Source organism: Delphinus delphis, chromosome 5 (genome assembly GCF_949987515.2).
Source record: "Delphinus delphis chromosome 5, mDelDel1.2, whole genome shotgun sequence".
Lineage (NCBI taxonomy): Eukaryota > Metazoa > Chordata > Mammalia > Artiodactyla > Delphinidae > Delphinus > Delphinus delphis.
This window is the reverse complement of record NC_082687.1, coordinates 64,351,447-64,471,188: the sequence shown is the minus strand read 5'-3', so window position 1 is coordinate 64,471,188 and position 119,742 is coordinate 64,351,447. Positions and strand designations below refer to the sequence as shown.

Below are 119,742 nucleotides of genomic sequence, written 5' to 3'. Positions count from 1 at the left end.
TAGATAATGCTTTGATAGATCGTTCTTATAGAATTATTTAAAACCTTAAAAAAGACATTTATTATCATTTTAACATGATTTTCCCCTGTCAACCAAATTGATACTTTAAGAATATTCAAACCAGCTGGCAAATCATTTCCAAACACACTTAGTTGATAGCAAACATTTCATCTTGGAACTGAAAGCTCACTATGTCGGTTCCTGAGCCTCTAATTTCAATGTTACTTGAGACCACACTGGAATACACAGCCACTCTCTTTTTATTTTTTATTAGTTATCTATTTTATGTATATTAGTGTATATATGTCAATCCCAATCTCCCAATTCATTACACCACCACCACCCACCCCGCTTTCCCTGCTTGGCGTCCGTATGTTTGTTCTCTAGATCTGTGTCTCTATTTCTGCCTTGCAAACCGGTTCATCTGTACCATTTTTCTAGATTCCACATATATACGTTAATATACGATATTTGTTTTTCTCTTTCTGACTTACTTCACTCTGTATGACAGTCTCTAGGTCCATCCACGTCTCTACAAATGACCCATTTTTGTTCCTTTCTATGGCTAATTTCCCACTGTATATATGTACCACATCTTCTTTATCCATTCGTCTGTCGATGGGCATTTAGGTTGCTTCCATGACCTGACTATTGTAAATAGTGCTGCAATGAACATTGGGGTGCACATGTGTTTTTGAATTATGGTTTTCTCTGGGTATATGCCCAGGAGTGGGGTTGCTGGGTCATATGATAATTCTATTTTTAGTTTTTTAAGGAACCTCCATACTGTTCTCCATAGTGGCTGTATCAATTTACCTTCTCACCAGCAGTGCAAGAGGGTTCCCTTTTCTCCACACCCTCTCCAGCATTTGTTGTTTATAGATTTTCTGATGAAGCCCATTCTGACCGGTGTGAGGTGATACCTCATTGTAGTTTTGATTTGCATTTCTCTAATAATTAGTGATCTTGAGCAGCTTTTCATGTGCTTCTTGGCAATCTGTATGTCTTCTTTGGAAAAACGTCTATTTAGGTCTTCTGCCCATTTTTGGATTGGGTTGTTTGTTTTTTTAATATTGAGCTGCATGAGCTGTTTATATATTTTGGAGATTAATCCTTTGTCTGTTGATTCGTTTGCAAATATTTTCTCCCATTCTGAGGGTTGTCTTTTCGTCTTGTTTGTAGTTTCCTTTGCTGTGCAAAAGCTTTGAAGTTTCATTAGGTCCCATTTGTTTAATTTTGTTTTTATTTCCATTACTCTAGGAGGTGGGTCAAAAAAGATCTTGCTGTGATTTATGTCAAAGAGTGTTCTTCCTATGTTTCCTCTAAGAGTTCTGTAGTGTCCGGTCTTACGTTTAGGTCTTTAATCCATTTTGAGTTTATTTTTGTGTATGGTGTTAGGGAGTGTTCTAATTTCATTCTTTTACATGTAGCTGTCCAGTTTTCCCAGCACCACTTATTGAAGAGACTGTCTTTTCTCCATTGTATATCCTTGCCTCCTTTGTCATAGATTAGTTGACCATAGGTGCATGGGTTTATCTCGGCACAGCCACTCTTTTCTTAAGAACGTCCAGAGAAAGTTTTAGCATTTATTTCCTTCATAAGTGTATTTGAGTCTCACAGCTAAAGTCCATGTGTTCATGGCAACAGGAGCAAATGCATATTGATACAGGATAAGTGATCGGTAACACTAATGTTGGAGGCCAAGACAGGCTGCCCCAAAATGTGCCTCAATGACATATTGATTATTTTGAATTAAAGTTACTTGAGAAACAGCCAGTGGAAAAAAATGATGTTAAAAAACCAACTCTGACCCCTTTCTTTCCCGCTGAAAGCAGGAAATAAATTTCCCATGTGAAGTTATTTTCCCTATACCAGGAGGATAGAAAGCATCCTTATCACTGTTAGGGAATTCAAGGTTAAGAAAGCTGTATAGAAAAACCCTATTACTTCTCCATTAGTCTGCTACCCCAAGCACAATCCTCTTTGTTTTGTTAAATCTTCACAAATAATTGTTTCTTTATCTAAAAATGATATGTATACAGCCTGCTTTGGCCACTTCAGGAGTCCCATTTCTATGAGACCTCCGTGTGTACGAATTAAATAGTTTTTTTTTCTCCTGTTAATCTGTCTTGCGTCAATTTAATTATTAGACCAGCCAAAAGAATTCAAGAGGGGTAAAGGGAAATTTCCCCCCTCCCAGCACTAACAGCTGTCTGCTCCAGCTGTGAAGATATTTCACTGCAAAATCAACTTTGCAAAAAAAAATTTAAGTCATTAGAAGACTATTTGATTCTTATTTGTTCTTTTAGTAAATTGTTACAAATAAATTGAATGAATAAATGAATGCAAGAATGCCTATGATGTGCTAGGTACTGTGTATCACATACCCTCGTTGTATAGCAAGTGGGAAAAACATGGGTTCCTGCCCTCATGAAACTTACAGTCTAGGAGGGGAGAAAAACATAAAACAAAGAATCACATAAATAAATATCTAATCAAATATTTATGACAGTATTGCTGATGAGTTGTTCCAGTCTTTTTTTCCTCCATAGGAAAATAATTTTTTAAGTGAAAGCTGAAAATAATTCTCTGAAAACCTACCTCCTGTGATGTGAACCCATTTACTCATTCTCTGGATGAAAGTGGAAAGTAGTTGTGTCATAGTGACTCCACCTTCCTCCTTTCACATCCAATTAGGTGCCACAGCTTATTGATTTTATCATCCAAATATATCTTATATTCATTCCTTCTTCTCCATTTTCCATACCCAAAAGCAGAGTACCAGTTCTCTGGTCCTCTTACCCAAATTATTTTAATAGATTCCCAGAATCACAAACAGAATAGGAGATATTAAAGTAGGAAAAGAGCCTAGAGATCATTCTTCAGATAAGGAAACAGGCTCAGAAAGGCAAATGTCTCACCCAGGACCCCACGATTCAGCCTAGTCACACATGCCATTAACGTTTCTTAGGGGAGCCACGGACGACATTTTCGGCTGCCTGCTTGCAGTCATTCCCAGCCCTTCTTCCTCGTTAGAAAATCTGTCTTCCCGAGATAGAAACCAAAAATGACAAATTCTGGCTTTCCTAGGAATGGGCATGTGACCCAGTCATGGCCACCAAGATGTAAAAGAAAGCCTGTTGGCTGGTTTCTGAGAAAGAGTTTGCTTCTGACAAAAAGAGAAATCAAGGACAGCAACAACCACTCCTCTTTCTTCCTGTCTTTGGAGCTGAACAACAGTGGCCTGAGGATAAAAAGCCAGCCTCTGAGGACGGAAGATCAGAAAATGGCAAGCACTTGGGACCCTCACCTATGAGTCCTGAGCTAAATTTTGGACTGCCTACTTGCAGACCTCTTATTATGAGAGATCGTTTAACGTCTTTCCTATTTACAACTTGATGTCATGTATTCTGTTACTTGCAGCTGAGTATACCTTGGATGGACTCCTGCTTTATTTATTTTCCATCTACCCCACTAAGCTCCAGAAGAGCAAGGAATGGACCTATTTTCTTCATTGCCACATTCCCAGTCCTAGAGCAGAGCCTGGCACAAAAATCAGCCCTTGAAAAATATTTGTCAAATGAATGAATGCCCCCAAATCTTCATTGGTTCTCTACTTCCATAGAATAAAGTCCAAAGGATTATTCTGGCATTCAAGGCCCTTCATGAGCCAGTCCCACTCAATTTACCTTTCCACCCTTATATTTTACTTCCACAAATTATATAATTTAAGCAAACCGGACTGCTTCCTGTCCTCCCAAGCACCCCCTGTGGCTCACTGATCAGAGCTTTCGTTCCAACATTCCTTCCACAGAATATGCATCTCCCCCTCCTCCACTTGGATACTTCCCTCTCACCCTTCAAGTTCCAGATCTTCCCCCCCATAGCACTGTCTCTGACACTCTCCAGGTACAAATAACTTTTCTATATTTCCTTTCTCTTGTGCCATTTATCACTTTTAAACATTTATGATAATTATTTGGTGTACTCATCTCTATTAGATTATAAGCTTCTTGAGGATAGGAAATCCACCCTCCCAAGAAACAGATACCATGCTTTGCTCCAGTAGGTACCTAGTAAATTTCTCTTTGTGAGTAAAGAAATGAAGAACATTAAAGTAAGCCCATTTAAAAAATAATTTGGACGCAGGAATGGATGCTGACTCTCTTGAAAACAAAGGTCTGAATGAATTGCAGGAGGGGAAAGAAAGGAGGGAAAGAGACTTGTTGGAAGTGTCAGGAGAAAGCACGGGTGCTTTTTCTCTTGCCGATGACAGCAAAGTTCTTAATGGAAGATGATCCCAATCGATAGAGCCAGACAGCTGATTTATGTAACGGAATCAAGCTGAAGTAGTGGTCTTCTTCTGCAGAGTGATGTGAAAGCGGAAAAGGTTACTAGACTAGGGAGGCCAGGGGACTCCACAAGTGTATCTGCTGGTGTTCATAAATATGTTGCCCATCCCCAAACCACAGGAGAGCTCCAGAGAGCAGCCTCCTTGAGCCTGGATGCTGGAGAGTGACAGCGGGGCTGATGCCGCTGCTGTATTTTGGCTGCCGTCGCTGCTGCCACTGGGCAGATACCGCAGTGAGGGGTCTGACTGCGCTGAGTGCTCTCAGGAGCCTGGGTCTGGCTAGGAATGAGAAGTTGAAAGTGAGAGTTGGGAGGTGGGCAGGACTCACATAGGAGCTGCAAACCAAAACAAGAAATCTAGGGAGCAGAAGGAGAGAAAGAGCGAGCTGGAGCCAGGACCTCAGGCCAAGTGGAACTGGAGGAAATGTCATCATTGGTAAAGGAGGACTTGGAGAAGAAACTGTTTAAGCCACTCTCGCAGAATCTGTACGAGTTTATTGAAATAGAGTTCTCGGTCCAGGACAGGTATTACCTCTGTGTGTCAGGTAATCTGTTCTTTCTGTTATCATTTCAAAACGTAAATAACCCCAAGATGCTTGGGTGATAGAAGGACATTTTTGGGTGTTTATTTTCCTATGCAATAACAGCAGATGTATCTTCTTGTGATAGAACTTAACTATGCGAGGATTAAGAATGTGGATTCTACAGAATTTTTTTAAGTGCTAAAATGGAAGACAAAAAAATATTGTATTAAAAATATTTTGGTTAATTGTTCAGAAATGAAACTGGGTATGTGCTTTTGCTGATTTGATTATTTAGTCTCCAGTCTTTTATTTAATTCACTTGCATGGCATGCAGTTTTCTTGTGTAAGAGCTTGTTTTAAAAAATTCAACGGAGAGCTCTCTCTATATTTTTAAACATATTGGAGAATTGAGTTATACAGCTCTATTTCCAACCAATCTGGACAACTAGGGTTCTCTCTTTTCATGCTAGGAAAGAAAAAAAAAAAAAGACCTTAGATTTTCTTCTGAGGCTTATTTAGACTTCCTGGTGGCTTATTTTGAAAAGAGAAATGATCTTTTAAAAATTCTTTCTCACAGTATGCTCACAGAAACACTATTTTAATGATAGAAATTAGTTCATGAAGATGGAACTTTAAGGAAATGTTCTCTAAACTAATTAAAATATTTTCCCTCATATTTTAAAAATTCATGAAAATTGTCCAAAGGTAGGAATAAGCTTTTGCACTTAATTATGATTTACCTAACCGTAATTTTTGTGCTGAATTTAGACAGAAATTCTTGTGCCATTATTGAATTTAATATAAGCATTTCCTTTTCCCAATCCATGCTTTTTAATAGTTCTCAGGGGCTTCGGAGGAAAGAGCTTAGAAACTCTAAGTTTTCATTGTAGACTTTGCTTTTTAAGGCACACAGTTCAGCATTTTCAGAAAATTTGTTATAACTCCTTTCCGGATAATTTGCATAGAAGAACTTTCAAAAGTTGTCAAGAGGGGCTACTATAAGGGAAGTAGAACATCTTTAGAGAAAGTGCTAAGAACTCTTTAAAATTCTGTAATTCCTAATAAGTATACGAATATTTACTTAATCATAAGAATACTAACATTTATCTAATACGTTACCTAGCATATTTTGCCAAATAAATAAAAAGTGTAAGGCTTAGCATATCAGCAAGGTACAAAACTTAAAATCAGTCCGGGAAAAAGAAAGAAATCAAATGGAAAAATGTCAAATGAAACAATTTTAGAAACTGTGTTATATACAAACGATCAGATCACTATGTCTCAAAGCATCTTGACTTAATATATTAGAGAATATGCTCATTCCAACATGAAAATTTAATAATTTTATACGTATTATAATCCTACTTTATAAAGCTAATTACTCATCACATAACATTAGTGTATATGTGTTTTTTAAGAAACTTATAAAAAATAGAACAATCAATAATGCATATTTATTTACCAGGCATTATTTACATCTAATTTACCACATGTATCTTAATGCCCGCCTCCAACTATATAATTAACTTGTTCTATCTGGCATGGGAAAAGAAAAACACTCCTAGAATTAAATTTTTGGAAATGGATGTAATTTTTCCCCAATATCCTCAAGTTCTGAGAAAGACACTATGGGCTGGGGTCACCTGCTGTCTGTTTTCATAAATGACATGAATCCTTTTAACCAGGATTGGAACAACAAGGGGTTGGCATTGTTAACATGTGTGAAGGCAACTGCTTTAGGGTTCAATGTTTTCACCTGGACAATGGCCACATAAAGTAGGTGATCACTTTCATTAGTAAAATTCAATGATTCTGTCATGTTAGAAGCAAAGGAAAAACAAGGTTCTCTTAGATGTGAGAAAGAGAAGACAATATTGTGATATTCCAGGTAAAAGTTAACATTATAAGTCATGTTCATTCACCAACTTTATGACTCTTCTACATATCACATCCATCAACTTGAGAGCACTTTCCCCAAATTTGGCATCTCTTTATGACAATTTCGAATGCAATTAGACAGAACAGTAATTTAAAATAAAGTCAGGGTGATGCTTGCTAGTCCTAAATCTTTGACTATGCTTTACTTAGAAAATCTCCATTGATAGGAATCAAGCAGGCCATATCTCAACTGTTGAGGCAGGTAACTCCAGGTTTTGAATGTTGGCCACCTTCTGGGAGTAGGGAGACATATAGTTATGATTTCCTCTTTATATCCTACAATCCAGCAGTTCTAAATTTGTGAGAATCAAGTCTAGAGTAGTTAAATCCCATCATGCATTTCTCAAATTAAAGAAGATATGTTTAAATAAGTTAAACTTTCTATTTATCCAATCAGAGTCTGGCTTTTGCAGGGGTCTCACAACCAGATGATTGTGATTTACTGATAACAATCAGTTATCAGTTGATAACTTACTTGGTCAATGTCAAAAAGCAGATGTCTTAAATCCTGTCTCCCTCTCTGAAGTTTGCTAGGATTTACATTGGGGATTTCCTGGCACCTCTGTCTCCTCCCACATCAGGGTTTACATGGTCATTTCTCCTTGAAATTAGCTTCCCCTAGCCTAGACCATCATTATCCCTGGCTGTTAAAAGCGGCAACTTCTTAGGAAGGAGGGAGGAGCTCTATAAAGTACGGAAAAAGAAACAGACAAGTCAGTTGTGCAGTGATGAGAATGCAAATGAGTTAAAGAAATTCTGAAGGACTTGAAATCGTATGTAAAGTGATTATGGCTGATTGGATGGGAAGTAGCAGGGCATGGTGGAATGGACTTTGGAAGGCTAGGAGTCCGACACAGCTGGTGTGAAACATGACTCTGCTTTGCCCACCTGCCAGCTGTGATATATGGGGCAACGCTGCGGCCTCGGTGTTGACCTCTCTGAACCAGAAATAATAACATTTACATCTACACATAGTGCTCTCCTCTTAAATCCTAACTAGGGGGAAAAAATGATGAATTCTACTTCAAATAGGGCTAGAATTTTATTCCAAATTGGAAGGTGGGGTTATATTGTTAAAATTACAGAAAAGAATGTATCTATTGTGAAAACATACGCTGAAGTATTTATGTATAAATAGTATATGCTGTAAATAAATATTTATAATAAAAATAAAATATACAGTAAACATATGGAAGTATTTATATTTTATAAATAAAAATTGTATACATATTCAGATACAGATTTAAGTATTCACATATATTTAGAAAAACATTCTCCATTCACAGGTAATTCATTTGAAAATAAATGGCATTTGCTAGAATTATGAAGATGGTATGCATAAATTCTCCATACCTATTACATGTTGATGCCAAAAAAGAACTTCTCTGTGAACCAGAGAATTGAATAATTTTGTGAAATCATTTATACTGTTCACAAAAAGAGTGTTAAATAAGTTAACAAGAAAAGGAAACAAAATACTAGAGACTGGGTGGCTTATAAACAACAAACATTTAGTTCTCACAGTTCTGGAGTCTGGGAAGTCCAAGAACATGGTGCCTGCAGATTCGGTGTCTGGTGGGGATCTGCGTCCTCATAGACCACCTTTTTCTCCCTCTAACCTTGCAGGGTGGAAAGGGCAAGGGAGCTCTCTGGGGTCTTTTTAGAGGGACACTAATCCCATTCATGAGGGCTCTGCCTTCATGACCTAATCACCTCTGAAAGACCCCACTTCCTACTACCATAACCTTGGGGGTTAGGATTTCAACATAGGAATTGAGGGGAAGGAGGGACAAACATTAAACCTAGAGTACCCAGTATTGCCCCAAAATCGATTTGATTAAAATATTTCTAGAAAAATTATTTGAAAGTTACTTTTTTGATGAAATCAGTAATAGCATTCTCAACAACCTCAAGACATCACCAATACATTGAAACATTTTCACTGAGGCTTCTTGTCTTTGATATCTCATGGTAGTTTTTCCCTATTACTTAATTTCAATGATGAAAACAATTATGTAACACTGGGATTGTAAAATGACAGTGGTTTATGTATTTAAAGTTTTTCTGTGCAGTTTACTCGTGAGCTACTGTTTTTCCTGTTCTGCCAAATTATATTGGTTCACTTGGCCAATCTTCTTTCCACTTAGCCTCATGAATAATAGTGACTATTTCACCATGATAATAGAGGCAGTTATTAACAACAATGTTTATTTTGAAATTAAAAGTGAAGATAAGTTGTTAGCATGAAGTTAAGATGGTTGTTCTGAAAATGCTAACTAAAATAGTGAAACTGGAGCAGGTTCATTCTGAAAGTCCCTGGGTCTATAGATATCACTAAATCATAATTAGCGGCACATCTGATGTTACGGAAACCAACTCTGTTAACATTTTGACTATACAAACAAAATTCTGTTTTAAGACAATGTGATGTTTCCACTTTGCCACTGCCTTAATGTGAATACGGCCATTTAATTTTAGCTAGCAGCAGAACACAAGTATGGAACTTAGGGATTGGGTCCACTCCAGCCTGATCAGACTTTGACTCTTGGCTAAAGACAGTTCTTGGAAACTCCTTGGCTACAGAGGAGACTATTTTGCCAAATTGAGGAGGTTGTACCATCTCTGTGCTGCATCACTATATCAAAAGGTTAACTTTTAAAGCGTGCATTTTATTTTCTTAGTTTGTTATTAGTGGGACAGTGACCATTAATGTAAGAAAACTTGATGACTGGTAGATCCTACCTTCTTAACATCTCTTTCTTCATTCCCTCCCTCCCACCCATCCTTTACAGAAGTGCCTGAGAAAACTTTCTAAAATGTAAAGCTCAGCCTGACCATTCACTTAAAGTCCTTCAGCAACAACACTCCTCACCCTCATCAATCTCCCCAAAAACAGAGCTTTCAGGATAATATTTGAACTCCTTAGCGTAGCATTCTAGACCATTCAGGAACCAGCTCCTGACTACCCTGCTTCCTACCACCTATTCACCCCTACCCTTCATGCCAGCAATACTAAATGCCTGTAAGGACTCAAAAGATTCAAGTATTTTACGCTTTTGTCCACATGCTGTTCCAGAACTCCCTTTACCCCTTTCTTCATTCGGCTAACTCCCATGGTCCTTTACAACACAGATAACCTCCTTCAAGAAGCTCTCTCTGACCCCTAGTGGGATGAAGATGTCCCTTCTCCATGTTCCTATAAGACCCTGTCCATGCCTCATCCACAGCACTTGATCGTGTGTTTTCTCTCTGAAACCCCACTCTCTGTAATCTCAGCAGGAGCAGGAACAGTGCCATAGGGGAATGCACTTTTTCAATGCCTAGCCCAGGGCTTTGTACAAAAGGGGCACTCAAATACTTATCAAATTAATGAAACAAATCAGTGGGTCTACAGTCAATTAGCTGGTTATCATAACATGTAGATGAGGCAGTGAAATTTGCTTCAAATGATATTTTTATACAGTATCCAGTTATTTCTCCCCATCCTCTCCCACTTCCTAAGTCACCAGTGAGACAGCTAGCCAGAACAAGAACATTATTATTTGGTTCTGAGGTAGAGCCTTTGTCTGGACAGACAATTACCTCCTAGGGGAAGGAACTGCCTCCAAAATCTTGTCCTAAGTAAGTATGACAGAATCAACCATGCTTCCACTTCAACACACCAGCCTAATGGCTTCTTTTCTCTTTTCCTTTCCTCTTCCCAAAGCTAACATCTAGACCAGTGGAAGTGGACCTTTTTTAGGGTTGGAGAAGTATACACGGGCAGAAACCCACCAAATTTTGCACAGTTTCAGGAGACTCACAGGCTCTGAGCCAGTTTTCTTACCCAGGGTTAAGATCTTCCACACTAGGTCCCCTCCAGGACGTGCCCCTCAATCACTCCTTTTGTCCTCAAAATATGCCATCACTCCTCTTCCAGACTCTTGGAATATGTGATCTAAATCATAGCCTTTATTCTCTTATCTCTCTTTCTAAACCCTACCTAACATGAGAACTGGCACATAGTACGCCCTCAGTATAGTTAGTCCATGAAGGAGCCCTCTACAAGCTGTTTTCTGCCCTCCCCATTCTAGAGAAACTGCCCTCAGGGAAGAAATCAATGATCTTCCCCAAGTCAGATTCCGTGCCAGGACTGAACAAAGTTACCCAACAATGTAACTTCATGGGATTGTCTCCAGCTCTTGAAATTCTCTGTCCTCTTGATTTCCACAGATTGCACTGTTGGGCTTGTCTCTTTTCTGCCGGTCCCTTCTTAGACCTCTCTGCTGGCACCTTTTTTATTCTCTACTCTGTTTCACCTCTTTCCTCTGCTCTTTTCCCTATAAACCTAGTTTCGGAAGCCTGTCCCCACAGAAAAATCCCAAGTCTGTACCTTCATTCCTAAACTATAAATTTCCATCATCTCCTTCTCTTCTGAGATAGTTTATGGAGCTCATCTGTACATCAAAGACTAAATCCACTATTCCGCCCAACCATGCTTACGTATTTGGTTTCCATCCAGTGGTGTGAATGCCTCATTTAAAATCTAACTTAGATTTACCACCTCTATTTCCATTGCCTACATCCTACGCCTAGTTCCAACAAAAGCCTCATAAACAAAACAAAACAAAAACGGAAACAATTACTATAAACCAGGCACTACCCTAAGTCATTTATATACTTTAATCTTTATACCCTATGGGTTTGTATCACTCTGATGTCCACTTTACAACATGAGAAAACTGAGGTTTAATCTCTCTAGAGATTAAATAATGAGATTACAGACCACACTGTAAGAAGTGGTGTCATGATTTGAATCTGGAATGTTTAATGCCAGAGCCCACTAAGACACACTGCCTCTTCTAGGGACCTCCAGTTCTTCTTTCTTTTCTTCTTCAGTGTATCCTGGGCATCACTGATTCCAGAAAAATACTCCTTCAACAGGGCACCACTGTATTAGTCTCCTGTTCAAGGAGGAAAGAGACTTACTGAATATGTATTACAGTATGAGCTTTCACTGAACTGACATAGTGCCCTCTTCTTAGATTTGTCAACCTGCTCAGACTCCCTTCTCTGGGAGACTGAGCTCAGCTCCATCATGAAGTCTAAGCTCAACTGTTTGCCTTAATTTCAGTATCACCTGCACTTACAGAGGATAACTACTCCCTTCACCAGTCCCAACTCTGGAGCCCTTACTGTCCAGGCCAGATTCCAATCCCTCCCATCAGAGGGGGGTTGAGACACCATGAGTCCACAGTGGTTTCTGTCACTTTTCAAAACATATTCACAACCTGGTTAACCTTGTTGTCCACCATATCCTAACACCAATCAATCTATACAATCCACTGTCTCTAATCCTACCCGGTGAAGTTCAGGGTCTATTGTCTACTCATTTTGTCATACTGTCCTTCACCTAGAAATGCCGTCAGTATCATCCTTGCCTTTATTAATTTTAAAGCTCTATCTCCAATTCTATTTCTTCCATAATTGTTTCCTTTATTCGAATCCTCTCCCTTCTTAGAACTTCTGTTAAACATATAGTCTGTTCCATATTGCTTATCTATCCCTATGATTATATTGTAATATATTGTTTTAATCTTCTTAACTCGGAGGTCATGCCAAAGTGATGCTTTCCAGAACCAGAAGAGAGTCTTCTCCAAAGACAAATTCCAGTCTCATTCTTAGAAGACAGAACCAGCTTGTAACTCTCCAAGTGACATCATCCACCTTGAAAGTTTAAGATATTCAGTTACCACTGCCACCTCTTTATAATATACCTGTATACATTCATATTATATATTTTATGTGACACATGTGTGTTAGCCTTGTCTCTTCAACAAAACCATAAGTTTCCAGAGGGCAGGGACCATGTCTCATACTTGTACCCCCTGTGGCATTTGTAATAGTTCTATCAGGCAAATAGTGGATACCCAGTAAATACTCCCTTGGGAATTCATTGATAACTTTCAGTCCAGGAACTCTAACGTCAAATGTTGATTCTTCTAATGTGTTCATATGAGACCAAACACAATGATTTTAAGACGAGGAAATTATTTCCCTCATGTTGTTCACATAAAATAAGCAATGATTTTCCCATACCTTTCAAAGTATAGAACTAAAGTTTTTTGTCTCGATGGCACATTTTGAATACTAGGATTTTGGATACACACTACGGAGGATTAAAAATCTCAAACGATACCAAATAGGTCAGTAGTTGCTGTTTTGCAAGCACTCTTACATCAAAAATCTCACAGCAACTTAAAAAAATAAAAGTGTGCACAAGTATTTGCATGGTCAGTCTTCAACAGTGGGTTGCTGTGTGAGCAGAACTGTTTACTTTCCTGTGCTCATTTTCTTATATTGTCATAAATTAAAATTCCAACTTGTTCTGGTAAACACTTTGGCACTGACTGTATGCTCACACTAAGCCTCCTATTTCCTGCCCTGAGTTGAACTCTATCCTCCACCACAAAGCTCAGAGCTGAAAGCACAGAGCTCGGTGTTCTATCTGACAGACATTACCGCGGCTGTATGTGACCACAATTGCAGCAAAAATAAAGTTAACACACTGAGGAAATTTGAGGGCATACTCATGAAGCTTCAGATACCTCAGGGTTCATAACTGGGGTGCAGATACAATGTATGTTCAAGCTTATTATAGGAAAAGGAGATTCATAAATACTGAAAAATATGATGATGAATAATTTATTATATTCTAAGAGTCTAGGTAAACGAAGTGTTTTTCTGTCCTACAGTGACCAAAAATGAAGAAGTAAAAATAATTATGGTGAAACACTACAGAATAGGTTTAGATGAAAAATATGAAGTAACCAAAAAGTGGTCTTTGAACGATCTGCGGATGATCGATGGAAAAGAAGCAGATACAGTAAGTGTTGTTTTGTAAGGGAGATATGGGATCAATATGCTGGAGACCTTTATGGTTAATATCTTACTTCATATATTTTTGGCATGTACTGACAGTTAAAATGACATATTATGCTTAAGTGGTACAGTTTACTGGGATGATCTACTGGTTTGTTTGTTCTGTTTTTATGAGTTTAAATTTGAATTTTTTCGATTAGAGTTAAAACATCTTTCCCAAGGTCTTCTTAACAGGTTAAACACAATCTTCCAGCCAGTTATGAAACTTTAAATATCTGATGCTTCCACCACCACTCTCTTCCCAGCCCAGTTTCCTCCATAATTTGTGGGGATTCCTTTCATCATCTTCTTCAGATTTTACTGTCAGTTAGCAGCTTGATCCTCTGGAAGGATCAATAACCCTTGGAAATCCTACAACCTCAGTGTTGAAAGTGGGGAAAGGGTGTGTACTTTAATCTCTTGTGTGACCACTTGAAAGTGGTTTTCCCAGTCTCTCCTTGAACTCTTCTACTGATGGAGAACTTATTACCACATGAGTAAATCCATTCTACTTCCATATTAACATCCTTTATTTTTACATGTCCCACTTATGTTTAACTAAAATCTCCTTCACTATAACATCCACCCATCAGTCCTAGCATCGTCATTTGAACCAACCAGAACAAACCCAATCCTTCTTTCACATAGCAGCCTTTCCAATGTTTGAAGACACTAATAAGGTTCCCTCAAGTTTTCTCTTTTCTGGGTTAAATGTAACCATTTCATTCTTTAAATAATGTTCATATGAAGATCAAATAAGTTAATATGACAGGTTATACAAACACAAAGAGGTCATAGCGCTGTTATTTTCTCCCATGACATTGCTGCAACACCCTTCACTATGCAATCTCTTCTCCTCTGGAATGTTTCAGCTTTTCCAGAATTAAATACAATACTTTAGAATTAGCGTGACCAATTTGTATTTCCTTTGATCTGGATTCTTATTTCTAGTAAACACTCAACTGAGACCTCAGGTCTTTGGGGCATGAATTGCCATTTACCCTGATCTGCCGCACCTGCCACGCACATGGAATAAAATCTAGATAAAAGCCCTTCATGATCTGGCTTCTTTATATCTGGTCATTTCTCCTAAAACTTTATACAGCAAAGGTGCTTTAATACTCTCGGGACTTAGAAAGCTCAGTCACCTCCATCCCTCACCCCATTCTCAGATTCCCCATGGAGTAAAGTCCTACTCTTGTCCCCCTGCCCTATAACCCCATTGCACAGTGGATGTAAATAATCCAACAAACTGCAACTGTTGGTTTACTCTGTCTCCCCTCTGGATAAAAAACTGTAACCATTCCTTTTCATCTTTTATTGTAGCCTTCTGCCTGGCAGTTATCAGGGACTCAATAAATATTTCTGTTATTGTTGGATGAGTTAGAATTTAAGCTCATTTTTTCTTAATCTGATTAAATGCCATATTCTTAGGTTGGCCTATTGTTCCTACCTATCAAATCTTCTAATATTTTGATTTTTTAATATTCACTATAGTATGCTGCAGATTTAATGCGCACAGCATTTAGGACTTCATTCAAGTCAATAATAAAAATGATGAAGCAGGCAGGGCTAAGTGCATACCTCTAGGTAATTGATAGGTTACCACTACTACTACTATTATTACCACTACTAGTAGTACTGCTACCTGCTACCATCTCACACTCAGTAAACTCTTACCAGATGACAGGAACCACAAAAAGCTCTTTCCATATGTAACTTCAAATAATTGTTACAAAAATCCCATGAATTAGATTCTATCATTACTCCTGATTTACAGATGAGGAAAATGAGACATAAAGAGATTAACTGACTTGCCTAAGGTCAAATAACTACTCTAGAGATGGAACTAGACTTTACCTCCAAATCTATCAATTTGTCTTCTTTGGACTGGTTGTTTATCATCTCTACAAATTTGTGTATTCAGTCACTCACTGAGAATTTATGGTATACCAGGCTCTGCTAGGCTCTGAGGATACAGTGGTAAGTTAGATGGACACAAGCTCTTAATTCTGCCACTTAATTCTGCCTTATTAATTATCTAGTCTGAATATCTAAATTTTTCCCTTAAGATCTTTACTGAAATCAATATATGTTATCTGCTATTATCTTATCACCTAGGAATCCTACTTTTAAAATTTGGTGTGTTTGGCATGACTTCTTGGTGAAGACATGCTGGATTTCATTGCTTTCTGTCCTAAGTAATCACATAGCATTTTTCTGACATTATATTCTACCTAAATGTTCAACACTTAGGAAATAGTTAAATATATTTTTTCATGTCATTATGCTGGAACATTACATGGTCATTAAAAGTCATGTTTCCAAAAGAATACCTCAGAACACAATTGTTCACCATTTAATACGTTTTTTAAAAGTCAGCTGAATACAAAACTTTTCTATAATATTATCTCATTTTACATATTTAATTTATCATAGTATTGAAAATTGAAAGCTGAACCTTAAATTTTAATACAAAAAAATGTATGTGGTATGTAAATGTATATATGAAACTAACCAGTACTTCAACAATAATTATCTCTGTGTCATAGGAGTACAAATTTTTAAAGTATTTTCTTCTATATACTTTTAGGTATTTGCCAAAATTTCTATACTGCATTGAATTTTATCACAAGTCAGTGTCAAGTTCACTAATCTGTAGTTTCAAGAATTAATCATGCCCACCTCTTTTTTTGACCATTTTCTTAATTTTTTCTCAAGTCCTCAAGTGAATATACAATTTATTTAACATTCAAACTTCATTAAGACATGTGCAATATGGCAATTTTACTGGGGGTTTAACCCTATCTAGGATGATTGCTTGCTGGGGCTTAGCAACAGGGTCCAACTTAGCACTAATTAAATACTTTATTGAATAAATATAATGCCAAACAAAATGCATTCAAATGCTTTCTAAAAAAAATCAATTTTAAAGGTCTTTCTATTCAGGCTAATGACAAACACAATAAAGGTAGATATGCTAGTTTAACATAATTGGCTGATTTTATACAGCCAATTATACAGCACTTATATCTTTTAGTCTGCAAGTATATTATTAAATGATAGAGAACATCTAATACAACCATTTCTACAGAACTAGGAAATAAATTTCTAAGAAAGAAAGATTTTACAGACCCCATCTTTTATACCCACCCCAAGAGTAATACCCCAAATGTTACTAATGTCATAATTATTTTCTATAAGCTTGGTCAGTGCCTGGGGATGTATTAATCAAGCCTGTCAGCTTAGATTCATTGGAAGCAGCTAGCTCTGCTCTATTTTCTCCTCACCTTTCTGGCCTTTAATTCCATCTCTATGTTGTTAATTATTCCCTTTCCCATTTGAAGATTGTTATCTTTCATAGTGAACTAGATACAAAAGGGAAATTGAGTATTTCTATTTTTCTGATCACTTTAGGGCCTAAAATATTAAACTGCCAGAAGAAAACCTATAATATCCAAAGAGTAGTTCTTTTAAATATTTCTTTTCTGTGGATGAAGTAAAAATATCTCAGTTGTTCTGGGAATTTCCACTTGTCCTGCCTCTTGTAATTGAATCCTCAGGAGTCAGCATATATTATATTTTTCTCGATAGCAATGATACAGTTTTAAATAGAGCTATTTCAAGCCAAAAGTTGTCAACTTTAAAATGGAATGGAATTGAAATTGAAGTCAATTTATAAAGCAGAAATCAGAATGACTGGGGATTTGGAGACTGACGTGGTGCAACAGAAGAGAGAATGATGTAGCAGGAAATGGGGTTGGGCTGAGTGAGAGCTTAGTCCTTGTCTTGGCTCTGCCAATAACTACATGTGTGACCTGGGCTTCACCCCTCTGGAAACTATTATTCACTATTACATTACATTATATTATATTTAATCTACTATAAACAAGGGATTACTGAATGAACAATGAGATTCCCTTTTAGCTCTATCAAAAGAAAGAAAGAGAGAGGAAGGAGGAGACAGAGGGAGAGAGGAAGGAAGGAAGGAAGGGAGCGAGGGCGGGAGGGAGGAAGGAAGGAAGGGACAGATGGACGAACTTGTATTCTATGTTCATACCTGCTTAGGTTTCAATTATCAGGCTAATGGAAAAACTTAATCCTCTCCAAGTATCTCAAAAGAACAAAGGATATTTTCTACATGATAAGGAGTAAATGTTTCTGTGAGGAAACTACATAAGGAGTATGCTTAGTATCTGGTGATGGAATGGGTGTGATTTCCTTTCATTGAGATTCTCTAAAGAACTGTCCTTCAATCTGCAATCATGACAGCTAGGAAACATTTTGCAAGGTGTGACTAGAGAACATTGTACTTAAAATCACAACATCCTTGTACATTCTTTTTCTTAAAGTATTGTTTTGTTTTTTAAAAATTTTAATAGTGTAAAGCAAGGTGATATTAACACCAGTATCACAATCTTTGGGGACAGATTTGGGAAAAGGAATTATCATTCATTAAGCTCCACACTAGTATCACAGTTTAAATGATTAATCTCATACAAACTTCATAGCCACCCTATCCAAAAAGTGAAGGCCAAATATAATACGTGCCCTGCCCATGGTTACATCAGAGTCAAAATGGTTGGCTAACTCCAAAACCCTTGTTCTTTTTCCTGTCTCCTCTAAGAATTTTCCTATTTGAAAAAGAAATTGCAAATACATAAGTTCTTATATACAAACTTTACACACCTCATGGTAAAAAGTCATTAATACTTTTGCTTGGTCTGGTCTCTCTGCCTCTTTAACATTTAGGGCAATGTTTACCTCCACTTCTCTTTTTATAGGATGACTTCAGATCAGTTCAACACACATTTGTTGAGTGGATACACAAAAGATAAATAACTGAAAACCTCTGCCTTCAAAGAGAGTTAGGAGTCAGGCAGATAATGAATGCGAAAGCATTTTGTAAACTGAAAAGCACTTTATAAATGCAAGGCACAGTTGTTACTGCTATTAGTAACAGTAGCAATGATTATTATTTTAACATGTAGGACCTAGGTCAGGTTTGATGCCTACTTTTCCCTGAAACATCTCCACTAGAAGTATACAGCCTAGAGCAATCCAGTGAGTCAGTCTTTAGTAAATTGTCAGTTTCAGTCAAATGATTTAATGATCCTTGCTATTAACTTTAAAAGTAATTCCTTGCTATTAACTTCAAAGCCAGCAAGTTGGTGATCTGTTGTATGCCAAAGGCTGCTTAGCCATTCTGTATTTCCCCCTTCTACTATTGAAATAGCACAAGGGACCGACCTCCTAGTAGAGAAAAGGAGAAACCTTTTCTCTCCTGTGGAAGTCTATAATTGGGTTTATTCTTTTCTTCCATCCCCATCCATCCTCTCAAATTCACTGCCCTGGGAAGACTTGGTAACTGCACATTTTGACACATATTTATTTGCATAATTGAAAAATCACAGATGCTTCAAAAATAATCTTTCTTATTGTTCTTTATAGAAGCAACATGTTTGAAACAGGTAGTTTTGGAAAGCTCATTTGTAGATTTTGGGAAAATGTTTGATACTGATACTTTACAATCAATACAACAATCAATATGAGAGAATCCAGGAAATCTAGCTACTTTCCTGGCTACAAACTAAATCATGTCTCTCTTTTTCTTCTAGGACAATCCATTTTTTGATCTGCACTTCAAGAAAGTGTACACTTTGGAAGCATATAGTTGTGCTTCCAAATATGCCTTTGTTCGAACTGTAAACAAGCTGAATCATGCATACCTTAAGAAGGACTTACGGATCGTGAACTTTGATTCTACTTACATTAATGATGATTCCATTTGGTCCTCCAACAACAAGGATTGCTTGGTCCTTATGAGAATATGCTTTTATGCTTTCAGTCTAGTGTGCTTTTCCCTGTGTCCCCTGTCACTCTGAATATGTATACCATGTTCCTTCATCAGTGTTCTATGAAAATGGTTCCCTAAGTAAATAGTGATAGTCATGATTTTGTTTTTTCCCTTTATCAGTGACTACTATTCATATGAAAATAAAGTGATGCTTTGTGAATTGCAGTGAAATGTGTTTCGATGCATTCATTCAATATTCTGGACTTTTGCCTATGGTATCTTTGGAAGGAGTTGGATGGTTTTGCCTAAACTAGTATTCTACTAAGGGGTATCAAAAATTATCTTGAAAGGTCTAAATAAGTGGAAATACATCCTGTTTTCACGGACAGGAAGATTTAATATTGTCAAGATGTCAGTACTACCCAAAGTGATCTGCAGATCAATATAATCCCTATCAAAATTCCAATGGCTTTTTTTGTAGGAATGGAAAAGTCAATAGTCAAATGCGTATGGAGCTGCAAGGGACCCCACATAGACAAACGATCTTGAAAAAGAAGTACAAAGTTGGAGGACTCACACCTCCCAATTTCAAAACTTACTACAAAGGTATAATGATCAAAGCAGTATAGTACTGGCATAAAGACAGACATACAGATGAATGGAATAGAACTGAGAGTTCAGAAATAAACTCATACATCTATGGTCAACTGATTTTTGGAAAGGATGCCAAGTTCATTCAAAGGAGAAAAAATAATCTCTTATTATTAGTGCTGGGACAACTGGATATCTACATGCAAAAGAAAGAAACTGAACCCCTTTCTTACAGCATACACAAATATCCTTAAAATGGATTAAAGGTGTGAATGTAAAACCTGAAAGCATTAAACTCCTAGAAGAACACATAGGGGTAAATCTTCGGGACCTTAGATTTGGCAATGGATTTTTATGACATCAAAAGGAAGAGCAACAAAAGAAAAATTAGATAAATTGGACTTCAACAGAGTTACTTTTGCATCAAAGAACATTATCAAGAAAGTGAAAAACAGACCTACAGAATGAAAGAAAACATTTGCAAATTGTATATCTGATAAAGGTTTAATGTAAAGAACTCCTACAACTCAGTAACAAAAAGACAAACACCTAATTCAAAGATAGACAAGAAATTTGAATAGACATCTCTGCAAAGTATACAGTAAGCACAAGAAAAGAAACTCAGCATCATTAGTCATTAGGGAAATGCAAATCAAAACCAAAATGTAACCCCCTTCACACCTACTAGGATGGCTATTTTTAAAAAATACAGAAAACAAGAAGTGTTGGCAAAGATGTGGAGAAACTGAAACCCTTATACATTGCTTATGGGAATGTAAAATGGTATAGCATGGTGGAAAACAGTTTGACTTGTCCTCAAAAAGCTAAACATGGAATTACCAAACAACCCAGCAATTTCACTCCTAGGTATATACCCAGAGGAATTGAAAGCAAGGAGTTGAATAGATGTTTGTACACCAATAATCATTGCAGCATTATTCCCAGTAGCCGAAATATGGAAACAATGCAAGTGTCCATCAACAGATGAATGGATATACAAAATGTGATATATCCGTACAGTGGAATACTATTCTGCCATAAAAAGCAATGAAGTTCTGATACATGCTACAACATTGATGAACATCAAAAATACGTGAAGTAAAATAAACCAGATACAAAAGGACAAATATTGTATGCTTTCACTTATATGAAATATATAGACTAGGCAAAATCAGAGACAGAAAGTAGATTAGCAGTTACCAGGGGCTGGGAGGAAGAAAAACTGGGGAGTTATTACTGAATGGTTATAGAGTTTCTGTTTGGGGTGATGAAAAAGTTTTGGAAATAGTTGGTGGTGATGGTTGCACAACACTGTGAATGTAATTAATGCTGCTGAATTATACATCTTTAAATGGTTAAAATGGCAAATTTAATGTTATATATATTATACCATAATTTTTAAAAACAATGTAATATGTTAGAAATAATTGAATTGTACACTTTAAATTGGTGAATTGCATGGTGTGTGAATTATACATCAATAAAAATGTTAACAAGAAAAAAAGGACTACTTTAAATCTACTAGAAGAAAACATGGGTGAATTTTTTTATAAACTGAGAGTGGGGAAAACTCCTAGCTATCACTCAAATCTAGAAACAATGAAGAAAAATGATTAATTTAACTACATCAATATAAGAAGCCTTTGCATGAAAAGAAAAACTATATTCAATCAAATGACAAACTGGAAAAAGTGCAAGTTATGTAGCAATACATTTATACCTTTCATATACAGATTGCTCCTAAAATTGAAGAGTTAAAAAAACTAACTGCAATTTGCTGAAAAATTAGTAAAAGATACATACATAGAAAAAGAATTGCAAATGACACTTAAACATATAAGATGCTTAACCTTGCCCATAATAGGAGAAATACCAATTAAATATACAGTGTGATCCTGTTTCTTACCTCTCTATTGGAAAAAATTCAAAACTTTGACAATATTCCATTGGGAATGGGAAAACAGTTCCCCTCATTCGCGGCTGTTGGAAATGCAAGAGAGTACAAATCTGATAGGAGAGGAATTTGAGAATATCTTGCAGAACTATGTATACATTTACTCTTTTATATGGAAATTTTATTTTATTTCTAGGACTCAAAGGCATCCCAAAGGTACTTTGGCAAAGATACAGAATGACAAATGCATAAGGCACGTGACATTGTTTGCAAGAGTGAAATATTTCAAATAGTCCGAATATCCATCTTTAGAGGAAGAGGCCTGATTGGAGGTCATTGGCATGGGGGAGGTGTTGGCGGGCTAACAAGAAGCCAAGCATACTAGGTGATTGGTTAAAGGTATGTATATGGCTTTCTCTATAGTTGGTCCTAAGTCAGAAGTGGGGGCCAAAATCAGGGAAGCTGGGTTATTAATCAAGTCCTGGTCATTTGGGGCCCATTACTACAGGGGCTATTATTAGGCTTTCTAGATTGGTTGCTACAGATAGTAGTTTGACTTCCTGGACTGGTTACTGAACATACTAGTATGGCTTCCTCAGCTGGTTGCTGCAGGTGGTGGGGCAGAGTTCTATTTTTATATATAATCTGGCCATTGTCCATTTGTATATTCAGAAATATCTTGTTTATGGTGATGGTTACATGACTGTATACACTTGTCAAAATCCATCGAACCTAAAAGCATATCCAAAAGCTTAATTGTTAGTAATATTGGTAGTGTTATTTTGACAGTATCATAGGAGTGTGAGTACTGTAAGATTAAACACATGTTATCACGTTAATGTCATTAGAAACCGAGATTTTTAAGCCTAACAGAGGGAATATACAAGTAAAAAAATCAAAGAAATTAAAGCCCAGTAACAGTAAATTTAACTGGAAATGGTAATATAAACTTACTAATATAAACCCCTCTTTCTTTAAAAAAAAAAAGCATGCATTTTCTAGATTTGTCTACTGAAACCGTGAAGCAAAGACATCGTGAGGCATGAGCATCTTAGCATGCAAGAGTGTTCTGCCAATACCATCTCCCACTGAAAAGACTGGAGTCTATTTAAAGAAATTACTGATTCCAGGTCTGGGACAGAAAATGTACAAGATGAACATGGGACATCTTGATGTACCAGGAAGAAAGGAAGCTATCAAAGTCAACTGGGGTCAGTCCAAGGACACAGGAGCCAACTTGAAGTAGCTCTCACTGGCCTAAGATGAGACAATTTGAGCATAACAGGAAAATGACTATAATAGAATGAAGGATTTGATCCTCTCCCTCTTTTTCTTGATGAGTCTGGCTAGTGCTTTATCAATTTTGTTTATCTTCTCAAAGAACCAGCTTTTAGTTTTATTGATCTTTGCCACTGTTTTCTTCGTTTCTATTTCATTTATTTCTGCTCTGATCTTTATGATTTCTTTCCTTCTGCTAACTTTGGGTTTTGTTTGTTCTTCTTTCTCTAGTTCCTTTAGGTGTAAGGTTAGATTGTTTATTTGAGATTTTTCTTGTTTCTTGAGGTATGCCTGTATAGCTATAAACTTCCCGCTTAGAACTGCTTTTGCTGCATCCCATAGGTTTTGGATCGTCGTATTTCATTGTCATTTGTCTCTAGGTATTTTTTGTTTTCCTCTTTGCTTTCTTCAGTGATCTCTTGGTTATTTAGTAACGTACTGTTTAGCCTCCATGTGTTTGTGTATTTTACGTTTTTTTCCCTGTAATTCATTTCTAATCTCATAGCATTGTAATCAGAAAAGATGCTTGATACGATTTCAATTTTCTTAAATTTACCAAGGCTTGATTTGTGACCCAAGATGTGATCTATCCTGGAGAATGTTCCATGTGCACTTGAGAAGAAAGTGTAATCTGCTGTTTTTAGATGAAATGTCCTATAAATATCAATTAAATCTGTCTGGTCTATTGTGTCATTATTTAAAGCTTGTGTTTCCTTATTAATTTTCTGTCTGGATGATCTGTCCATTGGTGTAAGTTAGGTGTTAACGTCTTCCACTATTATTGTGTTACTGTCAATATCCTCTTTTATAGCTGTTAGCATTTGCCTTATGTATTGAGGTGCTCCTATGTTGGGTGCATATATATTTATAATTGTTATATCTTCTTCTTGGATTGATCCCTTGATCATTGTGTAGTGTCCTTCCTTGTCTCTTATAACATTCTTTATTTTAAAGTCTATTTTATCTGATGTGAGTATTGCTATTCCAGCTTTCTTTTGATTTCCATTTGCATGGAATATCTTTTTCTATCCTCTCACTTTCAGTCTGTATGTGTCCCTAGGTTTGAAGTGGGTCTCTTGTAGACAGCATATATATGGGTCTTGTTTTTGTATCCATTCAGTGAGCCTGTGTCTTTTGGTTGGAGCATTTAATCCATTCACATTTAAGGTAATTATCAATACGTATGTTCCTATTACCATTTTCTGAACTGTTTTGGGTTTGTTTTTGTAGGTCCTTTTCTTCTGTTGTGTTTCCCACTTAGAGAAGTTCCTTTAGCATTTGTTGTAGAGCTGGTTGGGTGGTGCTGAATTCTCTTAGCTTTTGCTTATCTGTAAAGCTTTTGATTTCTCCACGAAATCAGAATGAGATCCTTGCCAGGTAATCTTGGTTGTAGTTTCTTCCCTTTTGTCACTTTATATATATCATGCCACTCCTTTCTGGCTTGTAGAGTTTCTGCTGAGAAATCAGCTGTTGACCTTATGGGAGTTCCTTTGTATGTTATTTGTCATTTTCCCTTGTTGTTTTTAATAATTTTTCTTTGTCTTTAATTTTTGTCAATTTGATTACTATGTGTCTCGGTGTGTTTCTCCTTGGGTTTATCCTGCCTGCGTCTCTCTGTGCTTCCTGGACTTGGGTGGCTATTTCCCTTCCCATGTTAAGGAAGTTTTTGACTATAATGTCCTCAAATATTTTCTCAGGTCCTTTCTCTCTCTCTTCTCCTTCTGGGACCCCTATAATGCACCTGTTGGAGTATTTAATGTTGTCCCAGAGGTCTCTTAGTCTGTCTTCATTTCTTTTCATTTTTCTTTCTTTATTCTGTTCTGCAGTAGTGAATTCCACCATTCTGTCTTCCAGGTCACTTATCCGTTCTTCTGCCTCAGTTATTTGCTATTGATTCCTTCTAGTGTATATTTCATTTCATCTGTTGTATTGCTTATCTCTGTTTGTTCTTTAATTCCTATCTAGTTGTATGTTCTTGAATTCTTCTAGGTCTTTGTTAAGCATTTCTTGCACCTTCTCAATCTTTTCTTCCATTCTTTTTCTGAGGTCCTGGATCATCTTCACTATCATTATAATGAATTCTTTTTCTGGAAGGTTGCCTATCTCCACTTCATTTAGTTTTTTTTCTGGGGTTTTGTCTTGTTCCTTCATCTGGTACATAGTCCTCTGCCTTTTCATTTTGTCTACCTTTATGTGACGGTGGTTTTCGTTCCACAGGCTGCAGGATTTAGTTCTTCTTGTTTCTGCTGTCTTCTCTCTAGTGGATGAAGCTATCTAAGAGGCTTGTGCCAGCTTCCTGATGGGAGGGACTGGTGGTGGGTAGAGCTGGGTGTTGCTTTGGTGGGCAGAGCTCAGTAAAACTTTAATCCCCTTGTCTGCTGATGGGTGGGGCTGAGTTCCCTCCCTGTTGGTTGTTTGGCCTGAGGCAACCCAGCACTGGAGGCTACAGGCTCTTTGGTGGGACTAATGGTGGACTACAGGAGGGCTCATGCCAAGGAGTACTTCCCAGAGCTTCTGCTGTCAGTGTCCTTGTCCCTGTGGTGAGCCACAGACACACCCCGCCTCTGCAGGAGACCCTCCAACACTCTAGCTGGTAGGTCTGGTTCAGTCTCCTATGGGATCACTGCTCCTTCCCCTTGGGTCCTGATGTGCACCCTACTTTGAGTGTGCCCTCCAAGAGTGGAGTCTCTGTTTCCCCCTGTCCTGTTGAAGTCCTGCAATCAAATCCTGCTAGCCTACAAAGTCTGAATCTCTGGGAATTCCTTCTCCCATTGCCGGACCCAAGGAGCTCAGAACCTTCAATCCAGTGTGTGGACTTCTGTGGTATAATTGTTCTCCAGTTTGTGAGTCACCCACCAGCAATTATGGGATTTGATTTTATTGTGATTGCACCCCTCCTACCATTTCATTGAGGACTCTCCTGTGTCTTTGGAGGTGGGGTATCTTTTTTGGTGAGTTCCAGGGTCTTCCTGTTGATGATTGTTCAGCGGTTAGTTGTGATTCTGGTGCTCTTGCAAGAGGGAGTGAGAGCGCATCCTTCTACTCCGCCATCTTGAACCAATTTCAATTTTACCAATATTGTTCAAACATCAATACTCACTACTCCTGGCCATTTAGAAGAAACTTTTCCCTTGGAGCTCATTAACAATGAAAAATTTATTCCATGCTATCCAAATATGAGATTGCCTCATATATGATATATGTTAATATATGTGGCCTTCTGCCTATGAAAGGGAAGCAGGACTGCAGGGCTTGAGTGACTATTTCATGTCTTTTGAGAACATAAATCTACCCAATTTAATCTTCCAACCAACCTGCATATAAATAATAGCTACCATTTATTGAGTGCTTACTATGTGCCAAGTAATGTGCAAGTGCTTTACAAGAAATATATCTCAGTGAATTGCAGGACAGTCCCAAAAGATGGCATTTATAATTTTGAATTTACAGATGAGGAAACTCAAGCTCAGAAGAGTTAAGTAATCTGCCCTGTGATCACTGAACCAGTAAAGACCAGATTTGAACCCAGGTCTGCACGACCCCAGCAACCATGTTCTTTCCACTGTCTTATGTTGCTTCCCAAGTGTACTTTATGCAGATAACTATAGTAATATAAAGAGATATTCACTGAAATACTACTATGTGCCTACTATGTGTCTTTGGGCTAAATAATCTGTGCTGTTTTCTAATCCTTAGAATAAGGAGAATAAAGATTCCCACCTCATAGGACCAAAGTAGTTAATACATGTAAAATGCTTAGGATAGTACAGAGAACATAATAAGTGAATTGATATGAGTTCTAGGAACTGGGAATACATCAGTGAGCAAAACAGAAGTCTTTGTCTTCATAAGGCTTCATTCTGGTGAAAGGGAAAGAATAAGTAAATAAATAAACAAATAACATATATTAACTATATATATATATATACACATATGGCATTATATCTGATATATATATATCAGATATAATGCCATAGTATTGCAGGATGTAATAAGAACCATGAAGAAAAACAAAGCAAAAATGAAAGATAAAGAATGCTAGGTTGGGGCACTATTTTAAATAGGGCTATCATGGAAGGCCTCATTGAGGTAACCTTTGAGCAAAGACATGAAAGGGATGCAGTAGTGAGCCATGCAGATATTTAATGGAAAAGCGGAGGGAAAAGCAAGAGCAAAAGTCCAGCTTGCCCAGACTTTTCAAGGAACAACAAGGAGGTCTAAGGAACTGGAGTAGAGTGACCAAGGTGGGCAGTAGAAGATGAAGTCCTGGTGGGTGGGGAAATGGGGAGATTGTGCGGGATCTTGTAGGTCATTGTAAGAACTTTGACTTTCACTCCGAAGCTACTGGAGGGTTCTGAGCAAAGAGTAACATGATATGGCTCATGTTTTAAAAAAGGATCCCTCTGGCAGCTGTGTTAATAATACACTGCAGGGAGATAAGCAGTCATTCAGGAGAGACAAGATAACGGCAATAATCAAGGAAAGGGTAGCAATGGAGATGGGGAGAAGTGGTCAGATTCTGGAAATACTTTAGAGGTAGAACCCATAAGACTTCTTGAGAGATTGGATGTAGAATATGAGAGAAAGAGAGAGGTCAAGGACCGGCCTGAGCAGCTGAGAAGGTAGAGATACCGTTAACTCAAATGGAGAAAACTCAGGGAGAAGCCATGTTTAGAAATCTTTCATGCATTATTTTAAATCCTTTCAGCCTCACCTCTTATTCCAGGTGTTGCTGCAGTGACCAATTCTGTGCAGGCCTCAACCTCAAGATCATGTCCCAAGAACAATATTCCAGCACCTTGCCTCTCTCACTCCCTGCTTCTCGCGTGGGATACTGCAGAAACCAGCCCACAGTGCACATGCGCAATTAGAAGCATGTGGTGCAAGCTTAACCAATGGCAGACAGGAGCCGATAGATAAGTGCGTCCTCTTTGTTCTTCTTCACTTCAGTACAGAATTCTGAGACCCATGTCGCTAAGTCTTCTCAGAAGGTTCCACAGTATCAATCAACAAATCGCCCACTGCATTTGTCAACTCAATAATGCATCCTTGTATTGGCTTTTCCGCTTTCTCTATTTTGTTTCCCCTGGGCCCCTTAGTCTATTCCCTGAACTCATTTTCTCAAATAAACTACTAGCACCTAAGCCTTTGTTTGGGGCTCTGCTTTAAGGGGAACACTGGGCATCAAAATTGACTCCAGAGACCCTACTGTATAGCACAGGGAACTCTACTCAGTGTTCTGTGGTGACCTAAATGGGAAGGAAATCCAAAAACGAGGGGATATATGTATACATATAGCTGATTCACTTTGCTGTACAGCAGAAACTAACACAACGTTGTAAAGCGACTATAATCCGATTAAAAAAAAAGGTGACTCCAGATTGTAAAGCCTCAGTATGGGATTTTGGAGGCTGATCCTACAGCACTGATCACAAGACAATAAGGACCCCTGCTGGTGGTTAAGTAGTTGGTGGTAAATTGCAAGTGGTGACAACCCCTGGCATACAGTAGGATTGCTAATTACCAAGACTCTCTACTGTTATAGATTAGAATGAGGTGCAGACAGAAGATGAAACATTGAATTACATGTGGCTATGGTACTTGAGCGTTATGGAGCAATGATAGTCATAAAGTGGGCTGACATCTGTTAACTGCTTTGGAGATCTTAACAAAAGAAAATGACAGGCTCTATTCAGCCAACAATCAAATCATGGCACACTGTGAAAGCCAGAAGCCTCTAGGGCAGAGTAGCCACTGAGCCGACTGTGCTAAAAATCAGCTCCGACATATAATCAAAAGGGTGGCAGAGCGGCAAAAGTGTCTAAATGCACAGCCTTAAAATATTACCTGTGTCAAACCTAGGGCTCTGATAGGAAAATAATGAAACCTTGAGATCTAGAATGGGGACATTTGTGTGCACATGTCTTATACCCCCAGATTTTTTGTCATCCTCTGTGCCAAGAGACTCCTTTCTCTTGATAAAGGAAAGCAGCCTCTTCTTGTCTGGAACTACTTCAAAGAATAGGCAAGAGCCTAATTTATTACCTTAATTTTCCCAATATCTTCCCCCAACGACCACTGCCTCAAGCCTGTAACCAGGGTCAGAGCTCAGCAAACCTATGTGGGGATTGCAATCCCTGCTCCAGGGAGAACCAGACCAGAGTTCCTCAACCTCGGCACTAGTGACATTTGGGGCTGGATAATTCTTTGCTGTGGGAGCTGTCCTGTGTATTGCAGGCTGTTCAGCAGCATCCCTGCCCTCTACTCACTAGATGTTAGTAGAACCTCCTTGGTAATGACAACCAAAAATGTCTCCAGACATTACCAAACGTCCCCTGGGAGTCAAAATCATCCCAGGTGAAAACCACTGAACTACAGATGAACTCAAAAAGAATTGCAAAACTGTCTAATAGAAACCAGGGGGTTATTTGTAAGAGTGAATATTTAGAGCACTAAACCAGAGACTGCTGGACACTAAACTGGACTGCTGTTGCACATAGCCCCACTCAGGGGTGGCTTTAAAGAACAAAGGTGAAGTGAAATCTTGCCAGTTGGTAGAGCTGGGAGCAGTATTCTTTATTATTAGCTTTGTTTATAGAGAGAAGTGGCCCGAAGTACAAATATTTACAGACTCCTAGGTTTGTCTTTCCTGCCTGAAGTGACTCTGCCAACATCCATAACACCAGAATTATAGTATCCTGATCAATGCTACTTTAACAAAGGAATCCACTTTGCAGCCTCCTCCTAAAAAAAAAGGTGACAATATACACATGACCAGAGACTCCACTGATATTGCCATATCCCTCATCACTCAGAAGTAGCCAGCTTCTGATGCGGTAAATGCTTAAAACCAAACAATAAAGAGTGTCCCCAACAGCTAAAGACATAGCTCTGGAAACCCCAGAACGGGAGCAGGATTGGCCCATTTTATCATCACTTCCAGTGACGCACTCACAGAATTTGTGTTTCCTGCCTCCCAAATTTAGGCTTTGCTAGATTACAATAATTAGCTCTCCACGAGTTGGGTGGAGGATGCTTCACTGAACTTGAAACTCCCTCACTATCATTTGGTTACTTGGTTTCTCATGGCAGTAGTCACGTAGCAACGGAAAGAGTTACTACAGTAGCGGAAGTACTCAACTGTGACTGGCAAAAAATCTGGGATTGTTGCTATACAATAGCAGTAGGGAGGAATAAATCTGGAAGGAATTCAGCTGAGGCTTACCTTGGTGTTTCTGTACCCCGGGATAAGTTGAACAGGCAATTACACAATCATGGCCCAACCAGAGCAAGGTAAACAAAGGCTGAAGGTTCCAGTTACCTCGCTGAGGAAACAACCTAGATCAGCTGATGTGCTGGTGAAGGGAGGTTAGGATGGATAGTAGAGGAGGGAGTTAATGAAAACAAGCACGGTCTTGACATCAGTGTAGCAGCAGGGACTGAAGCTTATTCCACCAACTCTCTTATATTAAGTCTTCGCAGAGATAGTAGGTGGCCATCACCTTGAAGGGGACTCTGTAAAAGACCAGACGTAACAAAAGGCCAAGCAGATGTGAGTGGTACAAAGAGTGGACTGAAATGGACAGCATCTGTGTATCTTCTGTCACCACCTCAAATCCTTTCAGCCACTTATTCCAACCACTGCTGCAGCAAACTTTTCTGAAGAGAGTTTGATGAACTTTGGGCAAGTACGACATGACTGCACCTCTCTTCTTCCTCAGGACTTCTCTGATGTGGAAGTCAGCTTGGCATTCACAATTGTGCATTTGGGAAGTGTGGAGTAGTTAATGGCCAGGGGCATTAACCTTTGATCAAAGGGAGACAGGAGCTGACAGATAAATGTCTCTTCCATTCTGGCTTTCAGTGGACAGTTTTGTGAATCATCTCACGAAGCTTCCCAGAAAGTCCTAAGGGATCAAGAAAACATTCAGATATGGTGACCACGAACTCAATAATACATCCTTATACTGCCTCTCCCTCTTCCTTGTTTTACTTCCCCTCCCTCTTCTCTCACTCTTGCTCCCTGCTATCAAAGCCCCAAATAAAATACTGCACGTAAGCCTTTGTTTCAGCCTCTACTTTGAGGGGAATCCAAAGGGAGGGAAGAAAGGAGAATTTAATTTTTAGAATTTTTTTTTTTTTTTGCGGTACGCGGGCCTCTCACTGCTGTGGCCTCTCCCGTTGCGGAGCACAGTCTCCGGACGTGCAGGCTCAGCGGCCATGGCTCACGGGCCCAGCCGCTCCGCGGCACGTGGGATCCTCCCGGACCGGGGCGCGAACCGGCGTCCCCTGCATCGGCAGGCGGACTCCTAACCACTGCACCACCAGGGAAGCCCAGAAATTTTTAAAATTTAGTTTGAGATGCCTAATGGACATCCGAGTGGAAATGTTGGGGAGGCAGTGGATACACAAATCTGGAGTTCACATTGTAAAGCAACTACACTGCAGTAAATATTAATTTAAAAAACCAAAAACCTAGAGAACAACAGCAACAAATCTAGAGTTCAGGGAAGAAGTCCAGGCTTCTGAAAAGCAATTCACTTCCTAACTTTGAAGAGGGCTGTAAACATACAGGTTAAAAAAAAAGGAAGAAAAGAAAAGAGAAAGGAAAAAAAAAAGGACAAAATAGCACATGCAACTGTCATATAAAGAGTGTCCACAGTAACCATTCTGGGACTGAGCAGGAAGGACCCAAGAGGTCTTTCTAAAGATCAGATCAGATCCTGCTCTTAAAAGGGAAGTCATTCAATGAAACTGAAAAGCATTTCAAGTAGCATTGACTAGAGCATATTAATCTCAGTAGCAAACAGGTCCCTACTATGTCTGATTTTTCCACCAAATTATATCTTCAGCCAAACACTGAAAGATACTTTGCACAGCTCATTTGTCCCGTTCTCAGTGAATCCATCTTGACAGAGTGAGTTACACCCTCTTTTGCATTCCTATGGCACTACATCTCTTTTTTTCTACTTTTGTTGTTTACTTTACCACACTAGACTGTAATTTATCCCTCTATTTAATTCTGTCTCTCCAATGACGGTGTGTCCCCTTCTTAGTGGGATCCCTGTCTTTGTATCTCCAGCACCTAATACAGTGTCCAGCATTGAGGTGGCTCTGTTTTCAAATGAACGAATGCTTGCATTGAATGGGTCCCTGCAGAACCCATGCAAAGGATGGTGTTGAGCTAGACCAAAGACGTCGCTCCTCTGAATTACCAGCACATTTATCGGACCTGTATCTCTCTTTGGTCATTTATTTTGTCTTATTTTACATGTATTTTTATGTATACCTTGTTTGGCCCTACCATACCAGGAACGTCTTCAGGTTGAGATTCATGTCTGAATCACCTCTGCACCTCGATCAAAGTGCCTGGCATAAAACAGGTGCCAAACATATGGAATAAATAAATCACTTGCCTTGCAACCAGCAACACTGGCATCACCTGTGCTTCTCAAACTTAAACGTGCACAGCCGTCATCTCGTTAAGGTGTAGATTACCATTCAGTAGATCTGAAGTAAGCCCCAGAGGCTGCATTTTCTAAAGAACCCCCAGATGATGCCCAAGCAGCTGGTCCACAGACCACATTTTAAAATACCAACGTCACTGTATCAATGGTTCTCCACCATAGCTGCATATTAGAATTTTCCCCAAAGATGTGAAAAGTGCTGGTGGGAACTTCCCTGGTGGTCCAGTGGTTAGGACTCCCCCCTTCCATTGAAGGGGGTGCGAGTGCGATTGCTGGTGGGGGAACTAATATCACGCGTGCCGCGGGCCTAAAAAAGTAAAAAAAAAAAATTTTTTAAGTGCTGGTGTCTTGGTTCCCAGCGTCCCCCCCCCCCAATTCTGATTTAACTCATTTAAGCTCTCCATGCCATAAGCAGCAAGTATCTAGAGTTAACAAAGCTTTATGTGTGCAAGAAAGAAAACATGTAATCGCATATCTTCTTAGATGAACTGCTGAAAACAGCTGAATAAATAACTCTTCAAGAGAAACTAACACGCAGTACCAAATGCCCCAGCTCCCGAGTCAGCCTCCGAGCGACGGAATCCCGCCCCAGCCTGTCTTAGACGCTCCCCTACGGCGACACCTGACCCCACCCCTCGCCAAGGCCTCTGCCGCGACTCCTTCCGGCTCCACCCGACCGACTTCCGGCGCGGAGGCTGGTCACGTGCCCGGATATGGGAGGTGGGCCCGAGCGGCCGCTTCCGGTTGGCCGCTCGACCGAGGAGCGCATCCTCGTAGCCGTGGCCGCTTCAGCCCCGTCCCATCTCTGTCGTGGAGGATCCGCCTCGGCACAGGCGGGCTCGGTCCGGCCTTGCGGTAAGCCTTCGGCCGCGGCTGCCGGGCAGTCCTGGCGGCGGCGCACCTACGAGCGGACGGGTGGACGCCAGGGTCCTGAGGCTCCTCAGTTCCGCTGCTCCTCAGTTCCGCTGCTGGCCCAGCACCGGGGGGTCGGGTGCCGCTCCCTCCGCCGTCAGGGCCTTCTTCTCTTCCTGCCTGTCTGGGTAAGACGCAGAGTCCGGTAGGAGCATCCCCCGCCCCGGGGGGCTGGGAGTGCAATCCTGACACCCCTTTCCAGTTTCGCCCATGAAAACCTGATTTCACTGTAAAAAACGGCCCTGATCCGTTTGCTCTCTGGCGTGAACCAGGAGGGGTCCAAATCCACATTTTCTAATAAATCTTTTAAGTGCATTTCCCTGGCTCCAGGCACCTTGTTCTTTTCTGGAGGACAGTGCTCCACGCGCTAAGGTGTCTCGAGAGCATACAAGGCCCAGCCCACACTCACTCACTGACATGGCACTCCTACAGGCAAGTTACCTGCCACACCCTGTAATGATCCAGCTGAATTTAAGAAAACAAGAACCAGCGTGTAGAGTATTGTGGCTGACTGCCACTGGAACATGGTCATACATGGGTTCTTAAACGGGGGAAATAGTTTTGGAGGACCTCTAATGGTTCATTCACTGACTTACAAAAAATGTACTGTAAAGACTGGAGAGTTAATCACTTCACCCTGAGAATGTAGATGCCATTGGAGGCATGGCTCTTCCTGTCTTCATGGACACATCTGTCATATACACCACTGTAACCTAGAATTGTGCCTGGCACTTCGCAGGCATCGATATTTGCCAAATGAATGAGAATCGCATAGTGCTTTTCATTATGACTAACTCCTTTATGAACTCTGCCCAGTCCAGTCTTGTTTTACCACTTACCATACAGTCAGTCCTTTGTTTTTGACCAAAGAGGGTCTGGGTGGTAGATGCTGACCACTATTAGTCATTCATTTAACCAGTTTTTACTATTCAGTTCAAGTTACCGCAAGAGATATTTGTTGAGTACCCACTAATAAAGGACATAAAAATAAAAAAAAATAAAGGACACAGAACTATGCTAAAACACCCCCCATCCCTCCTTTCTTTCAAGAGAGTTGTTGAGATCCAGGAGCTTGTGATTTTACGAACCAGTTGGATAGCAAGTGCTTGATTGTTTAGTAAATGCAATAAGTGCTGTAGCAGTTGAGAGGAGAGATCAGTTTGGATTAAGATCTTTATTGAATCAACTTCATATAAATTATGGAGTGTAATTAGGGTTTGGATACATGATACTCCCTGCATGGAAAAGCTCCTAAGCAAAGATTTAAAGACCAGAATGAACAGAGAGCTTGGAGTGGAAGGTTTGTATTTGGGAACATTAGGAAAATGTTGAGCAAGGTTATATCGTGATGAAAGCTATGTTTTAATATTATTTGTCGAGAGCTTTGGGGTTGTAGAAGCTTGCAAAGAGGTAACCAGATGCTGTGGTGTTTAATAGATGTGGTTGATGTGAACCTGGGTTAGTGTATTGGCAGCAGGAGCAGGAAGGATAAATTATGTGTAGATGAAGGAAAATCAGCAGAATGCTTTAGTTGTCATGTTATTTGGTGCTATCATTTTGGTTAATTTATTAAATGCCTGGTATGTCTTTGCCAAGTTCTTGGAATACAAAGATGAATAAGACGTGGTCTTGCCTGCAAGGAAATGCTTTTAATGGGGGAGAGAATACAACTAGCTAGACAATATGGTTTGTAAGTACTATGTTAGCAGAATAGAGGGGAATATTAGAGAAGTGGGAAAGGAATTTTTTTTTTTCTTTGAGTGTGTGACTACTTCACAGAAGAGGTGACATTTCAGCAGGATCTTAAGGATGGATTGGAATTTCCCAGGGAGAAAAGAATTTCAGGAAAAAGAAATTGCACAAACAAGAGCCTAGAGACAGAAAAGCAAACTGGTCAGTATCCAGCGTAGCTTGGGCGTAGGATAGAGTTGAGCTTTTAACACAGTGTGTAGGCCCTAGAATGTATTAAGGGATAGTAACATGGCCATTTTATAATAGGTGGAATGGAGGCTAGGTTGGGTAAAAATGTAGAGAGATGAAGAAGAAAGCAGTTGAGGAAACTTGATCTTCATAGCTTCTATATTCTCTGCAGGGTAGATGGTGAAGCCATTTGCAGAGAGGGAGGTGGCTGACACTAGAATTGGGGGTTGAAGGAGAGAAATAAGGACTTGCAATACTGATGGGGAGTAGGAAGAGGAATCATCAAAGAAGGTATTAAGGAATTGCTGAGCAACTTTGAAAGTTTAGCTTTAATTGGATTTAAATATTTGTAATGAGTGCAGTGAACATGGATATGAGGCCTTCTTAAATGGCATATGGTAGCCAAGAGAAGTAGAGAAAAAAGACAGTTTATGGAGATTGGTGGACAGTGAACTGGTCTACAAATGGAGCAAGATGTTGAAGGGGATAGTGTGGGCGTAGGGAAATGAACACTGCCTCTAGGCTAGGTTGGAAAAGAAATTAAGCTTGGAGAGGCCAAATGGACTAGGAGAACAGGAAGGAGGGGGCCGTCAGGAGACTAGAGGCAGAGATGAGGTGAAAGAGGGATAGACGTGTGAGTTTTGTGAGAAAAGCAATTTTTTGAGTTGGAGCAGAGATAGAAGTTTTACAGATTGAGTAAAATATAGGAGATACCTATAGTTTACAAAAGTGTCCATGTGTTATAAAAATTCACTCTAAGTCATTTATTTAAAACTCATAATTTCTTCATTTTCCCATAGAAGCAGTGTTAGAACTAGGAGTTAATTTCCTAAGCAAGCTCACACGTATGAAATACTATACATCTGCATTGGAAATAATAATGTATATACATACAAATATATATATACAGTATATTAAAAAAATAAAGTTGCAATGAGTTTTTTTGAAATATGTAACTTAAGTTATATTTGAAAAAAGATGATTAATATACCATAAAATTCACCTTTTTTCAGTATATAATTCAGCGGTTTCCAGTATATTCAAAGGGTTATAAAAACATCACTACTACCTAATTCAAGGACATTTTCATCACCCCAAAAAGAAGCCCCATACGCATTAGCAGTCACTCCCCATTCCTCCTTGCCCTCAGCCCCTGGCAACCACAAATCAATCCATCTGTATGGATTTGTCTACTCTGGACATTTCACATAAATGGAATCATAAAATATGTAGTTCTTTGTAACTGGCTTCTTTCACTTAGCATCATGTTTTCAGGATTCACTGATGTTGTAGTATGTATCAGTACTTTGTTCCTTTTTTATGGCCAAATAATATTCTACTGTATGGATATATTTCATTTTGCTGTTCATCAGGACATTTGAGATGTTTCCACATTTTGACTGTGGTGAACAATACTGCTATGGACATTTAGGTACACGATTTTGTGTGGACATATGTTTAGCAGTTCTCTTGAGTATATACTATATACCTAGGAGTGGAATTGCTGGGTCATATGGTAAACCATATTTAACTTTTTGAGGAACCACCAAGCTGTTTTCTGAAGTGGCTGCAGCATTTTATAATCACCAGCAATATATGAGACTTCCTTTTTCTCCACACCTTTACCAACACTTGTCTTTTTAATTTTTAGCCATCCTAGCGGTGTAAAGTGGTAGGTATCTCAATGTGGTTTGATTTGCATTTCCCTAATGGCTAATGTTGCACATCTTTCCATGTGCTTATTGGCCATTTGTATCTCTTCCTTGGAGAAATGTCTGTTCAGATCCTTTGCTCAGTTTTTAACTGTGATACTTGTCTTTTTATTGTTGAGTTGTAAGAGTTCTTTATATAGGAAATTTATATTTGAGGATTGGGCATGGGTTTTTACATTTTTTCCTAAATTTTTAAAAAATATTATAATATTTGGTGAACACTTCCAAAGATTTTAGAGTTTGATATCACTGGTTCTCTAATTTCTTTTCCAAACATACAGCTTTTTATTTTTATGATGTAGGTGTACTAGTGTATTAAATCATTCATCCTACACTTATTTGCCATAAATAAGATCATTTTTTTAATCCTAAATGGAACAATGTAAGATAGAATGATTTTGAGAGTGAGTATAATATCTATACTGTGAATTTTTTCAGTTGAGTAAAGATGACAGCAATCAAGCACGCATTACAAAGAGACATTTTTACACCAAATGACGAACGCCTGCTGAGTATTGTCAATGTCTGCAAAGCAGGAAAAAAGAAAAAGAACTGTTTTTTGTGTGCCACAGGTGGGTATTTAGTAAGTCAAGGTTCTTGTTTGGCATTCTTTTATTCCCTAGGGGTCATTTCCTCATTGTTTAAAATATTCTTGGACTTCCCTGGTGGTCCAGTGGTTAATCTGCCTTCCAGTGCAGGGGACATGCCTTCTATCTCTGGTCAGGGAACTAAGATCCCACGTGCCACGGGGCAGCTAAGCCTGCGCACCACAACTAGAGAAGCCTGTGTGCTGCAGTGAAAGATCCTGCATCCCACAAAGAAGATCCTGTGAACTGCAATTAAGACCTGATGCAGCCAAATAAATAAATTTAAAAAATAAAAGAATGACCATGTATCACTTTAAAAAAAAAAAGAAATTCAATTTCAAAAATAAATAAATTAAATAAAATATTCTCATTGTTTCTGTGACTGGAAAATCGGGCCAACAAATTCGTTTTTTTTCAATTGTCTTTAATTAAATCTTGAGTAGATACAAAAGTATTTCTTTTTAAAAAATATTTATTTATTTATTTTTGGCTGCGTTGGGTCTTTGTTGCTGCACGTGGGCTTTCTCTAGTTGCCATGCGCTTCTCATTGCGGTGGCTTCTTTTGTTGTGGAGCACGGGCTCTAGGTGCTTGGGCTTCAGTAGTTGTGGCACGCGGGCTCAGTAGTTGTGGCTCAGGACTCTAGAGCACAGGCTCAGTAGTTGTGACGCACAGGCTTCGTTGCTCCGTGGCATGTGGGATCTTCCCAGACCAGGGATCAGACTCGTGTTCCCTGCACTGGCAGGCAGATTCTTAACCACTGCACCACCAGGGAAGTCCCACAAAAGTATTTCTGTAACATACATACAAGGTGTGAACACTTGTGTATACCACTGTCCAGAATAAGAAGAATTTTACCATTACCTTTGAAGTCTCCTGTGTGCCCTGCCCTGCTCCCATTCCCTTCCCTCCCTCATTAAGAGGTAACTAGTATCCTGAGTTTTGATTTACTCTTTCCTTGCTTTTCTTTATCATTTTATCATATGTGTTTGTAATCTCGAATATACATTGTTATATTTGCGTGTCTTTGAACTTTACATAAATTGAATCATAGCACAGGTATTCATTTGTGACTTTTTCCACTCAACAGTATGTTTGTGAGTGTTATCTCTTGTTTTTCTCCCATAGCTGTAATTCTTTCATTTCCACTGCTGTGTAGTATTCTACTCTGAGAGTACTGCTGTTTACTTACCCATCTTACCAGTGATGACCAGGAGGTTTGTTTCCAGATTTTGCTGTTCGGGCAGCACTTCTGTGAGCATGTTTGTCCTTGTCTGCCAGTGTACACAGGCAAGAATCTTCTAGGGTGGACACCTAAATGTGAGCTTGCTGGGTCATAGGCAGTGAATGGTCAACACTACCCTAATACCAGATTATTTTCAAAAGTAGTTGTACTGGTTTTCACTCCCACAAGCAGTGTGTGTTTCGGGTTCTCCACATCCTAGTCTAAACTTGGTTTTGACAGGCTGTTGTTTCCAATCTGGTGGGTGTGAAATAGAATCTCATGGTTTTAAATTGCATTTCCCTGAATAATAATGAGATTGAGCCTCTTTTCATGGATTTATTAGCCATTAATTTTCTTGCCTAAGAAATTTGCCTGTTTAAGCCTTTTACTCGTTTTTCTATTCTGTTGGTTGTCCTTTTACCGATTTCTTTAAGTTCTGTATGTAATTTGGATACTAATTTGCTGATTGTATGCATCCCAGTTTATGGCTTATCTTTTCACTTTTTGTGATGCTTTTTAATGAAATCAGATTAATCAGTCTGATCATTTATGGCTTCCCCTTTTTGTGTCTTATTTAAGATATCCTTCCATACCCTGGAGTAATAAAAGTATTCTCCTATACTACATTCTACAAGTTTTATAATTTTACCTTTCACATTTCAGTCTTTGATTTACCTGTGTCCATGTTTATAGTGATGAGTGTGAGTGTGTTTGTTTCTGGGTCCGTTCTTATATCTGGATATTATGTTGTCTTGTGGGTATTTTGTTTTTTCATCTGAATTTTAGAATCAAGTTCCAAATTTTGTTGGGAGTTTGATTGGAATTGTTTTGAATCTGTAGTTCACTTTGGAGAGAACTTGCATTTTGTGATATTAAGTCTTCTTGTTCATGAATATGGTGTGGTTCTCCATTTATCTTGGTCTTCTTTAATGCCTTGTAATAAGGTTTATAGTTTTAAAGACTTTCAATAAGTTTTATGATTTTATTATTACTATTTTTTAATGTTTATTTATTTATTTGGCTGCGCCGGGTCTTAGTTGCAGCACAAGGGATCTTTGTTGCCACATGTGGGATCTTTAGTTGCAGCATGTGGGCTCTTAGTTGCGGCATGCGGGATTTAGTTACCTGACCAAGGCTCAAACCTGGGCCCCCTGCATTGGGAGCACGGAGTCTTAACCACTGGACCACCAGGGAAGTCCCAAGTTTTATAATTTTAAAGGCTTTGCACATGTGTTCATATTTTATATTTACCCCTAGATATTTATTTATTCCTAGATTTTTAATACTATCGTAAATAATAACTCCTGTTAGCATTAATACATTTTTAAGACTTTATTTTTTTTAGAGCAGCTTTAGGTTTATAAGAAAATTGAGAGGTAGGTACAGAGATTTCCCTTATGCCCCTTTCCCCACACATGCATAGCCTTTCGCTTTGTTAACACTACTCACCACAGTGGTACATTTGTTACCAAGAATGAACCTACGTTAACAAATCATAATCACCCAAAGTCCATGGTTTACTGTAGGTTTCACTCTTGGTGTTGGGTTTGGACAAATGGATAATGTCATATAGAGTATTTTAACTGCCCTAAAAATCCTCCATGCTCTGCCTGTTCATCTCTTCCCCAATCCCTGGCAACCACTGATCTTCTTACTGTCTCCACAATTTTGCCTTTTCCAGAATGTCATATAGTAATTGGAATCAAATAGTATGTAACCTTCTCAGATTGGTTTCTTTCACTTAGTAATATGCATTTAACTTTCCTCCATGTGTTTTCATGGCTTATAGCTCATTTCTTTTTAGTGCTGCATAACATTCCATTGTCTAGATGTACCACAGTTTATTTATCCATTCACCTACTGAAGGACATCTTGGTTGCTTTCAAGTTAGCAGTTATAAATAAAGCAGCTATAAACATCCGTGTGCAGGTTTTTGTGTGGACCTATGTTTTCAGCTCCTTTGGGTAAATACTAAGGAATGCAGTTGCTGGATGATATGGTAAGAGTACGTTTAGTTTTGTTAGGAAACTGCCAAACTCTCCTCCAAAGTGACTGTACCTTTTTTTTTTTTTCCGGTATGCGGGCCTCTCACTGTTGTGGCCTCTCCCGTTGCGGAGCACAGGCTCTGGATGCGCAGGCTCAGCGGCCATGGCTCATGGGCCCAGCCGCTCTGCGGCATGTGGGAACTTCCAGGACCGGGGCACGAACCCGTGTCCTCTGCATCAGCAGGCGGACTCTCAACCACTGCGCCACCAGGGAAGCGCCCTGTACCATTTTTAATTCCCACTGTCAGTGAATGACAGTGCATGTTGCTTCACATCCTCACCAGCATTTGGTGTTGTCAGTGCTCTGGATTTTGGCCGTTCTAATAGGTGTGTAGTGGTATCTCGTTGTCATTTGAATTTACGTTTCCCTGATGACATATGCTATGGAGCATCTTTTCATATGCTTATTTGTGGTCTATATATCTTCTTTGGTCGGGTGTCTGTCAAGGTCTTTGGCCCATGTTTTTAATCTGAATTTTTTTTCTTATTTTTGAGTTTTAAGAGTTTTACTTCTCAAGTAATCTGCCTCTGACCTTCTAGTCTGATTTAGATTCTTCCATTAGTATTCTGTGTATTCCTCAGTCATAGCATTTGTTATGAAATACTATTCCTGTTTTAGTATTGTGTACAGATGCCTGACAGCTGTGTTTGCAATGAATTAATGAAGAATGAGGAAATGAATAATGTCTCTAATGAAAGTGTGTGTTTTATTCAACAGTGACAACTGAACGCCCCGTGCAGGTGAAGGTGGTCAAAGTCAAGAAATCTGATAAAGGAGATTTCTACAAAAGGCAGATTGCTTGGGCCCTTCGAGACCTTGCTGTGGTAGATGCCAAGGATGCTATTAAAGTATGTTTTTGTTAGTTCTTCGACATGAATTCAGAAAGTGTCTTTCATTTTTATAACATAGTGTGTTGTCTTCTAAGATGATCTAGACTTGTTTTGTGACCCTGTAGTTCACCACCTAACCAGCAATTAGTCTAAAGTGTATTATCCAACCTTCCATTCTCTCACTTCTCATTCGCAGGCTACTTAAAATAAATATGTATGTAAGCTTGTTTCATTGTTTGTGCTTTTTTTTTTTTAGCTACAGTTATGTTTGTTCACAGGCTACATAACTAGAGCAAAATAACCTTGACTGTACATTTCTGTATTTAGATTAGGTATACTTAGTATAAAATCCATAAATTAGTATGGATTTTAAAGTGGTGTGTTGTGTGAGTAGTTTTTAAAAAAAATCATTGTTTTGGTAAAACCTAGTTCAGAAATCACAGAAAATATAACCAAAGTGAATCTTCCTTAGGTAGTCCTTAAAAATAATGTAGAAGCACCAGCTGAGGCAGCCAAGCTGGCCCTCTGAAGCTATGGTTTGAATATTGTGGCTCAAGTGATGGCAGTGATAGTGAGTTTCACCCCTTATTTTAAGGACTTTGAAGAATAAGATATAAGACATTAAATAAGATATTAATAAGATATCTTACACCTTAAGTCACACTCAAACTCCAGGAAAGTTGAATAATATGATAATCGTGATAAAGGGCCACCTTAATTCCTGACAGTTCAAGGCTTTTCACAGCAATACCCTTTTTTTAAAAAAAAAAAAGAAATAGGGCTTCCCTGGTGGCGCAGTGGTTGAGAGTCCGCCTGCCGATGCAGGGGACACGGGTTCATGCCCCGGTCTGGGAAGATCCCACATGCCGCGGAGCGGCTGGACCCGTGAGCCATGGCCGCTGAGCCTGTGCGTCCGGAGCCTGTGCTCCGCAATGGGAGAGGCCACAACAGTGAGAGGCCCGCATAACGCAAAAAAAAAAGAAAGTAGACCCCCTCAGGTTAAAGTAGGTGCTTCTTCCTCTTCAGCCTCTCTAACCCTCCCCCTCATCTTCCTCTGCAGCCCAGAGGCACCTCCAGAGCTCTAGGGAATGCCTTGCACCACATCTACTGTACTGTGGATGGTGCTGATAGCAAGGCTTACAGTACTGTAACTACATGTGTCCATTGACTGAACTCTCCAAGTCTCATACAGTGATTAAAAAGGCACAAAGAAGTGAAAACTACCTTTGTAGAGCAGTCTGATAAAATAAAAGTCTGGTTTTTTGCTGACCTGGTACAAACCTTTGAGGAACTAAAAGCTGGACAGCGTGACAGGCAGTTGAGTCAGGTGCAAGAAGATTTTTTTAATGAAGCAGAAACAGCTTTAGGAGAGTCCTGCATATCTGTAGAGTTGAGATTTCTTCCAAAATGTAGAGAATGCCTGTTCTTTAAATATTTTAGGCAAACTGGGCCTTTGCTTTATTCCTAAAAAGCACCCAGTTTTTAGAAAAATGGGGGATGTGGAAAATGGGGTCTGACAGGTGCTTTGAATGTGGGTGCATGTATATGTATTTGGAAAGAACATGAAAATGAGATTTTAAAAAGCACTTCAATTATTTAATAATTTCTGTTATTATGGGAAGGATCAAGAGTAGAGATTTTCTGTTTAAGACAAAGTACTTGAAAGGCTTTTTAGAAATTCACCTTTATTAAAAAGCCTTTTTCTCTTCAGTAGTTCCACACTTCATAACCCCGTTGACTTGTGTAATTCACTAACATTGCTGAATGCTTATTTGAATGCTTTCCTCAGCTGACACCTCATTGCTGACTTGCTTAATGGATTTTTTTTCATTTTATGCAGGCACCTTGGTGTGTGTACGCTACATATGGATATAAAACATAAAATTTTTATACATAGCCTAACAGTAGCCATTTTGCATCACACATTAATAATTTTTTAAAAAATATTATTTATTTATTTATTTTTGGCTGTGTTGCATCTTCATTGCTGCGCGCGGGCTTTCTCTAGTTGCAGTGAGCGGGGGCTACTCTTAATTGCGGTGCACGGGCTTCTCATTGTCGTGGCTTCTCTTGTTGCGAAGCACGGGATCTAGGCACACAGGCTTCAGTAGTTGTGGCACACAGGCTCAGTAGTCGTGGCTCCTGGGCTTAGTTGCTCCGCGGCATGTGGCATCTTCCCAGACCAGGGCTCGAACCCGTGTCCCCTGCATTGGCAAGCGGATTCTTAACCACTGCACCACCAGGGAAGTCCCTGCATCATGCATTGATTTGTGTGAGTGTTGCTGCTGGTGCAGTCAGCCTCTTTTATGGCATTATGTGAAATATTCCCAGGGAAGAGATCATTTCCAGTCAAGCTTCATATGAGTTGCCAAGACTCTTAGATTTCTTTATAAATACTAATGCAATTATTTTTTTTGAATTTTATTTTATTTTTTATACAGCAGGTTCTTATTAGTCATCCATTTTATACACATCAGTGTATACATGTCAATCCCAATCTTCCAGTTCATCACACACCACCACCATCACGCCCCTCCACTGCTTTCCCCCCGTGGTGTCCATACGTTTGTTCTCTACATTTGTGTCTCAATTTCTGCCCTGCAAACTGGTTCATCTGTACTATTTTTCTAGGTTCCACATATATGCGTTAATATATGATATTTGTTTTTCTCTTTTTGACTTACTTCACTCTGTATGACAGTCTCTAGATCCATCCACATCTCTACAAATGACCCAGTTTTGTTCCTTTTTATGGCTGAGTAATATTCCATTGTATATATGTACCACATCTTCTCTATCCATTCGTCTGTCGATGGGCATTTAGGTTGCTTCCATGACCTGGCTATTGTAAATAGTGCTGCAGTGAACATTGGGGTGCATGTGTCTTTTTGAATTATGGTTTTCTCTGGGTATATGCCCAGTAGTGGGATTGTTGGGTATATGGTAATTCTATTTGTAGTTTTTTAAGGAACCTCCATACTGTTCTCCATAGTGGCTGTATCAGTTTACATTCCCACCAACAGTGCAAGAGGGTTCCCTTTTCTCCACACCCTCTCCAGCATTTGTTGTTTGTAGATTTTCTGATAAAGCCCATTCTAACTGGTGTGAGGTGATACCTCATTGCAGTTTTGATTTGCATTTCTCTAATAATTAGTGATGTTGAGCAGCTTTTCATGTGCTTCTTGGCCATCTGTATGTCTTTAGAGAAACATCTATTTAGGTCTTCTGCCCATTTTTGAATTGGGTTGTTTGTTCTTTTAATATTGAGCTGCATGAGCTGTTTATATATTTTGGAGATTAATCCTTTGTCCATTGATTTGTTTGCAAATATTTTCTCCCATTTTGAGGGTTGTTTTTTGTCTTTTTTATGGTTTCCTTTGCTGTGCAAAATCTTTGAAGTTTCATTAGGTCCCACTTGTTTATTTTTGTTTTTATTACCATTACTCTAGGAGGTGGATCAGAAAAGATCTTGCTGTGATTTATGTCAAAGAGTGTTCTTCCTATGTTTTCCTCTAAGAGTCTTACAGTGTCCAGTCTTACATTTAGGTCTCTAATCTATTTTGAGTTTATTTTTGTGTATGGTGTTAGGGAGTGTTCTAATTTCATTCTTTTACATGTAGCTGTCCAGTTTTCCTGGCACCACTTACTGAAGAGACTGTCTTCTCCATTGTATATCCTTGCCTCGTTTGTCATAGATTAGTTGATCATAGGTGTGTGGGTTTATCTCTGGGCTTTCTATCCTGTTCCATTGATCAATATTTCTGTTTTTGTGCCAGTACCATATTGTCTTGATTACTGTAGCTTTGTAGTATAGTCTGAAGTCAGGGAGTCTGATTCCTCCAGTTTGTGTTTTTCCCTCAAGACTGCTTTGCCTATTTGGTGTCTTTTGTGTCTCTATACAAACTTTAAGATTTCTTGTTCTAATTCTGTTAAAAATGCCATTGGTAATTTGATAGGGATTGCATTGAATCTGTAGTTTTCTTTCGGTAGTATAGTCATTTTCACAATATTAATCCTTCCAATCCAAGAACATGGTATCTCTCCATCTGTTGGTATCATCTTTAATTTCTTTCATCAGTGTCTTATAGTTTTCTGCATAGAGGTCTTCTGTCTCCCTCGGTAGGTTTTCTCCTAGGTATTTTATTCTTTTTGTTGCAATGGTGAATGGTATTGTTTCCTTACTTTCTCTTTCTGATCTTTCATTGTTAGTGTATAGGAATGCAAGAGATTCCTGTGCATTAATTTTGTATCCTGCAACTTTACCAAATTCATTGATTAGCTCTAGTAGTTTTCTGGTAGCATCTTTAGGATTTTCTATGTATAGTATCATGTCATCTGCAAACAGTGACAGTTTTACTTCTTCTTTTCCAATTTGTATTCCTCTTATTTCTTTTTGTTCTCTGATTGCTATGGCTAGGACTTCCAAAACTATGTTGAATAGTGGTGAGAGTGGACATCCTTGTCCACAATTACCTTTTTTTAAAAAAAATTTATTAAGTATAGTTGATTTACAATGTTGTGTTAATTTCTGCTGTACAAAAAAGTGATTCAGTTATACATATATATATATATATTCTTTTTCATATTCTTTTCTATTATGGTTTATCACAGAATATTGAATATAGTTCCCTGTGCTATACAGTAGGACCTTGTTTATCTCTTCTATGTATAATAGTTTGGATCTGCTAATCCCAAACTCCCAGTACATCCCTTCCTCACCTCTCCTCCCCCTTGGCCATCACAAGTCTGGTCTCTATGTAAGTGAGTCTGTTTCTGTTTCACAGATAAGTTCATTTGTGTCACATTTTAGATTCCACATATAAGTGATATCATATGTATTTGTCCTCCGTCTGACTAACTTCACTTAGTATGATACTCTCTAGTAGCATCCATGTTGCTGCAAATGGCATTATTTCATTCTTTTTTATGGCTAAGTAGTATTTCATTGTATATATGTACCACATCATCTTTATCCATTCATTTGTCGATGGACATATAGGTTGTTTTTCTGTCGTGGCTGTGGTAAATAGTGCTGCAGTGAACATTGGGGTGCATTTATCTTTTCAAATTATAGTTTTGTCCAGGTATATGCCCAGGAATGGGATTGCTGGATCATATGGCAACTCTATTTTTAGTTCTTTGAGGAACCTCCATACTGTTTTCCATAGTGGCTGCACCAACTTATAATGCAATTACCTTTTCGTTGTAAGTGAAAGTTTTTAATCTTTTGTCACTTTAATTCTGCTTATTGAGCTATAAATTCATTAGTACATCCATGCTACTGTAATATGATTGTACCATAGGTAAGTCTTGATCCCTAAATTATCCCAGATCTTCACAGTGAAAGTCATATCACTTTCCTTGCCTACTTATGGTCTTTATTACATTTTATTCCCCCTAAATAACACTTTAAATTAATTGAATACATGTTTAGCCTTCTATAGAACATTAAAAACATTTGAGCCTATTTTTAATTCCTTGGATGTGAAGGAAAGTATACATCCATATGTTTTCATATTTTATACAGTAGTCAAGTAGTTCTAAATTCAAGGGAGAATATCAAGGCATGAAAATATTTCTGTAATGTGGCTTAAGAGACATGTAGAAAACATAGTGCAGTTCTCTCACACCAGTTGAACTTCTTTTTCATTTGAAATGACCTTAAAAGGCTTGTATTTTTTACTTTTGAGACACCTTTAATTGTTCTGTATTTTCAGAATTGTAAACAGGAGCAGTCCCTGCTTTTCACCTCATTTGTTCTTGGAAATCACACTAGGGTATAGATTGTATTTTTTCTCACATGTTATAATGAGAAGATTCACAGCTGTGAATAATAGCACATTATCAAAGAAAAAGTATAACTGTAAAACCCCATAGGCAATTTAAAAAGAAAAATTAGGTCCACATCAAAACCAGAAACCATTGCCATCTTATAAACTAGGAAGCTGAGACACAGGCCATCAGACATCCTATACTTTCATTCATAGACCTAAGGGGCATAGAAAGGAAATTACCAGAATACTATGTTGTTTTTAATCCAGCTTCTTTTGAGAGTTACACAAAATTTGTGCTATAAATTGAATTCTCCGAACCATTCTCTGCAAGTCACTTAGTTGATTGTGTGTGTGTGTGTGCGCGTGTGCATGTGTGTGCACACATGCGCGCGCAGTTCTTTGCCATTTTATTATGTGCGGGTCCATGTAACCACTGCTACAATCAAGATACAGAAGTATTACAACACCTTAAAGAGCTCCCTCAGCTACCTCTTTATAGCACACCCATCCTCTTTCCTCCCCTCAACAATCCCTGACTCCTGACAACCACTAATCTATTCTCCATCTCATCTATTTCAAGTAGAATTTCATTTTGATTTATTTATAGTTATTGGAGACTATCTCTTTGTGTAGATATTTAGGTATGACATTATATAGACATAACTTAGTTTTGCTTGTGCTGACATTACCAGTTTCAGTGAGGGAAAAAACCTTGTAGTCGATTTTTTTTTTTTTTTTTTTTTTTTTTGCTGCGTTGGGTCTTCGTTGCTATGCGCGCGCTTTCTCTAGTTGCAGCGAGTGGGGGCTACTCTTCATTGCAGTGCATGGGCTTCTCATTGCAGTGGCTTCTCTTGTTGTGGAGCACGGGCTCTAGGCATGAGGCCTTCAGTAGTTGTGGCACATGGGCTCAGTAGTTGTGGCTCGCGGGCTCTAGAGCGCAGGCTTAGTAGCTGTGGTGCATGGGCTTAGTTGTTCTGTGGCATGTGGGATCTTCCCGGACCAGGGCTTGAACCTGTGTCCCCTGCCCTGGCAGGCGGATTCTTGACCAGGGAAGTCCCCCTTTTAGTAGATTTGTAATGGTGATTTTTTTTTCCAACAACAGCTTCAACTTCCTTTTGTTTTATTGACATATATGTTTTACAATAATGAAAAGAGGATATGATCAAAAGCAATATCTTTTGTATATTTTTATTTCAGGAAAATCCTGAATTTGATTTACATTTTGAAAAAATATATAAATGGGTTGCCAGCAGCACTGCTGAAAAGAATGCATTTATTTCATGCATTTGGAAACTGAACCAGCGATATCTCCGGAAGAAAATTGATTTTGTCAATGTTAGCTCACAGCTTTTGGAAGGTAAAGTTAAATAAAAACGTATATGTAAAATCAGGTATATCTGTAAGTGAATATATAATTTGGCATTACTCAAAGTATTTAAAACTCTGAATTATCTTTTTTGTAAAGGAATTTTAAGATAATTTTTCTTATTGCAGAAGTGATGCTTGTTCATTATAGAAAACTGATTCATTAAATTAAATGAAAATCACTTATAAACTTAATCCTCGGAGATAACTATGCATTTCTATGCATACTGAAATGCTTTTTTTTAAATAAAGAAATCTATGTTGCTACCTAACATGCCTTTTCATATAATGTTTCATGAACATTTTCCATGTTATTAAACACTTACCCCGACATTATTTTTAATGGCACCATAGTATTCCATTGTATTGGATATACTATAATTTTTTAACCACTTCAAAAAATTTTTCCAATCTTTGCTTATCTTAAACAGCTCTGAGATGAATATCCTTGTAGCTGTATTTTTGTGTAGAGTGTAGGTGTAGTGTTTAAGAAACAACTCTGGAGTCAGACTGCCTGGGTTCAAATACTGGCTTTGTCACTTACTATAGCTGTGTGACCTTGGGTTACTCTGTTTCAGTTTCTCGTATGTCAGAAACAGAGATAATAATAGTATCGACTCCATAGGATTGTTTTAAGGATTAAATTAATATATGAACATGATGAGAACAATGCCAGATATATAGTAAGAACTCAATTATATATTAACAATTATTATTCTATTATCAGGATAAAGTCTTAAGACGTGAGCTTAATTAGGGTATTTTAGATCAGTATGTCTTCAGGAATATTACTAGGGATTATTTTGTGTTATAAGACAAAAACTCTACTGTTAATTGTTGAAAACATACAATGAGGTCTTTTTCTTTTAAAATATCTTTTATGAAGACATACACATTGTGAGAAGATGGGTTCTGTGTGCCTTGGGGATGCAATTTGTGTTGTATTCTTTATCTCAAAGAAAGCAATTGAAGTAACAGCAGGTGGACAGAGTTGTTGCCCCTTTATTGAGGAAAAAAAAAGTAGATTTGTTCTAAATTATATATTAGAAAGAAAACTTAGATTTGTCCTAAGTTGTATATTAGCATTTCAAAATAGAAGCTTCTGTTCTGTCAAGTGAAACATCTGAAATTGCCAATATTCAACCAGTTTGACCTATAAAAATGGCAGTTTCAGATGCTTCAGACTATTCCTTGACTTAGTCACTTGCCTCTGTCCCTTCTCCATTTTGTTTTACTTAATTCCTTTGCTGTTTGGTCATCTATCTTTCTCTCCCTAACTGTAGTATTCTTGTCCATCACTTATTAATTAGTGAGGCCATTACTGGTTTCAGGCTTGATGCTTGGAACTGGCAGAGGCAAGTCACATCTCTCAGGCCACATGCTTCTCCCTACAGTGGGGCTGGCCTTGTGTTGGAGCCCTCAGGGTTGCCATCTCGCCAACATTAGCCTCCAGTGTCTTGGTTGAGTGTGTTGAGGGAATAACCTTTAAGAAATTTATGGTAATTTTCCATGCTTTGAATAGTGGCTTAATTTGTTCTGAGTAGCTTTCTTTTTTTTTTTTAACCATTTCAGGGTTGAACATTCTGATCATTGAATGATTCATAAGCTTTCTGTTCTGTTTTTGAATATGATGTGTTTCCAGATGTTACTTATTGCCTGAGATGTATTTTAAACCAATATATTTCATTCAGTCAACAATATGGGCAAACATTCTGATCATTGAATGATTCATAAGCTTTCTGTTCTGTTTTTGAATATGATGTGTTTCCAGATGTTACTTATTGCCTGAGATGTATTTTAAACCAATATATTTCATTCAGTCAACAATATGGGCAAGTACATACCTACCTGTATTTACCTCATTAAGCAATATTACCAAAATCAATGAGAAGAGTATTGCTGTTTTTTGAGAATGAGGTGACTAGCTTTAAAAAAAGACAAGACATTTAATTTTTCAGGGCCTTAAATGAAGGTGTAGACATTTTTATTTTTATAAATATTACCTAATTGAGATCAATTTTAAGAATACTGAGATCCTTAAGGAGCTCATTTTGAAAATCACTTTCTATAAATTAGTAACTGTTGCTTTGGTTTAATGGAGTTCATATAGTAGCTTTATTAATGTCCATAAACTTGTTTAATGTTTTACTGGACTTTAAAATCATGACCACTAACTCCCATTTTTTAAAAAAAAGTCTCTAAGCTTTGGGTTATGTTAGAAAACAAATGAGAAATTATCAACATCTCCTTTTAAGAGCTAAGTAATCATTCAAGTAAGTAAGACTGTTCATTGGGAATGTTAGCAGTAGCAGCTTTAGTAGTTTTTATTGGTGACAATTGAATGTTCGTGCTAATAAATGGGGCTTCTTAGTACAATAAGGTTCTTAAAACAGGACCTTGTTAGCAGTTGAAGTAGAGTGAAGTTTTTGTTTGGGCTTTTCTTTTTCATTCTTGCAGCCAGATTTTTTTTTAAAATCTTTGACTTGACTCCTTAAAAGCCAGCTTGAACTGATAATCGTGTGTGTTTTTTTAAACTGCTTCCATCTTGTCCTTTCTAACAATGTTTTATGACTAATCCATTGTGAGGGAGTGTCTGGGTAAAGGTTTGGGCCTTGAGTGAAAATAACTAGACTAAACGCATGAGTCACAACTGACCTATAAGCAATCCCCAGGAAGTGATCTGTTTCCCAGTTTTCTCCTCCAAGGACTCGGCAGTACTGTTTCATAAACGACTAAGAGAAAATAGAAAGATAAATGTATTTTTAGTCACTGTCAGAAAATGAATTAAAAAAATGAACACTGGAAATTTAGCTTCTTGTGGATATTTCCAGTTTGTAGTTGTATTTGACATTGTCTTTTAAGCTTTAATGTAGCATGAAGTTCGAATGAAATATGGGTAGTATTTTTAAAATTTAAACCTGTGTACGTTTCTAGCCAGCTAATATTCTTTGCTTACTTTCCTCTGCTTTTTTCATACCTTTTTACTCTCCAGAACTGCCTAAAGTTACAGAAGGTGCGTAACACCTTTTCTTCTTATTCTATTCCATAGATTTTTATTACTTGACGTTGTTATGTACTGTTGGTTGCATACTTTATGAAATTGTGTGCAGGGAAAAGTATATTACTACAAAATCCATATGGTAATAAAAATCGATGATAGTATTCATTATTGACTTCCAAAGGGCTGTTTTATGGAAGAGAAAATACTTCTGAAGCAGTTATGATCATTTAAAATATTTGTTTATTTTTAAATATTTACTTGGGCAAGGAGCTGTACAGAATGGTTTAGGCATTCCCTGCCCCCTAGTGGCTAAGAAGCTGTCACACATGACAGTTTAACATTTCCACAGTGACTGTTTCAAAGGACTAGGAGCTCGGTGATGCTACTGTAAGGAACTTATATTTATATACTGTAATCTGTAATTGCCTGTACCAAAAGTTTACCCCCTCCTTTTTTTTCTGGGACATTATCTAAATCGGCCTAATTGCCATTCTTAAGAGTAAACCGTTTGTTACTTTGAATTAGGTGTTTTTTATTCTAGGACAAATGAACATATGTCACACTGAATGCAAATATTCATTTTCATATAAAATAATGAATATTTCAAACATCCAGTGTTTGTGATTTTAACATGTCACATGAGTTGATGAAAATCAATGACTTTGTTTCGAGGTTTATTTAGGGGTAAAAATTATTTTTTTCATTTTACCTCTCTTAACCTCAAGATTTATATAAATCCCACTTGCTGAGTGTATTCTCTCAAAAAACTGAACTGAGACATTTACCCAGAAAGCATCTCAGATTTGACCTCATGGTCTTTTGTTTTGAAGCGGGAAAACAGTTTAAATTTTTGTAATTTCACTCAGCCGTGTAGTTGTTGCTCTTCTTACTACAGTATACAGTTACTGAGAAAGTTTCTATTAGCTGATCTTTAGAAATTTTATTAACACGTGAAAAAATTTTAAAGAAAGAAATGGAAAATTCAGTTAATATTTTCAGTGCCCAAAATAAATTGTGAATTGTAGATGCATTTTTAAAATTTCAATTGAAAGTTATTTGGAGGAAAAAAACATAACAAAGATAACAGAAGAAAATGTTACCTGGGAAAAAAAGGGAAGCGAATTATTTTTCATGTGTCCTGAACTCATAATCATTGTTTTGTTAGAGCGACAGTCACTTCAGGTAGGGGGAAAGGTTAGTCTTGCACACATGCTTTGTTTCTGGTTTTGTATTTGTTTTATAGTTTATGTTTTGGGAAACTGTGACTAAAGCCTATTTTAACACAAGTCAATGAATTAGACTGCATGCTTTTGTTATAATAATTATGTTAACACATGCAGTTCTTCATAATAGTAAGGGTTTTTTTCATACATTTTGAATCATTTTTTCCTATTTTTCAGCCACTAAATGTGACCTGTGCTTATAACTGACCTTACATATAAGTACAGTGCTATTGTCCGTCCTACTTTTTTTTTACTACTTTATTTCTAATTTTTACCCTCTTTAAGAATCTGTACCAAGTGGAGAAAATCAGAGTGTGACAGGAGGCGATGAAGAAGCAGTGGATGAATACCAAGAGTTAAATGCAAGAGAAGAGCAGGATATTGAGATAATGATGGAAGGCTGTGAGTATGCAATTTCAAATGCCGAGGCCTTTGCAGAAAGGTTGTCCAGAGAGCTGCAGGTGCTAGATGGGGTAAGCCTTTCTTGTAATCTATGATTAGTGATGTGTGTGTAGTGAATTGAGGAGACTGGTGATGTTCATATTTTACTGCCTGAGCACTTAAGCCTGGGTAGTGTGATTATTGCTGTCTTTCTCTATAAGTGCATTACCAGCTGCCATCAGTCTTTCGCTAACAGTCCAAGCTTACAAATCTATAAAACCCTCTGGAAGTAAAGCCTAAAAGAGACTTCAAGATGTTAAAGTAGAAATTGTCCTGGGTCAGTTCAAGCCCATCTCTGCTGCTTGATGTCAGTGGGTCTGAGCCCTGCTGCCTTTACAGTTGGGCTGCACCTACAATTGAGTTATTATGAATAGTGTATAAAATAACACATGTGAAATTATAGCATCAACTGTACAATGATACTCTTTTAATTCCTTGTCCAAATTTTTTCCTCATATTGTGTTATCTGCCTTCTTAATGTGGCTTAGTGATTTGTATTATCTTTTCTAGTTAATATTGCATCTGTGTTGCAAGTCATCATATTACTTTGCAGTTTAATTTTGGATTTGAAAGCTTCCATATTTCAGGCAATTCAGAATCAATAGTCAGAATCATTTAGAAAACATTAATAAAGGGATGGTGGTTTGTTACTGCTTTGCCTCGAAAAAAAAGTAGTCGCAAATGAAAGAGAAAAGAAAGAATACCATAGAAGGAGCTATCTTATGGCAACAGGCTCTTCCACATCCTGTTAGTAGAAATCATACAACAGTTATAAATTAGTTCCATGAATTCTTCAAAGGCTGGCATACTACTGCTACCCTCTTGACTAAGGTATTAACGTAGATGATTCTGCTTTTGTTTAGGGTTTTATGTAAATATTACAGAGTATAGAAAATTTTTATAGCTAATAGAGTTGGAAGAAGTATCAGAGATGACATAGTGTAATGCCACTTAATTTATAGAAATGAGAATATACCATTACTGATGATACATCGTGGGGCAGAGCCCTACTTGTTCAGTCTGCAGAAATATGCAATACTGAGGTATGGTCCCTAACCTTGATATAAGGGAAAGTGTACTTTCCTGAAATACTGTGTAAAAAAGTGGAATGTAAACACAAAATGATAAATTAGATGTTTAAATGTGTATGTCAACCTTTGTTACTCTGCTGTCAAAGAGATTTATCAATATTTCATTTTTATACCTCTTTTACACATTTGAAGAATACAAAGTATTACTTATCTTTTTAACTTTGTAGGCCAACATCCAGTCAATCATGGCCTCCGAAAAGCAAGTAAACATCCTAATGAACTTGCTGGATGAGGCTCTAAAGGAGGTGGATCAGATTGAATTGAAACTGAGCAGTTATGAGGAAATGCTCCAAAGTGTAAAAGAACAAATGGATCAGATCTCTGAGAGCAACCACCTGATTCATCTTAGTAACACTAATAATGTAAAACTCCTATCAGAGATAGAGTTCCTTGTGGTAAGCATGATTATAAATTACCAACAACAATAAAAACTAATGATAATATGTAAAACCCATTTGTAAACATTTTCTAATTTCCTTGGGAGAGCAAGATTTAAAAATACTGAAATTCCAAAGAGCTAGTAATAGGATTGAGTAGCATCTTACCTGTAAATTTCCTGAAGAGTACATGTACAAACGGTGTATTTATATATATTCCAGAACCACATGGACTTGGCCAAAGGTCATATAAAGGCCCTTCAGGAAGGAGATCTTGCTTCCTCCAGGGGCATCGAGGCCTGTACCAATGCCGCGGATGCCCTTCTGCAGTGCATGAATGTGGCTCTTCGACCAGGTATGACAACAAAATCTGCCCAAGAACCTGAGACTAAGCCTGTGACTTAGTATAAAGCTTTTGACAAGAAGTGCATGGGGCAAGTGGTTTAGGGTTACATTCTTAGCTATTAAAACAAATTTCACTTATTATCAAACATAATTCATATTAGCACTAAGAAATTTTTCATTTCAGTTCCTTCTGATTGACCATCAATGACTGGTTAACACCAGGATTTTTCTTCAGTACTGTCTATAGAACCTGGCACAAAGTAGATGACATAAGGTTTTGCTATGCCAGCAGTTCCAAAACTTGAGTTTGCATTAGAATCACCTAGAGCAGGGGTCCCAAACCTCCGGGGCTGCGACTGGTACTGGTCCGCGGCCTGTTAGGAACTGGGCCGCGCAGCAGGAGGTGAGCGGCGGACGAGTGAGCGAAGCTTCATCTGCCGCTCCCCATCGCTCGCATTCCGCCTGAACCATCCCCACCACCACCATCTGTGGAGAAATTGTCTTCCACGAAACTGGTCCCTGGTGCCAAAAAGGTTGGGGACCACTGACCTAGAAGGCTTACGAAAATACAGATTGCCAGGTGCCACCTCCAGAATCAGTAGGTCTGGGCTGAGACCTTGGAATCCATATTTCTAACAGTTCCCAGATGATGCTGAGGCAGGACCACACTGTGAGAACCACTGTGCTATACTATTTTTTTCCCTTTACCTTTCTTTTACAAAGCATACGAATAAACCAGTAAAACTTTGGATTCTTCAAAACTGAAATATGGATACTGTTATAAAGGTATTCATTAAACATCGAGGAACTCTTTTTACGCATTAAATAAGTCAAAAAATGTTATGATTTCAGGCCATGACATGCTTCTGGCAGTCAAGCAGCAACAGCAGCGTTTCAGTGATTTGCGAGAGCATTTTGCCCGGAGACTAGCCAGTCACCTCAACAATGTTTTTGTTCAACAGGTAATTTTATTTTATTATTAATACCGGCATGTTCCTGTAACCTGTTTATATATATATTAACTTAAAAATAATATATATTAGCTTAAAATTAAATTCCCAGAAAAAATTTTAGTGTGTTTAATTGGGATCACAGTATATTCCTGCACACATTTCTTTGATTTTAATATTTTTAAATTTTAATATTTGTAAATACATCTACGAGCAGACATGCGCATATTTGCTCGTAGATGTATTTGGGGCCTCAGTGGCCTCCTTAGGAAGACAGTCTAGTTCCTTTTAGCTAAAATTCCCTGAGTTTTAAATAACTATGCTTACATGTTGCATATACCATTTAGACATTCTTATTTATAAAAATAAGTCCAAACCTGTTAACATGTTTACTGTTTGGCTTGTTTTATTTTTTAGTATTTTGAATACTGAGAACTAGGACTTGATTCCATGTTTGAAGTGTTTCATTGGCTTCATGTACTTACATATATGAGAAAAATGACTAAGTCAGTTGTAAATTCCAGTTGATTTAATCTTATATAAACCCTTTGCATTTTTATATGGAAAGGGATATTATAATTAAGGTTGTGGCAATGATAATAATGCTAATAATATTATTAAGGGTACCTTAGAGGGATTTGAATAGAAGGCATTTTAATATCTGGGCATTTTAATAAATTAGGTTTCATATATTTTTCATCTCCTTTATTTTAATAGGGTTATTGGGCAAAAAAAAAATTGAGGGAAACTCTGTTCATCAAGAAATGCTGTCTGAAATACTAGATTCTTATTTTGTTTTCACTTTGTAGTATTCTAAAACAATTGTATTTACTATATTTTATTTCTGATTAGTTTACTCAGGCCCTCCTTCAACTCTATAACAGGTCCTACTTTCTTTCGGTGCCTGTGAGTACATCAACTTTGGCTCCAGCTTCTTTGATTCTTTTCTTTTTTCTGTAAAGTTTACTAAGCTTAACAGCAGCAGAATCTTTATAGATTATAATTTACTGATTTAAGCTACCTGTTAACCATATTTATAGCAGTTTTTTAATGTCCCATAACAAAAAGTTTATTTAGGCCAAAAAAGCATTTAATCTCAGTCTGCTTGCCTTTCTTCCTGTCATTCTATCAGTCACTCACTTTCTCCTTCATATATTTAGAAATCATTTGCCAAGTGATTAGAGATGCATACCAGACATTTACGTGGAATAGATGAGAGGCTGATTCTGCCCTCAAGTCACTCACAGTCTAGAGAAGGGAGATATAATAGACTGATGGACTGAGGGGGGGTATATGTTATGATAGTGGTACTGTGGGAGCATAAAGGAAGGCCATCTAACTAAGCATGCAAGGGGGAAATTGGGGAAGACTCTCTTAACATTTTACTTGACGTGAAAAGCATCAAGAAAAAAGTAAACCTAGAAATCATGTAGGAAATACTAATGCACATTTTACTTACACTATTATTTCAATAATATCTATTTCTACACAGTTCCCTAGTTTTTAAAAATAATCCTGTTGACAGTGATACAGGCCACACTTGTAGATGGTACTGAAAATACTAGTCAGTAAACGATAATCCTTTCTGCACCCTTAATTGTTTGTTGTAACATGCTACTGTTTATGATTTTGCTTCCTTGCCTTATAAACTAATGGCTTTGTTTAAAGTGAATGCTTCCGAGTTCTGAAAATCTAATATGTATTGTTACATGTGAGTAATGCATGTTGAAAACCAGAATGTTGCAACAACCTAGAATGTGCTGAAGAAGGTGGAGGACAATGTCCCAAGTATAGAAAAGAGATTTTCTGTGTGTTAAATTTAATGCATTGTGTCACCTAGCAAAAGAGTTGGGAAACATGGGTATTTCTATTCCTGGTTGTGGGACACACTAGCTGGGAAAATTTGATTACCATATTATGGTTTATCTCTTTGTCAGTCACCAGATTTTTATTGCATGCCTGTTTTGTACTCAGTGTCATCCATATATAAGAATAAGAAATGACTCCCACCCTCAAGATGCTTGTGAGGAGGTGTTAAAAGTAATGTACTTAAAGCTCTACAGCAGTGTATACAGAGTACCTTGGAGACATTGAAGGTTCAGTTCCAGACCACCACAATAAAATGAATATCTCAATAAAGCAAGTCACACAAATTTTTTTGTTTCCCAGTGCATGTAAAATTTATGTTTACACTATATTGTAGCCTATTAAGTGTACAATAGCATTATGTCTAACAAAATGTACACACCTTAATTTAAAAAATACTTTATTTCTAAAAATTGCTAACCATCATCTGAGCCTTCAATGAGTCATAATATTTTTGCTGGTGGGGGGTCTTTCCTCGATGTTGATGGCACTGAGGGATCAAGGTGGTGGTTGCTGAAGAGTGGGGTGGCTATGGCAATTTTAAAAAATAAGACAATGAAGTTTGCTATAATGATTGACTTCTCCATTCTCAAACAATTTCTCTGGGGCATGCAATGCTGGTGATAGCATTTTACCCACAGTAGAACTTCTTTCAAAACTGGAGTCAGTCCTGTCAAATCCTGCCACTGTTTTATCAACTAAGTTTATGTAATAGCCTAAATCCTTTGTTGTCATTTCAATAGTCTTCACAGCATCTTCACCAGGAGTAGATTCCATCTCAAGAAACCACTTTCTTTGCTCAGCCATAAGAAGCAACTCCTCATCCGTTAAAATCCATTAAGTGAGATTATAGCAATTCAGTCACATCTTCAGGCTCCACTTCTAATTCTAGTTCTCTTGCTATTTCTACCACATCTGTAGTTACTTCCTCAACTGAAGTCTTGAACCCCTCAAAGTCATTCATGAGGGTTGGAATCAGCTTCTTCCAAAACTCCTGTTAATGTTGATATTTTGATCTCTTCTCATGAATCACGAATGTTCTTAATGGCATCTAGAGTGGTGAATCCTTACCAACAGGTTTTCAGTGGTCTTTACCCAGGTCTATCAGAGGAATCACTATATCTATGGCAGCTGTGGCCTTACAAAATGTTATTTCTTAAATAGTAAGACTTAAGGGGCTTCCTTGGTGGTGCAGTGGTTGAGAGTCCGCCTGCTGATGCAGGGGACACGGGTTCGTGCCCCGGTCCGGGGAGATCCCACATGCCGCAGAGTGGCTAGACCCGTGAGCCGTGGCCGCTGAGCCTGCGCGTCCGGAGCCTGTGTTCCGCAACGGGAGAGGCCACAACAGTGAGAGGCCCGCGTACCGCAAAAAAAAAAAAAATGTGGCACAGAGACATGGAGTGAGTCAATGCTCTTAGAAAAATGGCGCCAGTACACTTGCTTGACACAGCGTTGCCATAAACCTTCAATTTGTAAAACATGCAATTTCTGCAAAGCGCAGTAAAAGCACAATAAAATGAGATACGCTTGTATATTAAATTGCTAATTGTATAGCCACATATACATAATATTCATATGTATAAGTGCTAAAGAGGTTTAATCAAAAGTGAGTTTACTGAGGATTTAAATAGTCAGATATGGCATCACAGATTAAGACAAGTCTTGAACAGAGTTCTTGCAATGCAATTTATAGCAAATGTATAGGTATAATATTATAACTACTGTACAGAAGAATCTGGTGGAAATAATCTAATGACCACAACATAACAGCGATTTAAGAGCACTGATTTCTGGTCTTTTTAAAATTCACACATCAATAAAATTAAATTTGGAGACTGACCAAGTCACCAATTTATTTTACCAAGTAAAAACCTTAAAAAAGAAATATCTCCATCTGCTTTCACTATCGTTTTATTTCTAAAATGACATTTGGTACTAAAAGAAAAGGAAGAACATAATTTCAGACTTTCTAAATTAATACATTTACCTTTATGAGAAACTGGCTCCCATCCTTTTCTTGTTTTCTTATTGCTGCGGGCCAGTGAGAACATCTTCATATTTGGGAATCACTGATTCAGAGCATACTCTCTGTGATGCAACTTTCACAGTAATACGTCCACATAGCTATATTTTAATGAAACTTGAAATGTGTTTTTAATATTCACTTCTTACTGTAATATAAGAGTAATATTTTTAACAATTGGCAGATTTTTTTGGCTCTTTTAGATCTTTTTACATACTCAGCTTCCATTGAAATGATAGACTCTTACCCATAACTTACACGTTTACTAGGGAGTCATGTATCTAGAAATATATTCATCTGGGGGAATCAGACCAGTTACACTAATTAGGATTCTGATATTGGAAGCAGGCAATCAAATTAAGGCTAATAAAATTGAGGAAATATTTGCAGAAGGGATATGTCATTGTAAAAAATTTTTTGGTTTTTTGAAAGATTTGTCTTGAAAGGATAACTGTTCTCTGCCCCTTTTCCCCCTTTGGTTCTACAGAGACCTCATGATTCTGTGCTCCACTTCTAGCAACATGATAAGACCAATTATGCACTGAGCTAAAAGTACAGCCAGGAAAAAACTGAAGTTGTGGGAGGTTTTGCTATATGCTTAAATTTGGAAATTTTTCTTTCAACATATATTTACAGAAACATCATATAGCAAAATAAAACCTGTGTAATAAATCAACAATATTCAGTTCATGCCACAAAAATTATTTCCTTAAGCACATTTCACAATCTTCTAAACATAGGTTGATGTGGTTAAAAACTTAGAAAGGACTGTGATTACTTAAGATCGGTTTTCATGTTTGTTGAAACTTTGCTCATATTTTCTTTTTCCTTTAAGAAAATAAAAATAAACATGCCATAACATAGAGTTCCCAAATCTTGAAAATTTGCTCAGTATTTAACATGAATGTGTCATTTCTGTTAGAAGGTCAGTAAAGCATAGTGGTTAAGAGTATGGATGCTGGAGCCAAGTTTCCTGGATTCCAAATCCTGATTCTGCTGCCTGGGTGACCTTGGGCAAGTGAACCTCTTTGTGCCATCTTAGTTGCCCTATCAAATGAATGGGGGTAATAAAAATACCTACTTCATAGGGTTGGTATGAGGATTAATGTGTTGTTATATGGTCAGCACTTAGAACAGTGCTTGGTTTTAGTAAAGTGTTCAAAATTAGCTAATTTTATTATAAATTCTAGGTATATGTATATATATTATATATACATTACATATTATATTAATATATATTATATATTATAATAATACATGTTATTATAGTATAATAATATATATTATATATACATACACACTAATGAAAATTTATAATTCACTAAGTTCTTAGAAAACGTATTTGTTTTAGCTTAATTTGGAAAAAATCTAGTATATTATTTTAAAATTATGTTAATAATAGGGTTTTGCTGTTTTTTAAATGAGGAGAAAAGTAGTCTGCAGAGTTATTATAAGGATTAGAATTTATATATATAAAGAACCTAGCATGGTATTGTTATTGTTACTAATTTACTTATTTATAATAAGAAACTTTAAACAATGTCTTAATTTTAAAAATATATAAAGAATAAAATTCTTAGCACATTTGAGTTCTAGATGTGATCGTTTTCTATTTTTTTTTTAATTTCTTTATTTTTTTTGGCCGCGTCGGGTCTTAGTTGTGGCATGTGAGGTCTTTGTTGAGGCATGCGGGCTCTTCATTGTGGCACACAGGCTTCTCTGTAGTTGTGGCGTGCGGGTTTTCTCTCTCTAGTTGTGGCTCACGGGCTCCAGCGCACATGGGCTCTGTAGTTGTGGCGTGCAGGCTCTGTAGTTTGTGGCACATGGGCTCTCTTGTTGAGGCGGACAAGCTCAGTAGTTGCGGCACACTGGCTTAGTTGCCCAGCGGCGTGTGGGATCTTAGTTTCCCTACCAGGGATTGAACCCCTGTCCCCTGCATTGGAAGGTGGATTCTTTACCATTGGACCACGGGGGAAGTCCCTCTATATTATTGATTGAACTAAACAATTTAAGTATTTGATTTTCCTGTTTCCTATAGGTATTTTGGAACCATTTTCTCTAAAATCTTTCTGTTAACACTAATAACATTTAATCTATCTTAATAGTAATAGTTTGAAGGTAATGATGTTCTTTATATCAGTGAATTTTCAAATGATGGTGATCTTTAAAATGCTGTTGCAAAAGAAAGCTTTGAATAGTAATATATGTGAAAGATCTTTGTAAACTGTAAAATCCTCTATAAATGTTAACTCTTCCATTTTGCAGGAGAAGTGAAGGTTTTTAATTGAAGAGCTTTTCTGACATTAAATTAAATAATATAACTTAACATGTAATGGTCTGAGTACACAGTTGTAGAAGAACATAAACAATGATTTTGAGTCTTAAGTCATTGAGAAAAATTAATGAGGAAGATTGGGATAATGAAAAGATATCTAATATTGTTATTAATAAAGACAGAATGTTTGAAAAACATTTATAAGCTATAACAGTTTTGTCAAATGTTCTTTGCTTTTAGTCAGTGTAACTAGTTAAGACAATTTGGAGACCTTAGCAGACTTAAAACTATAATATCTATTTATGCTTAGTGTCTAATATCTGTGATTTAATGGAATCCCAGTCATCCTTCTGATGTGGCCATTAGAAAACATTTCTGTAATGTAATGTTTGTATTGACCTTTGGCAATTTTTGAGTCTGGTTAAAATGATTTTGTTTGACATGTTTTTAAAAGAAAACAGAAGTGAGACTCAGATGACTAAGGTTCAGATTCTAGCTTTCCTCCTGTGTGACCTGTGCAAATCACTTAACTCTTTGAGTTTCAATTTGTTCTTCAATTTTTCTATTGGATCAGATGATCTACTAGTTCCATATACTCTAAAACAAAAGTCAGAAAGCATTATCTGTCTCAGGCTGTTTGAAAACTTATTAATTTATATAAGTCATGTCAAGGATGAAAAACAAAATCATATATTTATTTGCTTAACAGATCATTGGGAAAATTAAAATTACATTATTATTAGGGATTATCCTGGAAAGCCCAGGTTATAGTCATCTGTAGTCCTTCCTAGTTCCGAAATTCTATATCCTATATATTTTCATTTGTTGCTTTAAATATTGTAGACTCCAATGGAAATACCATAGATGTAGACAATTTGTTCTGAATGACTTCCTTATTTGCTGTGTTTCTTAATACTGTTTGTATCATGATATTTATTTGCTTAGTAAATTGTAAAATGATATGGGAGAGGCAAGCTTGATTAAAACATTCATTCTCAACTCCTTTAGAAGATAAAACAAGTAGTTGATTTATCAGAGAACCACTCTTGTGTGTTTATGACTGTTCAATGGTGGTGGTGTTCAGTTCACATACACAGGATGATAAAAGAAGCCAAGTAAGTACTCAGTTCTTATTTTTCTATGTGCTGTTGGTTTTGCTTGGCCATATTTGATCACTGTTTAGAATTTTTAGTTACAACAATGTTTCTTTATACTGTCTATGATATTTATTTACTTACTTACTCATTCTAGGGCCATGATCAGAGTTCAACTCTTGCTCAGCACTCTGTTGAACTGACTTTACCTAATCATCATCCATTTCATAGAGACTTGCTCCGATATGCCAAGCTGATGGAGTGGCTAAAGAGTACCGATTATGGAAAATATGAGGGACTAACAAAGGTATGGATTTGATGCCAGTTACTGAGTATAGAGCATAATCTTTTAGAATCAAGAGGCCATGTGTTCAGTTCCCCAGGTGACATTTGAAATACTATTGTATATTCTTGGCAAAGTAGGAAATAATTGAATTTCTAAGTGCTCATTAGCCAGGGAGAACATTTATTTTATTTACTTGGGTGGAGAAGAGCTAGATTTTGAACTTCCAATATAATGTAGTTTTAGGCCATGCTGTAGCCTGAAGCATCATTCAGTTTAGTTAAATGCTATAATTATTTCCTGAGTTTCTTTATATACAATATAGAAACTAGGGAGTATGAAGATGCTGTGAGACATTTGCCCTCTAAGAATCTGTAATCTGTTCTTTTAAGCAAGTGCAGTGTGCCTCTTAAGCAAACATTCCACTCTTCTAGGCACACAGAAACATGGTATTTCTATTCCTGGTTGTGGGACAACTGGGAAGAGCAATTATAATTAAAACAATCAGCGAAAAATTAAGTGCTAAACTGGAAATGAGTTTAAATATGTGGCAGTTTAGAGAAGGGAAATCCATGAACGGAAGCCACGGGGGAAAACTTAATGGAAAACATTGGACTTGAATTGACTTTTAAGTAATGAGTGGAATTAAATTAGCCAGAAATAAGAGGAAGGGCATTCCAGGGATGAGGAGCAAGATGTGCAGACAAAAGTGGGAAAATATGCCCTTTTCCCAGGACTGTAAGAAAGCAAGCCTGATTAAAGCAGAAATTCCGTATTCTGGAAGAGTGAGAAGTTAGGTTAAAGAATCTGAGCCTTGAGACCTAACAGCATTCTTCACACATGGGAAAAGCCTAGATGGGGGAAACTAATTTAGAACTTAATGTAATAACTGAAATGAAATGAAATCTTGAACCAGAAAGATGATAATAGGAATAGAGAATATAAACAAAAAGAGAGAGAATCCAAAGACAAGGGACGGGATGATGCCAAACTTGCTAGACTTGGAGATTAGAAGAACAGTGGTATATACCACTGACTAAATATCAGCAAGTGGACAAGATAAGAGTCATTCATATATTCATTAAGCAAATGAATTGAGCACCTGTTATGTGCTAACACTGTGGTAAGCTCTAGAGATGCAGCACTGAAGGAAGTAGGTGAACACTTGCCTGTTCAGAGTGCATATGCCGGTGGAGAAGGACTGACACAAAGGTCAGTTGTATAGCCTGTTGGAAGGTACTGCTGAGGACTCTAGAGAAAATAAAGCAGGGAATGCCAGGACGTCAGAAATGTTTGCAGTTTCAAAAAGGATGGTCAGAGAAGGTGTCATGAGAAGGTGACATTTGAGCACAGATTTTAAAAACAAGGAGGGGTGAGCAGCGGGAGTTTCTAGGGAAAGCTTTCCCGGCACAGTGCAAGTGCCCCAAGGCAAGAGCAGCCTGGAGCACTTGAGGAGCGCGAGGAGGCCAGTGTAGTTGGAGCACAGCGAGCCAGGTTCAGGATAAGAAGGGCAGGTGGGAGAGGTAAGGTGGGTGTGGCAGGGCAGATCTGGAAGAGACTGTGCACCATTGTAAGAATTTGGCTTTTACTTTGAGGGAGATGGGGGAGTGGTGTTGGTGGGCTTTGAGTAGTGGAATGACACGATCTGACTTAGATACATGGCCATCGTAGCAGGAACCCATGGGTTCAGTACTCTACTGTTGTGTGTTGTTTTGTTTTGTTTTGATTCAGCAGAATTCTGATTTGTAGATAGCTTAAAGAAAAATATTTGCATTACTGGAATCTTTGCCTTTTGAAGTTGTAAGAGGATTAATATTTTGGATAATTAAACATGGTTACATCTCCTTAAGAGTTTTGTGCCAACAAGTGCTTTGTCCCCTAGTGAGTATTCAAATGAGTAAAATACTCAGTAAGCTTTTTTGCCTAATTGTGTTCTCAGTGAGTATTATTGCCCTATCTTTATATATAATGTATTTATGAATGTAATTTAAAGTGAAGAAACATGACGATAGCCAATCTAGCACTGAATTATGGAATCATTTTCTGCTCACAGAATATTTTTAACTGACAATATTAATGTGATTTTTTAAATGAAATTGACTTATTTCCCAGGAATATTACTTGATCCTGTGTTCTGAACTTTTGACAGACCATGTATTTTATGCCTCATAATCTAATTTGGTAGCTGAAGTGTTTTCCTAAACAGGATTTTATTAAAAAGAAAGAAGGAAGAAAGGAATGAAAGAAGGAAACAGACTAAACCAGTGTTTCTTTAGTAAGAAATAATTAAATCCAGGTACTATTTGCACTTGGTTGGGTGTACACACCTCACACTTTCTGGCAGGACCAGGAAATGCCTGTTTTAAATTCTTGAGGGATAAGAATCACTAGACCCTGCCCCAACTCTACTTATGGCTGAATCTAAGCAAAGCCCTGATTTTTGGTATACATAATTAGAGCTTAAGGAAAATAGAAGTGCCTTGGTCATGTAATGAGCCCTGCTGTCAGAGTCCTTCCTCCAATGGTGGCTCTGGGTTATGCATGTAGGGCAATTCATAATGGAGATGGTCCATCCATGCTTAGGTAGGAAATGAGCTTTCCTCTCCTAATTAGCCCCCTGAGGTTGGCAGTCAGTCTTGAAGATTGCTCAGACATCTTCTCTTAACCTCAGTTTTACATTTGTGGAATTTTCTTTTTGTGTAAAGAGAAAGTTATCTGTAAGGCTCTACAGTCAGCACAAAATAAAGTTGAAAACACTACCTGAAATAACAGTATTTATACTCATAATAGTTAAATTTTAAGTAAGGTGCTGTATACAAGGTGCTAAGAAGAATACGTACTCACAGTGAGAGATATCTGTCAGAATTTGGTAAATGAATGAACTGAGAGTCACACCCGTCTGTGGACTTTCCTACCAGTGAATTCTGTTGAGGACCTGGGGGAAGCTATTCAGTCATTTGAATTGCTTTGAAAACGAAGATGATTTTCAGTAGTCTGCTCAAATCACTGTTTTCAAAATACCAAAATAGCTGTTTTGAAACTGTTTAAATTGCTTGGGTCATAATTTGCTCTTTAAACAATTGGGGTATTGGAATGCAGTCTGTAATATTGAGTGATTTGAGTAGATACCACTAATGAAGATTTTATGAATTGTAAGAAGCTAATTTCCCATTTGTCGGTCCTTTTCAATGATTTGCAGTGATCAATATTTTTATGAGAATTTAAACTTGAAAAAATGAGATGCTGAAAATGTGAAACAGCCCAATGAAATAGGAATAATTTTAGGGTATATTTTAATTTATATTTCCGTTTAAAGTTACACAAAGATCACAGGAAAGAATTTCCTGTTTGACTAATTTTCTTACAGAGACTGTGTGAGAATGTATATGGCCTACAGATAGACAAAAGCAGGATCTATATTATGTTTTATCCAAAAATTGTTTTATAAGGATATATCTAAAAAATATCTAAAAAAAATCAGTGGTGGACTATGAATCAGTATACAAATATTTAAATAATGTATACCTTTGAAAGGTGCATCTGATGTTTAAAGCAAAGTAAACCTGCTATAAAACTGGGTATGTTAATTTGAAATAATAAAGGAAGTTGAAGTGTAGATTCCATAATAAATTTAAAAGAATAGCTAGGTACAACAGTTTTTCTGCTGTAGATTTATTTAAATTTAGTGAAACTCTACATATGGCATTTAACATAGGACTTGGAAAAATACATGGTCTCCCACTGTTGAAGACTCTTTCGTAAGGGTATAAGATGTTTTTATGTGATGATAAGCAAATATGATGAAGAAATGAGTTTTCATGTTAAATAATAATTTTTTTATTTGAACTAGAATAAATTAAATTTGCTTTTTTAAAAATAAATTATTTAATTATGAAAACTGTAAGATGTATTAATTAAATTCTTGTTGAAAGTAACCTATTTGGGGGTAATGTAATACCCCATGCTGGCAAGGTATGGTAAAACTCTGTACTCCTTCATTGCCATTGACACTGTCTATTGGTATAATTGTTTTTAAAGCAACATGGCAGTATGGAGGAAGAGTTATAAAGATTCCCTTATTCTTTGGCACTGTAATTCCACCCTTAGGAAATGATTCCAAGGAAACAATTCATTAGAGATGAAAAGCTTATTGTAACATTGTCTATCATAGCAAAACATTGAAACCACTTAAGTGGCCTGTGTTAGGAGATTGGTTTACTAAATTGTGGCACATCAACAAAGCGTGATACTGTGCAGTCATTAGAGTGTGAGACTGGAGAAACATAATTGCTGTAACCCAAATACCCTATACAGTATGATTGCAATTATATTTAAAGTATGTGAAAGGTAATACGTAAAAATGAAAATGTAAGTGTGGTTATGTTCAACTTAATATTTTTGTAAATTCTTAATGTTATGTGTTTAACTTTTTTAAAGGACAGAAAATAGCCTTCTTTTTATATCCTATGAAATGCATCAAAATTTTAAGAGCACATGTAAAGAAAAAAACGTAGGGACACCAAGTGGGGAAAGCTGGGATGTGGGGGGGTGGGGGGTTGATGAATTGGGAGATCAGGATTGACATATATACGCTAATATGTATTACTAAGAACCTGCTGTATTAAAAAAAATAAAATAAAATTCAAAAAAAAATTTTAAGACCACAAAATTCAGAACAAGCACAAAGGACTTGGTGGTGGTGGGGGCGGTGGAAAATGGAAATTGTTACGTTTGTTTTATTAATAAGAAGTACGTGTTACTTTTCTTTTTAAGAATTACATGGATTATTTATCACGACTCTATGAGAGAGAAATTAAAGATTTCTTTGAAGTTGCAAAGATCAAGATGACTGGCACAACTAAAGAAAGCAAGAAGTTTGGTAAGCTTAGGCACCTCAGTCCCTTGTTTTCTATTCTATTAAAAATGGTTTTATTTTTATTTATGACAAATAATTCTGAGACTTTTTAGGCAAGGTGGAAGGAGATACAGTAGAATTAATGAAAGAGTAAATCTAATGCATTGGTTTAATTTATAGGTATTTCATAGAAAAAATATTTATGTCTGTAAATACGTTTTTTTACTAATTAAAATTCTGCAGTATGTGAATCTGACAGCAATTGTGTATTCATGCTATGTTTAAAAGTACAATTAGCCTCATATCCGCAGCTGTGCAACCCATAGATATGGAGGACCACCTATGGGACTTGAGCATCCATGGATTTTGATATCCACGACGGGTGCTGGAACCAATCCTGCACAGTAACCGAGGGATAACTGTGTATATTCATAGGAGAAGCAGTTGACCAGAAAACGAAGTGCAGTCTGGTAGAGAAAAGAACTAAACTAAGAGACACATATTGAAAGTTCAGTTTCTGATTTCCTAAAAGACCTTTCATAACAGTTGGAGGCAAGTCTGTGATCTCTTAAGTCATTGCTCTCCACAGGGAAGTGAAAGTGATTCCTGGCTTCTTACTTCTCACTGGCTATTTTGAATCAAAAAGAAGGTTTTAAGTGTTTTCTCCCCTGCCAAGGGGCTATAAAAATGTCACCAAAATTTCTCCTGTAATTATACATTATTTTTCCAAAGAGATATTTTTGAAACAAGTTGGTTTTTGTTGCTTCTAAATATGTTAAAACAATCAAAAATATGATTTAAAAGGATAACCAGTGAAAGTATCAAGTTGCGAGGAAGTGATTTGCCGAGGCCACATTCTGCTCTTGCATGTACCCATCTCTGGACTTCCTTTTGGATGGAGTTCTGTGCCTACTCAAGTCAAAACCTGGCCTTAAATGGCTACAGTGTGTACTCAGTGTGTCTGCATAGCTCCCCTTTAGAACCATGAGTTTAGCATTTGCTTGTTGAAAGGAGCCTATGCCCTAAGCAACTTCCGTAATCAGGAGATAGGATTGAAATTGATAGCTCATCTTTCCATTCTTTTCTTTAAGACAAAGAAGACTACCTTTAGTGGGTAATTATTTCGTGTGAATCACACTGATTTGTGGTTGGTTTTTTTTTTGCGGTATGCGGGCCTCTCACTGCTGTGGCCTCTCCTGTTGTGGAGCACAGGCTCCGGATGCGCAGGCTCAGCGGCCATGGCTCACGGGCCTAGCCACTCCACGGCATGTGGATCTTCCCAGACTGGGGAACGAACCCATGTCCCCTGCATCGGCAGGCGGACTCTCAACCACTGCGCCACCAGGGAAGCCCTGTGGTTGTTGTTTTTTAAATCCAACACTAATATATTGATGATACTAGTCCAGATTTTTTAAATGGTTTGAATCTGTGTACAAATGCATTGATTACACTTGGTGAAGACACTGATAAGAATCTTGGGACAATAGGCTTTTGGAAACAGAAATGCTAACTCATCCTAAAGGTTAATTGTTCTTAAAAAGCAGTGTGTTTATATCCTTGTTAATGTTTCACCATGGGTATGTTATACTTTTTTTTTTTAGTAAATGACATATTAATACAGTTACATGTTTAATGTTTTCATTTAGTATATTTGTCACCACTTGTTAGTGAACCATTTTATTTTGAGAGAACTCTTCTACAGTGAAAACTGAAGTAAAAGAGAAATCTTTCTAAAATTATCTCCTCAGGAGGTTATTAATGCTGATATCGTAATAGTTTATCAAGCCTAAGATTCTCATTGAGATAAATGACATAATAGAAATCTAATTTAAATCAAGTACAGTAGTATCTTAACGGTATCATTGCATTAACCTGAAATGTTACATTTTTACTTTTCTTACCCCTTGAGAAGTTCTTTAATTATCTTGTTAAAAAATTTTTTAAATTAACCTAATACAAGATACAGAAGATACTTTTACAGTTTTAAAACAGTGTTAAAATTATATCTCTTCTATGTATCTATTAAATAATAAAGAATAGGAGAGTAATTTGTAACAGTTGATGTAATCAAAAAAATTATAGTTTCTATTACTTTGATATTATCAGTTACAAGAGAAGAAAAACTAAATAATAAACAATTCAGAAGATAAAAACGGTTTTGTTCATCTTTGAAGATCTAACTTGTTAGTCAACATTTAAAAATAAATTTCCAGTTAAATACAAATGGCTTAAGAAGTTCTTAAATAGGTAGAATGTGAACTTTCTAAAGGTATCTTTTCAGTGATATAAATTATGTTTAAATTAGTTTTTAGTAGTAATTATAATTAAAAGGAACATCTAAAACTTTGGGAAGATAACTTCAATGAATTAAAATTAAGTAATTATGAGTAAAATTTTAATTTGTTTTGTTTTTGACTTGCTGTGAAAATGCTGGGTCACAGATACTAATAAGAGTAGGAAGTCAGATTGAATGTGTTTTACAAAAGGAAATTGTGTAGTCAGTATACTCATGGAGATTCAGGGGAATTCTCTCTTTTTCAATCAATCTTGACTCAAGTCTTTAACATCTACTTAGTTCAAATAATTTAAAATAATGTTAAAATGCCAGTAAAGTACTTTTTCTTTGTGATAAGGACTTTTTGTAGGTCTGCCTTTTTTGATCTGTAGGTTTACTTTGATATCCTCAAAGGTGAATTTTCCCCCCAAGATTGATACTTGGGTGTTTTGTTTTCCCTTTGTAGTCTACAGATATACTTAATGAAAAGTCAGGAAAACGAAATTTAGTAATTATTTTTTAATTTGCTTGTTTTTTTTTCTTTCTGCAGCTGAAATAGACACAGATACATATATTACTTAAGCCCATTAACATATACATTTACATAATTACTTCCTCATATTTATAATCCAAAATTTAAAATTGATACGCCTGAAACATATTTTCATTGTTTCTCCACTAAATTAAGAAATCTTGTTGATTCCAAAGGGAGTCTTGAATGAAAGACCGAATTTAGTCCTGACTGGAAGATTCATTCAATAAATGTTTATTAATTACCTGTTATGTAATAAGCACTGCTAGGTACTGAGAATCCAGCAATGAGCAAAGACCCTACCCTCTTGAAGCTTATAGTCTAGCAGGAATTATTTAAAGATATTTAAAAGTTTACCAGCATATTGTTGCTTGTTGGTGATAATATACAGTTTTTATGAGCCCCAAATGGGGCACTACTAGTAACTCTGTATTCTTTATTGACTACTAAAATATGTATGTGTGTGTGTATATATAAAGCATTAGGCTTTGCTCTGGAATTGGTGAACTTAGTAGAGTGACAACTTAAGGCCACCAGAAGGTACTATTCAGGATGGTCAACTAGTAGCTCCAGCACATCCCTCCTTGCTTGCCACTTTAATGTCCAGCCTTATTGTTTCATATTCCCTTGAGCTTCGGGTAGCCAAGGCTGGGAACATTCACATGTCTCTGGTGTGGCAAGTTAGTAGTTCATTATTGGGATTTTGCCTTGAAGTTTGGCAGGAATAGTGACAGTTGACACATTTTCTATTTTTTAAATATTTCTAGATTAGAGTTATATTCTTTAATTTTCTGTTTCATTCTGTAATTTCTTTCTTTGCCTTTCAAATTAACTTCTAATTTGGGTTTAGAATGTTTCACAAGATGATCTCTACAATTGATCTAATAAATATTAGAGAGAGATTTTAGATAAAAGACCCTAAAAGAGCTCCAGTTCCTCCATTAAACCTGCTCCCTCAGCTTTACCTTTCCATCTACCCATCTCCTAATAATTAGTATTTTTATACATACCTTTCATTCTAGGTGTTCACAAAGCCAGTTTAAGTTTCTTAGTAGTTCAGGTTGTTATTCTAAAATGGTTTTAAAGCCCCACTCGTATAATGTTCTGTCAGATGGAGTGTACAATTATTTAGTACAGTGGAGATTCCTTTCAGGAGCTTTCAGTGAATACAAGAGTGTTAATGCATTTAAAGTCTAAATCTACAACTTCATTCTGATAAATTTTCACTGTATTAAATTATTTACTTGAACTCTGTTTTCTTCAGAGAACAATACTTGCAAATATAGTCTTTAAATTTAAGTACATCAGCTCAATAAACTTAAAAAAATCCTTTAAAAGTGTGGGGGAGGCTTACAGATGTAGATATTTTTACCTGAATATTTGCATAAAACAGTACATTAAAAGACTAGTAAAGTTTTTTCTCTCATAATTTTTCAAACAATAGCTGACCAACTAAACATACGTTGCATCTCTCGTTACTTGATGCTCATGGTTCTTTGCATGTGTCTTTAAAACTAGAGCTTTAACTTCCTCTTGTGCATGGTTTGTGCAAATTGCAGTTTATTAACTTGTCTTTGTCTTTGATGCTTGCAACCTAATCCATCACAGCTACACTGCCTCGAAAAGAAAGTGCTGTCAAACAGGAAACAGAGAGTGAGTATGCTTAGTGTATTAGTAGGTATTCTCAATGCATGTTTGTTTGTCTAGAAATTAGTTATTTTTCTTGAAAAAAGTTACACCAAAAATACTGATTTCTCTGAGCTGCCAGGTATTGGTGAAAGAAAAACAACATAATGTTAGTGGTATGACTACATCCAAGAAATACATAATATAGTTAAAAATATTTGGTGGGTAGTCAGAAATTTATAAAAAGTCTTAACCATTATACTTTTGTTTTCAGGCTGTGTTTAGAAACTATAAAAATTCTTGTAGGTATGGTCAAATTTTGCATAATGAAACCAAAGTTTATCTCTAATTGTCCTTATACCTTTTTATCACTTATTATATCATTTGTCCCTCCTGACCATAAGCAGATAATGCAGGTTAGCTGAGAAATATTCAAGAAGAATAAAATGTTTTTATTGTTTAAATTTAATTCTAGTAAAAACATCACATTTTCTTGTAAATGGAATCTTTTAATTCTTTTATGTATGTAGGATATTGTCCAGACATATTGTTATCATTTTTCCCCATGGCTACGATAGATACCTTTCTTTATACCTAAACTCACATGTCCCATATTAATATAGTTAACGATGGAGGAAACCTGCACAAGCCTCTTAGATAGCCTCATCCACTAGAGGAGAGACAGCAGAAGCAAGAAGAACTACAGTCCTGCAGCCTGTGAAACAAAAACCACATTCACAGAAAGATAGACAAGATGAAAAGGCAGAGGGCTATGTATCAGATAAAGGAACAAGATAAAAGCCCAGAAAAACAACTAAATGAAGTGGAGAGAGGAAACCTTCCAGAAAAAGAATTCAGAATAATGATAGTGAAGATAAACCAGGACCTCGGAAAAAGAATGGAGGCAAAGATCGAGAAGATGCAAGAAGTGTTTAACAAAGATGTAGAAGAATTAAAGAACAAACAGAGATGAACAATACAATAAATGAAATGAAAACTACACTAGAAGGAATCAATAGCAGAATAACTGAGGCAGAAGAACGGATAAGTGACCTGGAAGACAGAATGGTGGAATTCACTGCTGCAGAACAGAATAAAGAAAAAAGAATGAAAAGAAATGAAGACAGCCTAAGAGACCTGTGGGACAACATTAAACACAACAACATTCACATTACAGGGGTCCCAGAAGGAGAAGAGAGAAAGGACCCGAGAAAATATTTGAAGAGATTATCGTCGAAAACTTCCCTAACGTGGGAAAGGAAATAGCCACCCAAGTCCAGGAACTACAGCAAGTCCCACATAGGATAAACCAAAGGAGGAACATGCTGAGACACATAGTACTCAAATTGGCAAAAATTAAAGACAAAGAAAAATTATTGAAAGCAGCAAGGGAAAAATGACAAATCACATACAAGGGAACTCCCATAAGGTTAACAGCTGATTTCTCAGCAGAAACTCTACAAGCCAGAAGGGAGTGGCCTGATATACTTAAAGTGATGAAAGGGAAGACCCTGCAACCAAGATTACTCTACCCAGCAAGGATCTCATTCAGATTCGATGGAGAAATCAAAAGCTTTACAGACACACAAAAGCTAAGAGAATTCAGTACCACCAAACCAGCTATATAGCAAATGCTAAAAGAACTTCTCTAAGTGGGAAACACAAGAGAAGAAAAGGACCTACAAAAATAAACCCAAAACAATTCAGAAAATGGTCATAGGAACATACATATCGATAATTACCTTAAACGTGAATGGATTAAATGCTCCAACCAAAAGACACAGGCTTGCTGAATGGATACAAAAACAAGACCCATATATATACTGTCTACAAGAGACCCACTTCAGACCTAGGGACACATGCAGACTGAAAGTGAGGGGATGGAAAAAGATATTCCATGCAAATGGAAATCAAAAGAAAGCTGGAGTAGCAATACTCATATCTGATAAAACAGATTTTAAAGAATGTTACAAGAGACAAGGAAGGACACTACACAATGATCAAGGGGTCAATCCAAGAAGAAGATGTAACACTATAAATATATATGCACCCAACGTAGGAGCACCTCAATACATAAGGCAACTACGAACAGCTGTAAAAGAGGAAATCGACAGTAACACAATAATAGTGGGGGACTTTAGCACCTCACTTACACCAATGGACAGATCATCCAAAATGAAAATAAATAAGGAAACAAAAGCTTTAAATGACACAGTAGACCAGATAGATTTAATTGATTTTTATAGGGCATTCCATCCAAAACAGCAGATTACACTTTCTTCTCAAGTGCGTACGGAACATTCTCTGGGATAGATCACATCTTGGGTCACAAATCAAGCCTCAGTAAATTTAAGAAAATTGAAATCATGTGAAGCATCTTTTCTGACCACAACGCTATGAGATTAGAAATGAATTACAGAGGAAGAAACGTGAAAAACACATGGAGGCTAAACACTAAGTTACTAAATAACCAAGAGATCACTGAAGAAATCAAAGAGGAAATCAAAAAATGCCTAGACGCAAATGACAATAAAAACATGACGATTCAAAACAATGGGATGCAGCAAAAGCAGTTCTAAGAGGCAAGTTTATAGCTATACACGCATACCTCAAGAAACAAGAAAAATCTCAAATAAACAATGTAACCTTAAACCTAAAGGAACTAGAGAAAGAACAGCAAACAAAACCCAAACTTAGCAGAAGGAAAGAAATCATAAAGATCAGAGCAGAAATAAATGAAATAGAAACAAAACAATAGCAAAGATCAATAAAACTAGAAGCTGGTTCTTTGAGAAGATAAACAAAATTGATAAACCATTAGCCAGACTCAGCAAGAAAAAGAGGGAGAGGACTCAAATCAATAAAATTAGAAATGAAAAAGGAGAAGTTACAACAGACACTGCAGAAATACAACGCATCCTTAGAGACTACTACCAGCAACTCTATGCCAATAAACTGGACAACCTGGAAGAAATGGACAAATTCTTAGAAAGGTATAACCTTCCAAGACTGAACCAGGAAGAAACAGAAAATATGAACAGATCAACAAGTAATGGAATTGAAACTGTGATTAAAAATCTACCAACAAACAAAAGTCCAGGACCAGATGGCTTCACAGGTGAATTCTATCAAACATTTAGAGAAGAGCTAACACCCATCCTTCTCAAACTCTTCCACAAAATTGCAGAGGAAGGAGCACTCCCAAACTCATTCTGTGAGGCCACCATCACCCTGATACCAAAACCAGACAAAGATACTACAAAAAAGAAAATTACAGACCAGTATCACTGACGAATATAGATGCAAAAATCCTCAACAAAATACTAGCAAACAGAATCCAGCAACACATTAAAAGTATCTTATAGGGCTTCCCTGGTGGCACAGTGGTTGAGAGTCCGCCTGCCGATGCAGGGGACACGAGTTCGTGCCCATTCTGGGAAGATCCCACATGCCGCGGAGCACCTCGGCCTGTGAGCCATGGCTGCTGAGCCTGTGCGTCCGGAGCCTGTGCTCCGCAACGGGAGAGGCCACAGCAGTGAAAGGCCCGCGTACCACAAAAAAAAAAAAAGAAAAGGATCATAAACCATGATCAAGTGGGATTTATTCCAGGGATGCAAGGATTCTTCAATATACGCAAATCAATCAGTGTGATACACCATATTAACAAATTGAAGAATAAAAACCATATGATCATGTCAATAGATGCAGAAAAAGCTTTTGACAAAATTCAACACCCATTTATGATAAAAACTCTCCACAAAGTGGGCATAGAGGGAACCTACCTTAACATAATAAAGGTCATATACAACAGACCCACAGCAAACATCATTCTCAATGGTGAAAAACTGAAAGCATTTCCTCTAAGATCAGGAAAAGACAAGGATGTCCACTCTCACCACTATTAGTTAACATAGTTTTGGAAGTCCTAGCCATGGCAATCAGAGAAGAAAAAGAAATAAAAGGAATACAAATTGAAAAAGAAAAAGTAAAACTGTCACTGTTTGCAGATGACATGATCCTATACATAGAGGATACTATACGTAGAGAATCCTAAACATGCCCCCAGAAAACTACCAGAGCTAATCAATGAATTTGATAAAGTTGCAGGATACAAAATTAATGCACAGAAATCTCTTGCATTCTTATACACTAATCATGAAAAATCTGAAAGAGAAATTAAGGAAACACTCCCATTTACCGTTGCAACAAAAACAATAAAATACCTAGGAATAAACCTTCCTAGGGAGGCAAAAACCTGTATGCAGAAAACTGTAAGACACTGATGAAAGAAATTAACGATGATGCCAACAGATGGAGAGATATACCATGTTCTTGGATTGGAAGTTTCAATATTGTGAAAATGACTATACTACCCAAAGCAATCTACAGATTCAATGCAATCCCTATCAAATTACCAATGGCATTTTTTACAGAACTAGAACAAAAAATCTTAAAGTTTGTATAGAGACACATAAGACACCAAATAGGCAAAGCAGTCTTGAGGGAAAAACACAAACTGGAGAAATCAGACTCCCTGACTTCAGACTAGACTACAAAGCTACAGTACTCAAAACAATATGGTACTGGCACAAAAACAGAAATATAGATCAATGGCACAGGATAGAAAGCCCAGAGATAAACCCATGCACCTATGGTCAACTAATCTATGACAAAGGAGGCAAGGATATTCAATGAAGGGAAGACAGTCTCTTCAATAAGTGGTGCTGGGAAAACTGGACAGCTACATGTCAAAGAATGAAGTTAGAATACTCCCTAACACCATACACAAAAATAAACTCAAAATGGACTAAAGACCTAAACGTAAGACCGGACACTTATAAAACTCTTAGAGGAAAACATAGGAAGAACACTCCTTGACATAAATCACAGCAAGATCTTTTTTGATCCACCTCCTAGTGTAATGGAAATAAAAACAAAAGTAAACAAATGGGACCTAATGAAACTTCAAAGCTTTTGCACAGCAAAGGAAACCATAAACAAGACCAAAAGACAACCCTCAGAATGGGAGAAAATATTTGCAAACAAATCAACAGACAAAGGATTAATCTCCAAAATTTATAAACAGCTCATGCAGCTCAAAAACAAAAAAACAAACAACCCAATCCCAAAATGGGCAGAAGACCTAAATAGACATTTCTCCAAAGAAGACATACAGCTGGCCAAGAAGCACATGAAAAGCTGCTCAGCATCACTAATCATTAGGGAAATGCAAATCTAAACTACAATGAGTTATCACCTCACGCCAGTTAGAATGGGCATCATCAGAAAATCTGCAAACAAATGCTGGAGCAGGTGTGGAGAAAAGGGGACCCTTTGCGCTGTTGATGGGAATATAAACGGATACAGCCACTATGGAGAACAGTGTGGAGGTTCCTTTAAAAAACTAAAAATAGAATTACCTTATGATCCAGCAATCCCACTACTGGGCATATACCCAGAGAAAACCATAATTCAAAAGGACACATGCACCCCAATGTTCATTGCAATAGCCAGGTCATGGAAGCAACCTAAATGCCCATCGAGAGACAAATGGATAAAGAAGATGTGGTACATATATTCCAATGGAATATTACTCAGCCATAAAAAGGAACGAAATTGGGTCATTTGTTGAGATGTGGATGGATCTAGAGACTGTCATACAGATTGAAGTAAGTCAGAAAGAGAGAAACAAATATTGTATATTAATGCATATATGTGGAACCTAGAAAAATGGTACAGATCCGGTTTGCAGGGCAGCAATTGAGACACAGATGTGGAGAACAAACGTATGGGCTCCAAGTGGGGAAAGCTGTGGCGGGGCAGGGGCGGGATGGTGGTGTGATGAATTGGGCAATTGGGATTGACATGTATACCCTGATGTGTATAAAATGGATGACTAATAAGAACCTGCTGTATAAAAAAATTAAATTAAAAAATTAAAATATATATCTATAGTTAATGATGTATGTATTATATTTTAGTTGTATTTTAAATATAACAAATTTTCAGGGTGTTGTTTTTTTTCTCTTCATTTTGTTTAGTTTTTAAAGAACTTTAATCAGTTCACTTACTGTAAAAGCAGAGTTTCTGGGTTCAGGAGTGTATTAAGTTGAATCGTGTGTAATTGACCTTTTTGGTAGGGCAAGATTAATTTGATATGGTTCCACCTAATGTGTTGATTTGATGTGGAGGTGAGTAATTTTGGGATATGGCAGGTTTTTTTGGAAATATAACTGTCATGTTAACTAGTACACTAGGGGGTCATTGACTTTCATCCATAGTCATGTCGTTTGAGTGGGAAAGAAATCCTCATCTACTTTAGTCTAGAGAAATCATCAGGCAGCTTAATCTTTATGGTGAGACTGGGCGGGGCATAATGTGATCTTTAAGATCTTGTTCAGTCCTATTCTGTGATTCTGTATAGTTTCACTACTCTTTACAGTATGTTCAGGAATAGGACACAAATGTTAATGAAAGAGAAGGACAGCCCACAATCTCTCCTCTGTGGTAGATTTGTGCCCTAACTAGTATGAGCCCCAGAAGACCAAGACAGTAGAAGATAGCCCTGATTTATGCTATGGATCTTTTATTCGTGAAGTTCACAACTTTTAAAGTTGTATTATTTCTTAGGTCTTCATGGAAGTTCCGGGAAATTAACTGGATCTACTTCTAGTCTAAATAAACTCAGTGTTCAGAGTTCAGGGAATCGCAGATCTCAGTCGTCTTCCTTGTTGGATATGGGAAACATGTCAGCCTCTGATCTCGATGTTGCCGACAGAACCAAATTTGATAAGGTAAAATAAAATAACAAGTACTTCTTAAACATTACTATTAGTTTTCTAGCATCAGTTTGTTATTCCTTTAATTGTGTTCAAAGATTTGGGCTCCGTTGGCTCTTTTAATTAACCATATCTTACTTTACAGTTCTGAATCTGAAAAAAATAGTCACATGTCAACTGAAATGTGATTTATCAATTAAATGACATAACAGTTTTATTAAAGTTTGTTATAAATCATAAAGTGCTTGCAATCATAAATCCAGTTATTTGAGCAACTACAGAGTAAAGAGGAAATAGCTGTTATGAAGCTAAACTGTTCTCTGCAATGCATTAAATAAGTTTAAAAAGTTTATCTCGTAAAGCAATTATACTCCAATAAAGATGTTAAAAAAAAAAGTTTATCTCTGTGTTCCTCTTTCCAGATTTTGAGTAAATAATTGTTGTGAGTTTTATTTTAAGTATGTTCTGGCCCTGTTATGCCTTGATAATACTGTATTGTCCTTTCAATCTTGAAAGTGTTTGTTTTGGGGATTCTATTGAGATTATAGATGAAGCATCCCTGGTCCCTGCAGAAAAGTAATTAAATGTGGAATGTTATTTTAAGCATTTTTGTTCAGTTCTTTGTAGGATCATTTTGGTTTTCTTCAGATCTTTGAACAGGTACTAAGTGAACTGGAGCCCCTGTGTCTGGCAGAACAGGACTTCATAAGTAAATTTTTCAAACTACAGCAACATCAAAGCATGCCTGGAACTATGGTATGGCTCACATTTATTTATTGGCTAGTATTTATGACCTGTAGCATAATTAGCCTAATTAATATATTGCCACAATTTCAATGTCAGAACAGAAAAAGACAAAATTTATAATTAAGGATTTTTAAAATACATTTTGTCATACAAGATACTAAAAACAATGATAGAGTTTGGGCATCTAATCTAATATTCAGACTATTTTAGGCCTAAACATTGTCTAAATTAGTAAGGGGGGAGAATGTCTGAATTTACTTTGCAAAAAACTTTTTTTTTTTTTTTGGCTGTGCTGTGTGGCATGCGGGATCTTCCCGGAGCAGGGATGGAACCCAGGCCCCGTGCAGTGGAAGCGTGGAGTCCTAACCACTGGACTGCTAGACAGTTCCCACAACAAAACATTATTTAAAAAACAGTTTTAGTAATCATCAAGAAAAAATAGGATTAAAAAAATAAAAAAGATGTTTGTCTATATATACCATGGTCTTTATAAAAAAGAAAGTAAGAAAGAAAAAAAATGTGGAGGCCTTAAATCTGAATCTTATGGCTTTGTTACTAACTAGCTATGAGTCCTTAAAGCAATTATTTAATCCCTGTTTTTCCTCATCTGTGCAATAGGTATAATAGTACCTATTCATCATGCCTCTCTGATGGCATAAGTGTAAGAAAGTAAAATGAGAGATTTGTAAGAATATTTTGAAGAACTTAAAAGCACAGTGCAAATTGAGTGAGTTTTTTTTTAGATTAAGGTCATCTTAAAAAAGAGAACCAACATATCAAAAGCAGGCCTAAAATGAATGACAAATTAATTATTTTAAATGGTTAGGGATTTGTTGTTGTAGGTGGTCCAGGTAGTTAATATGTTTACTTGTTAGCTTATGTAAGAACTTTTGATAGCATTTTTTAATACCAAAATTTTATTAAAATGATCGTTGAGATTTCTTTAATTTTTAAAATTCTCTCTTGAAAGTTGTTTCTGGATGTTTTTGTTGAGCTGCCTTTCCATTCCCATGCTTCCTCTGAGCCTCCTCAGCCTTCTCTCTCCTCCTTTCCCCTCATTGCACACACACAAACACAACTTCTCATGCCACAGTAATTCTAAGATAAAATCTAAGAACATAGCACTTCCTGAACATTCTTAAACAGCATCCTAAATTGTATAGTTTTGTCGGTAATACTGCCTTTAAAAATCATTATTTCTCATAATATATTCTCTCCTAGGAATTTTAAGACTGAGCAGGCTATTGCTGTATAAACTAGTCAAATTGTTGGTCTTTTATTATGTAAAGTACCTGAATAATTTTTGCAGACTGAAGCAGAGGAGCTAGATGGAGGAACGTCGTCACGGCAACATAATGCTGGCACACCACTGCCTGTTTCATCTGAGTATGTGTTTGTTACTATCTGTTGTTTATTTTGGAAAAAAAATAAACTTTAAATTGAGCAGGAAGGAGTGCTGCTCAGTGAAGAGTTCACATGACTCTCCATAACTGACAGCACTCAGAGCATCAGCCTGTGTGCCCAATGTCTTATCGAACATCTTACTGAAGTAAAATTGGTCCTGTTTATGGCTCTTCGGCTCTTTTTGCTATAGCAGCCACAGAAATGCAATCAATTTTGATATTTGCTGGTAGGAAGTAGCATTTGAATTGCAGTGTATTTCTCAGAAATCACAAAGTACATTTCAGGACCCGGTTTTACAAATGACCAAGTTACTTTGAGTGATAAAACTTAACTTCAAAAAAATATGTTTATATTGGAAACCACTATAGGATAATTAGTTCATCATATTTGGACAGTGTTAGTTGAAATACCAAATTTTAGTCATTTATGTATACCCGGGGGATAAAGTTGAAGATGAATACACCTGAAGCTTGTAATAACTTCTATATTTTGTATGTTTTCTGAACAGGAAAGATATGATTCGCCAAATGATGATTAAAATATTTCGCTGCATTGAGCCAGAACTGAACAACCTGATTGCATTAGGAGACAAAATCGATAGCTTTAACTCCCTTTACATGCTAGTCAAAATGAGTCATCATGTGTGGACTGCACAAAATGTGGACCCTGCTTCTTTTCTAAGTACTACATTGGGAAATGTTTTAGTGACTGTCAAAAGGAACTTTGATAAATGTATTGTAAGTTCGTTTTTTTTGTTTTGTTTTTGTTTGTTTTTTAATAACTTAGAATTCTAATTGTTGCAAAAAAAAATGTATTTAAACCAAGAGATTTCCAGCTTTCCACTGTGGGATCTACTGCCCAAAGCCTTGAAACAGAGTGTTGGCTACAATTTACATGAACAGAGCTAGTTGGATGGTGTTGTGCCATCTAGTTTCCCATCTACACTGTGAATCTTGGCAAGTTCTGGAGTAGGTGGCATAGAGGCAGCAGCTGCATAAGAGATCCACTAAGTAACTGAAATTTCAGTTGACTATTAATGACCATAGATTTAATGAAACAATTGAAACTATCACTTGAATTTATTGTTTTGCTTCTTTTAATATACTCCAATAAGATAATTAATAACTGGATTATTTTAATTGCTTACTTAAATTAGTTTATTAGTTTAATAGCTTTAATTAATAATCATATTGCTTTATTTTAAGAATAAATTGTTCTTATGTTAACTTTTGGCAATCACCATTTTCCTCCTTCTAATAGGGAACAAAGATCATTAACTTTTTTTTTTCCTGTTAGGTTTTGGTAAGCTTGTAGGTATGAACTGGACTGGGCCAGGTTCTAAAAAAAAAGTTTCATTTTATTAATATATTTAGTATATAAAAGTGGATATTTATTATCTGAATTTTTCTACTATGTAACCTCTAAGTTAAATCCAGCTTTTGAATAGCCATAGAAGAATGGGAGAATAATAAAAATATTAAGGGCAGTTAAAATCCGTATTCTTTTTTATACTTTCTAAAAATATTTATTGAGATTCTAAAAGTTTAAAAACAGTCTGTGTCCACTGTAGAAACTTAAATGTCACCTCAACAGTCTTGTTAATCCTCCTTCCCTACCAAGTGATTTCACTTGGCATTTGAAGTATTATGAAATTTAACCATTTAAGGCTTGTCCTCTTCCCTACCCTGCCTTCTCCAGAGGTGATGATAAACCTGGAAGATCTGATTGCAAGCTGATAGCCAAAAGGAAAAGGAAGAACTACCAAAGGCTAAGATAATGAGTCCCATTTAACATAACTGGAACACTGAATCATGAGGACACTATATATTTACAGAATATGAAGGTTCTGTTGCTTTTATCAGGAAAATATAACTTTATATAATACCTCTCAACCCAATAGAACATAGTTGTTGAAAGCGTAAGATGTAGTATCAGGTAGATGTAGACATGGGTTCAAAAGAAGTGCTTAGCACATTGCCTGGCACAGAATAAGAGCTTACTAATGGATCACTTGTAATGGTGGTGGTGATAATAGTACTAGTTATTAATAATAGTTTATTAAAGAATGTTCATGTTACTCTCAAGAGTGGGAAGTGAAGAAATTAAGCAAAATTAACCTAGACAAATGTATAAACTCATTTTCTCCTAAATTGCGTGTATTTCTAAAGGATATACCTCTTATCACCAAAGGGAGAAGGATGGTTCCTTCTGCTGACTGTCATCACTCTCTGTGTCTTATTTTAACTCACATCTTCTCAGTGTCTGGTTGATTGTGTTTGCTCAGTGTTACATGTTTTGGTACATGGGACAAGATCAGAACCTAGGGCATAATGAATGGGTAATGAATGGGTCTTTGTGTATTAAGACAGAAACATGAATGTCAGATGACTGCAGAAAGTGGAATAGATAGCACCTGAGTTTGGCACTTTCATCTGGTGGCCAAGCCCAAACTATTCTTCAAGGAACAGTGCTAAAAATGTTAGCCTAGCAAGAACCAGAGATAAAATTAGAAAGTAACTGACACATCAAGTACTACCAAGCTGGACTCTGCAATCCGGTACATTTCTTAGCTGTATTTAGTTTGCTTTTCAGGATTCCTCACACTATAGTGACATGGATTTGCACTCTTAAACCTTTGAAAATGATAAGATTTGGCTGTCTCATCATTGTTTATTCTTGCCTTCTTTGTCATAGATTAATTAACCATATAAGCACAGGTTTATTTCTGGGCTCTCTGTTCTGTTCCATAAATCTATGTATCTGTTTCTGTGCCAGTGCCATACTGTTTTGATGACTGTAGTTTTGTAGTATAGTTTGAAACCAAGGCGCATAATACCTCTGGCTTTGTTCTTCTTTCTCCAGATTGCTTTGACTATTATGGTCTTTTGTGTTTCCATACCAGTTTTAGAATTATTTGTCCTAGTTCTGTGAAAAATGCCATTGGTATTTTGATAGGGATTGCATCGACTCTGTTGATTGCCTTGGGAAGTATGGTCATTTTAACAATATTAATTCTTCCAGTCGTTGAGCAGGGTTTATCTTTCCATTTGTGTTGTCTTCAGTTTTTTTCACCAGTGTCTTACAGTTTTCAGAGTACAAGTCTTTCACCTCCATAGTTAGATTTATTCGTAGGTATTTTATTCTTTTTGTTACAACTGTAAATGGGATTGTTTTCTTACTTTCTTTTTCTGATGGTTCCTTATTAATATACAGAAACAAGATTTCTTTGTTATCTGCAATCTTGCTGAATTCATTTATTAGTTCTAATAGTTTTTTGGTGGCATCTTTAGGATTTTCTATGTATACTATCATGTCATCTGCAAATAGTGAGAGTTTTACATCTTCCTTTCCAATTTAGATTCCTTTTATTTCTTTTACTTACCTGATTGCTGTGACTGGGACTTGCAATAACATATTGAATAAAAGAACAATTACTTTTCTAATCCACATGTCATATGGTTTTCAGGTTTTACCCCCAAAACCTCAACACAGTGAAATTTTAGGTAAGAGTTGAAAATGATCCAACACTACTTGGCAATGTAATTCTTACTGTGAATAGATCTAGATAACCTGAGAAGTACACAGAACCGTAATTGAACCCAGGGATCATTTTGAACCCAAGTGTCTAGATTCTGTCTATATGAAACATCCCTTTTGCACTTTGTCACCATCATACAGAAGCACTTTGCTTACAAATTTAGAATAAGTAACTAATAGATACATGGAAAATTATATAATGCAAATCCATGGTAGAAATGCCTGTTCTCCTTCTCTGTCCTCATACCCCAAAAATACAGAACTTCTCTATCCAAACAAGTTTTAGGCTGCTATGATTTGGAAATAAGCTATGGTTCTCAAACTTGACCGCATAGCCACCAACCAGAAATAATCTTGAGAAATCCCGTGTGTGCTCTGATATCTGCTCTGTCCCAGAATGGGCAATCACTGTACACTTATCTTTCGTAAATGATAAAAATGTTTATTCGTTGTTTTTACTTTAAACAAAGACCTGAGGTTCACAAGCTTTGATTGCATCTTGTTTTAAATAATTTGTATATTTTTTTGACTTTATTTTCTTATGTAAAATATATGTACTTTTTAATCTGTAGAAATAGTTTTTCTTAGTTATCCGTATTGTATTCATCTTTATTTAGTAAACATTCAAAATGTTCTAGGTATTAAATTATGTCCTGTCTCTATGATGAATGCATTTGCTTTAAATTATATGCTGTTTCTAAGTTGCTTGGCTATTTTTCTCCCTTGCGTTCTGCCTATCTTTAGAGTAACCAAATAAGGCAAATGGAGGAAGTAAAGATCTCAAAGAAGAGTAAAGTAGGAATTCTCCCATTTGTTGCTGAATTTGAAGAGTTTGCTGGACTTGCAGAATCAATCTTTAAAAATGCTGAGCGTCGTGGAGATCTAGATAAAGCATATACTAAACTTATCAGAGGAGTGTTTGTTAATGGTAAGCTTTTGTTACATTCTAAAGAATTTTTTGGTTGGTTTTCATTATTTCTGGTATGTTAGAAGTTGGGGACAGATATGTTCATTATTTTCCATGTTCTATAGTCTTTTTTAAGTTTTCTGAAATTAAAGATTTCTTAAATTTGAAAAATAAGCAATACATAAAACCCATTTGTATTCACCAGGAACCACTTATATTTTAGGGTTCATATGTGCTTATCACTATGCAAAATTGAAATTCATTGTTTAAACACAAAAAATGATCTCCCGGATTACATTGCTTTTTAGCAAGAGTCTTCCAGAGATGATCAGCAGTGATGTCTGTGTAACCTTAAACAAATCAATTCACTTCTTTAGGCCTGTTTTCATATGTGTCACATAAGGTAGATTAATGCTAAAATACTATAATTCACCGTCTTCCTATGTCAGATCACAAAATTAAGTTACAGAAACAGTGTGGATGTGTTGTTTAATTTGAAATAAATGATCTGATTGCATCTATTCAGGAATTTTTAAAGCTAAAACATTGACAGGAAGTGGAATGATATCACCAGTTATAGATAACATATTTTCAGTGGAAACAGGTTTAGGGGAAAGATAGATAAATTATATGATTGAATGTTTGTATGGTTGATAGTTCTTTTAAAATTCAAAGTAGCTTTGCTTTTTCTAATTGTAAAGTAATACATGCTCATTACATACCCCCAAAAATCAGCAAACTGATTTTAAAAATCAAGAAGAAAATAAGGATAATTTGTAATCTAATCATGAAAAGATAACATTTAATTTTTTCCCTGCTAAACTTTTGAGTATATCTCTCTCACTGGTGTATATGTACATATTGTGTGTGTGTGTGTTCTCTAATTTTAAAAGTTTTATCATACCTTACACACTGTTTTGGAACCTACTAGACTCTATACTTCTAGCGTCTTTCCTTGTCTATTAATATAGATAACCATAATCATTTTTAATGATCGCATAGTATTCCATGTATCATTATTTATTTACCAGATCTTTTGTTAATAGGCATTTAGTTTGTTTCCAGTTTCCTCCATATATTTTTGTACACTTGTCCAATAATTTCCTTAGGATCAATTATTAGAAATGGAATTACTGGGTCAAAAATTTTGGGTCTGTGTTGAGGCTTTTGCCAAATAGCCACACAGAAAGATTATACCAGTTTAGTGCTTTGAGCATTTGGTGAAAGTTTCTGTCACATCTGCATCAAAGCCCAATATTACTAGGTATTATCAATCTTTTTATTCTTTGTAAACCTGAAAGACTATAAATCAGTTTTGTTTATGATATGTTTTACTGTGCAAGATCTTTCAAATTTTATTTGAAATATTTATTCATCATATTTATTTGTCTTTCTCTTTATGATCCTAAGTTTTGTGCCATTCTTAGAAAGTTCGTACTATCACAAAATTATTTCTTTAATTTACTTTATTTTTCTTAGTACTTACGATTATATTCATTTATTTACTTGCTTTTAACATTTTAAGTACTTGAGCAATTTAGAATTTGTTTGTCTGAAAGATGTGAAATAAGAATCCAAATTTAGTGTATTCAAAAGGACCAGCTAGTTGTCCTAAACATTTTGAATAATTCATCATTTCCCCACTGATTTGAAAAGCCACCTTTATTCTATACTAAGTTTCCATATATATATATATATATATATATATATTTGGGACTGTTTTAGAATGATTTTTTATTAGGTTTAGGTAGATGTGAAAATCCTTCAATACAATATATTTTATTCTATTAAGTCCAGAAATGTGCTTACTTCTTAAACTTACAAATGAAAAAAATCCTGTAAATTTTTCCTAGCTAAATATGGTTATACTTATATCAGGATGTTACTATGTTTTTTCTGTTTTCATTTTAGTGGAGAAAGTAGCTAATGAAAGCCAGAAGACGCCCAGGGATGTAGTCATGATGGAAAACTTCCACCATATTTTTGCAACACTTTCTCGTTTGAAAATCTCATGTCTAGAAGCTGAAAAAAAAGAAGCCAAACAAAAATACACAGATCACCTTCAGTCTTATGTCATTTACTCTTTAGGACAACCTCTTGAAAAACTAAATGTAAGTATATTTTCATTCAGTATATATTTCCTGGTTTTGAACCTGTGTACATATGAATAACACAACAGACATTTGTTTTAAATTTGCTCATATATTGATGCAGGAGGATAAGGAAGGAGAGACTCAGATACTTAAGCTGCCAGTGTGCCCAGACACTGCTAGATGTTTTATATACATTATTTCTTTTAATTCCTATGAACAGTGATGTGGAGTAACATGGTATTATCCCCATTTTACAAACGAAGAAACTGAAAGTAAATGAAAAGTTATAATAACTGGAAAGTAGCAAAGCTGGGGGGTGAACCGTAGATTTAGGTTTTTCCATTATACCAGACTTTTATTTCTTACCTCATAAATGGCTAACCTTTATCCCTAGTTCAGATGAAGATTTTGAAAACTTTATCAAGATAAAAGGAAAACAAAAAATTGTTTGGTTCGTTGCCTTTTCTTTTCGCTTCTTTTCTTGACTTCTCATTCCCCAGAGCAAGTCTGATCATTAAAAGTGAGAAATGAGGGACTTCCCTGGTGGTCCAGTGGTAAAGAATCCGCCTTCCAATGCAGGGGTCACGGGATCGGGGAACTAAGATCCCACATGCCACGGGGCAACTGAGCCCGCGTGCCACAATTACTGAGCTCGTGCACCTCAACTAGAGAGCCCGAGTGCCGCAAATTACAAGAGCCCACGTGCTCTGGAGCCTGTGCGCCACAACAAAAGAGCCCGCATATCACAACTAAGACCCAACACAGCCAAAAAATAATAAACAAAATAAATATTTTTAAAAAGTGAGAAATGATAGTTTTAGAGAATTGTGCAACATAGTAGAAGCTTAAATGGACCCTTCTAACTAACTTTGTCCACAGTATGATTAGTCATCTTCTATAAGTTTTTAACTTGAAATGAGTCAAATAAAAATTATGTATCTGTTGTCAATAATTCAAATAATTGTTTTGATTAAAAGACATTTAATCAGATGCAGAACCAATTCTTTCTAAAACTTAAGAACTGACAGATATTCCTTTAGGGTAGAAGGTTGGTCTCAGACCTAAAGCCTGCATGATACTTACCTGCAACATAGAGGCACTTCCTTTGAAATCAAATTTAAAGCAGAAACATTGATAGACCCCTTATTATTTAACATCGTTATGGAAGATTTAGCCAATGCAATAAGACCAAAACATAAAGATATACAAAGGAGAGTCAAGGTTATAATTACCTGTATATAATATGTTGGAATTATTTTATCTGGTAAAGTAATAGGATTCAAGATAAATATATCAAAAAATAGTTTATTTCCTCTATGTTATAATAACCAATTAAAAGTCTCTGTAGAAACAAAATTTTAAAATTACCAGGGATAGACTTGTCCAAAAATTACTGTCAAAAAATTAATAATTTATAAGAATAAATAAATAATAATTGCTAAGAAAATTTTAGAGAAAAGTAATGACTGGATTTGGCTTGTCGGTATTAAGTCATATTGTGCTCAAATAAAGACTTGCCAGTCAATATGCATATTAAAAGACCAATTATAATTAAAAAGACAACCTGAGGAGAATATTTGTAACACCATGTCAGTATATTTAATCTAAAAGATCTTTTTAAAATCAATGAGGAAAGCACCAAGACCTCAACATATAAATGGGCAAGGGTTCTGAATGTACCACTAAGCATCTGAAAAGCAGGTTAACTTCATTTATAGCCAAAGAATTGTGAAATAAAATGACAAACTTTTTTCACTTTTTAAAGTGGCAAAGATTTGTTTTTTAATTGTGCTAATGCTGATGATAGTATGGTAAGGTAAAAGTCTCATATACTGTTGACAGAAATATAAACCGATTGATATATAAATATAAACTTTTCTGGGAAGCAATTTGTGTATGTATATGAAGAGTCTTCAGAATGCTTAACAATTATACTCCTCAACTGAGGAATTATAGTCTAGAAATTTATGCTGGGTAGTAATCAGTAATGTGGGTGAATACTTACGTATAAAAGTTATTTGTGACAACTGTATTTATAAGAGATTTTTTTTTTTTTTGGATGAGTAGATTTTGCCAACTCTAAGAAAAAAGAGTGAAAAATATTAAATACCCAATACTGGAGGAATGAATAAACAAATTGTAGTTCAGTCATTGGATGGAACATTATGCAGCCATTAAAATGTATACTTTGGGAAAACATATAAAATATTAAGTGGAAAAGCAGCGTGCAAAATTATAATCTCATTTATGTACTCACATCAAAAGACTAGCAGGAAATCTAAAATGTTGATAGTGGTTATCTCTGAGTGGCATGATAATAGCTGATTATTATTTTATCCTTTATATTTTCACACACTGATTTTTACATAATGAATATATACTATTTTATAATCAGATTTTTTTTTTTAATTTAAGTGGTAATGAAAGCAGTTCTTAGCCATTATTTCTTTCCATTTCCTCGAAGCATTTCTTTGAAGGCGTTGAAGCTCGGGTAGCACAGGGTATAAGAGAAGAGGAAGTAAGCTATCAACTTGCATTTAACAAACAAGAACTCCGAAAAGTTATTAAAGAGTATCCTGGAAAGGAAGTAAAAAAAGGTCTAGATAACCTCTACAAGAAGGTTGACAAACATTTATGTGAAGAGGAGAACTTACTTCAGGTATGCTTTAGTTCTTTGAACCATCCTAGATTGCACATCCTTACATATGTCGCTTTTCTCCAAAATATTCCTCTAGAAATACTATGCATTTTCTAATTTTAGGAAATTAGAAAAGGAGGAAAGTTCCACAAGGTACAGACCAGATTAATGAATTGTGAGGGGAAGAAAGGAATAATATTTATATAAGTTTATATGACTATTCCTGTTTATTTTGTATTTCTTTCTTATTGTTTTGAGGCATTAAGTTGTTTTTCTTTTGTTTGGGGATGGGTTTTTTCGTTGCTTTTTTGTTTTGTTTTAGTTTTGAGGGTGGCAAGGAAATGGAATGTTGTATAGTACAGTGGAGTGATTCTGAGCATAGGGGTTGGAGCTGGAAATGGTTTTATAATCTGGCTTCAGATAAAGCTTCATGGTTTGGGGCAAATTACTTCACCTCTCTGAGCCTCAATTTCCTTATTTGAAAAGTAGAAATAATACCTCTCCTGTATACTGGCCACTACTATTACTGTCATTGCCATTTTATACATGAGAAAATCAAAGCTAAGAGAGGTGGAGTAATATGACCATGATCCTATAGCTAATGAATGGTAGAGTCAGATTTAAACTGCCAACTGAGCCATCATTCTTTATAAGCCGTACTAAAAGGCCCAGAGATGAGTGAGAATAATTCTGATTTTAACACCATGGAAGGCTTCATGAAGGAAAGCATTTGTGTTAGCCTCTGAAAGTCAGATACTAACTTAACAGATAAAGTAGGAGAAGTGGCCTTCCAGGTGGATGAAATACCATGAGCTAAAAGATGAGAAGCAAAAAAGTGTAAGTAAAACTGTTTAGTAAATCATCTTAAGTTGTCTATTAGGAATTTAGGGTTTATGAGATTTAGGGTTTATAAGGAAAAATCCCCTCAACTGGCAGATAGGGATGATTTCATAGTACCCACCCTCACCAGGTTGTCATGAGACTTAAAAAGGATAATGTATACATAAAGCACTTTGTACTGTGCTGATATGAAATAAGTCAATAAATATAACCTATTAATATTAGCTCATATGTCAATGTGTGTATCAGATTCTATCTTGATAGTTGTCTGCATCGTGATTTCCACTTCCAGATTATAAATTCCTTTGATTGCAGATGATTGGTCTGACTCATCTTGGTGTCCTCCATGGCATCAAGCAGTGTTTTGCATCATCAATTTTAGATAAAGAAATTGTTAAACTTTCATATGAAATGAAATTCAGGCATTCAGTGTTGCATTTCATTTAATCATTAGTCTTAGTTTCATACATAGTTGTGCATATCCACATCGGTGTTCGATATTGGAGTAAATATAATAACAGCTAGATGTAATGAGTGCTTACTGTGTCACACTGTTCTGAGCACTTTACGTGTATCCACTCATTTAACCTCACCTGAAGCTTGTGAGGAAGGTATTATTATCATTACCCCAGTTTACAGATAAGGAACTTGAGGCACAGAGCAATGATGTAATGTACTCAAGGTCACAAAGCTTATAAGTGGAAGGAACCAGTTTCTATCTCCAGAATGTATGTTTTTAACTATTATTCTAAATCCTTAGAATATATCCTGACATTATTTCTACATACTTGACTGTATTATTTCCATTCATAGTTTAACGACTCTTATTTTCATTTTTATTATAGGTGGTGTGGCACTCCATGCAGGATGAATTTATACGCCAGTACAAGCATTTTGAAGGTTTGATAGCTCGCTGTTATCCTGGATCTGGTGTTACAATGGAATTCACTATTCAGGACATTCTGGACTATTGCTCCAGCATTGCGCAGTCCCACTAAACCTTACAAAAGAAGAAAAGATAAATGAAAAAAGCACTCTGAGTACACCAGACACTATTCAAAAACATCAAGCAACCGTTTTGAGAACCAGACTTAAAATATTATGTATGAATGTCAGATAAATGGGTAATACCATACCACAAATATTCAAAAGCGAAAGTACCAACCTATGTGGCAGTTTCATTTGCCCAATAGGTTGTGTACTAAAAGCATTTATCTCGGGCTTCCCTGGTGGTGCAATGGTTAAGAATTTGCCTGCCAATGCAGGAGACATGGATTCAAGCCCTGGTCCAGGAAGATCCCACATGCCGTGGAGCAACTAAGCACGTTTCCCACAACTACTGAAGTCTGCACACCCTAGAGCCCATGCTCTGCAACAAGAGAAGCCACTTCAATGAGAAGCCTGCGCACCACAATGAAGAGTAGCCCCTGCTCGCTGCAACTAGAGAAAGCCCACATGCAGCAACGAAGACCCAGCGCAGCCAAAAATAAATAATTAAAGCAATTTATCTCATCATAAATGCCTTTATCATTTTTCCAGACTGTCCAGGAAATTTTCCTGTATTGCCTCGCTTCTTATATTTAAGAGTGGTTATCCTGGGCTTCCCTGGTGACGCAGTGGTTGAGAGTACACCTGCTGATGCAGGGGACGCGGGTTTGTGCCCCGGTCCTGGAAGTTCCCACATGCCGCAGAGCGGCTGGGCCCATGAGCCATGGCCGCTGAGCCTGCGCGTCCAGAGCCTGTGCTCCGCAACGGGAGAGGCCACAACGGTGAGAGGCCCGCGTACCGCCAAAAAAAAAAAAAAGAGTGGTTATCCTATGTGTAATGCATTGGGAGTTCTTCAGCTTTCACTAATTCAGTATTCCTTACAAATGTTACTACTAAAATTTTGTATAGAACTTTTTCCCTCTAACTAATGTATATATGGATAGGGATCTTGTGATGATCAGTTGTAAACTTGGAATTTGAGGATTATGTGACTCTGTGTAGCAGTGAATCTAAAATAAAGAAGTTTTCAAAAAAATTAAAATTTGGTTGTATTATTCTTAGATCTATCATGCTATCATTTGTATAAAAGCAAGTTCTTATAAAATCAGTATATAAAAATGAATTACATGTCCATTTACCATAAACCACTTAAAAGTATAATAATAAAAATAAAGGCATTTATAATAGCATTAAAAACATTTAGTATTTAGGACTAAGTCTAACGAAATATGTGCTATGGACTGAATTGTGTCCCCTCAAAATTGCTATATGGAGGCCCTAACCATGCCCTGCCGTGTGACTGTATTAGAGATAAGGCCTTTAAGGGGGTGATTGAGGTTAAATGAGGTCATAAGGGTGGACCCTGATCCAGTAGAACTGGTACCCTTATGAGAAGAGACACCAGAGCCCTCTCTCTACAATATGAGGACACAGCAAGAAGGCAGCCATCTGCAAGGCAGGAAGAGAGAGCACCAGAACACAGCCATTCTGGCACCCTGATCTCAAACTTCCAGCCTCCAAAACCATGAGAAAATAAATTTCTGTTGTTTAAATCACCTGATCTCTGGTATCTTGTTATGGCAGCCTGAGCTGACTAACACAAGATGAGTATAAGACCTTTATGGAGAAAATTATAAAATTATTAAAAGATATTTTAAAAGGCTTAAATAAGTAGAGGATGATTTCATGTTTCCAGATAAGAACACATAACATGGTAGAAATGAGAGTTATTCCCAAATTTAAAAATTCAGTGCAAACTTCCAGTTTCCAGTCCAGCAAGTAAGAAGCTTGAAAGTCACCTCTCCATCCTAACAACAAGTGAAAAGCTGAAAAAACTTAAAAGCAACTTCTTAGATCTGTAAGAGAAGCAAGGTCACAGGGCAAACCACTGCCACAGTTGGAGAGATTAATAGGAGAACAGGGAGAATTACAACTTATTGAAACCTCCATAGGAACCAGTGCTAAAGTAGGAAAAAGAACTGTAATTGACAGCTTGCTGGAGATGAGTGTAGATAAGTCAGAGAAAAACTCTGGGGGAACACAGTCTTTGGGGGTAAAACTTTTGTGAGTTTTACCTCCTATAGCTCTACCAAGTTCTCACATTGAATATCAGAGAAAAATTCCCTTGTGCTTCTAGCAAAGGGAGGGAAAAAGGAACCAATTCGAAATATGCCAGAATATTCTACTCTTAACAAAGTCTGCTGTCAGGAGAAATTATTTAACCAGAGCCTAACTGATCTGGGAGAAGGGAAATACCCAAATCCAGTTGGCTCAAGCCTTCCACATGGAATGGAAGAGAAATACCCAACTTCAGCCCACTCTAGTCATCCTTTTCCACCTAAAGGGGGAGAGGGCATTGAAAAGCACAGGTAAAGTTCACAGTCAAGAGTACAGGCTCATTAAAAGACTGATACCTTATTTTAGGGCCATAGAGTGCTTCATCTCCCTCTACACCTCACCACCATATTACTAAGACCTATTTACAACAGTTCTTTTTACCCAGTACATCATTATTTGACTACCAAGAAAAAATTATAAGAGATACTAAAAGGCAAAAAACAGTTTGAAGAGACAAAACAAGCATTAGAACAGACTCAGATATGGCAGGGATGTTGGAATTATCAGATCAGGAATTCAAAATAACTATGATTAATATGCTAAGGGGTCTAGTGGATAAAGTAGAAAACATGCAAGAACAGAAATGAAGAAGGCCTTTGATAGGCTTACTGGCAGACTGGACACAGCCGAGAAAAGAATCTCTGATCTTAAGGATATCACAATAGATACCTCCAAAACTGAAACACGAAGAGAACAAAGATTTTTTTAAAAAAAACAAACAATGTCCAAGGACTATGGGACAACTACAAAGGGTATAATGTGCTTGTAATGGGAATGCCAGGAAGACAAGAAATACAGAAAGGAACAGAAGAAATCTTTGAAACAATCATGACTGAGAATTAACCCCAAATCAATGTTTGCCACCAAATCACAGATCCAGGAAGCTCAGAGAACTACAAGCAGGATGAAAGCCAGAAAAACTATACCTATGCATATCATTTTCAAGCTACAGAAAAATGAAAGATAAAGATAAAAAAACTCCTGAAAGAAGCCAGAGGGGAAAAAACATCTTAGCTATAGAGGAACAAAGATAATTACATCCCACTTCTCAGAAACCATGCAAGCAAGAAGAAAGTGGAGTGCAATATTTAAAGTGTTGAGAAAAAAACCAACCTAGAATTCTGTAACCTGTGAAATTATTCTTCAAAAGTGAAGGAGAGAGAAAGACTTCCTCAGATAAACAAAAATTGAGGGGATTTGCTGCCAGTAGAACTGCCTTGCAAGAAATGTTAAAAGAACTTTAGAAGGAAAATGACACAGTTCAGAAACTCAGATCTGCATGAAGAAAGGAAGAATATCAGAGATGGAATAAGTGAAGGGAAAATTAAAACTTATTTTCCTTATTCTTAATTGATCTAACAGATAAGTTTGTTCAAAATAACAATAGCAACAATGTATTCAATTATTTATGCATATATAAATATGCTTATGTATAAGTGAAATGAATCATGGCAGTGATAAAAAAGGATGAGAGGGAGGAATTAGGATTATTTTATTACTATAAGCTACTCTTACTATCCATGATACATTGTAGGGTTATTTGAAAGACTTGGATTAGTTGTAAATGTATATTGCAAACTCTAGGGCAAACAATAAAAAAGTTTTAAAAGAAGTATAACTGATATGCTAAGAAAGGAGAGAAAATGGAATCATATCAAGTGCACAGTTAAAACTACAAAAGACAGAAAAAGAAAGAATGACAAAGCTAGGAACAAAGAACAAGGGCAACAAATAGAAAACAGTAACATATATGGGTAGCTATTAATCCAACTATATCAAAAATCATTTTGAATGTCAATGGTCTAAATGCACCAATTGAAAGACAGAGATTGTCAGAGTGGATCAAAAAACAAGACCCAACCATATGTTTTCAAGAAATCTACTTTAAATATAAAGACATATACAGAATAAAAGCAAATGGATGAGAAAAAATATACCATGCTAACACTAATCAAAAGAAAGCAGGAGTAGATATATTAATTTCCGACAGAGCAGACTGCAGAGTAAGGAAAGTTATCAGGGATAAAGAAGGGCATTACATAATGATAAAGAGGCTAATTCTCCAGCAAGACCTAACAATCCTTAATATGCATATGCCTAACAACAGAGCATTGAAATATGTGAGGCGAATACTAATAGAATTACAAGGAGAAATAAACGAATCCACTATTATAGTTGGAGATTTCAGTATACCTTTATCAGAAATGGACAGATCCAACAGACAGAAAATCAGTAAGGACACAACTGAACTCAACAGTACCATCAATCAAATGGAGATAATGGACATCAATAGACTACTTCATCCACAACAGCAGAGTACACATTCTTCTCCTGATCATACGGAACATTCACCAAGATAGACCACATTCTGGACCATAAAAAATGGTTCAGAATAAATTTGAAAGAATATAAATTATCTAATGTCTGCTTTCAGATCACAGTGGAATTAAACTAGAAACCAAAAACAGAAAGATAACGGGAAAATCCCAAAAATATTTGGAGATTAAAGACTCAATGCAGTTCCAGTCAAAGTCACAACTGTTTTGGTTCGGTTGGTTTTCGTAGGACCCAACAAGCTGTTTCTAAAATGTATACAGCGAAACAAAAGGCTAATAGCCAAGACACTCCTGAAGAATGAGGTAGAAGGAATTTCCTTATCAAGAATTATAATTAAAGCAGCATTGTATTGGTGCAAAGATAAATAAATAAATAAACAAGTGGAACAAAACCAGGAGTCCAGAAACAGACCCATACAAATAGAGACCCTTGCTTTATTACAGATGTGGCATGGCAAATCAATGGGGGAAAGATAAGCTTGGAATAAATAGTGCTGGAACAGGTTGTCCATAAGAGAAAAGGTAAAAATCGAGCCCTTATCTCACACCATGTACAAAATGAATTCCACATGGATTGGATTCCTAATTGTGAAATGTAAAACTATAGAACTTAAGAGAGTATCTTTTTACCTCAGGAATGGGAAAGATTTTGTTAAACAAGATGCAAAAATGCAAATCATAAGGGAAAAAAAGTTGATAGATTTGACTATGTCCAAATTAGGAACTTGTGTTCATCTTTCATGAAAATGAAACAACAGGCCACAAACTGAGAGATGATAACTGCAACACATATGACAATCAGCATCCAAAACTTATAAGGAGCTCCTAAAAATCAGTTTAAAACAAAAAAGACAAACCAGGGAATTCCATGGCAGTCTACTGGTTAGGACTCCGAGCTTCCACTGCAGCGGGGAAGGGTTCCATCCCTGGTCGGGGAAGTAAGATCCTGCAAGCCACACGGTGCAGCAAAAATAGAAAAAGACCAACCAATAGACAAAAAGGACAAAAAAAAAAAAAAACGTACAGGCATTTCACAGAAGAAAGTGACAGTATGACTAATAAGCACATGAAGCGTTCACTTGACATTAGGGAAATGTTTTCCCTGATTGAATTTAAATTAAATTTAAAAGGATGTGAGGTCAACAGAACACAAATGCTTCTGGAGGAAGCATAAGTTGGTATAATCACTTAAACAATTTAACACTGTCTAGTGAAGTTAAAGATGAGTGTAACCTATGACTCAGCAATTCCACCCCTAAGTCTGTACTCCAACGCAGTCAATCTGAATCCAAACTACACGTTAGAATCACCTGGTGTGCTTGTGTAATACGGATGCCTGGGACATTAAATTTCAGCTGAGCCAGGGTGGAGGGCAGGCATCTATAGTTTTTCAAAGCTCCCCAGTGATTCTGGTACTCAGTGTGGATTGAGAATCACTGCCATAAAGAGACTCGTACTTAGGCATTAGCACAAAGTCTTAACAAAGACCCTATCAGTACAGTTTGTAATAGCAAAAAATTGCAAATATCCCAAATGTCCATTAACAGTAGATGGATAAATTAAGGTATCTTCATTATATGCCAATACAGTAGTGAAAAATAGTGAATTTTATCTACATACAACAGTGCAGATAAATGCCAGGAAAATAATGTCAGATAAAAAAAAAATCAAAGAATACATACTGTATGATTCTATTATTATAAAAGTTCAAAACCCAAAATTAAACTATATGTTGTTTAGAGTTGCAAATGTGGTAAAACTGAAGAAAAGCAAGGAAATGATCATAAAATTCTGGAGAGTGATTGATTAGGGACCAAGAAGGGAAGTTTATGGTACCTAGCAGGGACAGGATTTTTTTTTTTTTTTTTTTTTGCGGTACACGGGCCTCTCACTGTTGTGGCCTCTCCCGTTGGGGAGCACAGGCTCCGGACACGCAGGCTCAGCGGCCATGGCTCACGGGCCCAGCCGCTCCACGGCATGTGGGATCTTCCCGGACAGGGTCACGAACCCGTGTCCCCTGCATCGGCAGGTGGACTCTCAACCACTGCGCCACCAGGGAAGCCCCGGGGACAGGATGTTAAAGGCATATTGTCAAGTTCTTTTACTTAACTGGGTAGTGGCTACATGGATTTCATTGTACCATGACACTTTATACCTTACATATACCTTATAAATCTTATTTTATATTAGTTCAACATTTAATTTAAAAACATAAAATCAAACACATATATGTGTGTATATATCTTTATTGATATATAATAAAACTTGAACATTTATAGATGGTGATCTGGAGCCAAAGAAGATCGAGTGACTTGCTCAGGGTCTAAGCCAAATATTAACAGAGCTGATATTCCACACAACAATAACCTTCCTCTCAAAGTGCTGCCCTTTCTTTTACCCTGTTGATAGCAGGAATGATACAAATATAAATATAGTTACATCTAAGGACCAAACACTATCTAATATCTCCATTAACAGGCAAAGGTTAATTTTACCTGAGGTGGTATGGCAGGTAAAAGAAAGAAAAGGCAGTGGATGACTCCCATCAGCTATAGTTTTCTGGATCTTAAAGATCTATACTATTGTATACTAGATGGGATAGGGAAGGAGAAACAGAGAACTTTTAAACAAACTACTGAAGATGATAACTTAGAGCAGGGATCCCCAACGCCCAGGCTGTGGACTGCTACCAGTCCGCGGCCTGTTAGGAAACGGGCCGCACAGCAGGAGGTGAGCGGTGGGCAAGCAAGCGAAGCTTCGTCTGCCGCTCCCCGTTGCTCGAATTACTGCCAGAACCATCACTAGCATTACCATCTGGACCATCCCCCCACACCCCAGTCCATGGAAGAATTGTCTTCCACGAAACCGGTCCCTGGTGCCAAAAATGTTGGAGACTGCTGACTTAGAGAATATAAATAAATGAAAAAGTGCTGAGAAAGTAAAAATGGCTATGCCAGGAAGGTTAAATATGCAATATTAGAGTGGTGTCAAAGAAGTAAGATTATTTTCTCATAACTATCTGCCTTGGGATCCTCTACATCGGCACTTCTCAAATGTTATTGTACATAGGGAACAACCAGGAATCTTGTTGAAATGTAGTTTCTGATCCAGCAGATTTTGTGTGGTCCAAGATTCTGCATTTCCAGCAAGATCCCAGGTAATATCAATGCCGCTGGTCTACAGCCCACAGTTTGTGTTGCAAAGCTTAACAGTGATGTAGAGTTACATCATTCATACCTGTGAACAAATCAGGATAATTTGGGTTTTTTCACCTTTGGGAGATAGCTGACATTTATGCTTGTGGTTTTAAAAGAGTTCTCAGTTTGTAATATTTGGTGGCACCGTGATACCATGGTATACTGCTCACTTAATCCCTGACTGAGTATAGTACTAAATGCATTTAGGAGGGGGAGCATTCAAAAGACAGTGGGGTAGATGGAAACGGGGAGAGGTATATATGAAAACGGACAGGGAAAGCAGGTGCTAACAATGAAGAATACAGCAAGCAAGACAAAGCAACGTCGATCTATGAGCAAATCACTTGCCCAACCATCTTGAGAAAGCAGCTTCTGTGAGATCAGCATCTCAATCAATTTCACTTGCAAGATGGTGAGTCCTTCAAGAAGTTCCAGCCTAGTTAGCTAGAGGAGAAGGTAGTGGAAAAGAAATTAAGAAATTGAAGGAATGTGCTCTAATCTGAATTTTATACTTGTCTCCATTTAATTTTAAACAGTTAGCCTTTCCGAATCTCCTGTAAATTACATTGCCCTGTAATTCTCTCATAAGAGCCTATTATTTTACTTCATGGCATTTACCATAATATGAAATATGTTTATTTGTCTTTCTACTTCTTCAGTGTCTTATCTCCCCTACTTAGCCTGCAGTCTTTATGACTAGAATCAAGATTGTTCTGTTTACCAGTATCTATCTAGCACACGTAAGTACTTAATACATGTTGAATTTAAAAAGTAAAAAGTGGGACTTCCCTGATGGTCCAGTGGCTAAGACTCTGAGCTCCCAATGCAGGGGGCCCGGGTTTGATCTCTGATCACAGAACTAGATCCCGCATGCCGCAACTAAGAGTTCACATGCCACAACTAAAAAAAGAGCCCGCACACCACAACTAAAAGGATCCCACAGGCCGCAAGGAAGATCCCACATGCGGCAACGAAGATCCCATGTGCCGCAGCTAAGACCCCATGCAGCCAAATAAAAAATATTTTTTAAATAATAAATAAATAAAAAGTGAACAAGGAGACCTGAATTGTTAATGCATGAAAGGAGGAAACCTTCACGTGTATTTCTTTACGATTCTCTTCCATGTTTACAGTACAACCATATTCTTGAAAGTAAGTTGCATTAGGGCAGAGACTCTGCCTGCTTTGTTCACTGCTTGAGCCCAGCACTTAATGTGCCACCTTGCTTTAAGTGCTCAGTAACTAGATGTGGAAGATAATGTTCATTCTAGGTGCTGAGTAAAGGAACTGTTATAAGGAAATTGAGCCACAAGATAAAGCAAAAAGAAAAACTGCTCTACTCCCTGTTTTTATACAGGGTCTTGCACAGTGATATAAATTCAACAAAGACTTGATGAATTAAATTCATGGAGGACCTAAATAAACAATGTCTTCTGTAGACTTCAGATATGCTCTTTTGGGGAGGAGGGTTTTCTAGATCTACTGTCAATTCCTCTGATAGATACTGTGGGCTATGGCGTCTGCCTACTCTTCCTTGCTAACAGAGCTCTGCTTGTTACAGAGTAGGAACATGCCAGAAAAAGTGAAAAATCAAGGTTGGCGTAAACCCTTGGATCTCAACCTGCTGCATATTACAGTTGTTGGGGAAATGTTTAAAAATACTGATATCTGCACCCCACCCCGGCCAAATAAATAAGAATCTCTGAAGGTGGAGCCCCAGTTTTTACAAACCTCCTGGGTGATTATAATGGGCAGCATGTTTGCCCTGGTCTAAGCCTGCCATGACTATCCAGCTCTCCTTCGCCTGTAGTTAATTTAGGAATATGCATCCATACGACCCAGTTCTGGTCAGTGAGATGTAAGAGAAAAATCTGCTAAGGGGTCCAGAAAAGATTTTCCACCCTGACATAAGAGGAAGTTCATAAGATATGCAGGGTCTTTATCCTCTATGTCTTCTTCCTTCTTGGTACGTTGTGATATGAAGAGATCATGAGGTAGGATCATGAAGGTAGGAGGATTACCTGAGCCATCAAAGAAAATGTAAATCATGGAATGATACATGTCAAAAAATAATATGTATATAAACAGTAGAGAGAGTAGGTACAATTATTTGAAATTTTAGGGTATTGAATTTAATTTCTTTAGTGATTATCTAAATGTTACTATTAATCATTAGAGGTTTCTATTTAATTTTCACTGCACAATCATGATCCTTTTAGCTTTGTAGACGATTTAAATAATCTTATTGCAAACAGGTCTGAGAGTTCTTTGGAAGAAATTTTATGTTGTTTTATTAGAATTTAATATTTCTTTCATTTGCTATAGTTTAAAAGAGCCCTTTATCTTTGGATATTTTTCTGGACCAACAGTTCTTATTTTACTCCCCCAGACTTTGCCAAGCTGTAACTAAGCCAATATCGATTCTCTGCAACTACTTTGAGGTCAAGTTGACAGTCAATATTGTAGCACCTAGGGAAAGAGAACTTTCTATAAAGGATTTCTAAGTAGTGGAATAATACAACATTTAATCCAAAACACCACATGCTTTTCTGAGACAGTTTGTAGGCCCTAAATTTAATTTGAAAAAACAAAAAATCTTGAAGTGGTTTGTATTAAAATTTACTCATTATAATTTTACTTACTTTTTTAAGCCAAGTTTACTTTAAATTAACTACAGCTATAACTGTACTATATCTAACTTGTGCTCATAAAAAGTCATTCCCATATTTGTTTATTCAGGAGGAGTAATCTGCTGTAAGATTGCTCAATCCATAACATTTATCACCGGGAACAGTTCTCTAAGTAGAAGAGAGAGGAGCAAAAGTTAATGAGAGTGTAATAGATGAATACTTTAACCTTTACTGATGTAGCCTGAAATTATGCACCTCTCCCTAGGGCATCACCTTAAGAATTGTGATTTCTCTTCTTATTCTCAGGGTCCCTTGTCTTTTAAATAATTTCCTGCCTCTTAGCCTTGTCTTTGGACCACAGATTTTTTTTTTCTGCCTGAAATATTATAGTATTGCTGTTCATCAGGGGGTATAAAATTTATCAAAATAATCTAGAAATGAATTGAACTGTTTCTCCTTCTATATAATAGTAGAATCATTCTGGATCCTGGTAAGACTATCCATCACAGTCTCCATGCTCTACAAAGATTAGGCAGATGACTATATTAGCTGGACCAATCAGGCTGTCTTTCTCTGCCAGGAATCTGAATCTTGGGCAGAGTGACTCTGAGTGGGATGAAGGCACTTAGAGTTAAATCATTCCAATGGTCACACCAAAAGAGACCACCCATAAATGTCTTCTATAAAGATCTCCAAAGTTGTCCTGGTTTCTATTCCTCCCAAGATCAAGTGGTTCTGTTTTCCTCTGAGTCTGTGAATCACCCAATATTCTTCCCATATTGCAGTCAGGGAGTGGTAGGGAGCCCTTAAGTTAGCTGAAGTTAGTTTCTGTAGCTTGCAACCAAAGAGCCCCAATTAATGCAGACTGAAACATGTATGTACACAAAATCAAACCAACTATATAAGACAATAAATGATAGATGCCAAATGTACGATACAGACAGTAAGTGTTGTAATAGCTCAGAGGACTTAGATATATCTGTGGTCTGATAAAGTCAAGAAAGACTTTATAAAGAAATTGGGATATGCATCACTGAGTTACCTTCACCCACCCATTGGGCAGCACCCATGAAGATAAATAGTAGTGTAACATTGAGCTAAGAGCTCAGGCTCTGAAGTCAGAGAGAACTGGGCTCAAATCCTCCTCTCTCTGGCTGTATGATCTTGTTCAAGTAAGTCAGCCTTTGTGCCTCATTATCCCTATTTGTAAAATGGAAAGAGTAGTACTCCTCTCATAGGTTCATTGTAAGGATTAAACCAGATAATGTTTGTAAAATGTTTAGCACAGTACTAATAAAAATTCAATTTTAAAAAGAAATCAATCATGCATTTCTTTGCAATGGTTGAGAAATCGGACTCATCTCTCCAGGGTGAGTGGATGACGCACTCACATACGTTCTCAGGACAGAGGGAGTCTCATCGAGTCTTTTGTCTGTGAAGCCATTACCCACAAAGTCTTTAGTAACTTGCTAATGTTATTTCATTAGCCTTTCGCGAACCTGTGAGACAAAGCACAGAAGAAAGTTTCTAGCTTCATCCAGACTTCCAAGAAAGTGGTTTCGAATTCCCCCAAATGACATGGAAAAGAGGCTCATTCACGGATTCTGGAAACTAGATATGAACTGGGTCCTGTTTCTTATTCCTACACCAATAAGCTATTCACTAGATTGGCATGTCTCTTCTGCCATTTTAATCAGACCGCCAAAGTTACATCCTTTTTAATTTAAAAAAGAATTATATTACTACCTTTTAAAACATTGATGAATCCAATTGATCAATCGCCACAGTTCATTTTACTTGAGCACATTAGATAGCAGAGTATATACTGGCTATACTTTATAACACATCAAAAATAAAATAAACCATGAAGCTGTGGACATTACTGCTATGGTATCAGGTTTTCACACAAAAACCCAAAAGCCTTGATGAATTGCCTTGTCATCATCCAAACTCCTCATTCTATTACTCAGTATAAGGTTCCTTAAGTATAATGGGAAGCATTTAAAAGAAAACTGTAAATGAAGCATCATAATTTAATTGCTGTTCTATTTTAATCAGATGTAATCCTATGAAGAAAGCCCAAAAAGTAACTAAACTAGCATCTTAACAAGTTTACATAACAGCAAAATTTTAAGACGTTTCATTTACTTATATTATTTGATAATTCATTATTCAATCATTTATTCATTCATCAAACACTTACTAATGGCCTGTGGGGCTACAGAGACAAGATCAAAAAGCGCATAGTGTAATGGTAGAGATGGGCAAGTAAAAATATCCAACCCAAATGCTTACAGTCATTATCTTTAGAGAAAAGAGTAAAATGGGGGACCAGAGCAGGGAAAATATTAGAAGTTTCTTGTGACTTTTGATTTGTAATTTCCTGTATGGTTTGAATTCCTCTACAAGCATATACTAGTTGATAAATTTGAAACATGGTAAAATGAAATGTTAATAAGGTTAATATCTTAGACATCATCAACATAATTGCTCTCTTTTGCTTTTCCTAGCACATATTTTTCTAGTTGGCCCAAGACATCAACCAGTCTCAGAAGGAGACAAAGAGATCTGTTACAGAATGAGAACACTGATTGCTTACTGGGTGCCAGACACTGCTGTAAGCAATTTACATGTAATGCAAGGAGAAAGAATTAATACTCAGCTTCTGGCCTTCAAAATAAGATTGTGCAGCCAAACAATAGTTCAAAAGCCAGGCTATTGTATTGGGAGGGGATATTCTAAATTCTTTTATTCACCTTCAGCCCCCATCCATTAGGTACTAAGCCTGGATGCCTTGGCTCAGAGCGTTCTCACCTGGGGTAGAGAAGACACCCCTTAGAGAGGGTCTAATTACTCTATGGTGGAAGGAAGGTATGATACAGAGGGATGGGAAGGGGAGCCATTCCCCTTCAGCCCCAGGATTGTGGCAAGGAAAGAGCAAGAGAGGAACAGAGTGGTCAGACACGCATCCTGGCATGTAGTATTAGCTGGGGAAGACGTCAAAGGCGGAAGGGGGTGCTTATCTCCACTCCCCATTTGAGACTTGGAGAAGAGGCCTCATTCCAGCCTGCTTCATATCAACCCTAGTGGGGCCAGCATGACCAGGCAGAGGGAGGTCATGAGGTTTAACTTTAGAGTCAGCTATACTCTCTTCATGGCGCCCCTGTGACCAAGACTCTCCAAGAATCTGGCTGGGGACTCATAGTGCCAGTGAGGTGGGTGAGGGCCTGCGACATGGGCTGGGACGAGTCACAGCCAGAAGTCAGAGGAATAAGTTGTGTTGGGAGGAGCCCCAGGGAGGCAGAGAGAGAGCGCCACCAGGGAGACAAAGAGAGACCCATGCCTCACACCAGCCACAGGCAGCTGCAATGCCGGCGACGGTAAGAGCAACCAGGTAGACAAGGGTAGAAGAGGTTCCCAAGGCCCACAGTCTTCCCTCAGCTACAGGTGAGGCAACTCCACACCTCCCCACATGCATACACCCAGTTCACGTCTTGGAGCCCAAAGGGTGAGAAATCTGACAGACTGAGCTTTTATTTTCCTAGACATACTAACAACCCCCTTTAAAAGGAGTGTTTAAATTACTGGGTCAGATCTAAACATTAATTGTTTTTACTCCTTACCAGCAGGTACGGACCAGGGAAGAAGGCTGGATCAGTTAACAAAGGGACCACAGTTTCTCCAAACTTCTGAGATGTGGTGTGAGTTAAATTCACAATCCTGCTAAGTCAGTCTAAAAATCAATTACAATTCAGGGTATTAAATGCTATGAAAAGAAGCTGCTATGGGAGCTCTATGCAGCAGAAGTAATTAATGTATTAGATCAGACCCATAGAGCATCCCACCCAGGATTCGGTCCTCCCAGGGGAACCAGCGCACATGTGCTGAGGGGCCGAGCGAGGGAGAGTGGTTGATTTTGACTCAGCATTTCATTAACTGGAAACTTAAGGGCATTCCTTAAAATATCACCAGTTTGGCATCCAGTGATTTCTACAACTCTCCTTGAACATTTTTATACATCTGCACCATTTCTTGAAGGCTTTAAATCCCTGTTTAGAGGCTATTTTGGAAAGTTCTGTTCGTCATCACCCAATTTTGGTGAGTTAGGAAGAGTGAGGCAAGGCAGGTTCTCTGTGTATCAGCATCTTCCTCTTCAGATGGTTTTTCCCCTACTTTGAGAAAAAAGGAAGCCACCATGTTTATTTATGTTTGAGGTTTAGATAGTAAGCATAGTTTGGTCAGAATGGCTCAAAACGTAAGTTTTATTTCCTCACGTCCAGTTCTTCCTCTTGCCCCTGGATAATAACTCAGGCAGATCCCATGACTTTTTTGGTGTCTCTGAAGAAGAAGAAGTCCTTGATTAGTAATTAAAATACCCACAACAGTTCCCTGTCATAAGCAGAACATTAAACGTGGCTTGGTGGTCAATGTTCTCACCCTTTTCTAGCTTGGGTCCGCTGCTGGCAGAGAAACAAAGGGAAGTGGTCCCTTGTTTTCCTCTTTTCCCATTCCCACTTCAATTCCTCCTCTACCCAAATTGCTACAGGAGGGAGAGGAGGGAAGAGGCAGGGAAGTTCTTAATTGACCAGTGTTTCTGTGCTCCAACGTCTGCTCTCAGGTGTTTAAACCTGACTCTTTCTTTGTTGTTGCAGATGCTTTGGAGACCCTCCTCCCTGCTCTGTGGGTTTCTCACCTACAGCTCATTTGCCAAGAGTCAGTGCATCTCAATTCCCAGCGGGCTCTTACTTCTTCTCTGCCTCCCGAACTGGCACCAGCCCCAGCTCCCCTCAGCAGAAGACGCCTCGTCTTCCTGTGGGCCTTCCTAGACAGAACCTTCTTCTGTTAGGGTTTAGTTGCAGACCAGAGAAACCCCTCTAGATTGTTTCAATGGAAATGGACTTACAACCAGGTTGCAGGAGGCTTACAGAATTGTTTGGAAGGGATAGAGGAACAGCTGTTCTAGAAACAGCTCCCACTCCCAAGATCACATCTCCTTTGTGGTCAGGAAAGCTTCCACCAATGCTGCCGGCAGCTCCTGAAACTACCTGCTCCACGACCCATCCCAGCCAAGTGGATGCCTCCGGTCCCCCACTCTCCTTCCTTTAGCCCATTCCTAATGTGTCTCACATGAGTGCAGATGATGGTGGAACTTCAGCTGCAGGCAATCCAGGAAAAACAACACTCAGCTTTCCAGCCTCTCAGACAGGAAGGCATGCCAGGAGCCTGGAGTTGATGCCAAGGGACCCAGTTCACAGGATCTGGTACAGGAACAGAGATCTCTCACGTGAGGCTCATACCTGATTGTGGAAAAGATACGGCAAAGTCTGAGAGGGTGCCCTTAACTCAGGATTCTCTCCTTTGTTCAGGGGACACGAATTAAGTGGTCTCTTTAAGTGCCCTCTCTCTTGATTTGAGATGAAGAGAGAAGTCCTCCAAAAATTCCTGGATCACTTCTAACATTTGGTTACACTTGTTAATAGAACCCTAATTTGGTATGAGAATAGGTCATAAATTATTCAGGCCTCCTTTGCCAGTGACTGCTCTAGGAGGGGGCCTGGAACCCGGTTCTGGCCAGTAAAGGGAACTTTACCAGTGGATTCTGGGAGACATTTCTCTTTGATGAGAAAAAGACCCATGAGGAAAAACCTTTTATTTTCTTGCCATGAAATCCCTGCTCCCTGCCCTCGCTTCTTGTTTTGGGTGCTGATGCACGTGGACCTGTTACTTAGACTCGTGGCAGCCATCCTGTGACCATGGGGCAAATGGTCTGAGGATGAAAGTCATCCACTGAGGAGAGAGAGTGGAAGCATGATGGCGCCATTGAACGACAAACCAAGACAGGACTCACTTCTGTCAGGTATTTTGTCAAGTGAGACCACGAAATGCTTTTATTACTTAACCAGTTCTTAGTCAGGCGTTCTGATACTTGCAGCCAAATGCATGTTGACTGACACTCAGGGTGAATCACTGGAACCCATGATAAGTGAGAGAGAGAGAGAGTGATTCGGAGCCCAAGTCAGCAAGTGAGTATTTTCATGTTTCTGCACAGTCAGGACTTTCTGAGTAAGATTTACCAGAACCCGGGTTAAAGAACAAGGCTTGGAAGTTTAATTATGACTATGACAGAATAGATAGTGAGAAAACTCTGGAAAGAGTTACCTCCCTGGAGGTATGTGTTTACATTTCAAATGGGGGCAAAACCTGGAACTAAGGAAACCTCCCAGGATATGTAAACCAGGAGAGGTTTCACTTGTCTTCCCCGAGACATCTATTTATATTCCAGAAGGTCAGAGCCCAGGACCTTTCCCTTATCTTCTCAAGGAAAATTAGTGTTAACTAGGCAACAAAGCTTTCTCTCCCTTTCTCAAGAGAGGAAGGAAGAGAGCTATTCCTCTCATACATAAACTGTCAGATTCTTATTTGCGGGGGGAGTTCCTCTCCTGCAGTACAGAACCCGGTACATATACGGCAGCATCTGACTCCCTTCACCTCGCCCTGGGGGGTTGAGCAAGGATAATTATTGATGTAAGTAATAAAAACTGATCTCTGCACCAGAAACCTCATATTTGCATTCAGGATAATAAATATAGATATTAAAAACCGGTCAGCTGTAGAAAGAGGCTCGTGCATGGTTCTTCACTGGAGAATGTGACTCAGTTACTAAAAAGACTAATGTGATACTAAGACAGTATTAGGATACGTTGAATGTACTGTGCAGATATCACAAGGGAAACAAATATATCCCAAGCTTCAGTCCTAATCTGATGCAACCATTTCTGGGTATAAATCTCAATAAGAAAACTGAGAAACTACAGTGTTTCTACTCCAGAGGAAGTAGCCAGATAAGTGATGGGCTTGGAGACCCTGTCATGTGAGCAAAGGTGGAAGGATATGAGTATTCTGAAAGGTCATCTCACGTATGAGGGAAAAGATTCACTTTCTTTTGATTGCTCAGAACAAATTGCTCACACACAAGGAGAGGCAGATTTTGGCATCATATAAAGAAGTATTTTTCTAACAAAGATTTCAGCAATAAAATGAGCTGCTTTGAAAAGTAGTGAGTCCTCTTGTCATTGTCAGGTGGCAGCTGGGATGGCCATCTGTTGGAGGCGTTGCGGAAGAAATCTGTGTTTGATGTGGGAAGTTGGTCTAATTGACATTTTAGGACCCTGACAACTCTCTGTCTCCACCAAGTTTAACTGATCATCATCTGAATATTCTCCTTTTAGCCGTTGTCCTATAGCGTTCCCCTCCTTGATAGTCTGCCAAATTCAGAGTTGTTTTAACTTCCAGAGTTAAAGTCAAGGCTCTGTCACTTACTTTGTGACTCCTGGTAAATTACTCAATCTCATCTGTAAAATGGGGACACCAATACTTCCTGCTTCATAGGGTTAGTACAGTGATTAAATGAAATAGTACCTGTGAAACATGCACAGCACTTAAAATAGAACCTAACAAGCACTCAATACCCAATGGTTGTTATTAGTTTCTTAGCATCTTCACTATTGTCTTTCACCACCTTTCACTTGGCTACCTACTCATCCTTCAAGTCTCTGTTGGTTTTAATGTATATGTCTCTTATTTTCAGTGAGTTTGAGTCTCTTGTCACATGATAAAGAGCTCTTTGAGCAATTACATTTTCATACCTTTTTCATTTAAAAATTAATTTCCTGATGTATTCTATCATGTGTTAGTCATTTTACTAGCAATTTGTAGGAGCTTTTTATATATTAGGTCTATGATAATAGTTGTAACATTTTCCCCAGCTTATCCTTTGTCTTTTGGCCATAGAACTTTTGAAGTTTCCTTTGAAGGTTAGAGCATGTAGAAGGTTTTTAATATATATATTAGTATTTATTAATCTTTTTATTCATGCAGAGCCCCTGCTCTTATCTCTATGCTTACTGACTCCAAAAGGTGTAGTTCCTTGCATTAAAATTATGAAATGAACATTCTGATGTCTTTGTAGACACACAAAATAAACTACTCCATCATCAAGATGCTTCAGCACTGTGCTTTTAAAAGGGACTCGCCCTTTCTTGCCAATAATTTTCCAGTGTCTCTGCTGCTAAAGAATAGCTTTTCATGGCACCTGATTATTTTGTAGCCAAGTCACTACAGAGGCTCCACTGCAAGGCTCCAGACAGACTGGAACTTTCATAACCATTATCCTTATCTGCCGGTAAATAATGAACTTGCCAGCCAAACTATACACCTCTGGCAATAGGGAAATTGAGTCCCTGCTGTTTAAATAAAAGGACCTGAATTCGTTGACAGTAATGTTGATATTTCAGCCCCATCTTTAGGCCAGTCACTGAAAGGAGGCAGCTCTGTTATACTGGACTTGTATCAGAAGGCCTGGTTCATTCAGTTCAGTTCTGTTCAATTCAATTCAGTTCATACATCCTGATCTTTTGTTAAGTGCCAGACACTCTGCCTGGGTTATAGGCACAAAAAAGAACACATTAGTCTTCTGTGTACTGTCAGGAGCTCACAGTCTAAAAGGGGAAACAGGATAATCTGTGACCAGAGTAGAGTGAGTTAGCAACATCCAGATACACAGAATATGTTTTGAATATACAGAGCAGAAACCTGAAAAAGGAACCTCAAGTTATCTCTCAGTTTCTCCTAGATGTTATCTGCATACACCCAGATGTTTCCTGGTGAATTTTCTTTACTCACAACACTTTAAACACCAAATGAGAGGGTTTTTTCCTCCTGACACCCAAGTACGTGGTGTCTTTTCCAAAACCACTTCTCCAACTCTCTTGGACACCAACTTGTCCAGAATTCAACTCACTTCCTTTTTGAAAAGTATTTATTTATTTTCCTTATTTTTTTGGCTGACTCAGGTCTTAGTTGCGGCATGCGGGATCTTCATTGAGGCATACAGGATCTTCCATTACGGCACGCGGTCTCTTCACCGCGGCCCTTGGGCTGTGGCATGCGGGCTTCTCCCTAGTTGTAGCGTGTGAGTTTTCTCTTCTCTAGTTGTGGTGCGCGGGCTCCAGGGCACGCAAGCTCAATAGTTGTGGTGTGCGGGCTTAGTTGCCCCACAGCATGTGGATCTTAGTTCCCTGACCAGGGATTGAACCCGTGTCCCCTGTGTTGGAAGGCAGATGCTTTACACTGGACCACCAGGGAAGTCCCCAGAATTCAATTCATTTCTGACACGAACTACTTACTACTGTGTTAGTAGAGACCCCACAGGTTAAGGGCTCAGTCCCACAAGACTGTCCCTATTTCAGATCCCAGTCACAAGTCCCAGGCCTCCCATATTTCTGACTGACCAGCTATACATTGGATATTCCCGTAACCCCCTCTCAGGTTAGATAATTTACTAGAACAGAACCCAGGAAGACACTTTACTTACTATTACCAGTTTATTAAAAAGGATAGAATTCAGGAACAGCCAAATGGAAGAGATGCCCAGGGCAAGGAAGCGGGGAAGGGGCACAGAGCTTCTGAGTCCTCACCAGGTGCACCACCTTCCAAGCACCTGATGTGTTTACCCACCTGGAAGCTTTCTGATTCCCATAGTTTAGGGTTTGTTTGTTTGTTTGTTTGTTTAACATCTTTATTGGAGTATAATTGTTTTACAATGGTGTGTTCATTTCTGCTTTATAACAAAGTGAATTAGTTGTATGTATACATATGTTCCCATATCTCTTCCCTCTTATGTCTCCCTCCCTCCCACCCTCCCGATCCCACCCCTTAGTTTAGGGTTTTTACAGAGTTCCGGTAGGTAGTCATGATTGTTTAAGTCATTGGCCATGGGTGATTAACTCAAGCTTGTCCCTCTGTCCTCTTTAGAGATTGTGGGTGGGGCTGAAAATTCCAAGCTTCTAATCAAGGCTTGGTCTTTCTGGTGACCAGCCCCATCCTGAAGCTATCCAGGGCCCTGTTGAGAGTCATCTCATTAGAACAAAAGATGTACCTCTCACCCTTGTCACTCAGGAAGAACAAAAGATGTACCTCTCACCCTTGTCACTCATTAGAACAAAGATGTACCTCTCACCCTTGTCACTCATTAGAACAAAAGATGTACCTCTCACCCTTGTCACTCAGGAAGTTCCAAGGACTTTAGATGCTCTGTTTGGGGAAAAAGACCAAACATCTCTCCTATAATGCCACCCCAAGACACTTTTACAATATCACCTCCAGCCCCTTATCTTACAGGCCACGCTTACCACCCACCCCTTGTCCCCTTCCTGCCCCAGCGCCCTTCAAGATGGCCTCCTGATTATACACTCAGGGGTCTGCACGACAGCACATTCTTCAGTCTCTGAAACTCAAAACCTTGACATTTACCTGGATTCCTTCCACTCCTTCTCTTCTAGAGGCTGGCCCCTCACTATGCCCTGCCCATTCCTCCTTTGTAATATTTCTCACATTTCCCTCAGGCCTTTATCTCATCGTTAAAATAATCTCTTGTCCTAGATAATATTGCTTTCTGCACCATTCACCATTCCATCCTTCTACTACCCAAATTAACCTTCCCCAAACTAATTTCATCGTGCAATTTTCCAGTTTAAAAGATGTTCAGTAATTCTCCATTATATACTGGATAAAATTCAAGCTCTGAAATCTAACATTCAGTGACTGTTTTAGGCTTTTGATATCACTTTTTATTTAATTCAGTGCTCATTTTCATGTCTTTTTAAATTTTATTTATTTATTTATACAGCAGGTTCTTATTAGTTATCTATTTTATACATATTAGTGTATATATGTCAGTCCCAATCTCCCAATTCATCCCACCACCACCACCCACCCCCCGATATCACTTTTCATTTCCAGTGTTGTCATATATGCCACTCTGCCCGTCCTTGCCCCCATCAGTTTGCTGCCTTTGTTATTACTGAAGCAATCATCTTCCCCATAAGTATCTTTCTCATCATGTTATCTCCTCTCCTCCTTTTCTCCCCTCTCCAAATTTGTCTCTCCCACTTTTCTTTTCTTTTTTTTTTGCATCTTTATTGGAGTATAATTGCTTTACAATGGTGTGTTAGTTTCTGCTTTATAACAAAGTGAATCATTTATACATATACATATGTTCCCATATCTCTTCCCTCTTGCGTCTCCCTCCCTCCCACCCTCCCTATCCCACCCCTCCAGGAGGTCACAAAGCACTGTTTTTTGTTTTTTTTTTTTACCGCTCTTCTTTTTTTAATACTCAAGATCTTTATTGATTTAACTATAACAGCAACTACTGGTGAGAATTTAATTTTTTCCCTAATTTCCAAACACCTGCTGGTTCAGAAGGACAGTTACAAAAACAAGACACAAAAATACTGATCATGGAGGAGTCACACAGGACTGCCTGGTGCCCTCTGCTATCCGTCCACAACAGAGAGATGAATGGGATGGGTAGGGGAACTTCCAGATCAAGAGAGATGAAGAGAAGACCAAGGAAAGTACTGGCAGTCTCTGCTTTTCCATTCAGAATGGATGGAACTGGGCCACTGGTGGCACTAAGACAGGAAAGGGTGTTTAAAAAAAAAAAAAAATATATATATATATATATAATATTTATGGGGCTTCCCTGGTGGCGCAGTGGTTGAGAGTCCACCTGCCGATGCAGGGGACACGGGTTCGTGCCCCGGTCTGGGAAGATCCCACATGCCGCGGAGCGGCTGGGCCCGTGAGCCATAGCCACTGAGCCTGCGTGTCCGGAGCCTGTGCTCCGCAATGGGAGAGGCCACAACAGTGAGAGGCCCGCGTACAGCAAAAAAAAAAAAAAAAAAAAAAAAATATATATATATATATATATATATAAAATATTTAAAAGATGCTTTAACTGGACACCTGCAAATGAGAGTGTCCTCTAGGCTCTGCAGGACATCTTTCGGATTGATCCCTGGGGAAGCAGAGGGTCTCCTCACCCAGGTGGAAAGAGATGGGCTCCATCTTCAGGTGAAGGAGAGGCACTGGCTCCCAGTCCTCGGAGCCTTGGATACAGACAATGGGTGCAGGATGGCTCACCACACTTCTTGCCCCTTATCTCTACAGTGTCCCTCCCCAGCTGTCCTGGTTTCCTGTAAAATTACCCTTGGTCTGGGCTAGAGGTTTCGCTTTGTTTTGTTTTGTTTTAACATTAAGATAGAGAGTAAGTGGGTACATTGGAGCAAGAATGGATATTCTGTGCTAGATTCATGGGATTCTCTAAGTTTGAAGTGTCCAGGGATTTGGGTTTCAAGCACTGGCAAGTGCTCCCTTTGGAAATCTCAGTGTGGCCAAATGACTATCAAGCATTTCAGCTCCTCTCTGCCAGCCTCCCACTCTTAGAAAGATGGCAGGGTGAGAGTTTTTGTTTTGTTTTTTAATTGAAATATAGTTGATTTACAATTTTGTGTTAGTTTCAGGTGTACAGCAAAGTGATACAGTTATACATATATATGTATCTATATTTTTTATTCTTTTCCATTATAGTTTATTATAAGATATTTAATATAGCTCCCTGTGCTATACAGTAAATCCTTGTTTATTTTATATATGGGAGTGTGCGTTTATTAATCCTATACCCCCAATTTATCCCCGCACCCTCCCCTTTGGTAATCATAAGTTTTCTATGTCTGTGAGTCTGTTTCTGTTTTGTAAGTATGTTCATTTGTATCTTTTTTTTTAGATTCTGCATATAAGCTATATCATACAATATTTGTCTTTCTCTGTCTGACTTACTTCACTCAGTATGACAATCTCTAGGTCCATCCATGTGGCTGCAAATGGCATTATTTCATTCTTTTTATTGGCCGAGTAATATTCCATTGTATATATGTACCACATCTTCTTTATCCATTCATTTGTCAATGGACATTTAGGTTGCTTCCATGTCTTGGCTGTTGTAAACAGTGCTGGCAGGCTGCATTCTAATGGAAATGTTTGAACTGAGACAGTAAATTCTGAGAGTCCCAAAAAGCTGGTAACCCAAACATTTAAAATAAATAAATAAATAAAAGACCATCTATTTTGACTCCATCTCAAAATCAGAAGGAAAAACAAAATTTATTTAAAGGTGCTTTAAAGATGAGCTCTTGACTTGTGGAAGAAGTACTTTTTTTTTTTTTTTTTTTTGAATAAGCTGCCTCAGCAGCAATGCTTCTTATTCAAGTATATTCTAAAGCAAGCAAGGCTATAGATAAGAATATGGTAGGAAGAGGCAGAGCATAAATCTAAACAGAAATTTGCATCTTGAAGATGCCTGAAAGCTCTAAAAACTTGGTTGGTCACGGGTGCCAGAAATACAGTAGACATTCACTAAGAATGTGTTGAACTGACAAGCTTCATATAAGTTTCTCTTGAGGGTGAAGACAGGACTGGTTCTCTTCAAGAACACATTTCCATCAGGAAGCCCAGGACAAGGGGACCCCATAGAGTTAAACTGCACACTGGATTTAAAGGAGCAGTCAAGCACAGATAGACATTTCTAGTTCCCAGATGTTCCCTACTTTATTGAAAAGTGGCTTCTTGGATGGGAGAGCCTGCTCAAGTCCGTTTAAGCTAGTGTGGTTGGAGGGATTAAGTACCCAGCATTGATTCTGGTGGGGACCTGACTTCCAGATACTATCATCTATTTCACCCTGAATCTGAACTGTGAACTTTTCTTCAGCCCAGTAACCTAATATCTAATTCACATTTGCTCCCTTTGCTTGACAAATCCTTACTCCAATTAAATCAGCTTTAGTGGCTCAGCTAGAAGGATCCAATTCCCTTTCTTTGTCAATTCCTTCTAAGGGAGACAGCAAATAATTGAGTCTCAGAGACACCAAGCCAAGGACTAGCAAATAAGCATCTTCGGGCTGCTGGCAGTCAGGCAGATGTACCAACATATCTCTATGTATCGTCTGGTTTAAACCTACCCCTGTTGACCTGGTTTCATCCTCTATTGGGAATGTGATGGTTTTAAGAGATATCCACAAATTGTTTGACACTGCTCCATTCAGTAGGTGGGGTATAATTCCCCTCCTCTTGAGTATAGGCTGGCTTAGTGGCTTGCTACCATGGAATACATGATGATGTGATGATGATGACGACAACGATGATGGTGATGACGATGATGGTGACGATGATGATGAAAATGGAAGAAGTGACTGTGGGTGCTTTCGGAGACTGTCATAAAAGGCAGTGCAGATTCCTCCTTGACCTCTCTCTCTCTGGTGGCAAGCCAGCTGCCATGATGTGAGGACACTCCTGCTGCCCTACAGAGAGACCCACATGGGAAGAAACTAAGCCATGCTGCCAACAGCCACAAAGAGAGGGCTTGGAAGTGGTCTGTTCCTGTTCTCTATACATCTAAGTTCTAATTGTTTCAAGGTTCAACTCCAAGTTCCATCTGATCCATGAAATTTTGGTTGTCCTTTTCCTCAAAGGATTTTTTTTCTTTTATGAATTCCTGAGACAGTTATTCTGTGCCATCAACTGGTAGTTAAACATATATGTATTAGTGTGCTAAGACTGCAGGAACAAAGTAGCATAAATTGGGTTGCTCAAACAACAGAAATTTATTGTCTGGAGGATAGAAATCTGAGATAAATGTGTTGGCAGGGCTGGTTCCTTCTGAGAGCTGTGAGGGAGGGTCTGCTTCATGCTGCTCTCCTAACTTGTGGTTTGTTGGCAATATTCGGCATTCCTTGTAGACAGCATTCTCCCTGTCTTCATATTGTCTTTTCTCTGTATGTGTCTCTTTCTCTTTACATAGTGTGTTCTTTTTATAAGGACACCAGGCATATTGGATTAGGGGCCCATCCTACACCAATATGAATTCATCTTAATCAATTATATCTGCAATGACCCAATTTCCAAATAAGGTCACATTCTGAGGGGGCTAGGACTTCAATATATGAATTTTGGGGAGGACACAATTCAACCCATAACAATATATAAAGTTCTAACACAAAGCACTCATTTAAATTCAGCAAAATGCTCTCAGCCAAGAACTATAAAAATAGGAAGAAAGGAAAAAGCACAATTTGAATAATCTAGGCAGTTTTACCCACTATTTTATTTATGCTCCCCAGGGGAAATTGAGATGCAAGATGAGATTCTGCTGTTCACTCAGTCAGATGCAATTTCGTTTTGCTTCTTGGAAACTCAGCATCTAGTCACTCTGAATGTGATCTAATGTTTAAAAATATGTATTTGATAATATGTGATATTTGCCCTATAGTCTGGCTTTATAATCTCACTTCCATTGAGATGCTATCTCTTATTTTGCTGGGCTGCTCTATTTCACTATACAGCAATGACAGAATAATGCTTTTACACTTCACTGAATTCTTTCACTTTTACCTGGACAGCCCTCTCCATCCCTCTCCCACCTCAGCCATAACTAAACAAATAAGCAAATATAGAAATTTCTCAGCTTTTAAGTGAAGCAGAAAGGGAGAGAGTGAGGGAGGAAGAAAGGAAGGAAACAAAAGATGAAAAACCTTACGCAAGTGTGAGGCTGTGTAGAATACATGACATGGTATTTTGTCTTTCCCCTCACCCAGACTAAATAAAAATGTCAAAAACTAGGGGAGTGTGGTGGGTTGAATGGTAGCCCCCCCAAGAGACATGTCTACATCCTAATTCCCATGACCAGCAAATATTACCTTATTTGGAAAAAGGATCTTAGCAGATGTGAAAAGTTAAGGACCTTGAGATGAAGAGATCATCTGGATTATCTGGGTGGGCCCTAAATCCAATGATAAGTGCCTTTATAAAAGACACACATGGACTTCTGGCCTCCAGAGCCGTGAGAGGTTACATTTCTGTCGTGGTAAGCTACCCAGTTTGTGATCATTTATAATGGCAGCCGGGAAACTAATACAGGGAGTGAAAGTAGGGGAGGGATCAGATGGACTTAACAGAATCAATATCAAAGCCCAGAGCCTAGGAAATCCCTGCCTTCCACAGCCCCACACACTGAACAAGCAAGTGCCAAGGAGCTTCTGGGAGACAGGTTAGTCTGTGCGTGTATATCACTGTGTCTAGGAGCTTTCTCAGTTGTCTTTCTCATTACTATCTGGAGAGCACCCCACATTGATAGCAGCCAGCAAATAGCTTGCTGAGGGCCGGCATGAATAATTCCTGTCTGTACCCCCAGAGTTTGCTCAGCCTGCATCTGATCCATCCTGCTGGGGGACCTGTAATGAAGTAATGAAGGTGAGGGGGCAAAGCATC

The 119,742-nt window shown here is 37.5% G+C and overlaps 2 protein-coding genes across 6 annotated transcripts; both read left to right on the top strand.

Moving 5' to 3' along the window:
- The first annotated feature begins 4,774 nt into the window (after positions 1–4,774).
- EXOC1L (exocyst complex component 1 like) lies at positions 4,775–19,597 on the top strand. Its single transcript, XM_060011742.1, has 3 exons — positions 4,775–4,895; positions 13,547–13,677; positions 19,331–19,597. Exons 1-3 carry the CDS (start codon positions 4,775–4,777, stop codon positions 19,595–19,597), a joined length of 519 nt encoding a protein of 172 aa, XP_059867725.1.
- Positions 19,598–33,464: 13,867 nt separating this feature from the next.
- Positions 33,465–94,328, top strand: EXOC1 (exocyst complex component 1). 5 transcript variants are annotated; one of them, XM_060012487.1, is made up of 21 exons: positions 33,465–33,779; positions 37,722–37,855; positions 41,857–41,987; positions 48,941–49,100; positions 52,101–52,121; positions 53,618–53,805; positions 55,032–55,259; positions 55,464–55,596; positions 56,439–56,548; positions 63,709–63,815; positions 64,026–64,101; positions 68,851–68,956; positions 73,348–73,392; positions 79,996–80,159; positions 80,793–80,900; positions 82,201–82,277; positions 82,804–83,032; positions 86,577–86,760; positions 88,651–88,850; positions 91,297–91,491; positions 93,156–94,328. In XM_060012487.1, the coding sequence occupies exons 2-21, from the start codon at positions 37,732–37,734 to the stop codon at positions 93,306–93,308; spliced, it is 2,739 nt and encodes a 912-aa protein (XP_059868470.1). In that variant the 5' UTR covers positions 33,465–33,779; positions 37,722–37,731; the 3' UTR covers positions 93,309–94,328. The 5 variants fall into 5 exon arrangements, with proteins under 5 accessions (XP_059868470.1, XP_059868471.1, XP_059868472.1 ...); XM_060012488.1 differs by lacking the exon at positions 52,101–52,121; XM_060012489.1 differs by lacking the exon at positions 63,709–63,815 and having other exon boundaries at positions 63,952–64,101.
- Positions 94,329–119,742: the final 25,414 nt, after the last annotated feature.

Excerpts from the sequence above, each read along its gene's own strand:
- EXOC1L (XM_060011742.1), top strand. The coding sequence starts at position 4,775 with ATGTCATCATTGGTAAAGGAGGACTTGGAGAAGAAACTGTTTAAGCCA. Across the intron at positions 4,896-13,546 it reads GTATTACCTCTGTGTGTCAG|TGACCAAAAATGAAGAAGTA; the intron begins GTAATCTGTTCT and ends TCTGTCCTACAG. Across the intron at positions 13,678-19,330 it reads ATGGAAAAGAAGCAGATACA|GACAATCCATTTTTTGATCT; the intron begins GTAAGTGTTGTT and ends TTTTTCTTCTAG.
- EXOC1 (XM_060012487.1), top strand. The coding sequence starts at position 37,732 with ATGACAGCAATCAAGCACGCATTACAAAGAGACATTTTTACACCAAAT. Across the intron at positions 64,102-68,850 it reads AATATGAGGGACTAACAAAG|AATTACATGGATTATTTATC; the intron begins GTATGGATTTGA and ends TTTCTTTTTAAG. Across the intron at positions 91,492-93,155 it reads AAGAGGAGAACTTACTTCAG|GTGGTGTGGCACTCCATGCA; the intron begins GTATGCTTTAGT and ends TTTTTATTATAG.